General features: G+C 39.1%; 16 protein-coding genes across 33 annotated transcripts; 10 read left to right on the top strand and 6 right to left on the bottom strand.

Annotated features, from left to right (window-relative positions):
* Positions 1-6,687: 6,687 nt before the first annotated feature.
* On the bottom strand, positions 6,688-9,348 carry LOC122869948 (E3 ubiquitin-protein ligase RNF19B-like). 2 transcript variants are annotated; one of them, XM_044183397.1, is made up of 5 exons: positions 9,146-9,348; positions 8,334-8,454; positions 7,946-8,046; positions 7,364-7,534; positions 6,688-7,219 (listed from the first exon to the last, which is right to left on the bottom strand). In XM_044183397.1, the coding sequence occupies exons 2-5, from the start codon at positions 8,428-8,430 to the stop codon at positions 6,764-6,766; spliced, it is 825 nt and encodes a 274-aa protein (XP_044039332.1). In that variant the 5' UTR covers positions 8,431-8,454; positions 9,146-9,348; the 3' UTR covers positions 6,688-6,763. The 2 variants fall into 2 exon arrangements, with proteins under 2 accessions (XP_044039332.1, XP_044039331.1); XM_044183396.1 differs by having other exon boundaries at positions 8,334-8,440; positions 9,146-9,283.
* A 27-nt stretch (positions 9,349-9,375) lies between these two features.
* On the top strand, positions 9,376-16,398 carry si:ch211-212k18.13 (ubiquitin carboxyl-terminal hydrolase 47). Of its 2 annotated transcripts, XM_044183391.1 has the most exons (11): positions 9,376-9,414; positions 10,677-10,774; positions 10,878-10,974; positions 11,332-11,447; positions 11,570-11,640; positions 13,293-13,418; positions 13,519-13,614; positions 14,028-14,156; positions 14,250-14,378; positions 14,480-14,555; positions 15,033-16,398. In XM_044183391.1, the coding sequence occupies exons 2-11, from the start codon at positions 10,717-10,719 to the stop codon at positions 16,100-16,102; spliced, it is 1,968 nt and encodes a 655-aa protein (XP_044039326.1). In that variant the 5' UTR covers positions 9,376-9,414; positions 10,677-10,716; the 3' UTR covers positions 16,103-16,398. The 2 variants fall into 2 exon arrangements, with proteins under 2 accessions (XP_044039326.1, XP_044039324.1); XM_044183389.1 differs by lacking the exon at positions 9,376-9,414 and having other exon boundaries at positions 10,663-10,774.
* A 4,265-nt stretch (positions 16,399-20,663) lies between these two features.
* On the top strand, positions 20,664-23,625 carry LOC122869935 (lymphocyte antigen 75-like). Of its 2 annotated transcripts, XM_044183372.1 has the most exons (5): positions 20,722-20,813; positions 21,760-22,140; positions 22,236-22,595; positions 22,756-22,847; positions 23,316-23,625. In XM_044183372.1, exons 1-5 carry the CDS (start codon positions 20,771-20,773, stop codon positions 23,433-23,435), a joined length of 996 nt encoding a protein of 331 aa, XP_044039307.1. In that variant the 5' UTR covers positions 20,722-20,770; the 3' UTR covers positions 23,436-23,625. The 2 variants fall into 2 exon arrangements, with proteins under 2 accessions (XP_044039308.1, XP_044039307.1); XM_044183373.1 differs by lacking the exon at positions 21,760-22,140 and having other exon boundaries at positions 20,664-20,813.
* A 5,331-nt stretch (positions 23,626-28,956) lies between these two features.
* On the top strand, positions 28,957-33,177 carry LOC122869934 (lymphocyte antigen 75-like). 2 transcript variants are annotated; one of them, XR_006376452.1, is made up of 6 exons: positions 28,957-29,299; positions 29,407-29,781; positions 29,870-30,226; positions 30,387-30,478; positions 31,488-32,152; positions 33,027-33,177. XR_006376452.1 is itself a non-coding variant. In XM_044183371.1 (5 exons), the coding sequence occupies exons 1-5, from the start codon at positions 29,257-29,259 to the stop codon at positions 31,617-31,619; spliced, it is 999 nt and encodes a 332-aa protein (XP_044039306.1). In that variant the 5' UTR covers positions 28,957-29,256; the 3' UTR covers positions 31,620-33,177. The 2 variants fall into 2 exon arrangements, 1 of the variants encoding a protein (XP_044039306.1); XM_044183371.1 differs by having other exon boundaries at positions 31,488-33,177.
* Positions 33,178-36,899: 3,722 nt separating this feature from the next.
* Positions 36,900-39,722, bottom strand: si:ch211-212k18.15 (probable E3 ubiquitin-protein ligase ARI5). The gene is made up of 4 exons (XM_044183374.1): positions 39,507-39,722; positions 39,117-39,217; positions 38,205-38,378; positions 36,900-37,651 (listed from the first exon to the last, which is right to left on the bottom strand). Exons 1-4 carry the CDS (start codon positions 39,586-39,588, stop codon positions 37,196-37,198), a joined length of 813 nt encoding a protein of 270 aa, XP_044039309.1. The 5' UTR covers positions 39,589-39,722; the 3' UTR covers positions 36,900-37,195.
* Positions 39,723-39,751: 29 nt separating this feature from the next.
* zgc:194655 (uncharacterized protein LOC794380 homolog) lies at positions 39,752-41,913 on the top strand. The gene is made up of 2 exons (XM_044183379.1): positions 39,752-40,711; positions 41,597-41,913. The coding sequence occupies exons 1-2, from the start codon at positions 40,441-40,443 to the stop codon at positions 41,728-41,730; spliced, it is 405 nt and encodes a 134-aa protein (XP_044039314.1). The 5' UTR covers positions 39,752-40,440; the 3' UTR covers positions 41,731-41,913.
* A 136-nt stretch (positions 41,914-42,049) lies between these two features.
* On the top strand, positions 42,050-50,629 carry LOC122869929. 4 transcript variants are annotated; one of them, XM_044183361.1, is made up of 13 exons: positions 42,050-42,962; positions 43,049-43,140; positions 43,237-43,342; positions 43,446-43,567; positions 43,921-43,991; positions 44,077-44,202; positions 46,080-46,175; positions 46,315-46,446; positions 46,618-46,740; positions 46,857-46,894; positions 47,470-47,510; positions 47,615-48,294; positions 48,781-50,629. In XM_044183361.1, exons 2-13 carry the CDS (start codon positions 43,086-43,088, stop codon positions 49,594-49,596), a joined length of 2,406 nt encoding a protein of 801 aa, XP_044039296.1. In that variant the 5' UTR covers positions 42,050-42,962; positions 43,049-43,085; the 3' UTR covers positions 49,597-50,629. The 4 variants fall into 4 exon arrangements, with proteins under 4 accessions (XP_044039296.1, XP_044039294.1, XP_044039293.1 ...); XM_044183359.1 differs by having other exon boundaries at positions 43,240-43,342; positions 47,615-50,629; XM_044183358.1 differs by having other exon boundaries at positions 47,615-50,629.
* Positions 50,630-54,251: 3,622 nt separating this feature from the next.
* Positions 54,252-61,285, top strand: oxa1l (OXA1L mitochondrial inner membrane protein). The gene is made up of 11 exons (XM_044183365.1): positions 54,252-54,409; positions 56,061-56,195; positions 57,393-57,506; positions 57,596-57,896; positions 58,106-58,249; positions 58,384-58,469; positions 58,724-58,888; positions 59,144-59,248; positions 59,402-59,564; positions 59,700-59,780; positions 61,047-61,285. The coding sequence occupies exons 1-11, from the start codon at positions 54,299-54,301 to the stop codon at positions 61,166-61,168; spliced, it is 1,527 nt and encodes a 508-aa protein (XP_044039300.1). The 5' UTR covers positions 54,252-54,298; the 3' UTR covers positions 61,169-61,285.
* An 85-nt stretch (positions 61,286-61,370) lies between these two features.
* slc7a7 (solute carrier family 7 member 7) lies at positions 61,371-71,715 on the bottom strand. 4 transcript variants are annotated; one of them, XM_044183367.1, is made up of 11 exons: positions 71,384-71,715; positions 70,468-70,512; positions 68,529-69,172; positions 64,679-64,804; positions 64,280-64,424; positions 63,830-63,953; positions 63,637-63,740; positions 63,428-63,524; positions 63,120-63,269; positions 62,459-62,642; positions 61,371-62,125 (listed from the first exon to the last, which is right to left on the bottom strand). In XM_044183367.1, the coding sequence occupies exons 3-11, from the start codon at positions 69,019-69,021 to the stop codon at positions 62,055-62,057; spliced, it is 1,494 nt and encodes a 497-aa protein (XP_044039302.1). In that variant the 5' UTR covers positions 69,022-69,172; positions 70,468-70,512; positions 71,384-71,715; the 3' UTR covers positions 61,371-62,054. The 4 variants fall into 4 exon arrangements, with proteins under 4 accessions (XP_044039302.1, XP_044039303.1, XP_044039304.1 ...); XM_044183368.1 differs by having other exon boundaries at positions 70,374-70,512; positions 71,384-71,579; XM_044183369.1 differs by having other exon boundaries at positions 70,468-70,591; positions 71,384-71,569.
* LOC122869938 (E3 ubiquitin-protein ligase CCNB1IP1) lies at positions 71,566-86,668 on the top strand. 3 transcript variants are annotated; one of them, XM_044183378.1, is made up of 5 exons: positions 71,566-71,690; positions 84,017-84,321; positions 84,439-84,585; positions 84,942-85,116; positions 86,197-86,668. In XM_044183378.1, exons 2-5 carry the CDS (start codon positions 84,019-84,021, stop codon positions 86,361-86,363), a joined length of 792 nt encoding a protein of 263 aa, XP_044039313.1. In that variant the 5' UTR covers positions 71,566-71,690; positions 84,017-84,018; the 3' UTR covers positions 86,364-86,668. The 3 variants fall into 3 exon arrangements, with proteins under 3 accessions (XP_044039313.1, XP_044039311.1, XP_044039310.1); XM_044183376.1 differs by lacking the exon at positions 71,566-71,690 and adding an exon at positions 82,926-82,999; XM_044183375.1 differs by lacking the exon at positions 71,566-71,690 and adding an exon at positions 83,006-83,166.
* si:ch211-212k18.5 (sal-like protein 4) lies at positions 74,554-81,338 on the bottom strand. The gene is made up of 3 exons (XM_044183357.1): positions 80,961-81,338; positions 75,955-79,304; positions 74,554-75,792 (listed from the first exon to the last, which is right to left on the bottom strand). The coding sequence occupies exons 1-3, from the start codon at positions 81,034-81,036 to the stop codon at positions 75,562-75,564; spliced, it is 3,657 nt and encodes a 1,218-aa protein (XP_044039292.1). The 5' UTR covers positions 81,037-81,338; the 3' UTR covers positions 74,554-75,561.
* On the bottom strand, positions 85,954-93,440 carry ttc5 (tetratricopeptide repeat domain 5). Its single transcript, XM_044183370.1, has 9 exons — positions 93,159-93,440; positions 91,459-91,591; positions 91,153-91,364; positions 90,504-90,654; positions 89,586-89,677; positions 89,290-89,493; positions 87,988-88,202; positions 87,698-87,842; positions 85,954-87,612 (listed from the first exon to the last, which is right to left on the bottom strand). Exons 1-9 carry the CDS (start codon positions 93,219-93,221, stop codon positions 87,493-87,495), a joined length of 1,335 nt encoding a protein of 444 aa, XP_044039305.1. The 5' UTR covers positions 93,222-93,440; the 3' UTR covers positions 85,954-87,492.
* Positions 92,936-100,840, top strand: mettl3 (methyltransferase like 3). Of its 2 annotated transcripts, none has more exons than XM_044183363.1 (11): positions 92,936-93,140; positions 95,082-95,272; positions 95,424-95,879; positions 96,007-96,182; positions 97,183-97,396; positions 98,963-99,150; positions 99,695-99,733; positions 99,859-99,967; positions 100,220-100,285; positions 100,415-100,527; positions 100,616-100,840. In XM_044183363.1, the coding sequence occupies exons 2-11, from the start codon at positions 95,231-95,233 to the stop codon at positions 100,728-100,730; spliced, it is 1,518 nt and encodes a 505-aa protein (XP_044039298.1). In that variant the 5' UTR covers positions 92,936-93,140; positions 95,082-95,230; the 3' UTR covers positions 100,731-100,840. The 2 variants fall into 2 exon arrangements, with proteins under 2 accessions (XP_044039298.1, XP_044039297.1); XM_044183362.1 differs by lacking the exon at positions 92,936-93,140 and adding an exon at positions 93,528-93,890.
* Positions 100,841-114,188: 13,348 nt separating this feature from the next.
* tm4sf5 (transmembrane 4 L six family member 5) lies at positions 114,189-120,535 on the bottom strand. The gene is made up of 5 exons (XM_044184486.1): positions 120,041-120,535; positions 119,108-119,188; positions 117,910-118,052; positions 115,840-116,032; positions 114,189-114,688 (listed from the first exon to the last, which is right to left on the bottom strand). The coding sequence occupies exons 1-5, from the start codon at positions 120,212-120,214 to the stop codon at positions 114,671-114,673; spliced, it is 609 nt and encodes a 202-aa protein (XP_044040421.1). The 5' UTR covers positions 120,215-120,535; the 3' UTR covers positions 114,189-114,670.
* A 5,133-nt stretch (positions 120,536-125,668) lies between these two features.
* Positions 125,669-129,132, top strand: zgc:103586. Of its 5 annotated transcripts, none has more exons than XM_044184489.1 (6): positions 125,669-125,797; positions 125,928-126,007; positions 126,134-126,250; positions 127,479-127,590; positions 127,684-127,741; positions 128,861-128,996. In XM_044184489.1, exons 2-6 carry the CDS (start codon positions 126,001-126,003, stop codon positions 128,954-128,956), a joined length of 390 nt encoding a protein of 129 aa, XP_044040424.1. In that variant the 5' UTR covers positions 125,669-125,797; positions 125,928-126,000; the 3' UTR covers positions 128,957-128,996. The 5 variants fall into 5 exon arrangements, with proteins under 5 accessions (XP_044040424.1, XP_044040426.1, XP_044040422.1 ...); XM_044184491.1 differs by having other exon boundaries at positions 125,683-125,797; positions 125,928-126,011; positions 128,889-129,132; XM_044184487.1 differs by having other exon boundaries at positions 125,684-125,797; positions 128,889-129,132.
* Positions 129,133-129,160: 28 nt separating this feature from the next.
* Positions 129,161-131,690, top strand: fis1 (fission, mitochondrial 1). Its single transcript, XM_044184492.1, has 5 exons — positions 129,161-129,297; positions 129,750-129,882; positions 130,401-130,477; positions 130,601-130,706; positions 130,811-131,690. The coding sequence occupies exons 1-5, from the start codon at positions 129,253-129,255 to the stop codon at positions 130,912-130,914; spliced, it is 465 nt and encodes a 154-aa protein (XP_044040427.1). The 5' UTR covers positions 129,161-129,252; the 3' UTR covers positions 130,915-131,690.
* Positions 131,691-137,891: the final 6,201 nt, after the last annotated feature.

Raw genomic sequence — 137,891 nt, 5'->3', positions numbered from 1 at the left:
ATAGCCTTCATGTATTATAGCCTAACACTGAATCAATCAGTGCAAATGGAAATTATTTTCAGTGTCAAAACAAATCTTTACAAGCTCACTTAAATTCATTGATTATTAATTTCCCATGTTTTTATCTGAGTGTAACCTGTAACTAAATAAACTTTTTAAAGTCACTGAATGTGCTGTTTCTTTATTTTTCTACTACAGGCTGCTGCAGTCTAGCCAATTTCAAATCTTATGTATGTAATGTAAGAATGGGTGACAAATAGTAAGTTATGATCATTATGCAAAATGAAGCTAAGCTAATGTAATTTAAAAGTAATACAAAGATTAAAAAATCCAACAAGAGACTATCAGACTTTCTGCTCAAACAACCAAACATCACACACAGTGAAATAGGTGACTTGACACTTGATAAATGTGAAATAGAGAGAGAGAGAGAGAGAGAGAGAGAGAGAGAGAGAGCAGCATATGGACATTGATTATAAATAAAAATTTTATTATTACCTTTATGGCCCTCATTTACAATGATGTCGTAACAGTTTAAATTATTAAAATTTACAAAATAATAAAAGATAGCGTACAGATAAAAGAAAACAATGAATTTAAACAATTAAAGCGGTTAATTAAAACAAGTATATAAACATAGTTAGATACATACATACATAGATACATTTTGAGGGTGCTTTGTGAAGAGTTCCAGACAGCCGGAGCACAGAAACTAAAAGCACAATCATCCAAGTTCAGCACAAACTCGAGGGGCTTGCAGAGGCCGCCCGTCATTAGACCGTGTATGATATGGTCCAGAGGACCAAACTAGCAGAGAAGAGGTATAAGATGGCAACTTCCCAATAAGACCCTTGTAAATAAACAAATACATATGCCACCACCCACCTGTTCCATACAGGATGAAATGATGAGTGCTTACACATCACCAGTAACAAAGCCAAGAGCAGAATGATAAACTGCGTCCAAAGAGTTGATCTTATATTTTCAAAACAAGCAACATGGACTCATTTCCTTATTACTGACTCTAACCTCCTCTGACCTTTTTACCTCATGTTTGAAAGTAATCAGCTAATCGAAAATGGTGACCTGTGCTTCTTGATGCCTGAAAAACATTTTTGGAACTTCCCGCAAGAAGGAGGTTCTTGTTCAAAGTCTGCGGGTTCTCACAGGTGCTTTCCATCAACATCTGTGTTCAAAACCAGCTCACCCCAACACATGAGCAAATAAGATGTCCTCTTTCCTTTATTTCCTGTGTCATGTGTATAGTCTTCATGTATTATAGCCTAACACTGAATCATTCAGTGAAAATGGAAATTATTTCAGTGTCAAAACAAATCTTTACAAGCTCACTTAAATGAATGAATTATTAATTTCCCATGTTTTTATTTGAGTGTAACCTGTAACTAAATAAACTTTTTAAAGTCACTGAATGTGCTGTTTCTTTATTTTTCTACTACAGGCTGCTGCAGTCTAGCCAATTTCAAATCTTCTTTTAAGAAGATAGATAAGATGCCTCATCACGAATCTGTATGTGCATTGTTTCTTTTATGTAAGTTTGTTGTTTTTATATCATCCGGTTGAAAACAATGCGGTTCGTGACAATAACCTTAACAAAAAGGGACCTGTCTCACTTCACTTCATCACATTGTTCCCCACTGCTAAAAATGAAACTGAATGATAACAAAAAATGCAGGAAATGTAAGAATGGGTCACAAATAGTACATTATGATCATTATGCAAAATGAAGCTAAGCTAATGTAATTTTAAAGGTAATATAAAGATTAAAAAATCCAACAAGAGTTTATCAGACTTTCTGCTCAAACAACCAAACATCACACACAGTGAAACAGGTGACTTGACACCTGATAAACTGAAATAAAGAGAGATAGAGAGAGGCATTTGGACATTGAAACAGGCAACGTTAATTTCCTTATTATTGATTCTAACCTCACCTGACCTTTTTACCTCATGTTTGAAAGTAATCAGCTAATCGAAAATGGTGACCTGTGCTTCTTGATGCCTGAAAAACATTTTTGGAACTTCCCGCAAGAAGGAGGTTCTTGTTCAAAGTCTGCGTGTTCTCACAGGTGCTTTCCACCCATCGTGAAAACACCGTGTTCCCCCGGGATTTCCAGTAGAGGCGTAAACCCAAACGATGCCCCGCCTGTGAAACACTTCATGAAAAGGCCTCACGATGGTATGTAGTTTTTGCTTTTTCCTGACAGAGACGATCAGAGCATTGATTATGAGGCTTTTTTGCAAAAGGTTTCTGGAAAACTGATTCAAGAAAGCTTATTGTCATTATCAGCAAAAGCGAAATTGCATCTCCAATGTCATTCAGAGATATGAAATAACTATAAAACACGCTGACAATATAAAAGTAGGCTACCAAATGTACAATTTACAAAGAAGGAAATAACCTACCATTATATTTAGATATTTTAGTGCCAGTAGAAACAGAATCTGAATGTAATAGTTTTGAATTTGAAATGTTCAAACTGAATATTGTATACAAAATTAGAAATTGTATTTCACAGGCTGAAAGTGAATCTAATGGTTTGAAATTGAATTGAACTCGTATTGCTTTCAACTTGCCAGTATTATTTCAATTTCGGTGGAGTTCCAAATTTTGTTTCTCAAAAGTCAGTGTCAACATCCGGGGGTCTCTAGATCAGAATAGAAGAGCTCCGATTCAATCCAGCTCCTTTCAAAGGACTTCTTCGGACTACAAGGCTTTCTGGGTATGTATGACCATGAGGGTAGGAGACTACACAGCTCCCCTCATTGTGCTGGCACTAAAATATCTCCATACCATTAGTTGTAAATACAAAAATATAAATATCAAAATGCTATTTAATGAGTTTGCAAGCTTTAAGGCGTGTCCTCAGACAGCTGCAGACTGGTACACACGCCGATCCACTCATACCACAATGAGGGTCTGTAGGTCTGGCGTTCCGCACAGCAAAGTATAGTGACATGTTACAGATTGGGCTGTAGCAACGTGTCATTAATTATTCCTGAGGTGTCCCAAGCTCTGAGTAGTCTGCAGCCGGAGTTTGTTGCCTTCCTGTCCCAAGAACAGTGGGCGGACATAGCAAGATTTCTGGATGATTTGTAACTTTCCACTGGGTTTGGGCGCCATGCTTTTGACATATTTTCAGTTTCACATCTCAACCTTTATAGGCAGACTGCAGTTGCTGCTGCCAAGATACATAAATAATGACAATTAGCTTTTCAGTACACAATGATATTTTAACATGGGGCTCTATGGGGATTGACTTGCTTTTGGAGCCAGCCTCAAGTGCCCATTAGATGAACTGCAGTTTTTGGCACTCCCGCATTGGCTTCATTTTTCAGCCCCGGAGGTTGACGCTTGGATAATACAGAAAGTCCCTCTTTTGACATATTTTCGGTTTCACATCTTAGCCTGTATAGGGACACTGCAGTTACTGCTGCCAAGATACATAAATAATGACAATTAGCTTTTCAGTACACAGTGCACAGTACACCTTCTGACAAGAGGGCTGTACTGAGGAGTAGGCTAGGCTACGGCATAGAAAAGAAAGAAAGTGTAAAAAACAAGAGAAAATCCACTTAAGTATACTGCTGGGAAGACTTTCAAGATCAATTTAAAATGATTTTTAAGATGATCAAAGTTTTGGATCATAGGACTCCAGGTCCAATCAAACTTTTCTTTTCTGAACTTTATTTTCTGTAGTTTCATAACATCATCATGTCTCTAGGTGAGAAGGCAGATAGCTGACAGCTGCCCGTGAAACAAACGAAAGTAAGACTTTGTGTTTTATAGCCTCCACTCCACGTTAATGATTTCATTACATGATAGACAGACCCTGGCAGGGCTGGACTGGTAATCTGGCATACTGGGCATTTGCTCGTTGGACCGATGCACCTTGGGGGCCGGTTGAAACAGCTGCTTTCATCTGTAGCAAATATACAGTGGTGTGAAAAAGTGTTTGCCCCCTTCCTGATTTTTTTTTTGCGTGTTTGTCACACTTAAATGTTTCAGATCATCAAACAAATTTAAATATTAGTCAAAGATAACACAAGTAAACACAAAATGCAGTTTTTAAATGAAAGTTGTTATTATTAAGGGAAAACAAAATCCAAACCTACATGGCCCTGTGTGAAATAGTGATTGCCCCCTAAACCTAATAACTGGTTGGGCCACCCTTAGCAGCAACAACTGCAATCAAGCATTTGTGATAACTTGCAATGAGTCTTTTACAGCGCTGCTGCAGAACCCAAGTTCATGATTCATGATTCCATTTATCACAGCAAGTCTTTAAATTTGTTTGATGATCTGAAACATTTAAGTGTGACAAACATGCAAAAAAAAAAGAAATCAGGAAGGGGGCAAACACTTTTCCACACCACTGTAAGTACTACGAGAGCAATTTAAATGTGAAGAAAACATTATGTAAAATATTAACAGGAAACACTGTATTATAACATGATTCATTTGGGTGTATATACTGTATGGGTGTTTCAAACTTATAAAACTCCATCAGTGAGCATATTAAGACAGGAAGTAAACAGTCACTATTCACTGAGAAACTAGTGTCTCCCTAAAGAATTACAAACAAATCTACAGCTAAGAAATGTCTTTGAAGACTTGAAGAAAAATACATGTGGAACAGAAACTATGACAGCAACATTTGGGATTAAAAATGATAAGCTGGTCAGTAATTAACAGAAGAAAATCAAGATAAATGGACATTTGGTAGGAAAGTCACTTGGCAGATGTAAATTCACTGAAATGTATTGGAGGAATTAGTAAACTGGATGCACTTCAATGTATCATTCTGCAGTTCATAAACAGTGTGATGCTGCTGAATGCCTAGAGAGGACTTTATGTAAGGTCAACCCACAAGCCTCTGAGGGGAGTATGTCCAGACCCTGTACTGAAATTTACAAGTGAAGAAATCAGAATGCTTTTCTGATAGATATTTCTGTCTTAAGGTTTTTGAAGGAGAGCTGACCTACAATACAGAATCACATAGTATTAACAAAGACAAATCCATTTTGGAGTCTTTCACTGTCACTAACAGATACTCAGTTCCCGGACTACATATGTGCTCGTGTACAGAGGTAAGAACATAAAGAAAACATTTAATTCAGTTCTACAATATTAACAGATTACTGAATATATCCCTTTTCCTCCACTTCAAAGCCTCACTGTCTCATGACTCGTAAGACCAATTCAAGTCTGACAGACAAAGCAAAGGAACGTCAAACCAGTAATCTGAATGAACAGGGGGGAAGCATGTTCAAACATGAAGACAGAGAAAATGACTTGGGAGACTCAAAACAATGCCCAGACAAAGAGACAAAGGCAAATAAGAAACCAAGAAATACAAAAGAAGCAGGTGAAGTAGAAAATTACTCATCAGAATTAGTTTAGTATCATTAAGATGATTTTCAGCTATAACCATGTGTCTTAATTCTTTCTAGGAAAAATATGTTTCAAGTTTCTGTCGTTTTATTTAGTTTCATGTCCAGTCCTGCTGCACACACCTCCAGAAATTCAGATCCTGCCTTCTTATGCATTTCAGTTATTGCAAATGCTATATGTGTCACAGTTGTGCAAGTGGGGTAACAGGTAAACAAGAGACTGGACCCAAATGCAGAATCAGAGGCGGAGCTGGAGCAGTTAAATGATTTAATGCACAAAATCTATCTAAAGGCTATCGGGATGGTCAGGCACGTACAGGCCAAACCCAAATAAACAGTCACATGAAGGCAAATAAATCCAACAGGGAGCTGGGAAAATCCAAAGTCATTCTCTTCAGTGTAAGGTCTACCTGCCTAATTTCTTATGGACATTTTTTTCAACCAGGGAATCTGAAAAGAGGAGGTGTCAATGGATTAGAGACTGCAGATTATGGATGATTACATTTTTGTTTTGAAACAAGGGTGGTGATGACAGATGACTATGTTTCTGACAATGTTTATTTACCTTTATTTACCACAGTTGTGAAAGAGGAAATGGATGAATCGTGTAAAATTAAAGCAGTGCAGCATTTCCAGCAACTCAGAAGCTTTTCTGCACTCAGCTGAGTCAAAGTGAATTTTAAAATGGCCCAGGATGGAAGGACAGAATAGTTACATGGAATAAAAGTGGGTCAGGAAATCTGGGTTTGGCTTTAGTGGACTGTAAGAAAGAGCAATGACCAGAAGGTAGCGCCATTGTGTGCGAGTTAAAATTATGTTGAAAGGAGTGTGGATCTTGAATGAAGAGTAGTGCCTTGAATGTGATAGTTGCTTATCCACATATTTTAATGTAGTGAATTATACCAAAAAACAGGGGGCACAAAATCACACCAGGTAAATCTTGCTACATATAGCTAAAAAAAAAAGCCATGATAAAATTATTATTATTTGATTGTATTATCTTATTATATTTGATGAAGACATCTTCAGTGGCTAAGAAATGATGATATGGTTTCTTAATAGATTCTGGAATCTAAGTGAACTTTTTTCAATAAGTTTCATTTTGTAGATATATTATTTATCTAACATTATCAGTAGCTCAGTACATAGTGATTGGCATTCACAGTACAATAAAACATCAGACCTTCTTGTCATGTGCAACTTAAAGTCTGGCCAGAAGGAGGCAGAGTTGGGCCACAAGTAAAAAAGATGTTCCACTATCTTAGAGTAACGGGATGTGTACAGCAGGGTAATATCATTTTAATACCTTTAAACATCTATTGTTCATCAAATAAAGACAGAACTTTTTTTTTCATTTTCTCTGCCACACAGGGATAGGGGTCTGTCTAGGAGCCACACCACTAGGACAGATTTTGTATGGTGAACTGGTCTTGCAACATTCACGCTTTAGTTTCAGGCAGACGAAACAGAACTGCACATGGCAGCGAGGACAGTTAATATTTTTGCAGAATTGTTGGCTATGTTCCACCTTCATGCCGCATGTCGGACAGGCTCGGACAGAGGGGCAGTGGGTGACCCCCTCCACCTCGGGCAGACTGATGGTCTTACACGTCTGCAGAAGTTGCAGGTCCCTGTTGAAGCAGCCATCATTGTCACAGCGGTCAGATCGAGGGCCTGGACCTTTCCACTGCTTCTGACACTGCCAGCAGAACTGGTAGGTCTTCTTCTGGTCAGCTGTGCATATGGTGCACCGGACACACAGGTTGGAGAGATTCTTCCTCTCCACTGTCGTTCTGCACTGTGGGCACTGATGTGGAAAAATATTTGAAAGGAGAGCACACACAATATTTAAGAATCAGTGCACTTGATTTTGTTTTAAATATCTAAATAAAAAATATTACACTGAAAAATGTCAACATTCAAAACAATCAAAAACCACTGGACCACTTACTGGCTGAAATTCACAGTAGTCTGCAGCAGCCAGGCAGGACATGGTATCTTCAAAGTGCTGCATTTCCTCAACAGACAAATCAGCCAGTCTGCGCACCTCTTGGTACGACCACAGTGCATTGCACAGTTTGGTACCCTGCACCACTGCAGGGCATCGGAATTTATATATACCCTTTAAAAAAAACAAAGAGAAGAACCAGTTTAGAAAGGCAGTCAGCTAGTCTTAGATCTGTGGGGAGAAAAGGGAAAAGGAAGGATGTTCACCTCTGAAATTATTTTCAAGTGACAGAGAACAGTCATATACCAACAATCAAATTGAAGGAATATCAACAACACTTTAGGGCTCCCAATACCTTTTTTCTTAGTTATACGATGAACGTAGTTTTGTCACTTGATGTTTCACTGATATGTTGTCATCCTATAATTACAAAATGTGTACGCAATTGCATATACATTGCTTAATGTAGCGCAAACAAGATGCTACCATCTGTCTTTGTATATTCACTGTTTCCTTCCAAATTTGATCACATTGCTTTAATTTAAATTTACATACAAAAAATGTTGTTTTCAAGACATGAGATACCTCATCTAGCTGGCTGCGACACCATTGTGTTAGAGAATCAGGAGTGACAGCGTGGCCGCACGACATCTCTGCTCTGAGACAGTCGTCACCATCATCTGAGGCTGAGGTACACAACAAAGGGTATATTATCATATGGTGAATTACTATTGATACAACTGTCAGTAGTAGAGAAGGAATAGGAGTGCTTTGGGTAACAATGAATTACAATAAAATTCAGCAGCTCATGGAAAGAAAATTAAACAGAGAATGATACTTCCTTCAAAGTGGAAGTAAAAGTGTGATCATCTGTTGCAATGCATGTCAGTAATAACCCCCCCCCCACAGCAACTGTCCTTATATGTTGCACCTTTCTGTCTACATGCTCAGTGAGACAGGAAATGAATCTTACACACTGGATCCAAGTCGTTCCTCCGGTTGACAAACTTCAGGGTGGTATCTAATGGGTCGTATTTCTTCTCCACCTGTTCCTGTCCCCGAATGCTCATTTTGATTCTCCTAAGTGTAAAAAACTGACACTATGATTACTGACAAATGTGATTTAACACTTTATCCCAGTTTACAGGCTTAATATCATGACTATCGTTATGATCTAACACTGGGATTTTCATAGAAAAACCAGGTTGATTTGACATTCTGAACCTTCATGTCAAAATAATGTCTAAATGAAAGTTAATATTAATGGATTTTGTAATTTAAGATTCAGGGGTTTAAGCTGAAAACAGGGCAGTTTGGAGACATACTGTTGATAAGACAAACATCACAAGAATAAATATTTTATCAGCATGACAGAGCTGATCTAATTAAACCTGACTCATTGAACTGCCACTCAGGGAATTTCCATCTGGTTCGTGTTTACATAGATGTATTTACAGTAAAACACACCTTGTTATGAAACAATTGAAGTTAATTCTGTTTGAGTAAATGTTATTATTATATCTTAACCTAGAGAAAGGCACAATCAAATATACACTTTAATACAGTTTAAACCACCGAATATGTAAAGTAATACTGCATGTAGTTAACTGTAGAAAGTGTGACCTTGATAAATCTGTAGCCTAGATGTCATCTCTCACTTCACAAACAGATTACAATTTTAATTTACGACCAGAGAGGACACACAGTGACGAAGAAAACCTTTCTCAGTCTTTAAAATGGCACATATTAATGACAGCAGATTTAGAAGAGGAAGTTATGTCTTACCTCGGTGGCACAGTGTGTCTCTCTTTAGCTTTTTAAAGACGTTCAGTTTATTCTTGCACTACAGCAGCACCTGAAGCTACACAACTCTGGAGGAATATCTCGCTCTAATTCAATACTCGGTGATTTGGGTGACGTCTTCAGGGTCTGTGCGTAATTTCTGCTGTGAGTCCAGGGGTTTGTGTGTGTTTCCTTCCTCCTTCGACCTCTCGCTGGTATCGAAAGTGAAAGAAGTTTGCAGGAGTCCGTCGGATAATCAGATAGGCTGCGCAGTGAGTATTCTCGTGTTTTACCCTCCCATGTTAGTACATACCCAAACAAAAAGGCAGCATATGTTATCGGACCTTATGAGTTATAGTGTACGTGTGTCACTTTACAATGGGTGTATTATTGAAGCTTACTTTTATCATTTTTAAAACCTGTTTGGAGGCGCTGGGTAATGGAGGACTGAGAGGCTGCATGTGTTTCCATAACACCCAAACACAGCAGCTGCTTTCGCTGGTTACTATTTGTGTTTACTTAGCTGTGATTTCACTCACGGCTGTGTTTGTGTGGACTCCTTGCAGCTTCAACCCTTTAGTCACCGTGAAAAAGCAGAAATCGATGTGCTTTCTTGTTGTGTTTTTAGTAAATTGTACTTCCATATAGCCTAATGGGCCTAGAGCTAAACAGTGGTGGAAGAAGCATTGAGATATTTTACTTAACTGAAAATAAACCATGATAAGTAAAAGTCCTGCCTTTCTAATTGTAACTTATATAAGTACAAACTCAAACTCAACGTCATCTATTGGCTACTGTGTTTATATAGCACACAACACAGTTGATCCAACGTGAGAGAAAACAGAACAAATGAAAGAAGTATTAACAGCAAAATGTAACGTACTTTAAGTATCAAAAGCATATGTAGGTGTTATGCAGCAGAATGGCCCCTGTGAATGTTGTATTATTGGACTATTATTACTGACTGACTACATTAACGTGTAAGCAGAATTTTATTGTCATATCTCGTGGATATGGAGGCAATTTAACTGTTTTATATACTACTGTGGATTAAATCTATTACAATGCATCATATTTTATAAACTGATCATATGTTTTGTTGGCCTATTTAAAATCTGAATCTGTTACCAGTAACTATAGCTAACAGATTAATGTAGTGGAGTAAAAAGTGCAATATTTCCCACTAAAATGTAGTAGAGTAGAAGTGGCAGAAATTGGAAATATTCAAGTAAAGTACAAGTACCTCAAAACTGTACATAATTACAGAACTCAAGTAAATGTGCTTAGTTACTTTCCACCGCTGGTTCAAAGACAGGATTCTGCATGTAGAATATTTCAATATACTTTAAGTCTGTCTCTATTTTACACTCTGTAGTACACACTGTAGTAGCCTACGAATCAAAAGGAAAAAAATACCAAACTGTGGCCTTAAATGTTGTCCTTCTACATGTGTTTCATAATTAATTATGTGATTTTTTTGTTTGTAACTTGTGAACCTGCTTGCTGTTCTGCTGTATCTAATGTGCTTCAACAGGCTGAATCCATACATTCAAAAAATACTTTTCAACATCAGTATGAATCATGACCTTGTAGAAATGTTCAGAGAGAAACTAGACAGCTTCACCATCTCAGGTAAGTGACATGAAATGAAACTACTTAAGCATGTGGCTCAAACTTTTGTGAGTTTTATGATAATGTGGCAGTTATGTGTCTTATGTCACTGTTGCGTCTTTAGATTACCATGGCCTGAACAGTCCAGGTCTTACATGCTATTTGAACAGCGTGCTTCAGGTGCTTTTCATGACCGAAGACTTCCGGGAGGCTGTGAAACGGTTCGTAACCCCAGCTTTATTTGGTGTGTCTTTTATATTTTTAGACAAGTCAGATCAAGCGAAAACCAGGTAAAAATGGTTTCTTTAGCTCTTTACAGTATATTAAAGGGGTTATGACTATTTCTTGGCCAGGACCAGTTGCCAGGCAACAAGTGGATAATCCAGGAAGTTACTAGTCCCAGCCAAGAAACAGTAGTAGCACATAACCCTCTGTAAAACACTGTTGTCATTTTTACTATTTGGTTTACGTACAGATGAAACAAACAAGAGTGTTGTTTCTGAATCAGATTAAACAGTCTAACTTTGCTTCACTGGTTACACGTTTAATGAAGTCACAGTCTTCTCACTGTGCCACAGATGCTGTTGTAAAGATTCAACAACCATTGACTCTCACCTGGGAAAACTGTTTGCCGATTTACAGAAAAGTATGGCCAAAACACATCACGTTACAAAAAAACTGGGGATCACGAACGGTAAGTTTGTTAAAATTCTGCAGACTCTTGAGCCTGGCACAGACTCAGAGAGGCTGCGTATATGTTACCAATGACATTATCGTACAGTGAAAATCCCTGTTTTGTCCACTCACTCCTTTCAGTATATGAGCAACGTGATGCTGCTGAGTATTTTGAGAAGATCTTGTGTCTGACCAGTCCGGAGGCCTCCAAGGTAGAGACAAGTGAATGTATTTATGTATAGGGGACAGTTCGTATTAATCAACAATGACATTTAAGAACATCAGTGTAAATGTGCCAGGGTTAGCTCAATGGATAATTTGAAACGAGTAAAAACTAAAACTGACAAATGATAAAAAGCATTTGAAGTCAGTAAAGTTGCAATGAAAATAAGAGAGAAAAAACTGGAGGTAAGATATTCCAACACTTTGTCCTAACAAACTTAAACCAACAATACAATCAGACAAGTATAAACAAGTTAGAGTCACAAAACAAGCCATTAAAGAACCCTTATATTACCATATTTTACATGTCTAATTGGGATTTTCCCTTAGACATGCAAATGTTAAGGTGTTACAATGTTGCCAACAGACATGAACACTCTGGCTGATACAAGAATCAAACTTGGATTAAAGACATACTCCACAGAAAAACATCAAAATTTGAATTTTAGAATAAAATACATACTTACTGTGAGCTTGAAAGGTGGCTTTGTGGCTTTCTCCTTCGCAGAGAATTGCAGCTGTCGTCAGTTTGGAGCAGTAGATTCACACTTTGACCCAGAGTCACATTATACTGTATGGTCCATAAAAACTTGTCAAACCACTCCTGCTGCATGATCTTCTTCCCTGTTGTTGATCTGTATGTTCAGTATGTTCTAAATACGTAAGTATTATGTGGAAAATGTACTTAAAGTATCAAAAGTAAAAGTACTCAAAGCATAGAAATTACCCCTTCCACTTTATGTAATGATATACTATCTATACAGTATTATAGTATATCATTAGATTATTCTTAGTCATGCAATCATGTTGAGGCAGAATCTTACTATGTTAGTTTGTTGAAGAGGAGCTAATTTTTTAACTATTTCATATTGGATGGCAACTAATGATTATTTTCATTATGGAGTATTCTGCTGATTATTTTCTTGATCAGTTCATTTATTGTTTGGTTTGTAAACTGTAAGAAAATAATGAGAACTGCCCATCCTAAGTGACACCTTCACATGTCTCGTTTTGTCCGACCAACAGTCCAAAACCTCATTATATTCAGTTACTGTAATTTAAGACAAAGAAAAGCCGCAAGTCGTCACATTTGAGAAGCTGAAGTCATGAAATGTTTCAGGCATTTTTGCTTGAAAATGACTTAAAGGATTAATTAGTCATCAAAAAAGTTGCTGATTATTTTTTTGATAATAGACTAATTAACTATATATTGTATATACTTATATAGCGTAAGGTATTTTTTTTGCTGTGCATCATATTTTAAAAGTTCCTCATATGTTTTGTATGTAGAAGCTTAACTTGTAAAGTAACTATAACTGTCAGATAAATGTAGTGCAGTAAAAAGTCCAATATTTCCCTCTGAAATGTAGTATAGTAGAAGTATAAAGTGTCAAAGGAAATATCCAAGTAAAGTACAGAAACCATAATTTTGTGTATATAAATTCAGTACTTGAGTAAATGTATTAATTCCACTACTGACTAGGATCAACAAATTAGAGATTTGGATTATGCTGCAGGAGTGGTTTGATTTACTGGAGGAAGAGTATTTGATACTGAAAAGAATAGATTTTTTTTTAACAGTCTCTCTAACTACCTGGCTACACAGGATTTATTGAACCTCGGATGTACCTTTTGTGTCTAGATTTTCAAGGGAGAGCTGAATCACAAGACCACATGCCTAAAGTGCAAAGCGACAAATGATTCCAGGAGCTCTTTTTGGATTCTGCCACTTGCGGTGAAAGATTTGTGTCGTCAAACCTACAGCGTGGTACTATGCTGCTTTCTTTTGACAATAATAAGAGTTATGTATTTTTCAAAAATACATAAGGAAAGAACATGCAGGATGAATTAATATACTATGTTTACAGGAGAAAGGGTTGAAGGCATTCTTCAAGGCAGAAAAAGTCTGCGGGTACAACAAGATGTACTGCAACCGGTGCAATAAAAAGCGAGATGCAGACTTTGTGAGTATTCATTTAGATCAAGTTTTCCCTTTTTATAGTTTGCATTAAAACTTTTACATAATTTCTCATAAGCCTACTGTAGATAACAATGTATATACAAGGCTTATGTAAATCCCAATAAATATGACCCTAAAATAATGGTTAATAGTTAGTAAGTGTTTCTAAAGCAACAACAACATTAACATTACATTACTTTCATTCAACCATACATAGAGCAGACCATTGTCATTTTGGAGTCTTTTTTTGCCAAATTATAAGCTGCCATAGCGATTTTTTTGCTGAAAAAAAACGTGGTTAAACCATTCCCTTCCCTAAAATTGCTGAGCCCTGATTTAGATCTTGTAGTCTCAAGTATGATGGGTGACTTTGCGACTGTGTTTTATTCATGCAGTTGTTTTCATTATGTGGTCTAGGGATGTGAGATAACACAAAATCCAGAGATTTTGACCCTCCTGCTGAAGAGATTCAGCTTTGACTACAAGCGCAGGTGTTACGTCAAGATTTACTGCAATGTGGACGTCCCCCAAACTTTACACATGGAGGTATGTTTAATATATTTATTTATTTCAGCTGCAAATTTTTTTGATTTAACGCTTCTTAAATGTGGTGACCTTGTTCTCTTTCCCTCTCTTCAGAATTGCAAATATGACCTCTACGCTTTAGTTAACCACTTTGGTAATCTAACAGGAGGTCATTATACTGCACAAATCAAATCCTTTGAAACTCAGTTGTGGTATCACTTCAATGATGACATTGTTGAGGGGGTAAGGAGGCTCATTTTTCTATATGCAGTCTAACGCTCACAGTTTAACGCTCGACAACATGAAGTTTAACATTTACTGTGATATTATTTCCAATTCTACAGGTCAAACAACCACTATTTGGGGCTGGAGACAAGTCTTTGAGGTCTTGTACAGCTTACCTCCTCATGTACAGGAAGGGTAAGTTTGCAAATGGACAGTATTAACTTAAATTAATACATTTAAAATGTGTCAACTAGATAGGCCTTTTTCAACCCACTGGGGACAAAAACTGCTTTACTATCAATTGTTCAAAATGAGGTTGGACAACAGAACAGGGCAGAGTTTCCCAAAGGCATTTGATTGTAAAATTCGTCTAACAAACCTTAAGCTGAAGAGGTGTTTCCCAAAAGCATCATAACTGAAGACTCTTAGAAATTATCGTAGATTAACGAATGCTTCCTACCCACTCGTTGACTACTTTAAGGTGTATTCAATATCATCTTCAGCATCTATCCAGATGACGTTAAGGCGTTAATTGCTGCTTTGTGTTAAAAAAGCGTTTGTAGAGAACACGCTTAACTTCTAAGATCGATCGTTTTCGGGACGTGTGGCCTATAGGTCTGTACACTGCTGTTTGTGTTTATAAGTAATAACCTCCCTTTTTTATCTTCAAAGTGAGCAGACATCCTGAAAAAACTGATGATGTCGACCAGGAAGCTTGCAGCGCACATTCAGATGTCGAAGCTGAAGGAAGACATGGCGAGGCAGAGAGAGGAGAAGCTCTTGATCCTCTTCATCAACTGAAAGATGAAAGCTGCAACGGAGGGGAGAACTTGATGCACTTGAATGGTGATATCTTAAAGAAGGGCTATGATGATATGGTTTTGAAGAAGACAGACTTTACGGGAGAACTTGAAAATCAGCTAGAGAACCAGAGAATGGCGAGTGTGCGGCCACACAAAGAGATGTTGCTTCAAACAGACACTGGAGCAGATGGAGACAGTTACAAACCATGTTTGAAAACACAAAAGTCAAATTTTGCAAAGCTACAAAAAGATGGAGGACAAAAAAGTCATGAGCTAAACAGACATCAGCTTAATATAAACTCAAAGGAGCAATTGTGTCATCTTAACACTAGAGGGACCCCCACAGTACATTTGAGAACACACAATGCAGACCATAAGTTAGAGCAAAGCCATGAATCCCAAAAGAAAAGACTAAAGGTGAATGATCCTGCCGGGGAAACGCAGATCAATACTGTTGCAAAGACTGGAACAAAAACAATTGGTGTAACTGATATTAGCCTTACAATAAATAGTGTCAAACCTGCAGCTGTGAAAAACAAAAGGGAGGCCGCAGCAGAGGAGAGGAAGAGAATAGAAGGAAAAAGTATTAAACAGAGAGGAGAGGATGGTGTCAGTGCAAATATGTATGATTCTGATGTAAAGTCATTTAATCATTTCTCCAATGGCTACTCTTCTTCTTCAGTACCATACTTGACAGGACACTTGCAGAGTCCATTTAACATGTATTACACTGGGTGTAACTATTCATCAAACATATGCAGAAAATCAAACAGTTCAAAGAGAGAGAAGGAGAAAATGCAGCATGTTGTGGCTGCACACGGCATCTGCAAACTGGAGACCACACGAACTGTGACAAAGGGAGAACAAACTGCAAGTTCTGGAGAGAAACGAGAAGCTGCGAAGAGAAGAGACAAAATAAACAAAGAGCTGTGGAGGTGATGAAATGATAATATCTGTATCTTCAAGTGATACGTGTGTTTTGTCACTTAGAATAGCTTATGTTTTGTTATGTTTATGCTTTTTAAATGTGACTCACATTGAAAATATTGTTTGATTCCATCTTTAGAAAGACTTATGCAATCCTAATTCTTTTCACACTGTTGGCCGTCGATCATATGCTGCTATCAACTGTGACAGATAAACTGATTGTGATCAGCCATGTTTTGTTTTGATTAAATGTTTTGCTTGGTATTGCAGATGGATAAATAAAATAAAGTTTCACTGTTTTAAATACAGTAAGTACAGCACAGTGATTGGACATTCAGTCACCTACATGCAGCTGCAGTATTTGGGTAAATCATCAAATAGGCTGGATGTCATGTAATTATGTTAGTAAAACCATTATTAGTGTAGTTATTAGCTTTCATTGCGCTGAGAAAACTTTCCAAAAGTAGCCTTCAATGACCAGCAGTGGAAATTAACTAGAGACATTTTCTCAAGTACTGTACTTAGGTACAATTTTGATGTTCTACATTTTAGAGGAAAGTGTTGTACTTTTTACTCCACTACAGGTTTTTAACAGCTATAGAGACTATTTACTTTGATTTTACATACAAAACATACGATCAACTGTAAAATATGATTCATTATTATAGATTAAAGGACCTGCATACCCACACAGGTGCTTCCCGTTATTGTGGATGATTATACCTGCTCAGGCTTGAGTTGTACAAAGCTATGCTGGTGTAACCTCTGCAGCCTGCTTAGTGGTCACAGGGTAGTGGTATGAATATTGAACTAGTGTCTCGGCTCGTAGGGACGGGTTGAGGATGAGTAAAGGACAAAAATCACTAGCTGGAGCCAGACGTTAGGTTCATTATGGTAAAACTGTAGGGGGGGTCCGGCCCGCCGTTATGCACATTTTCCGTGGTACCTTCTTCCCATGCCCAGTTTCCAGCATTCCTTACCGTGAGTTTGTTTGTATGGATTCTTTGTCTCCCTTGGACTGTGTCTGGATTTTGGACTTTACACTTTCCATGCTCCCTTTCCGATTATTTTAGCCTTGTTGGACTCTTTTCTTGGTTTCTACCAGTGCCAGCCGGTAACCCATTTCCTACTACCTGGACCTGTATCTGCCTACCTGCCTATTACCTGTTTGTTGCCTACCTGTCTGTCTGCCTGTACCTGTCTGTAAGCTACTTCACCCCAATAAACACTGTAGTCATCCGGCTACCTCATCTTCATACTGCTTCTTGGTCGTCTGCATTTGGGTCCACATACTGCACCCCATACGACAAAACCAGCATTACTATCTTTCAATAAACAAAAGAATACCCCCTTTGCACACTCAATTAGTTTCACAGTAGGCTTAAACATAAACTATATTCATAGGCCTATACAATATTTCAGTATTTAGAACATGCTGTATAAACCATATAAATTGCAAAACTTTGCATACAAATTTATAGTATTTAACAATATTATTTTAAGTATTTTTTTCAGTAAAATTACTGGTTCCTTTTAGTGGTAGAATATTTATTATAAGCTCACTTCTTTATTGCATGGATTGTGCTACATTTCAATAAAGGACACAGAAATGCTGCAATATGCTTCAATAGGTTTTTCTTTTTGCCATTTTTGCAGTAAGAGTAATTCCAAGTGCACACAATGAAACTAAAGTAATTCCACTGATGCAAACAAGAACTATACATACTCACTCTACATACTTTAGGACAGCTACAGATATAGAAATACAACAGTGCTAGTCAACCCTGCCTTCTGCATTTGGCCACAGGTTCTCATTCATAGGGCCTGAGCAAGAATTGCAGATGCTTTTCCCATGACCAGAGAAGATAGTGAAGCTGATATTTCCAGGGCCTATGATCCAGAGCCGGAGCAAGGTCTACTCTGGGTTGCTCTGGAGAGTGCCCGAGCAAGAATTGCAGCTGTTTTTTCCAGAGCACAAGAAAGGATTCAAGCTTTTTTTGACTGGGTCTCACCAGGAATTGAAGCGATGTTTGCTGTTTTTAAGGCCCACCACTGTTTTGAGACCTGGTAATGATGGAACTGATCTCCAAGGAGAATAAAGAAGAAATTTCCTACTCACAGGCCTGGAGTAGCAGAGTAGCCTACCAACAACCCGGTATCAACAGTGTTTTCCTCAGATGCCAGTGGCAGACAGCAGTGACGTGACAATACAGGGTGGCTTAGTGATTCTCCCCGTGTCCACATGGGTTTACCCTGGGTGCTGCGGTTTCCTCCCACACACTAAATAAGACTATAAAGAAAATAATATAAATAAAATATATATGAAAATATATAAAATACAAATTTAAAATGAATATGTTATATATAAAATATATATAAAAATACAGTATATATAAATAAAAATTGTAATCATAAAAATATTGTTTATTTTTTCAGAGTTGATTAATTCCACACACACTTAATTTTTGCATAAGCATTCATCATTAAGAAAAGCATTGCCATGAACAACAGCACAACATTTCTGTCACTTATTTGACATCACGTTAAGAAGGGCTAAGGAAAATTTGCCTCCACAACTCTGTTAGGAGGATCTGAAAAATAGATTTCTATTTAACAGCCTCAACGTCACGGCTAGTTTATCAATAACATTTTGATATGTACTGCAGGTTTGTCCTTGATCATGGTGCCTGAGTATTATAAGGATTCAAGTCAAGTTCAAGTTTGTCCATTATTTGAGGGATATTTGAGGCTCGATACTGCCTCGTTAAACTGGGCGAGGCTCTTGAACCCAGTCTTGAGTCTCCCTCAGACTATGTGAGGTACCACCAGATTCTCCTACAAACTGCAGCACATACACTCGGTTGCTATCCAGCATTCCAGTCATTTACTAAGACATTTTGGGCCTGAAAGAAGTGGTACAACCAAGCTGGTTATCGCCAGTTAACTTAGGTCTCTTAAGCAGGCTCTAACATAATGTTTAACTGCGTGGATAGATTGCAGATTGAGACCTGTCTGATACCTAGGTCATAGGGCATCATGTGTCCATTTTGCATGTGTCCTGTGATTTTTACATTTGTGTTTTCCATTAATGCGCTAAGTGTACAGTAAAATAAAGTGTGATCCAAGTTTCCCTTATTGATATGTCAGGCATGATTAGACAGTCAGGGCTTAACATCCATTTGCACACATTGTACAGATGTATTCTGATGTTGTAAATAGTTTTGTGTCACAATAATGAAATAGTGGTAAGAGTCTGTTATTGTATCTGGAATATCTGGAATGAATTCATGTAGCCTCTTGTCTCATTTCAATAGTCATCAACTACACTTAGCCAATATTTATTGACTAACAGAGGAAATTTTGTACCAAATATGGCTAATCCAAATCTTTGCAATTCAACGGAAAATGATGACCTGTACAACATATATAGTTTTGTCACAAATCTGGGCAAGGATTGATTTTTCCCCCATTCACTTACATTGAAAGTGCATTAGGAGTGGATCTTTTAATGGCTAGCATGAAGAGGAGGGATTATTACAACAAGCAAAACCTGTTTCAGTGTTCATATGGGCACCAGAGTATTGTTTTAAGAAAGACTTGATAGTTTTTACACAACTTTACCTTTCTGTTTCCCTCATTGGCCTCCTACTTAATCTTGACTTTTAATGGCTCACAGCAGTTCTAGTCCAGTGTGATATGATTGAACCATAGTCGTCAATGAAGTTTAAGATGTAACATTTCTTCACTTACAGCCTCCGTGTTGCAGGATGAATACACTCTTGCAGTTTCTAAAAGTGTTTTCTTTCCAACCAATATTCAAGTTCAGCGGCTTCAGTACTTTCCAGACACTTCATGAAAAATGCAAATCAGATGAACTGCGGCTGGGCTCATTTGCATCTTAATGACTATTTTCCTGAGTGTTTTATTGCAATAAATAAATACATTAAAAATGTCTTGACATAAAGAGCTTTGTGTTTTAGTAACTGCAAATAATCATTGCATGATTAAGATCAAATAGAAATTTAACTCCCCATTTATTTATTTATTTTATTTAATTTTAATTAATTTTAAATGAAAGAAATAGAGAACATGACAAATAATTATACATGTCCTCCCTGGTCTCCTGTACATAGTTGCCCCATTATTTACATAATAATAGCAAAATAACAAAATGTCTCTGCCCATACGTTGATCTTTGAAAGCAACACATTCACACCTGTCTTTTGCAGGTATTGAAAGGCATTCTGGTTGATGTAGGAAATAGTTTTAGTCAAGTAAAACAGTTCTATTACAATTTTCCCCTTAGCTCTCAGGGTCCGTTGGGACACAGAGGGGGAGTCACCCTAAAATGGAGAGAGCAGCCATATTCTTTAAACTATATACCATATATATTAAATTCTATACTACATTGTAGCCTATATACTCTATAGTGTCACCTTCATGATCAAAGTGACAAGTAGCAACGTGTAGTTGTGGGGTGCTTTCTCCCCTGTTAAAAATTAACAAAACACCGACTGATCACAATAGTTTTTGCATAAAGAGTGCAACATACTTGTGACCTTTATCACTAACAGAGAAGAGGACCTGGTGTTGACTTAGATTTGCCTAATGACGTCAATGATGTCGGAAGAATTTCCTTTTAGTGCGGTACGTTGAAACACACACAGTCCACAGAGCAGCATGATGATGGAGAGGATCTTACTGGGTGTCTTGTATCTCTCAGGTAAGTGAATTCTTTAATTTCTTTTATGTCTGACTTATTGTATAATACGCTAATACTGAAATAATAAATAAAATAAACCATGTGAGAAGTTTAGAGGGGAAATGTGTCTTTGATGGAATTGCTTCAGACATCTGAAACATGACAAAAGGCCCTAACTGCTTTTTTTGTTAAGGCCACAAACCATAGATGTGGGAGCCACTGGTTAAATTCTGAACTATGTATTTTACAAGCTTTTCGTGTGGGTTTTTATGTGAAATCTGAACATGAAAAATAACAAGCAAGGCTAACTATCAGATAAATGTAGTGAAGTAAAAAGCACAACATTTTCCACTGAAATGGAAAGTAGAAGTAAAAAGTAACAGAATATGGAAATACTTAAGTAAAGTATGAGTACTTCAAAATGGTACTTTGTACACTACCTGAGTAAATGTAGTTAGTTATTTTCCACCATTGTCTTTAATAGCATCTTTGGCCTCAGACTACCTCACCACAACCCAGGAGAGGGTTACTAACAGCTCCATTTCACTTCTCAGTCCCACAGACTTCCAATGATGTGCCAGAAATTCAACCCGATTCTAAAATTAGTCAGCGGCGATCAATTCATGGACACAATCCTGCTTAATCCATAGTGACCTGCCCACAATTAGTCAGCTGCTACAGGTAAATTGGTAATAAACCTTTAAAATCATATTTAGATGGCAGTAAATAAGTAAATAAGGATCCAAGCAGCCCAACAAATTTAAACAATCCAACAACACTGGAGATAATAGTTTGTACAACAACATACAGTTTTGCAGCGCTAATGAATTGGAATCTCAGTTGTATGTCAGAATTGTTCATCAAACCAAAAAATAGTCTGAGCCACTTACAGGTTAAAAGACATTAACAGACAGACTCCGACTGTGGATACAACCTTTAACAAATCAGACACTTGTTCCCCTCACAGGCTGCAACATCTCCTCATGCCTTCTCCATCAGTACCACTATGTTGCTGATTTAAAGACTTGGAATGAAGCTCAGATCTACTGCAGAGAGACGTACACAGACCTGGCCACCATTGAAAACAATGAAGAAATTAACCAACTTATCAACACAGTTTCATCTTTTGGTCGCAGCTCTAAGGTCTGGATTGGCCTGTACACTATAATTGACTGGAGGTGGTCAGATGGCTACAGAGGGGGAGGAGCTGAATATAGGAACTGGGATAACTATAATGACAATGAACCAGACTTTTACTCAGCTAATCAGTTCTGTGTGAGCGTTGGAAATGATGGAGGGTGGTGGGATGATGGTTGCTCTAGGGAATATCCATTTATCTGTTACAGAGGTAAGGATATAGCATGGCATATGTTGATCTGGAAAAAAGATTATTTCAAAATTCAGAATGTGAACTCAACAATTCCCCATTCCCTCTAACTGCAGGGACACAGCTGGATCCTGAATTTGTTGTTTTGAATGAAAGAATGAACTGGTCCCGTGCTCAGAGGTACTGCAGGGAGAACTTCATAGACCTGGCCACTGTGAGGAACGCCGCTGAGAGCCAGAAGCTCCAGAACTTGGTGCTTTCTAACTGGGCATGGATTGGTTTGTTCAGAGATCCAAACATTTACTGGTCTGATGGGAGTGGCTCCTCATTCAGATACTGGGGTAACAATGAAAACCTAATTGACTCGATGAGTGTCGCATGTGGTGTTGCAGCTTTGGATAATTCAGGAAGATGGAAGTTTCTTCCCTGTGAAACTAGATTACCATTTGTCTGCTACAGCGTCCCTCCACCTCCTGGTGAGTAGTTTACTATGCTTCAGTGGAAGAGAGAGAATACTGCATTACATTGTAACTGATGTTAAACTGTACTCAAACATTGTGCTCATTTACATATATGAGTTTGGCATCACAAAGGTAATGCCACAGCATGTTGTTGTTCTCTGTGTCTACACACCAGTCATGAGGCAGGTAGTAAAGCTGAGGATGAAGCCGCAGGACTCCTCTGTGGATCTGAATGATCCTGCTGTGAAAGCAGACATCCTGAAAAAGGTGAGTCTCCATAATCCACCCAGGACAGATGTAAATTAGTTACAAAGACATTTACATTTCTTTGCTTATTTGGCTTGCTCTGTGGTTTGCCACTACAGAGTTTGATAGCATCTAAAAACCAAACCAGCAGGCTCAACGGAGTAGAATGTAAAGCAGCCAGTGAGTAGAAGTTATTATCATGGTTAGGATGAAACTAAGTGACTGGTTTTATTAATAATCACTCCAGGCATAATTGTATGTGTTTTCTTGAGATCAGGGAAAAAATCCTGATTTTGGCAGAACAACCTTAGTGGTCCCGTGGTCACACTGTGATTACAGAATGATTGCTATGTCAGGATCACTGAATCATAAGACAGACGTTTGTCTGATGATCACAAAACAGTTACTTTGTAACCTAAAGGTTTTTATGTCAAGAAAACAAAAAAAGTGTACGATTGTTTCAAAACGGCTGCCATTTGTGTTTCCCAGCTCCAGGACAGACTGAAGGAGAAAGGAGTGAGTGGAGTCACCCTGAAGTGGAGAGAGCAGCCTGATGGGAGAGTCTTCCACAAGGAGGGAAAAAGAAGAAGAAAAAAGACTGAGCTCTAAAAGTGAAATCCAACTGTCCTTCTGTTTATCTGTAATCCTTGGTGAATGTTGATTCTCTATCTGCTAATACATACAGTACACTATTATCACTGTCCTCTACATCCTGTAGTCATAGAAGAGTTTTGTCCTTCATCATCAATACTACTGAGTGATGTGTGTTAATGAAATTTCCTTCAAAATAAAACATACGAGATGTGGCTTTGGCTTCAAGTTTAAGTTTGTGAACCAGTCTGATAAAACCATATTTACACATTTACATACAAATGTCAAACCTTCATGCAAGACTGGAAGGATATGCAAAAGGTTGGATCATAGTGAATAACGGATAATGGTATGAGCACATATTGTACTTCAAACTGCACATAAGCGGAGCACGTGTTGACCAGTCTGATAAAAGCAACAAAGATGTAGGTTGAGTGCACTTCGCCTCCTAATTATGGAATGCCATTTTAGACAATATAAAATAAATATATAAATATGCCTATGAAATTAATAAATATGGCTATGAAATACATATATATGAGTTAATATGGTTCAATAAATAAATAGGTTTTTATTTCATAATGCCACATTTCCATTTGTTATATTCAAATGAAGGGGGGGTGGTTATCTCACAGAGCCCAAGATCGGACACAGCCTCAGAGAAGATGGAGGCCAGTTTGCACGACTTGACAGGGAATCCAGTAACGTTACCGAGGTGGTTTTCTTGCCGGGTTTGGCTCCTGGCACCCTGCTCTGCCTCAACTCTTGGTGACTTATGGAGTTTCCCGATGTACAGATAGCTTTACTTGTTGCTAAAGTAACCGCTGAATGCCGTTAACATTAGCTGCCATTAGCTAGTTAGCCGTGACACTAGCTGTCCTATTAGCTGACTCTACCTGGACTGGGAGCTCGGAGCACCGGGGGAGTGTTGCTGTTTACGCCTCTAGCAGGTATTCTATCAAGTCTTGCAGCTCTGTGAGATAACCACACCCCCTTCATTTGAATATAACAAATGAAACTGTGGCATTATGAAATAAAAGTCCCATGAAATAAAAACCTATTTATTGAACCAAATTGACTCATTTCATAGGCATATTTATTTATTTATTTATTTATTTAATGTTGACTAAATGGCATTCCATACCTGATGAGGAAATATTTGATTTAAAAAAAAAAATTAAAGGAAAAATATAGCTGCAAGCAGCAATAACAGGGTCCAAGCAGATTGCGAGCATTTGGATGCTTATTTCTTATTTGATAAGCAAAACTCTTGATTTTATTATTTTTTTTTCAAATAAGTAATCGTGGTGATCACTGTATGCTGATGCTATATGCTGATGAGGTATATAAATCTACTTTCAGAAACATTTGATGTTGCTTATGACCTTCAGTAAAGATGTGTTTCACATGACATTTGTTGCTATTTTGATAAAAATTGAATTGGCTTGTACAATTGAAACGGACTGACGTATCAAAACTTAAGATCAGTGAAATCTGTAGATGATCCTGACTAAGTTTTGGGACGATTGGCAAATAGCAATTTTTAGCTGACATTTTTAGAGCAGAAGACCAGTGGAGCAAAGACGCAGAAGACTTGAGAGATTAAAATGATGAAAGAATTTTGACTCTAGGCTGAACTGTTGTGGAGATTATTGCAAAAATGTAAACTTGATTACAGGGTCACCTTGAGGTTAATGAGTGTCATATTTGCTTGCGTAGTGGATGGAATTTGTAATCTAGGTCTTACGGCTTTTGCTACACAAACACTAACAGAAAAATAAGAAATTTTCACGTGGTCACAACAGGCATCTTTCAACTTAATGACCTCAATGAACACTTACCACATGCATGAATTGCCACAGTGTTTGCAAGTTGGACTTGGCTGCCAGGGAATGTAAAACCTGGACATTTGTATCCCCAGAGAAGGTGATTTACTGACTGCGCCACTAGAGAGACATGGTTTCCCAATCACCTTTTCAAATATTGAGGCACTGATATCACATGTTTCAGACTGGGTATTTTTGTCAATTTAAATTTAAAAACATTTTACAGTCAAACTGTTGGTGACACCATTCTGATAAAACAAAATCACACATTGATCAAATGTCACCAAAATATTGACAATACACCCAAAACTAACAAACAGGAAAAAAAAAGTGGAAAGGAACAAAACATAAAATAACCCCTTTCCACTAAACCCACTTTTTGGAAACTGGCCCCAAATTATTTGTTGCGTTTTCTGAAACGTCTTGGGTTTTGCACCTCAGGGCTCCCGCACAGTAAAATGTAGGACTATCCTTTGAAGAGAAGGACCTGGACGGAGACTAAACCCTACTGTCTGAATATGGAATCCAATACATGTCAGTCATTCATACATAAACGCTTCATGAGCTCAACCACAAGGCAACATGGGACATTTATTTGAGGTTGTATGGGGGCCAAGAGGAACAGTATGGAAAGGCTGTCTAATTTTTAAAAGCATATTCTGGGCTTTCCTTGTTTTGTTCCACATTTCATTAGTAATGAAAAGAGCTCATAACCAATGCTGTTCCAGCTTTCCAAAATTATATTGACCTTTTGAACACACAGAATGAAATATTATGACCTGAAGTGTACTACTATCACATATTGGTCCTTATGTGAATAGCTGACTACATATAATATTTCCTTTGAGGAACACCCAAAAAATAAAGAACTTAACAGTTCTGAAACAGACCAACAGTGATAAACTGCTCACTTTTAAAATATCTGTCAAATATCTCAATAAATTAACAATGAAATTCAGCATTGTTGCTTTCTTCCATTACAGTAAAATGGATTTCAAAAAAATCTGTTAGCTTTTACATTTAAAGTGTGTAAAATTAAATGTCAACCTGTTACGATTAGTCAAGCCAGGAAACAGGGAATGCCAGGAAACAGGACCTAAATGCAGACTAGCAGGCAGAGCTGGTGTAGATTACTGTTAAAAAAAAGCTTACACTGAACTGCCAGGCAAAGCAACTCTCAGCAGGTAAGCAGTCCAAAACAGAAACACAAGGCCAATGATGAGCAGGCAAAATTCTAAATCCACAGACAGGGAAATTACAAGGGAACCAATAAACCAGGACGCTTGACAGAAGTACAACAACAAACTGACACAGAACAAAGGAAGAACACAGACTAAATACACTCAGGTAGGGGAGACAACGAGACACAGGTGAAAACAATCACAGCAATCAAAGACAGGAAGCAAAACTCCCAGACACAAGAGGGAGGGAGAATATTACGAAATAAAACAGGAAATAATAATAATAATAATAGCAATGAAAAAGTATTCCAAGAATTAGTTTTGTAAGTCCAAGTTTTGCACTTTGTTGTTGCAACATAAAGATGTAGGACATTCACTCACATTCATACACCTACATGAGAAAATTATCAAATAAACATTGTGGATTTATGTTAGGAAAACTGTTTTAACTTTAAGCAAAAAATTTCCAAAAAGTATCCTACAATGACAATATTATCTGCGGTGAATATGAAGTAAGAGTCTTTGAGCACCCATGAACTTTAGACACAAATCAGAACAATCAAGTGCATTTGGAGGTAATAGAACAATGTACTGGGAATTTCTTATGAGGACTCAAACATTATGCATTATTACCTGCATGGCTTTCACAAAAACAACAACCCACCTAATGACATATAAAATGTGCTTTTAATTTAAGTGTTGCAAATGGTTTTGATGCAGAATGTGTAATAAACATGAAGATAATAACATTCTACTTCTTTTAGTGGTAGAATAATGATAATGATAAAGTTGTATTTTATAAGGTCACTTCTTTACTGCATGGATAGTGCTTCCTTTTTTGTTGCCATTTTTGCACACAAGTGCACACAATGAAACTAAAGTAATTCCACTAATGCAATACAGAACTATAGATATTCATTATACATACTTGTATAGGACAGCTACAGATATAGAAATACAACAGTGCTAGTCAACCCTGTCTTCTGCATTTGGCCACAGGTTCTCATCCACATCATACCACGTCCGCTCGTCTAATACACCTGGGAAAGAATCTTTCGCATGCCTGATCCATCCCTGGCAATCTTCTTCAGATATGTCCAGACATCCAGCATTTATTGTGTCCAAGAGGTACATCTGATAATGTGGCTGGTGGTCAGAAACTTTCCACCTCCACGAGGAAAAGATTTCCTCTTTGGGGTTGAGGAATGGAGAGTACGGTGGAAGGAAAAGTGACACTATCCTGGGATGGTCTATAAACCACTGAAGAGGTGGCAGGTGAAACTCCACATTGTCCTATACAATTGCAAAATGTTCTGGATTCTGCCTCACCTGCCCCCTTTCCTCACATGCCACAAGTCTTGAATAGAGGTCATCAAGGAAAGATATGAGGCGCTCAGTGTCCCAGTTAGGAGTTTATACATTATTTTAAAATTTCTTTTTAGTTATGTGTATGTTTTGAACATACGTTTAACAGTTTTTACAATAGTATGTAAACGTGTGTAAAATGGAGTGTAAATAGAGAGAGTTTTGGTGGTGGTTGAGTTTGAGTGAGAAAACAGTTCATGAAATTTGAAAGATGTGATCATTGAATGGATTTTGTGTAAAAGCAATGAAAAGTGAGCCACAGTTTGATCCACACTGACAGAGCCTAGTGAAAAGGGAGAGGAGCAAACTTTTCACACACATGGTCCTTTATATCAAGTGGCTAGTTTGTGTTGTTATCTTGGTCAGCCCACTAGAATAGCCTTCTGTGTTTTTGATTGTCATCATTTCAAATGCTTTGTGTCACTTGAAAGGCGGTGGAAAAACTCACCTGATCTCACCTAAAGCAGCTCTAGGCCAGCTTTGTAATGTCAGTGAGTGGCTCTGTAATATTTGTATAGGAGCAAGTTACATTTATAATGTGGAGACTACATAAACTGCACATTATGTATGAGTGTTTATGTATATAGGAGCAAATTACCCCATTTTGAACGTACAAAAGTCATGATAGTAGACAGCAACAAAGCCTGTATTCTTTTTTATGTATTACAGTTGATGTTAAAATCATCTGGCACCTGAATGAAAGTTGTCTTCATTCAGCACGAATAACAAATTAATGATTGTTTTCAAATTTCATGAACCTCAGTCTTTATTTTCTGGTTTCTCACCCTCTTTGGATCCTCAGGATGCACTTGCTTTTGTTTGTGAAACAGAGATGGACATCACATTTTCTGTACTCTGCCATGCATAAGAATTCAAATATATTTGCATGGCTGCATGTTATTCTCTCCTGTTCCTTGCTCCCATCATATGTGTGTGTGATGAACTATCATCATTACACATTGTCTAAGTATTATTTCCTTAATTTCTTTTTCTGCTCTCATTAATAGATGAACATTTCAAACATCCGATCCAGCTTCTTTGTAAACAGGTCTCTTTGGAACTACTTTCTACTGAAGACATAGAGGCAGAAACCTCTTCCTATCCTGGTCAAATTAAACCATCTGCATGGCTGGATACCACCAGAGATAAGTGAGAACATATGTTTTTTGTAATTGAGATGAACTGACCCCATCAAATAAACATGCGCATGACAAACGGGTGTGACTGAAAAAAACCTCTGGCTCCAAAAATGCCCATTGGCTACGCACGGATAATGTGTTGTGGAGACAGACATTTTCATATGTCTGCCATCACAATGCTTTTTGCATAAAGAATGACAGTGACCTGCCAGTAACAGAGAAGAGAAGCCTTTTGTTAAGATTACCTCGATTTGACTAAGAACAGCAAATATAGAGGTAGTGTTTCGTCTTAGTTGTGTACATCGACACACACACTCCACAGAGCAGCATGATGATGGACTGGATCTTGCTGGGTGTCTTGTATCTTTCAGGTCAGTGAATTATTTGATAATGTCTAACAGTGCTTATTATTGTGTCATACTGAAGAAAAAAATCACTTTCAGCCACCTTACATTTGAAAGAATTGTGTCGTCCTCAGGCTGCAACATCTCCTCATGCCTTCTCCATCAGTACCACTATGTTGCTGATCCTATGAATTGGACTGAAGCTCAGACCTACTGCAGAGTGACGTACACAGACCTTGCCACCATTGAAAACACTGAAGAAAAGAACCAACTTATCACCACAGTTTCATCGTTTGAAAACAACACTAAGGTCTGGATTGGCCTGTACACTATAATCGACTGGAGGTGGTCAGACGGCTACAGAGGGAGAGGGGCTGAATATAGGAACTGGATAATCGATCATCCAACTTTTTACTATGTGTACAATTACTTCTGTGTTTTGAGTGGAAATAAACAACCATGGCAGGCTAATAATTGCTTAGCGAATTTTCCATTCATCTGTAATAATGGTAAGTACCCAGCAAAGCATTATCTCTTCTCTGATAATGATTATGTTCAGTATGTCAACTCAAAAAATATTTTTTTCCCAAACTGCAGGAACACAGCTGGATCCTGAATTTGTTTTTGTGAATGAAAGCATGAACTGGTCCCGTGCTCAGAGGTACTGCAGGGAGAACTTCATAGACCTGGCCACTGTGAGGAACGCCACTGAGAGCCAGGAGCTCCAGAGCTTGGTGCTTTCTAACTGGGCATGGATTGGTTTGTACAGAGATCCAAACATTTACTGGTCTGATGGGAGTGGCTCCTCATTCAGATACTGGGACACAGGTTACAACAAAATTCTCTCGAGTGTCGCATGTGGTGTTGCAGCTTTGGATAATTCAGGAAGATGGAAGTTTCTTCCCTGTGAAACTAGATTACCATTTGTCTGCTATAGCATCCCTCCACTTCCTGGTGAGTAGTTTACTATGCTTCAGTGGAAGAGAGAGAATACTGCATTACATTGTAACTGATGTTAAACTGTACTCAAACATTGTGCTCATTTACATATATGAGTTTGGCATCACAAAGGTAATGCCACAGCATGTTGTTGTTCTCTGTGTCTACACACCAGTCATGCGACAGGTAGTAAAGCTGAGGATGAAGCTGGAGGACTCCTCTGTGGATCTGAATGACCCTGCTGTGAAAGCAGACATCCTCAAAAAGGTGAGTCTCCATAATCCACCCTGAGACACTAACCCATTCACACCCAGGACAGATGTAAATTAGTTACAAATAAATTTACATTTCTTTGCTTATTTGGCTTGCTCTGTGGTTTGCCACTACAGTGTTTGTGTGACTGTAAAAACCACATTTCTGCAGCAGCCTCAACAGAGTCAAATGCAAAGCAGCCACAACAATGGATATAGAAGAGTTATTATCATGATTAGGATCAAACTGAATGGCTGGTTTTATTATTTTGTCATCTCAACATGACAAATAATCACTCCAGGCATGGATATAATTAGATGTGTTTTCTTAAAGGTGGGGTATGCGATTCTGGAGAAATCCAATACCATGACAAATACTATTATACAGAGCAAACAATGACACAACAAGTAATGGAACTAATGTTAGCTAGGTTGTGGGTTAGCAAACTGTCCCTACAGTTGCTGCTGTGAAGCTAACAGCCAGAGAGGACGAGACGGTTTCCCAGAGCCAGCACACCAGCTCCAGACAGCGATACTCACAACTCTCCTGCTACTATAGCTAACATCACAACAGCAGCATATCTTGGCAAACTAGAAAGTAAGCTGAATATCCGTGGGCAAGTAATTTAATGTTAGCTGACACACAAATCACTGCTGGAATAGTGTTGTGTGGCCCGGTCCGGGTGTACAAACACCAGATTTTTTTTGAGCGCGCACACAGAACGGACAGCTAGCGGGCCGTGGGGAGATATTCGCTGAATTTAATAAAAAAATTGTATTGAATTATAATCGCACACCCCACCTTTAAGATCAGGAAAAAAATCCTGATTTTGGCAGAACAACCTTAGTGGTTCCGTGATCACACTGCAATAACAGAAGGATTGCTATGTCAGGATCACTGAATAAGACAGACGTTTGTCTGGTGATCACAAAACAGTTACGAAGATCCAAAGAAAACTTTGTCTGGCTGACAAAACTAAAAACTGTATGAATTTTTCAAAACGGCTGCCATTTGTGTTTCCCAGCTCCAGGACAGACTGAAGGAGAAAGGAGTGAGTGGAGTCACCCTGAAGTGGAGAGAGCAGCCTGATGGGAGAGTCTTCCACAAGGAGGGAAAAAGCTCTGAGAAAAAAAAAAGACAAAAGACTGAGCTCTGAAATTGAAATCCAACTGTACTTCTGTTCATCTGTAATCCTTGGTGAATGTTGATTCTCTATCTGCTAATACGTACAGTACACTATTATCACTGTGCGGAGTGCTTAACCAGACCCCTGAATACATCCTGTAGTCAAGAGTTTTGTCCTTCATCATCAATATTACTGAGTGATGTGTGTTAATGAAATTTAATTTCCTTCAAAATAGAACATATGAGATGTGGCTTTGGCTTTGAGTTTACAATTTCTGATAAAACCATATTTATGTCATGGTCCAGCTATGCCTCTCTCCATTTCCTTTGTTTTCCTGTCAGTCCCCTGTTTGTATTCTGTGTGTGTTTCTGCCCACCTCCTGCACACCTGTGACTCCTCCCTAATTGTTAAGGAGGCTAATAGTGAACCCAATCACAGAACACAGAAGCAGACAGAGCCAGGAAGAGTGTGCTGATCCAGTGCAGGTTCCAGGGAAAGCAGGAGTGGGACGGAGGCAGGAGTCAGACCAAGGATGACTGCAGGCAGATTGCACAATCATTCAGGTTATCACTGAAACATTTCTATTTTTGTCTGTCAGTGCATAACCAATGGATTGTAAAACCAATTAATTTATTAGTAGTAAAAGTAGTAAGATTAATGATTTTTTCACAAGTAGTCATCTGCTAAATGTGCCCCTTTTAGGACAAAAAATCATAAGTGAAGAAAATAGAGATAACAGCTTAGTCAATAGTTTTGGGATAGTTTGCAATAAATGCAATTCAAGTAAAACAGTCTAAAACAGGTGTAAGTATCTAACACAATGTTACAATGTAGTACACTCACACCAATATTATCATTCTCAAATTCTAAACACCATTATGAGTAATCAATATATCAGCCACCCACAGCATGAGCAAATAGTGACATATTTTGAGATTTCAATACATAAATTCGATATGTACTAACCAGGAGTGTCTAGGAGGTAAACGTAAATGTTTCTGAAGTCAAATGGTGGCCATTCATGAGGACCATTTAACCAAACATCATGGCGGTTAAACCTGAACTCCAGCAGGGTCTGTATGAGAAACTGACCTAATGATGATGCAGTGTGGGATGAGAAAGGACATTAATTAGTGGGGATTGTAAGAGTGTTTTCTGCTTACTCACCATTTTAGATGTTTTATTAAAAGGGAGCACAGAAATTAAATTGGATGATATGTTGACATGTACCGCAAAAAAGGGATAAATGTCAACTCATTACAACTCCTTTGTGTTCAATCAAGACTCTGCAATATATCTACCCAGCTCTTCACTCCAGTTTTCGCCAGATCATTCAGTTATATACCAACGTGGTATAACGTCACGGCCAACCTCTTAGTCTGTTGTTTCCTTGTGTTTTTTGTACTCCTGATTAATCTTGTGTTTCCTTGTGCTTAGGTTCACTTCTCCGCTGAGATACCTGCTACCTGCCTTGCTCTCTGCCATGCCAGACCATTCACCAAGCTCACTGATCTGCTCACGCTGCCTGCCTTGCTCTGCCATTCCATCTCTTCTGGTTTCTAAATAAACTGTGTTAAATTGCAACTAACCTCTGTCAAGACTTGCATTTGGGTCCAGATATCTGTGTTCTATAACAATTTACACATTTACATACAACAAACTGAACATTTAAGGATATATGATTCCACTGCAGGCTACGTCCAAGGCTTCATTCAGACCAAATCAGGCGTTGCAGTGATTTAGCCGCAGGGTTGTGCGGCTGTGTGTGCGTGTTTATTTTTGCTTTAGCTCCCATCCGGAAGTCATTCTCATTGACTTCCGGATGGGAGCCGAAACGTCTTGATTCTGAAAACAGTGTCCAGATGACTACGACTGAAACCTTTTCTACGATAGAACACTCCTGGACGAATGAGGGACTACACCGTCTTATTTTTGCTTTAGAACCTAACCGCTGTGAAACAGGCTCTTAGGTATCTTTATGAAAAATACAAAACTTAGACCGCTTCAACTTCTTAATAAACAATTTTCAATCTCCCTAACTCCTTTTAAAGAAAGCGTTCCTTCAGTGTGAGGGGGCCTTTTCCACAATGTGCTTCAGAAGATAAAGAAAATAAATAAAGACAAATGCCAGAAACAGGAACATTAAAAACAACAGAGGGGATTAAAAAAGAGAGAAATCAGGGATTTAAAACCTACTCAAATTGAGAGTAAATAAATGACAATTAAAGGTCCAGTGTGTAGGATTTAGTGGCATCTAGCAGTGAGGTTGCAGATTGCAACCATGTGAATACCCCTCGCCTCACCCTCCCCTTGCAAACACGTGGGAGAAACTACAGTGGTGCGAAACGCCAGTGTTTGGTTTGTCCGTTCTGGGCTTCTGAAGAAATGGAACAGGACCATGGATGTATAATAAGAACAGCGTATGGCGCTGCCACTCAGCCTTGCAGCCAATTTTTCCAGTGGCCATTCGCAGTATTGCAACGAAAAATCCCCCTGCGGCCCAAAAAGCATTTTCCCCATAGGCCACCATTATAAAAGAGACGTCTGTAAAACTGTTGACAGGACACATCGAACTACAAACAATTATGACTCTTTCTCTTATGAATTTTTGATCCATGAAGGTTTTCTATTTATGAGAAAAGCGATTTAAAAGTCTGTAACATCATCACAATGTAAAGTCTATAGGCGCCATCTTGGGGTCCGGTATCCAGTTCTAATAGTTACAAACTGGTTCTTTAATAGGCTACTGTAGGTGAGGTTAAATTATAGTAAAGGTTTTAAATTTGAAGAGATCGAAGTTTTCTTGTAAGTGAATGGCTGGTGTATGTTTGTTTAATTATATGGATGAAAGTGAAAGTATTTCCTTGTTAGGTGAACACAACCGCACACTGTGATCTGCACCAAGTGAACAGTGCTGGATTAACTCACAGACGAACACCACAGAAATGGTTGTGAGAGTGAGACACTGAGGAGCAGTTTAAAGACGACATTAAAATGCATGTTAACACGTAGAGTTTTGTAGTATTTAACACAAAATATTTCTACACATTAACAACAAAAATTGACACAACATGGCTTTTCTGATTTGGGTCAATGAAGGACCTAGGTTCCTGTAACGAGTGCTTAGACGCCCATATCAATCATTTATATGCAATGTGCTCCCTTGCGTTGTTGTTCGATCATCATTGATGCCATCTTCCTCATGAATATGTGCAAGTGCCTTCATTCAGGGTCCCTCATTGGCTACATCCAGAAAAGCCACATTAAGGCGTCAATTTTTGTTGTGTTCACGTGTAGAAATATTTTGTTTTAATGCAAAAACACTCTATGTGTTAACAGGCATTTCAATGTAGTCTAAACAAGTAAAGCAAAGCAAGTAAATTTGGGTTTTGAGAATTATAAATGATACCTTTTGGAGAAATGTTGTTAGTGCCTGGACTTCCTGTGTGTTTGTGTGTGTGTGTGTTCCTAGGTGTGTCTGTGTTGTAGTAGAGGACCTGGAACTGGTCTTCAAAGACAACCTTCTGGACCGAGATGCTGCTCTGCCGTCTGAATATGAAATCCAACATGTCAGTCATTCACATACCTGTACACTTCTGGGACTGGTGGTGGATCTGGGGAAGGGAGATGGTGAAATGGGTGACAAGGAGGGCAAAACCCGAAGTTTTTAAAATGTATTTATTTTTTAAATCCACTCTGAATATATCTGTTCCTTACTGGGACACATTTTAGTAACAGACCAGATGTTCACCTCAGCAGCCCAAGTGCCCTAACAATTATCTCAAGTGCCACTCTGGTGTGATTTTAGTGTGAAAAGAAACCCTTAACCTAATCCTATGTATGGAAGAAGTTCAATGGAAGTTTCACCCCAAAGTCTAATCAGTCAAGGGGGAAGTAAAATGATTGGAGTAAGTCGGTCCACGAGTCTTCAAGAAGGCCGATGTTATCCTGGTCTGATCAAGAGTTATTACCAACCAGGGCCACTTTCACAAAGACAGACATTGACAGTTACAGCGACATGTCACTGGGAAAATTTGATGTTCAGTTTGACAATATAAAAACACTTCCATATATAAACATATGTCAGCGCAGATGTGTAGCAGAGTGACAGCAGGTGTCACTGATTGTTACCATGGAAACGTGGCTCTTGATTTTGAGGTATCCTGGGGGTAGGGTGATTTAACCTTTAGCTGTAAGATAAGTCAGTCTGTATTTCTGTGAGTAAGTATCTAGCTTGTATTAAACTAATCTAAGAGCAAAATTAAGACTGGCCTAACACCAGCTGAAAATATCTTTGTGAAACCAGCTCCAGGTGTCACTTCTGGATTCCAGCTGGACGGATTAAAAGGACAAAATCATCCAGTGTGCTTTTTTAGCTGGACCTGTCAGGATTTTGATGTTTTAAAAAAAAAAAATGTTTGAGGATGATCTGTCTGAGTTGAACTGTGTTTTATGACTTATGTTTTTTATTTTACTGTTGTTGTCTTAGTGACAGATCAGATGAATATTAATCAGCACACACAAATTATTTGTAATAACCTCATTAAAAACAGATTGTTTTACCTACCAGTTTCTGTTAAGGATAATAAACACTTTGCAGCCCTAGAGAAAAGCAGGTTAAAAGCTCTAAAATGAATCCCTAAATCCCTAACTCTAAAAGTGTTAAAAAGATATTTGTGTTGAGTAATGTGTGTGAAAACATTGCTTCTTTGAACTTATTTCAGTATTCACAGTAAACGCATGAGTGTACCAGTTCTTATGTTGATACCCTTTGTTTTGTACACACTTACTAGACTTTCCAGGCCTTAATATTAAACTGAAGCATTTTCTATGGGCTCATGGAATATCATCAGACTCAGAAAGACCTAAAGAAATATTTAAAATGTCATTAATATTTGGAGGTAAAAGGGTATATTGTTTTAATCCTAAAATGTAAAGAAATATTTTTTAAAAACTGTATTTTTTTGTTACTTTTCTTTTTCTAACTTTGTTTGATATTAAACTATTTTTCCAGCCTTAGGACTTGTCATCAGTGTCATAGTTGTTCAGTGTTATTTTGGGATTGATCTATAGAGGGTGCTACAGCTCCTCCTGGGACTCTGCAAAATTAACAGGTTTTGTTCTGCATGAAAGGTCATACAGGTGTGCACATTTTTACACAAATTGGCCAATTTTCAGCTAAACTACATGACTAAATGAGAAATATCTATTTGATAGTTGTCTAAATGTTACTATTTTGCTGTCATTTAACTCTGTCCAACATACTGTACATGCACCTGTTTGGGTTAGACATCAAATAGATATTCTGTATTCATGTAAAGGGAAACTTTATTAAGTGATGCTCAGTTATTAATGATGAACTATTATCGAGCAGAGATCAATTGTGAGGAAGCAACTTTCAGTGGCAATATTAAAAAGAGTGCATTATACAACATTATGAGAAAATACAGCATAACATTTTAATGCTCACATTGTACATGAACAAATAAACCTATAAGCCTACACTACTGGCTTCGGTTGCAAAGAGAATCTAACAGGAAAAGTACAGTATAGTGTGACAGAAGAAGGGTGTAAGCTACACACGACTAGTGAATGTGTTTGCACTCTTAGTTTCTGTGCCACACAGGTATGGAGGTTTGTCTGGGAGCCACACCATCACTGCAGGGGATGAAGTAAGAGCTCGTTTCCAGGCACTCAGGAGTGAGCTTCAGACACACAAAGCAGAACTCAACCTGACAGCGAGGACAGATGATGTTCTTACAGCCCGTTTTGTCGTGCTCCACCCTCTGACCACAGGTGGGACAGGCCCGGATGGAGGGACACGCATCCACCCCCTGCACCTGAGGGAGGGCGGTGGTCTTGCAGTTCTTGAGTAGCTCGAGGTCGTGGTTGATGCAGCCGTTGTTGTCGCAGCGGTCAGAGCGTGGAGCTGTACCTTTCCACGGCTTCAGACACTGCCAGCAGAACTGGTAAACTTTCTTCTTGTCTGCTGTGCAGACTGTGCACTGCACACTGAGGTTTGTCAGGTCCTCTCTCTCCACATAGGTTTTGCACCCAGGACACTGTTGGAAAGGATGTGATAAACATTAAAGGAATAGTTCAACATCTTGGGAAATACACTCACCGGCTATATTGAGTTAGATGAGAAGATTGAGACCACTCTCAGTTCTGTCTGGTATAACAAAGGTTACAAAATCTGCCTACCTGCACCTCGTCATCTCTTTTGTTGAATCTGTACAAAAACTGATGAGTAAAAATGAAAACATGCTATTTTTTCCCAGCTGTTTTATGTGACAGACTACTTCTTTGCCTGGCAACTGGTTTAAAGGTGCTGGTAGGCCTTTGGTCCGAATACAGTCAATGCTTTGGACAGAGCCAGGCTAGCTGTTTCCCATCATTGAGCAAAGAAAAGCTAACTGGCTGATGGCTCGAGCTAAATATTTACAGTACGTAGTAGAATGAGAGTAGTATCACTCTTCTCATCTAACTTTCCTTTAAGTTATTTCCGTTATCTGTGTGACTGATGGATGTTGGAGAAACAAACAATCTCTGCTGAACTCATAACTAAACCAGTCTGTAATGTTTTAAAGTTAGCGACATCACCGGGACACTCACTGTTTTGAATTCACAGTATTCTGTAACAGCCAGACGAGCCATGTTCTCTTCGAAGTACTGCATCTCTTCAGCTGTCAGCACTGCCAGCCTGCGCACCTCTTGATAAGACCACGCTGCATCACACTTTTGCAAGGTACCGTGCTTTAAAGCAGGGCACTTAAATTTGTACTGGCCCTGAAATTAAAAGGACAGATTATGTTATATTGCCAGTCGAAAATGCGGTGAACCAGGCTGACAGGGAGTTGAGCATCCCACACGTGTAGACTTAAACCACCCATAACTGAGTTTTGGGGCTCTTGGGGGCGGGTTTAGAGCTTTTTCAGTGAAAACAGTGGCATGCTGCAGCCGAAAACAACACATTGAGAGAGGTGAAAGTGAACCAAAACAGTAAATTTACAGATAGAAAGCTAAAAAACAAAAAACAAAACTGAAACTCGCTATAAAGCTCCGTAAAGCCGAGGGGCGCTGCAGATTTGGGTGATAATTCTGTGTGGGGTTCATTACTACGAGCGACCCCTTTCACACTGTCACTGTCATTTTTATTGTAAAAATACAGAATATAGAGGTTTTAAAAAAGGTTTAACAGAACAATAAATCAGTGTAACACTGTAGAGATGTAAGTCCTGTTTCCACTTCCTAATTGGCAAGAATGAAACAAAAACTAAATTTTACATAAAAATGATGTAGGTAGGAGAAGGCCAGCGTGCCATTATTAATCTGAAAGGAATACATGTGTCAAAATATGAAACATGGTAGTTTAATAAGTTTCAGACTTTCAGACAAGAAAAAGGGCCATGAAATACAGTGGCAGATAATAACTTGAAAGTTATTTTTAGGAGACACTTCGGAACATAAGTCTCGTGTGGAGACACACCTTTGTACCCTGTAACTGAAATGGCGGAAAGTAGCTACCTGATCCAGCAAGCTGCGACACCACCCTGTGAGAGACTCTGGGGTGACGGCATGACCGCAGGACATTTCTGCTCGGAGACACTTGTCTCCTTCCTCTGGGGCTGAGTGGGCACAACAACAAGAGCAGACATTGAACTCAGCATCACAGTCATATATACTGCACATCCAATATGGAGGAAAACGCAATCACCTGCCTTCCTTTAGAAAAAATTAAGAAAATAATATCGCTATAATATCTCATCTGTTGTTACATAACAACAAAGTAAAATAGAATGCATGGAATTCCTTTAATTGGCATAATCAGGATAACGTAAAGAACAAACATGAATTAAGGATATCTTGCACAGTGCGACAGTATAAATTGCTATTCAACTGTTTTTTTGTGCTTACGTAGTGGATCCAGATCATCCGGCCTGTTGACAAACTTCAGAGTCGTGTCTTTGCGGTCGTATGTTTTCTCCACCGTAGTCATTTTGTTTTAGATCAGCTCCTCTGCTCTCCGTCGACAAACGTCTTCTCTGTCTGCACTCAGGAAATGAGCAGCGAGCTCCGAGGCTGCCTGTTGTGTCACCTTCACTGACTGCAACAGGATTGTTTTGTTTTTTACTTTCAGTTTCCCCCCCCCCCCCTGGCAGTAAAAAGACGTAACATGAATGCAGGAAGGCAGGTCTGTTCATGTTACATTTTATTTACTTTTACGCACAATCGTACTGCGGACAGCCTTGGTTTATGGTCATATTTGTGGGGAAAGGCCATTATTGTAACCAACTATTTTTGTTATTGCGTTGTTTCACAGCAGCTTTGTGTAAGGCAGCCAGAATGCGGAACATCTGGTAAACAAACACTGCTTTGGTCAGATGCCAAACACTGCTGGAGTATCAGGTGATTTCCAAACACCGGATTGCGAAATTGACAAAAAAAAAAATGCATTCACGCATTGGTTGTTTTAGAAATGCTGCACAGACATTGTAAGTCGTGAGTCTTTTTTATGGCAGTAAAATATAACGGGTTTTTTTCAGCTTTATTCAACAAAGCAATGTACATATTACGTCAGGCACAAACAAGTACACAACACAATACAGTAGAGCTGATAACAACAAATATTAAAAATAAGGACAGACATTAGAAAACGAGCGATTAATTTGACTTCAGGGGGTTTCATCAAATATGTTTGTGTAATATTCTAAGAACCTGTTGCTTGTTTTATTGTTTGAAAGAGCAAGAGAGTTAAGCATTGAGTTGAATCAATTAGAATACAGGGAAAGAGGGTCGTGAACCTAAAAACTTAATAAATATTTTTTATTTTAAAGTAGAAAGTGAAAGTATGTTCAGTCCCTTTCCTACGTCATATCCCGCTGATAAGTCTGAACAACACCCTGAATGTCGAAGAGGCATTACCTCTCAGACGCAGAACCGAAAGCAGCGCTGCAACAAAAACAACAGCACAAAAATGGGTAAAATCTACCAGGTCGTGGTGAATGGGCTAAGGGGGGAGAAGATGATGATCGACCTGTGCAACACGGAGGAGCAGATGCGGAGCATGACAGTGCTGCAGCTGAAGGAAAAGATAGCGCAGAAGCTTCCTGAGAACAATGGTAGGAGTCGTAATTGAACTTGCAGCCATCTGACATAGTTAAGCTAGACAGTTTTAGACTGTTATAAGCTATTATATTATTGGATTAGCTGTTATTGTTAATGCTTTTACATATGAGCAGCAGTTTAATGTAGTTGGTTGAAATTGAGCTGCTTTAAACTGCTTTATATACTGTTGGATAGTTGAACTAATAACAATGCATTATATTTTATAAACTGGTGGTGTGTTTTGTGTGTAAAATCTGAATCTGCTAAGTAACTACTGACAACAGCTGTCAGATAAATGGAGTAAAAATTACAATATTTCCCTCCAAAATCTAGTGGAGTGCAAGTATAAAGTAGCACAAAATAAAAACACTCAAGCAAAGAACCAGTAGCTACCTCAAAATGGCATGCTACTTAAGTACAGTACTTGAGTAAATGTACTTAGTTACTTTCCACTACCGGTGATTTACAGGCCAAAAGATGTTTAGATTAAAACTGAGATAGATTTAGTTGAAAAATTTAAGTTTTTAGAGGTCTACTTGCCATTGAATTGCTTTTGAAACAGCAGTTAGATATTTAAAAAAACAAAACAAATTAGTCTTTCAACCTGCAATCACCTAATCAGTGCTGATCAGTGTTGAATCAGAAGTTCAGACCTGCAATTTCCACCATTACTCTCTTTCATAGCCACATTCAAGCTTACAACCAGATGAGGAAAAACAGATTCCCAGTCCCAGGGTATCGTTGCAAGGCCAAGAACATATATTTGAACTTGACCTTAAAAGTAAACTTACATTTTTAAATGCTATATATCTTTGCTTTCTGTGAGTGTGTTTATTTGTCTCTGTGTGTGTATGTGTGTGTGTGTGTGTGCGTCTGTGCGTGCGTCTGTCTGTGTATAGGAGAGGAGACTCTGCGGTTGATCTTCGCAGACAAGAGCCTGGATGAAGACTCCAAGCTGCTGTCTGATTATGGAATCCAGCACATGTCCCTTATCATGATTGTGATGAGGGTTCCTGGAGGACTGACTGCTTGACAGAGACCATCCTCTCCTGCTGCCGCAGCTGCTCAATGATATCTCCTGACACTGTTTACACATTTTTAAAGCTTTACTGTATGGGCTGTTTTATTGCAATAATCCTTTAATGTACCCAAGTGCCTCTAAAGATGTTTGAAAAATCTGTTCTTGTTGTACAAAATAAAGACAAATTCTCGTTAATGCCTCATCCTCAAATTAAGTGTGCAGATATTAGGAGGCCTACTAAAGCCTGCACTGAAGCCACATCAACAGGGCATCACATACACACAGAAAGCCTCATTGATGTTTTCTGACAAAGAATGTACATCCTAGAGCAGTGACTACCAACCAGAGGTACTTTTACCCCAGGGGGTGCTTGTGCATTTGCCTGGAGGTATGTAGAAAGATTGCGAAGTGGCTCAACTAATTTTAAAAAATGGAAATTATGATTTGATTAAAAGAATATATCCACATATTAAGGCAGCTGTAACACTACTGTACCTGTTGCAATTATGTAAGTGTGTGTGCGAGCACAGAAGTCTAAACAGGTAGCTAAAAGTAAGGGATAAACAGTTCAAATGATATAGCTAAAAGTGTTGGATAAATGGCTAAAATAATTAGCTAAAAGTAATGGATAAATTACATTCAGCTTCACTCCAAGTGGTAGTAATATGATTGCTGACCAAATCTACCTTAACACTGACACTTCAACAATATGTAACAACATCCACTTTTATATAATCAAAAGTGTCATACATTTGGTACATGATAGGAGGCAATCGATGAAGCCGTACGTGAGTTCTATTGACAGGGCTGTGGGGGTACCTTAGACCAAAAAGGTTGGGAACCGCTGTCCTAGAACATCAGGAAGGTTCTCTGAATGTTGAACAAGGTCCACCATGGGTCCCTGCAAGGGCTCTAGTGTTCTACAACAAATTTTTTTTAATATATTATCCCATGAGTAAAATCAGTTCCTTAAACTGTCTAATAAGTTTAATTTGAAATCACATTAAGTTGAATAATTCAATACTACATCAGCAATAGGCTACAATATTTTACAACTATTTGCACAATAATATTACATTTCCTTGTTAGTCATGCTAGTCTGTCAATAAAAACGAAGTATTTCCGACGCGCCCTGAACGCAGCATTCTAGCAGGTGTGGCGAGAAGTGAAAGTAAAAGTATGTCCGAGGTCGTTTTCTAACAATCTGCGGGAATTTCTTGAAAGTGTGAATCTTACAGCTGGAGGTAGGCTCGTATATTTCAGCACTTGTGTTCGTTTCCACTGTTGCGATTCATTTATTGTCAATAATTCATTGTCAAATCCTTTGCAGCTGACAGCAGTGTAGAGGTGGACTGCTAAAGGAATCAATGAGTTACTTGGAAAAATGTCGACAGTTTCTCGACAATGCTTTTTCTCCTCCAGGTAAGATGTACTTGCTTTTAGGCCGGTTTATCATCCACAGTCATGGTATTAAGACAGCTGTGCAATTTACATGCATTATTATCAATCTCCTCCCAGCAGCCAATAAGTACCATGGCTTGTTAAACCAAGGAGCAACATGCTACCTGAACAGTGTGCTGCAGGTGCTGTTCATGACCGAAGGCTTCAGAGAAGCTGTGGAAAGGTTTGTTGCAAAGTCCAACTTCATACCAAATAATGCATTTGAATTTAGTTGAGGCTACAGTGCACATTTTTATGTCTCATGACCATGTCTTAACTCTGTTTAGGCACACCTGTGACAATCCTGACACAGAGTGTATTGATCATCAACTTAAAACCTTGTTTGATGACTTAAGAAGACATACGGCATACACCTATAACATCACAAATAAGCTGAGCATCGACAGAGGTACAGTATGTGTTAGCACACAGACCAACAAAGCCTTTGAATAAGCTACCTGTTGTCCCAACCCACTTTTTGGGAAATTAGATCAGTTTACATTAGGGTATATCCCTATCACTCAAAAAAATTATTTAATTTTAATTAAAATATTTAGATCTGCATCCTGTGCTCTAGAAGTGTTAATATTCAGTAATTTAAGCCCCACAGATACAAATACCTGATAACCCCTTTAATAATCCAGAGTTAGGGTTTTGTTTTTTTGCTTCATAAGGGATAAGTTGACCAAAAGTCAATATGGTCATTTTACCCTTGTATTTTGTTGAAGAAATGCACATTGATTTCTGCTCTTCCCCTCTCAGTGTATGAACAGCGTGATGCTGCTGAGTACTTTGAAAAGATTTTAAATCTGACCAGTCCTAAAGCATCGCAGGTAAAGACATCATCAATATCGAAGGGGATCTGTAAGTTCATTGAAAAATACTTGTTTATCATTCTCTGTATTTTTGTGCTTTCAGATCTTCCACGGACAGCTGACACACAAGACCATATGTTCTGCATGTTGTACAGAGATGGACACCAATGGGGCATTTTGGCATCTTCCTCTTGCATTGGTGGATTCCTTCAGTGAAGAATATAGTGTGGTAAGAATGTGACAACCTGCAAACTTTGAAGCATTTTTATGTTGCCAGGAGATATATAGTAAACTAAATATGCCATTTGCAGACTAACATTCTGGTCAAAGAGAGTTGAGTGAAACACCATTAACATTTGTGATATATCAAAAAATATTGCATGGACCCTGTCCATCTAAACATTTAAGCTAAACTTTACATGGAGCATAGGTAAACATCATCCACCAACATACTTCATCATGTAATAAAAGACAAAAACAGACAGCTTTAAAATGTTTGGAAACATGGAGGGTTTCAAAGTAGACTTGATTTGAACATAATCAATGTTAAATGTGAATACTGCACTGAATCATACAGAGAAATTCTTTATATACTGTAGATCCCCATGAGTTTCTACTAAGTTGTTGCTCGTGTTGCCAGTGTCCACAGAGAAATGTTGCTGCACTGCACCCAACTGTATGTGTTGAAACCTTCGAGCATGTTACACCTGAATGGTCAGTGATATCGCAGCAGGTGTTTCAGAATCAGAATCAGAAATACTTTATTGATCCCTGAGGGGAAACTCTTTTGCTACAGCAGCTCACTATCACGTGAGTGCACACAGGAATAGAAGTACTAGGCAAAAAAATATAATACACTATAACACAGGTCAGAAAATAAATTAAGTATCAAGTGGGTGTAAGTATAAAATAAAATAAGTGTGAAGTACAAAGTGGGTTTACCGGTTGATGATAATAATACGGTATATTATATAATAGTGCATGAACTGCCAAGTTAAATATAGCTTATTAAGATTATAATGAGACGGAGGATAATGCACAGCAGTAATAGAGGTATGAATAAATGTCAATATCAATAAATATGTTTATTGATAATGTTTGAGACGTGATGAAAACCTGCTATGACATTGTTTAGGGTCAATCATAAAATCCTGCTTAACAAACTACAGTCTTTAGCTCTAGATCATGTCGCACTCAGTTGGTTCTGTGCTTACCGTACAGGGAGAACTCAGACTGTTGCTGCGGGTGCTGAGTCAAGCCCTCTAGCCATCAGTAATGGGTCCATTCCTATTTAGATTGTACATACAAAACATTATCCTCCTTAATCGGTACTTTAATGTCTATTTTTATGCAGGTGATACAGTTTTATATGCCTCTGGCTCCACTCCGACCCACGCTCTAACTCATCGTCAAGTCAATTTAATTTATGTAGTCTAATATCACAAATCACAAACTTGCCTCAAGGGCTTTACACACAACGTGGATGCTTGTGGGACAACAAACAAACAGAGGGTTAGAGCGATGCAGTGGTTTTCTGAAAGTTTACAGTATTCTCGTCAGCAGGACAAACATGGACTATAGTGCTAGGCTTAATAGATTCACTGAGACTGAGAAGGGATATGGTAACAGGTACAAGGTCCGACATAATCAAAGAATAAGCAACTAACTGAAAGTTACGCTAAAAAGATGAGTTATAAGTCTGGATTTAAAGGACTCATCTAAGTCAAACTGTCAAGATGTCAGCAGGAAGGTTATTCAGTCTGCTTTTGATGCTTTCCAATCCTCACTTCTTAATCATAGACTTGTTTTAAATGATGACAAGACAAAGTACACGGTATTCTCCACGTCCACCAGTCTCTCTGACTGTCCTGCCATTAAAACATTTAAATGATACCCATACCACTCAATGTTTAACCAAAAAATTTAAAATCTAACTAGGCTTTCTGTATAGAATTAAAGGATGTCTTTTTTTAAACAGTAAAACTACTGTTCAGTCAGCTTTTATGTCACTTTTATGTGATGCTTTTTTATAACTCTTGTAAACTCTTGTTTTTATTAATTCTATTCATTGCTTGATTGGTTGTCTGGCTTTGGTTTTATTATCAGGTGAATGGCATTGAGGAGTATTTCAGAGCTTCAGATTTTAGTGGAGAAAACCAGATGTACTGTGACCAGTGTGATGCCAAATCTGACGCTACTATTGTGAGTAATGAGGAAACATGAACTGATTTGTCTACATTAACAGTGTGATTTTGCAGTGACAGTATTAAGAGTTCATGGTGTTATAAGGGCATTATAATAACGTGATAATACTTGTTTGGGACCTGTGTTTTTCATTCAGAAATGTGTCATAAAGCATCATCCAGAGGTTTTGATGCTGCTGTTGAAGAGGTTTGAGTTTGACTACCGGTACATGACATATGTCAAAATCAACTGCACTGTGGATGTTCCCTGCACTCTACAGATACCAGAGGTGTGTGTGTGTGTGTGTGTGTGTGTGTGTGTGTGTGTGTGTGTGTATATGTATGTATGTATGTATGTGTGTGTGTATGTATATATACTGTATATTTTAGTATTTTATCAGAACACATTTCTTTTTAATTCCTAGTCCTAATGTCTGTCATTTTTTTCCATTGGTGATCAGAATCAGACATATGAACTGTATGCGGTTGTGGAGCACTTTGGAGATCTTAGAAGTGGACATTACGTTGCAACAATCAAGGATGATGAGAGATGGTATAGCTTCAATGATGACACGGTCACATTGGTAAGACTGATCACTTTAACTCCAGTGTTGTTGGAAGTTGTTCCAAAACCACTTTGTTGTACAGTTACATGTTACAGTACAAAAACTGATTCATGATTGGTTCTTTTCATCAACAGCTTAATTACCAGCCTTTCCAGGTGGATAACTTTGAGAAGTAAGTTTTAGTTCCTCTTTTCATCCCACCATACATTTTTTGCCATTATTTGTTGATTGAGTTTCCACATGAGTATATCCACAGGTGAATGCATAACAGTGAATATACCACATGAACATATTGAATGACTGTGTTACACAATGATGTGACCACAACTGCACATTGTTTCTCTTACCTGTTCCCTAATCCAATCGCTCCCACTTACCCCACCACTCCCCTTATAGGTGAGAAAAGCAATGAAAATGAATGTAATGTACAGATACGTATATCTCTCAATATCTGCAGATTTATCCACACACAGACTTATACAGGACATGCATACAGACATGCATGGACCAAAGCACCCATAGTAATCTACACATGCACATGCACACATATACTGTACATCTATGTATTTATAGTGTCTGCAGGGAAAAAAACAAAAAAGTAACCCTTTTTTCATGTGCACATGCATGTATACCTACACATGCATGCATGTGTGCATGCACAACAGACAGCCCCTGTATTACACACAAGCCATACATTTTTCTGTATTTGAAAATGACCTTCCTTTCTTTTCACATTTCTCTCACTAGATCCAGCAGTGCTTATCTTCTTTTTTACAGGAAAGCTGAAGGTAAGATGGCAAACATGTTCATTATGCTTACTGATGTGTATTGTGAATGACATCATCACATTGTTTGGTACTCTGCCTGAATTTATTTTATTCCTACTTTCCAGTGCATGCTGCAGATAGATGTACTCAAGACATCAGGGAGGTTTCTCCTCCTGGAGACTTCCCGCTTGCTACCAGCGATATCTACAACCAGTGTCAAGATGCTGGAACGATGAGAGAGAGAGAGGAGGCTGAGGGGGCAGCAGAAGCGGGTAATGACACTACAGTGGCTGTTTCCATCGACAAAAATGAAGAAATAGGAACTAAAGACAGAACAGTCAGTGTTGGGTCTCGAGGACTGGGGCTGTCACCTGACTCGTGCGTTAATGTAGTTTATACCAGGCAGAGCATACCATACAGTGAGTATGAGTGTAATGAGGATAGGAATGACTTGCGAAATGCAGAAGCTCATGACAAATCAGAAAAGAGAGAAACCTTATCTAGAGAAACTCAACTTCAAGAGAGTATCAAGGATCAGGACAATGACAGTGGAAGACTAAATGATGTTAGACAGAGGAGACCACAGGAAGTCAGCAACATGCCTGCCATACATGACTATCCTGAACAAGTTTGTGTGGACATGCAGAGAGATGAGGAAGGGATGGCAATGGATGGAAATGGAGACATGGATGGAAAGATGGCAGGTGATGAACAGTCAGAAAGGAGAGGAAAAGCTTCAACAAAATACCTCCACAGGGATGCAGAGCATCAGGACAATGAAAGGTTAGATGATGTTAGACAGAACATGAATGAAAATCAGGAGGGTAAACAGAAAATTGGACAAGATTATGACCTTAAACCTGTTAGTGTGGACAAACAGGGAGACGGGGAGATGATGGAAATAGATGTTAAGGCCGACAATGAAGAAAAAACTGGAGGTGATGAAAGAGGGATGGCATCAGGGAGAGTAAATCTAAAAAATGACCTGAGCTGTGATGAGAGTCAAGACAAAGGAAATGGAAGAGTTGGTGATAGTAAACATAACATGCCAAAAGATGATCAGAGGTGTCAACAGGGGAGCAGTAGCAACTATGAAAGACATGAAGGTACAATGGAAGGAAGACATGATTCAAAGCAGTCAAGAAAATGTCATGGGAAGATAATTGAGGAAGAAATAAAGGAAACCTCTAGTGGTACTCAAAGAACAATCGAAACGAAGAACATAAGCATAGAAACTGTAGAAGGAACCTCACAAGATGGCAGGAGTTGGGTAGATAATGTTAGACAGAACATGAATGAAAATCAGGAGGGTAAACAGAAAATTGGACAAGATTATGACCTTAAACCTGTTAGTGTGGACAAACAGGGAGACGGGGAGATGATGGAAATAGATGTTAAGGCCGACAATGAAGAAAAAACTGGAGGTGATGAAAGAGGGATGGCATCAGGGAGAGTAAATCTAAAAAATGACCTGAGCTGTGATGAGAGTCAAGACAAAGGAAATGGAAAAGTTGGTGATAGTAAACATAACATGCCAAAAGATGATCAGAGGTGTCAACAGGGGAGCAGTAGCAACTATGAAAGACATGAGGGTACAATGGAAGGAAGACATGGTTCAAAGCAGTCAAGAAAATGTCATGGGAAGATAATTGAGGAAGAAATAAAGGAAACCTCTAGTGGTACTCAAAGAACAATCGAAACGAAGAACATAAGCATAGAAACTGTAGAAGGAACCTCACAAGATGGCAGGAGTTGGGTAGAAAATAACAAAAGAAATGATCCAAAAACAGATGCAAAGGTCAGTTTGCCAAAGGGTTTTCAGGATTTAACACTGAGTGGGTCACCATTGCAAGAGGCACAGAAACGTAGAACCAAAAGAGTCATTGGAAATAAAACAAACAGTACAATTTATTTAAATGCCATAAAAAAGCAAAATGTGTCTGATGCACAAGAACAAGCTGCTGCAATAAAACTTGCAAGTAAAAAAAAAACAAGGGCACATAAGAAGAAAAGAAAATTTCACTCTTCCCAGAAAAAATCTACTGGGTGTTTTTGTTGGTTTCGGAAAAGCCGAAAAAATGCAGACCAGACTTCAGAGTCGGATTAAGACGAAATACATACTTTGTCCAGGACAACACAAATTGTTATTTTACAAGACTTCATGTCTTTGTGGTGATCCACAATATTGTATTTTTAGTTTTGAATTGATGTTTATTGATACTTAGCAATATTGCACTCTACTTGCCAGAGACCAGTTAGCAATTAGGCAGTATGGACAGTACTATAACACAGAATATTTCCCCTTTGATCTTTTTGGTTAATGCAGTTTGAGTGTCTGTTGGTACTGTAGTTTTTGTTTGTTCAGTTTGGTTCAGTTTATTTAACAGATCACTGTTGCTGGTTTTGAGGGAATGTAAAATGCATCACTTCCTGTTTGCCACAGGATTGTTTTTTTTGTGTAAATAGCATCAAATGTAAACGGTTTAATGAGAGAGAGTAACGCAATGGAAACTGACTTTAATGAAATCACATTCACAGACCGAATGATCAAACATCTTGTCTTTTGATGCTCTTCTCACTTTCTTTAAATTTTAAAATTTATACAGTTGAAGAAATGTATTTCTTGTTAAATTGTTCATTTGTGTATTACATTATATATTATATATATATATATATATATATATATATATATATATATATATATATATATATATATATATATATATATATATATATATAAAAATATAAATGGCATATATATAACATCTAATGGCATATATATAACATCTAATATGATCTCAGAGAAGAGATTGTTTGAGGAAATTAAATTCAAAAATAAATCTTTTTATTCTTTACTTTTAACATGTTTAATGTGTTTTCTTATTTTACTGATAAGTATTGGAATAATTAGGTCCTTTGGTCTCAGCATTGTTTACCAGAAGAGCACACTACACTTGTAAACTATTACTGCAGTGCCAGCTGACTAATGTTATAGATGCTTTAGATTTTATGTTTATCACTTTGAACCAAACTATTGTGGTGTTGTCATTTACCTTTGTGTCAATTGTGTGATTGTGGTGGTTATTAAAAAAATTACATACATAATAAAAACAGAAAATGAAATAAATGCTTGGACAAGCTGTTTTTGTGGAATGTCGTTCGTTATGATGGCAGGAGAGTTTACCTTACATTGTCCTGTATAGGCTTGTTATACCACGAAACAGTCAGAGAAGTCAAGTTTCAAGTCAAGTCAATTTTGTTTTTATTGCCCAAAATCACAAATTGACCTCATTCGCGATCTGTACTGCATATGACCCTCTATGACCTCAAGGAAAAACTCCCAGAAACTCCTTTAATGGGGAAAAAGGAGTACGTTTCAGGAAGGACAAGAGAAGAGTAATTAAATATGTAATTAGTTACATTGGACAATATTGTGTCATTGTATGAACAGTTGAATGTTACTTGTCCTTCTCATTAATATTCACCAAAGGTGTTGCTTTTAGGGGCAGAGTATTGAAAACCTTGCCTCCTCCCCTCACTTCCACACGGTCAGTCTGATTTTCATATGTGTTTTTTTAAATCCTCGTTCTGCTGGTTTAACCACACCTGAGATCATATCAGGTATACTTTGAAAGAACACTTTGTACCAGGAAATATATCTTTGAGCTATAAATACACCTGCCTCTAACTCAGACCTAAATGAAGCTGTCATGAATACAAAAACAACAGTCTATGTTGTGTCATAGTGAAAGAGAGCTGAGATTAGATTTTCACTTTCAATCTCCCACACATTTACAGGAATTCACATGGCATCTGAACTGTCAGGTTTAGTTTTAGAAGCTATAAACTATGTTTAATGATTGATTTCAACTGAGGGGTTCAAATGTAACTTCATTTTTTTATTATTTTGCAGTTTTTTAAAATTATTTTTCCATTGCTTTGAATTTGGATTTTGAGATGATTTTCCATTACATACTTATTGTTCCACATTAATGACCATGCTGCCATACTATTAAATACTATAAATTAACTGATTTAAAAAGTGGTGCATGATGTCTGAGCAGCTATTTATCACACAAAAAAGTATGTGGACAAGCTGGTAAGAAAGTGTTGTTCTGATCAGATGCCGCAGCTGCTGGGAATACATTGAACATTTAACAGGTAAACAACAATGTACACCGTGTTGGCGCAGCTTTTTAAAATTCACCTGCACAGTCTTTATCTCCTGCATGTTTTTTAACAAAATAAAAAATCCCACACCCCCAATGACATGCACAAAAAAAACCCTCGCTTTCAGTTTTCATCTCAGTTGTTTGATGTTGATATCGGCTGTGTATATATGACACACGAATGTGAATATGAATGTACAGTTAATGTGTTGTGAATTCTATATTTGTTTATTGAGAATTCATCTGTCTCTGTTTTGTGGTGTTCATAGAAATATGCATCCCCAGTAAAACCTCAGTAGCTCCATGTCAGTTTGGTAATGTAGGATGATATTTTATCTCACTATATGTTAAATAATCATAAGGTAATCATTAGGTAATGATGCATTTGCAGTCACATTGATGCACTAGTTTACTGAAGAAAATTAAAAATTCACCAGGCCTACACTTCACTTAACTCACAATTAAAAGGCAGCCTGGTCTTTTATTTCAAGATTAAATAACTGCATGTTTTTCAGTGAACAAAATGAAGAATCCAATGTCAAAAGTGTGTAATATGTTTTACTTTTATAATCTTTCCACACATGACAGATGACACACAGCTGCACATGCAAAGGTTCTGACATTTAAAGCTTGAGAACTCCTAATATTAACAGATACAATATGTGCTAAATACCTAGATAGTCTTAATTTCATAATGAATCTACAACAGAAACCACACCAAATCCTTCTCTCATGCAGTTTTCAATGCTGTCTGCCATTTAACCTTCGAGGTAGGCCATGTGCGCGATCTGCTCCTAATTGCCATATTCACAAAAGACATTGAATGCAGCATTTCCGTGAGTCATCAAGTGAAAGAGAAAGTATTCCGACGTTTATATTAAGCTGCAGGTAAGCTCATATTTTTTGACAACAAGTGTCAAGATGCTGGAAAGATGAGAGAGAAAGAGCATGCTGAGGGGGCAGCAGAAGCGGGCAATGACACTACAGTGGCTGTTTCCATCGACAAAAATGAAGAAACAGGAACTAAAGACACAACAGTCAGTGTTGGGTCTCGAGGACTGGGGCTGTCACCTGACTCGTGCGTTAATGTAGATTATACCTGGCAGAGCATAACATACAGTGAGTATGAGTGTAATGAGGATAGGAATGAAGGAATGAAGCTCATGCCAAAGCAGAAAAGAGTGAAACCTTATCTAGAGAAACTCAACTACAAGAGAGTGCCGAGGACAATGACAGTGGAAGACTAGATGATGTTAGAAAGTTAAGAAAGAGGAACTAAAGACACAACAGTCAATGCCAGAAAAAAGGCAAAAAGTGTCTGATGCACAAGAACAAGCTGCTGGAATAAAACATGACCTAAAAAAAGTGCACATGAGAAGAAAAGAAGATGGTGGCATCACTCTGCCCCATTGAAGCAACACAGAAAAGGGGAAAGAACATAACAGTAGATCTGGGGTATTTTGTACTTTAAGAAGACAGAAAAATGTGGATGAGATATCAGACTTGGAATAAGACCCATATGGTCCATAAGCTTCTTTTTTAAACTTGATACTTTGCAATTTCGAAATCACATTCACTGTATGAATAATCACTTACTCTTCTTAGGCTTACGCTTCTCTTTGGCAGTTTCTTACATTTCTGAGTTAAATCGTTCAGTGATAGGCTTACATAAATAACTATCACAGAGTGTAATGTGTAATTGATTGCAGTTAAGTGATGTGTGTGGAAGTTAAAATGTAAATCCTTGCATAGATATTTCATGTGTTTTTATCTTTATTATGTGTTTTTGATTTTACTGATATATAAACTATATTGTGTTGACTTGATAGTATAATTTAGGATACCAGGAAATTACAATATGCAAAGCATTACTGCCCACAGACTGTGTCTTCTGTCCCTTTTAACATGGTTACAATTTTATGATCATTTTGATCCTAAAAAGCTAAATTGTTTTGATTATACAGTTGCATTTTTATTGGTACAGTGTGGAATTAATGTATAAGTGCACCTAGCAATCTGTTTTGAAATGGAGGTTGTCTGTTACCTTGGTTTTCTCTCATGCCATGTAACTGTATGCTTTAAAATCAAGATTCTGATAGACTGTCTGATATACTTAAAAAATAAAATAAAATACAGCCTTTGAAACATTGTTTTTTGGAAGATCATTAGGTTATGATGGTTAGAGAGAGAAACAGATACTTGTTAATTGCCCAAATAAATGTGAGGTGCTTTATGTGTATTTTGTTTTCTATATTTCAGGATAATCTTTGAACTTGACACAAAAGGGCAGGAGGAATAACATATCATAGTTAGAAATGACACAAAATATTTTAAATATTAGAATTTGGTAGACAATTACATTTCTAATGTAGCATAGTGGAGTAGAGGTATAAAGTAGTATTAAATGTTAATTCTTCAGTACCAACAAGTACTCAAACTTGTTCTAAAGTATGTTCTATGAGTACTTAGTGTGTCCTGAAGTCACTGAAAAAAGGCAAATAGCAATCATATTTGAGCAGAATGACACTACACTGTTGAAAACAAAACAAACAAACAAAAACAAACATGAACACCAAGCATTTTGCAAACAGCCTAGAAAATTGACTCCTCGCACTTTCCGTAGTGGGTTATTTTCCCAACATGGCTGCCATCAGGAGCGGGGTGACTCCGGGTTGCCTAGCAAGATGCTTCCTGAGACAGACTGGAAAACCGAGCCGGGGCAGCCACCCCCTTTCAGACATTTGGAACCACGTAGGTCTTCTTTACAGTTTCACATCTGATACTTTATCCGTGCTTCTGAAACAAAGACACAAACAGCGATTTCCCCCCGGCTAACTCGCTAGCCGGCTAGCATCCTCGCTGCGCAGTTATGAGTGCATGCCTTCTGTGTGACTTTGACAGTAACCGCTTCTCAGCAAAGACAGAGGTCTCCGATATTTAATATAGCATGTAAATCACCAGGTTTTTAAACGAGAACAATGTGGGCAGTTTAGCTAAAAGCACTGAAATACGTGCTTAACACCACCCGGAGTTTTTTTGACATTATTGAAGTGTACCTAACATACATCTGCGTGGCTCCACAGGCTAGCAAGGCTCTGTTAACAGGTGCTAGCTTTGTCAACAACTACCACAACATTTCTCCTGAAGTAAAGATACTTTGGCTGTTGCTCTGCCATTAGCTTAGCCAGGGTTTAAACCTAAATTAGCTAACCTGTAGAAATCAGCTAAATGCCACTAGAGGTCACTGTATCTGAGGTTAAACTTGAACCTGCTGTACACCTGGTTTTTCTGAGGTTTCATAAAGTTCAGTTAAAGGGTAGATTTCTATCATTTATCTTTCATCATGAATGTTCATGTAAGTGTCAACCCAATGTAATATTGTGTAATACCATTTTAAAAGAGTCATCTGCCTCAATTTCTTTTTTGACACAAGAAACAGGATTATCTGACAAACTTTAGGGCTAAATTTATAACAACAGCGTTTTGACTAATGCACCACTACATGTTCAGTAAGTGTGGTAGGTTTGTCAGTAATGTTGGCAGGTGAATCACCTGTAAATTGTTGTGTTATCTCAGGTTATAGGCTAAGTCACATAAAACAAACAAGACTAGATGTATTGTAGGATAGATTCCCACTGCAAAGCTGCTACTGCAGTAATTACTGATACAGGGTAAAATGTTCTATGATGTGATTTACATTTGCATTAAATGCATAGTGTTATAAAATGTTACTTTGTGCAACTAGACTATAAATAACAAAACACATACTGTGTATTGTTTTGTTTCTTAATTCTTCCCCAGCAGTTGCTATTGTTGGCTGAACTGGAAAATCTGAAATCTAAATTTCTTTCATTACTGTTTATAGAGGATAAGAAGACAAACACAGCATTATTATGCAGCTCTCCTCTGAATAAGGTTACTTTTATAATACCTCCAAATTAGATACAGTTTAGCTGAGGTTCAGCAGGACCTGTGCTCATTTTGACAGTGCAAACAGAGTTAGGACTGCAACTAATGATTATTTTCATTGGATAAATTCAGTTGTTTTTAAGTTGAAATGTGGGGGGGACATCACTGCTTCTCTGAGCCCATTGATTTTGTCTGACCCACGGCACAAAACTTAAAGATTTAAATTTACACAGATATTAAACAGAGAAAAGCAGAAAGTAGTCATATTTGAGAAACTGTAACCAAATAATGTAGCCTTTTTGCTTGATAAAAGACTTAAATTATTAATTGATTATGAAAATATTTTAGTTTTAGTTGAACCGGTTCTTAACCGCAACTAAACGATGCTATGTGACACGGAAACAGCCCCCATATGTGTCGTCAGGTTGTATTTAATTGTGTAAACTCAAAGTGTGCATCTGGCTGACACTCTGTCCCTCTGGTTCACAAACAGCGGTTGCTCCAGAAGTCTCATCTTCACACGGTGTTTGAGTGTCGCAGTCCAGCCGCCAAGACTCTGCTGGGCCGCAGACAGCATGGGAAGTTCCTCTGGGTGAACACTGTGGCAGTCAGACACAACAGCTCACAGGTGAGTTGGCATACAGGTGATCAGTCTAATGGCAAAGCTGGTGTTGAGCTGCATCAGTAAACGTCACCTCAGTAAGATCAAACTCAGGTTGTCCTCATCAGAGCTCAAGAGGAAAGAGTGAGAGTATCCTGTTACAGCTCAGTCCACAGTATTATTTTTTCAACCATGTGAGTTAAAGATATATTCAGATATATAATTTAATAGTTTGACTTGTGGATTTCTTAAATGACCAGAATTTTAAATATGGGCCTGTTTTACTGCCCTGTTGTGTACAATCATCTGTGATGTAAACACACTTTTCATAGCATTGATGCATGAAATATTAACTACATTTTGGAAGTGACAACAGGCTCCAGTTAGTGGATTGTGCATTCAAATTTGTTTCATAAGTATGTTAAAACGCCAGAAATCTCAAGTAGTCTATATTTTACATTATAATGCATCAAAATACTGCCTCCAGTTCTGGCTATTGTCCACCTGCTTTGGCATGTTTCACTTAATGTAGAGATTTCACTATTATTATATTGTGAACTGTTATAATTTCTATGTTAAGGTTAACCTAGAATTGATTAGACCGCTATAGGTTTTTTGCAGAGACATTTTCCCTTTTGATCATAAAATTTTATAAATGCATTCTGTAGATTACCATTCTGCTAATAACTGAAAGCTGCATGACAAGAATTGTCGAACATTTTGTGTTTGTTTATTCATCAGTATTGTTCTTGAACACGGCTGCATCTTCAACTGAACTGCTGCCTCTCACATTTAACAGTGTGAGTGAGAGTAATGTAGCACCAACACATTTGTAGTGAAATGTTTGACTGCTATGGCTGCATTTCTTTTATTTAAATTGTACTAAATATCTGTTTAAAACTCAAACGTTTTATGTGGAGTTATGTTTTAATATTTGTAAGAAGTCTCTGTCTGTTTTTTTTTTTTAAGGTTAAGTTTTGCCTTGAAAAGAAATGTTTTTTTATTGTACTAGTGCCTTCAGTTAGTTGTATAGTTTACATTTATAGAGATGTTACACCTTTCCTGTGTTTTTATTTTGGAAGTATTGAAATCTATCAAAGTGAATGAAATCATGTTGTGGCCAGAGATTTTATGATGCACCGAATCTTTGCTGAAATATCAAAGTCAAATTGAACAGCTGTTTGAATGAATCGTTATGTACCATGTTGATATTGATATTTGCAGATACCACCTGAGGATGGAATCCTGGCAGCTCCGGTGTTGGAAGCTTCTGACGGCCTTCCAGTCTCTCTGCCCGCTGACCCTACTCCCATCATCGCACAACCAATCACTGAAGAGGTGGCTGAGACTACATCTTAAATAAAATCATCTATCTAAGGCTTCTATTTATCTTCTAACTTGAATTCCATTTTCATTGATATTTTCAGATCCCAGTTGAAACGGTTTCCATGGCAGTACCAGTAGGGGACATCTCTCCTCATCCTCCTGTCTTGGGTTCCTCCCCTGAGTTTGTGTCCGCTGACATTACCCCTATTTTAACGCAGCCAGTCATTGAGCAGGTGGCTGATGCTGCACCGACTGCAGTGGAGGTCCTGCAGGCTGTGACTACAGAAACCAGTTTAGCAGAACTGGGATTGGCCGGCAAAACGCCAGTGGGCCTGATCCAGAACTTGTTAGAGTTCATGCACGTGGATCTTGGTTTGCCCTGGTGGGGGGCCATTGTTGTAGGTAAGCACAGATTTTAAAAACCTGAATATAAATCAGTATGTCAACATTCTGGGAAAAGTAGTCAAGGCAGGTTATATCAGTATCTGAGATTGATATTTTTCTTGAGTCTCATTTAAAGCGATTCTAACAATGTCTACTGTATTTCCTGTGTCCTTCCTTATCCTGTTCTACCTCCTTCCTGTTTCTATTAATCCCTCACCCTCATATAGGAACGGTGTTGGCTCGTTTGGCTGTGTTTCCAGTCATAGTGAAGGGCCAGAGGGAGGCAGCCAAGCTGAACAATGTTCTGCCTGAGATGACCAAACTTACTGCCAGGATGACTGAGGCCAAACAGAGCGGAAACAAATTTGATTGTAAAATTTCGCTCTGCTTTCTTCTTTGCATTTGTCTTTTCAGTCACAATTTAGATGTTAGTTTTTGTGTGTGTGTGTGTGTGTAAAAATCCAGCCTCATCAACTTGTCATAAGCTGCTGTTTGCATGTTACAGTTGCCAAAGCCTACTCTGACCTGAACTTGTTCCAGAAGAAGCATGATGTAAATCCTCTCCGTGGCTTCCTAGTTCCTATGGTGCAGGTCAGTTTATCTCTTTATACTGGTTTCCCTGTTATATTGTACTGCGCTGTGAGACAAAAACAATGCATGTATCAAATTTTATCAAAGTAGGATTCATTTTCATGTCCGTGTTTCTATGTGTTGGCCTTTTGTGGAGACAAAATTGACTGAAATAAAATCAACTTAACAATGGGTACGTTTGTTATGCCAATAAAAGGAGATTAAAAACATTAGCAGGAGCTGATGAAAGAAATGTTACACTACTGTTCCCCCAGGCACCAGTCTTCATCTCTTTCTTCATTGCACTGAGGAAGATGGCCTATCTGCCGGTGCCCAGCTTGCAGACAGGGGGCCTGCTATGGTTTCCAGACCTGACAGCAGCAGATCCTTTTTATATCCTGCCTTTGGCTGTCACTGGAACCATGTTCTTCATCCTTGAGGTCAGCCAGCTTTTACCCAACTTGTCAGAAAGAAAGAAGGAAATGTCATATTTATTGTAGAATAATATCAACCGTTAATCTGTATTTTTTTCAATGCTCTTTCAATGCCAGCCAGAATAAACAATCAGCACAATTAGGAAACTAATAGGATTGTCAGAATTTGTGATAGGTGGTGTTATGATCTTGTTATGAACTGTTGAATGTAATCATGCTTTTCCTTAATAATCACCGCATTGGTTACCTTTTCCCTTTTAGTTGGGTGCAGAGTCTGGTATCGACAACCCCAATCTGCGAGCCATGAAGACTGTGTTCAGGATCATGCCCTTTGTCATCCTCCCCCTCACTATCAACTTCCCCACGGTCAGTCATTCACTCACATCAGTTTTTGTTCTAGTGGTTTAACCTCACCTCACATACTGAAAGGGTACTTAGTTCCAGGAAATACATCAGAAACCCACTGCTGCTGCAGATTTTGTACATTCAGTGTCTAAAATCTTCTCAAACAAACTTCAGGCGGTGTTTACCTACTGGCTGACCTCCAACTGCTTCTCCTTGGGTCAAGTCGCCCTGCTCAGACACCCCTTTGTCAGAGATAGGTTGAGGATCCCGGAGAGGATCAAACACCCAGCCTCCGCCCTGCCCCAAAATGATGGCTTCATTGAAAGCATGAAGAAGGGTTGGTGTCTAACCTTGCATCAAATAGATTAGGACTTAAGGACATTTGCTGGATTGGTTCTTACTAGTAATGTTAAACTATAGAGAAATTGCAGCACTGATTATTTCTGTCTTTGTCCGTGCTGTAACTCTCCAGGCTGGAAAAATGCTCAGCTGGCCCAGCAGCTGGAAGAGAGGGAAAGGAGAATCAAAAATCATCTGGACCTAGCTGCTAAAGGTCAGTCTCCCCACTACTTCCTCAGCTTCACATAGACAGACTTTTTATTCCTCGTTTGGCTTTATTTCAGCTGTGTGCCACAGAGAAACAGCAGGCTGTTGTTTCTAAATGAGAATAAAGGATGGAGAAAAAAAAGTGGAAGTTGGACAGGTGGAAAAAAAACATTGGCATTATACAAATGCTATGGTTGGCTAAAATAATCACAATATGTCATATTATCTCAATAATTATTCAATCCTAGCATGTATTAAAAGGTACACCAATACTCCATGACTTCTTTTTTTTAAGTCTCTTATTAATATGGACTTTAAAACAACGTGTTTTGAAATCCCTCACCCTTGTATAGGAACGTGCTGACTAATGTTTTTAACAAAATAATGTTGTTAAATAATGTTTAAGAAATATGTTTTCTCAGTATAATAGGGTAATGCACAGTAGCCTTTGTGATAACTGGATATAGAAATGGAAGTGCTCCCCCTTGTGGCCAGAGCCAATTATTGTAGTAATAAGCTAAAATGCTAAATTGGCTGTATCAGGGTATTAATGGTAATTATGAGTGTACACAAGACTGAAAGCCAGCAGATGGAGTATTACTTTTTTTCACACTATTACCTGCATCTGAAAATGCATGTTTTTTACTCAACAACTATTAAATCAGACCTCCAAACTTAAAAAATAGTTTCTTGCTGGATATTCAGTTTGTTCTTGGACAGGTTAAGGTGTGATTAAACGGACACTGACTGCAGCTCGCGAGACATATACACATTTTAAAATTTGCTACAGATTCACAGACTTACAGGTGTGCTGCTGTTGAGTCCACACGGCCTTAAAACTGTGTCACTGCAAAATCAGCAAGTGATAAAGGACTCTGAGTGTGACTGATATTGCTGTCACAAAGGCAACATATTTACAACAACAAGCAAGTCTTTTTTTTCTCCATCTTTTGTGTGCCATTTATAGTGCTCTTGCCATTTTAGATTAGCACTGTGTAAAACGGAGGTTGCAGGTGTTATCAACAAAAAAACATGAAAGCTCATTGTTCAAGATGGAGACCACACATTAAGCAAGTGGAACACAGTGTTTATAAAATAAACCTACACATCCTGAAGGCCATTAGCACAATTGCCTCTGTGCTGTCAAGGCTTTGACTCTGTGTGTACTGAAACTGTGAATGTGTGAATAATGAACACTATACCACATGTATAACTTTCAGTTTAGCATTTCTTAAATTTTTGCCAAATGTCTTCTCTTCATTCCTCTTTGCAGGTCCACTGAGGCAGACTTTTACCCACAATCCCCTCCAGCAGAACCCACCTATGGCTGCAGCATCAGCTAAAGCCAAGCCAGCTAGTGGCAAGGTGAGGCCATGGAAGGACACTATTGGATAATCAGACTGGTTGATAGCTTGACAGTATAATGATTTATGTACATATTTATGGATGGAGAAGACAAGGGTTGCCATTATGTATTATTCTAATTAAAATTTAAAATCTGCCTCAAAACAACCACTTTGGTGTGTTTTTGAAAACACAACACATTAATCCACTTCCCCAGAAACATCCCTGAAATAGAATGAAAGAAATTATTCAGTTTCTGTTGTCAACAAGTCATTTTATTATAAATACGTATTTGTAGCTCAACTCAACTGTCAAACTCTTACATTTAACAGCCGTGTTTTCTGACACTGCAAAAAAAATTAGTTAATTTCTGTAAAAATAGCCCTTTACTAGACCTCAGCTGATAGTATAAAACTTTTCATGAACTTTATCCACATTAGTGAAGGTGGAAACACATTCTAGTATCTGTTACTGCTTGATTTTCTTTGTGCAAATCATAACACTAATAATAATAATACCAAGGCTGTGGGTATGGTCAGCAGTGCTTTTAGTTTCAAAGATGTTCTCCTGTCCACTTTGACAAGTTAACCATAATAATTTGCCACCTTCCAGTAAAATCAAAAAGGTATGTAATTTCACACAAAATACTTTTCTTGACATATCAATTAATAATAGTAATATCAACTGAAATAGAAACAGGTGAGTTAAAGTGTTCTCTCAGTCAGCAAGAGTGAAATCTTGCCAACAAGCACCCGGGCACCATCATTCACGCATTCATTAACGTTATCACCGGGTGATGATTGACAGGTCAGAGAGCTGGGTACAGCTCAAACCTAAATGTCCATCCATCGATTCCTTGTGGCGGCAGCGACTGTCCAGGATGAGCCTCTACGTCTGTGTGTGTGGTTGGCTCCGGCAGGGTGTTAAAACCAAACATTTACTCTGCCTTGTCATCCATTTCAGTCAGAACGGAGTAGCACACCTTCTGAATCAGCATGGCAGATTTAGCTGAAACAGGTGGAGACAGGAGAAAAGTTAGGGCAACCTGTTGATCTATTATTAGTCAGAATCCAGCTGTAAACATTGGCATCAAAACTGAATTTAAGTTGACATCAGTAAAAACCAACAGCTCAATGTTGGGTCCAAGCTAGGTACTCTGTAGCTGTGATATCATTACACTACTAAACAACACGTTAATGTTTAAATGTGTTAAAGCAGCCCACCTAGGAGTGAACATGCCCAGGGACCCATGGGTAATTTGAGTTTGAGACCACTGCCTTAAAAATCGACAAAGATGGTTTAATATATGAAAACAACAAGACAACCCTGAGGCTCTCTTACCAATGAGGCTCTGTAGCTGCAGTGGCCTCTTATTGGCTGGAGTGTAGCAGCAGAGGAAGTAAACGGGCACTCCTGACAGGGCGATGCCGATGCCGATCAGGGAGTTGATGGTGTCACTGTAGAGCGGCACCACCACCAGAAAAATGGTGAGGAGACAGAAAACGATGGGGTAGAAGAGACTGAGCTGAGGGAGGAACAGAGAAAAAGAGAGATGTCAAATATGTATGAAAGAAAATTTTGTATGTAAGTAGGCAAACTACAATTTAAGCGAATAGTCAAACAGATAAAATAAAAACTACATAAAACCATTGGAGTTTAAAAAAGGCAAGCATACAGGTGGCTTTTTTAAATGTGGCACAGACTCAGCTGCTCTGATGCTAAGGGAAACCGAACTGTCAGTGGTCTGGTTGCATTGTGGGTAATTTAGGTGCCAGGTTTTGACAAAGAAGAAGAATGGGTGGATTGAAAAAGATGATATCTCTGGTTCTGCTGCATTGATTTTTATCCTTCTTTTTTTTTTGTTGTCCATGGTGAGTCCGACATTGTTATAGGAGTGCAATGCTAAATTGGTGGAGTACTCTTTTCGTACTTTTGAGCATTGTTGTAACTCCAAGTTCACAATCTGCTGCAGCGACTGCAGTAAAAGGCTCAGCTAAGTTACCTTTAGTGGTCTCTTTCTGTCTGGCTGCTTCCAGCGCAGATACAGTTGCCCAAAAATGGACAGACCCACAAAGAACCAGTAGCTGAAGCTGTAGTAGTTGATCAGCCTGAAGACGTCTTCTACGCACAGGTATATCAGAGCCATCATGCCCTGCAGAGACATATAAGAGACATCGTGTAAGTCAGACTGCAAAATGTGGGGAGGGCTTTCCTACAGATGTAACAGTGGAATAAAAAAAACAGACTCCATGGCAACTAAATATAAACTATTAGACAACAGGAAGTAAAAGATGGGGAGGGCTGACTGACGTTGAAGAGCAGTGCAGGGATGGGAGTGTAGCGGTGGACATGGATCATGCACAAGTAGTCGGGCAGGTGGCCCTCTCTGGAGCCCACGAAGAACAGCCTTCAGAGACACAAAAATATGCAAGAGAGCACTGATGAGTGATGTTGATGTGACAATGAGTGGGGCGCTGATAACAGGGATGAAGTGACGGCAAAAAACATTCATCACTCACCTGGAGGAGGCCAGGATTGAGGCGTTGAGTCCTCCGAAGCAGGAAAGAGCCACAGCGAGGGGAATCGTCCAGTTCATTACACCAAATACCTGGTCTGCAAATGTCTGGAAAGAGAAGATTAAATGGTGTAAAGCTGCACTCGATGAATATAGAGTCAAAGTAAGATGATTTATTGAGGATTATATGCACTTACCACAGCTACAGCTTCACTGTCTAAGATTGCATTGATGGGGAGGATGGCGTAGTAAGCCACGTTGGTCAGAATGTAGATCACTGTTACTATGGGCATGGAAATAGCGATGGCCAGTGGCAGATTCCTGTAGTTCACACAAACAAACAGCAGAGGGAGGCAAAAGAGATAAGAGTCTTAAACTTGAAGCATCTGACATTCAGGCTTCCTCAGGAGTCTCTGGGTCAAGAGCAGTTCGACTGTGTGGGTGAGGGGAGGGTGGGCATTGTGATCAGGTGTGGGTGTTACATGAATCTGCCTGGGAACTCTGGGAGAGGCTTGTGATCCAATCACATGTGTACTCATCAGTGGTAACTAAGTACATTTACTCAAGTACTGTACTTACGTGCAAATTGAAGGTACTTGTATTTGAATATTGTTCATATGTGAACAATATCAACTTTATCTCCTCACCTCTCTGGGTTCTTGATCTCCTCTGTGACAAAGTTGAGGGTGTCCCATCCCGAGTAGGAGAACAGAGCTGAGTACAGAGCCAGAGCAATGTGTCCTGGATCCTGAGATGAGCCATCAAACAGGTCCTCAAAGTTCTGTGTGTGACCTGGAAAACACCAATAAAATCATTTAATTATTATGAAATTACCTGAAGAATCAATTTCCTAATCTCCATACAGTAATTTTAAGCAGCAATTATCACCTTAAGCTCATCATTTAAAAATATTTGAAATAGCCAACAGCAGATGTCAGGTATAAAAGTCTTGTTATTTTTAGAATCTAAGCATTCGCACTGGTAAAGTTTTAAGATATCTAGGAAGGTTTAAGATGAAAAAGAAGAGTTGGCGATGACTTTGGCACCTTGTCCGATCTTCACCAGGCCAGTGATGATGACAGCGATGAGAGCGATGACTTTGGCATAAGTGGAGAAGTCCTGGACCCTGGTGCCCCACTTTACATAGGCACAGTTCACAAAGGTCAGCAAACCTAAAGGGAAGCAACCAAAGCACACACATAAATATGCATATATTACACACACACACACACACAGAAACATATCCTTTAACAGTCTCAGTGGGTAACATTTGTTCTGTAAATGTGTGTGCCAGTGTGTTTCCACGTGAGGGTATGGCTGATTTAAGGAAACGCAGCTGCTGAGTCAAGCAGACTGGCCTGTTGTTTTTCAGACGAGGAAACAGCTGAGTGCAGCACATACAACCTCTCTCTCTCTCTTACTCACACACACAAGTGCACACAGGTACAGCCGTAGAAGTCAGACAAATTATAACAAGCTATAAAGGAGTGTTGTGAAACCACCACTGAGCCGACGACCTTGTGTATTTCTGCTCGACATTGGTGATTTGTGACCCACAGCTGAAATGACTGATAAGAAAAGTCTCAACTGCTCCTTCACTTTGAGCATTGATGTTCTTGGAAAATGTGCTTCTCACCGTGACCTATCTCTCTCTCTGGCCACTTTATCAGCACATACTCCCTCTGAGTTCATAAACATGGAGATAGTAAGGCACAGGATGTCAGCTCATTTTGAACAATCCAACTGTTAAGGAGCAGCAGCGAGTTTCACATAAGTTACGCTTCCTGTAATAATTATTAATTTTGCTAATTTCTGTCAAAAAACAGCATTTCTTGTAGTGTAAATCTTCTTCTTGACCCTACAAGTCTTGTAAGAACTAACAAAACAAACTTACCTGCAAACTAGCTGAGTGGACATATTCTTTCTACAATAGCATCCAGTTCAGTACATCAAACCGCTCCCACTCACAGACTACACTTATCTCTCCACACTGACCTCCACATAACTTAAGGCATTTAAAGAAGAGTCCAAAACAGGATTACATCACTGCCCTCTCCTCCACGTTGACCACCAAAGAGCCTTCAGCCACAGCGAGGGGACGAATCATAACACTATCATCTTCCAGCACACTGACAGGTAGAGGATCATAAGAAGTCCGTTCCCAACAGGAGGCCTGGTCAATCACAACAAGACGCAACGCCCCGGACGCAAGCGACCAGCAATGAGTGATGGAGAGGTAGACTTTGCCACACAGAAGTAGAGGCATGGTGTGTTGACAGTGAAAGGTTAGAAATGTGGGAGGTGTGAGATCGGGTTTAGGAGGCCAGCTGACTGGTAGTGGAGGTCAAATATGGTCCAGATGTGAAGTGAAATGGAGATCTTCAAAAACTCATTCAGTAGTCCACCAACTGTGAACTCATGTGCAGGTGGGAAGCGCTGACATCCAGGACTCTGGATGTCGACTGCTAAGAAGCGTTAATTTACGTGTTATTGAGTGAGTGAATGAGGAAGTGTTTTCTTACTAGTGATGGATACAAATTTTACAAATACTTTTTGTAAAAGTTAAAGGTTTTATTTCTGTCACACGACTCAGAAACTCGGGAAGCCAAACGTTCACTGACTTTCCCACTTCATAGCTCAACTACAAATGTCATTCATGTGAGATTTTCAAGTAGTAAATCTGCTTTTCTGATACGTTTGAGATCATTGGACATATTATGGTCCTTTGCAGTACCTACGTTACATGGAGAAAAGAAAAAAAATGCATCACAAGTTGGGATTGAAAAAAAATGAGTACTAAGTTTATAATTATTGGATACTAAGTCAAGATTTTTACTTACCATTTAAAAATGTGAGATATTAAGCCAACATTTTTACTTACTGAGTCATAATTATGAGATACTAAACTATGAAAAAGTTAAATTAAAAATTTGTTTTTTTCAGAATTTTGACTTAGTGTCTAGTAGCAGTGGTAATTTTGTCTTACCATGAGTATTTTATTTTTCATCATCATGCGTAACTTTTCAGCTATTTTTTTTTTCCTGGCACAAACGGCCTTCCGTAAAATTGGACTTCTACTAAATCTGACGTACATTTTCATGAGAAGTTTTGCCTAGAGCTAAGAAAAATAGGATGTAAGAAGTTTTGCCTAGAGCTAAGAAAAAATAGGGTGTAAAAATTCACTTTTAACAATAATAGTTTAAGTAAGTTTATTCAAATCTCAACTAAAATAGAATAAAATTGGGGTGCAGAGGGACCACAAAATCAGGTCTTATACATTTCCAAGCAGGAGAGGCACAGTTTCCCAGTCTCAGTCTCCCAGAGAGTAAAAGTTTTCACTGACAGGAAGCGTGTTTAGTTTGGTTTTAAGCTCTACTCCTGTGCTGAGCTGTCAGTAACCTGTTAGCCTCTCAGGTCAGAGTCTCACTGCAGTAAGGACTTTACCTCACAGCTATCAATCAGCACCCTCCTTTGAGCACTGCTTATCGGTGCATTGCGGCACAAGTGTGTGTTCATGCATGCATGCCTTTCAGGTGGGTGGATGGATGAATGAGTAATATTAACTTAATATTTATAAACGAGCACAATATGCATATTATTTATCTTGAATTTCAGGGCTTGTCTGTGAAATATTACCTTAGCAAGCTCTCTGGCTGTCTTTGGCTTCTTGTCTCCTTGTCTGGTTGCCTTAGTGTTGGTATTTCTGTGCCTCTAAAGTTGTGCTTGGTTACCTCGGTGAGCAATTTTTGTGAATGTCTTAAAGCGATCTTATTAGTTTGATTAATTCAGTTTGTCAGCTTTGCTCTTTCTCAGTGCCATTGTGTTCTAGTTACCTCAGCAATCTGGGCCGCATCCATATACAAAGTTTACCTCTACATTTATGAATAGTTTCTTGCTGTTCCCACAGCAAAATAAAGTTGTGACTCAAGTCCTCATGTGCAAGGATTTCTAAATCAGTACTCTGAGATTGAGTAAACTGTTTTTTCCCCATTACTCTTCCAAACTGGTGCACAGGTTTTAGGGGTCGTTCAGTTCCTCTTTCATCTGATGTCACTGAGTCTTTCTCATGCAGACCTGCTGACCACAGCTGTCGTGTCACCCTTTTTCACTTCTCTAGTCTATAAAGCTCATGTGTTCTCTTTTGGATGCAGGGCTCGACAGTAACGGTTTCCAGGTTGCCATTGGCAACCATTTTGAGAAATTGACAACCAATTTTTAGCCTTTGGTTGCCATCTGTGGCAACTACTTTTTAACATATAAAAAATTGGGACAGCAATCAGATGAGTCTTAAATATGAGATTTAAATATTGCTGTTACAGTTGGAACCGGAACCAGACAACGCTGCATGTGCGTTGGTGCATTTACTCGCATGCGCACATGCATCTGTTTTAGAGACAATGACAAAGCAAACTGAGTTGTTTGACCATGGGGTGAAAAGTCTGTCAACATCACAAACGAATGCTGGTATTTGTATACCAGGTATTGAGGGTGGACATGTTAACTGATAACACTTAAGATTCAAATTCTGTAAAGTATTAGATAAAACACAAACAATAAAGAATTTTGTTCGGTTACTGTAATAAAGCTTTTAAACATTATTTTATGTCACTTTTTTTATTATTAAGCTGACATATAACTGTATAATATCTTAATTACACAAAATATAAGGTTACTAAAAATGGCAACCATATTTTCAATTTCGGCAACCAAAAGCTGAGGCCTTTAAAAGTTACTGTTGAGCCCTGAGATGTCAAACTAACTGTGACAGACATCATCATTGTCTCTTTATATCACTTACTCGCTTATACACTGACTCATCTTTCTGTTTTTTTCTTACTCATTCTCTCAATGTCATACACACATACACATTGACACACACTCCAGATGTGTACTTACATATACAAGCAGCAGCCAGCAGCCTGTTGGCCAGGTATGGAGCTATACATGTGGGGAAGATGGGCTGCATCATGTAGTTGGAGAACGTGATGGCTATGACGGCCTGGCCGGTTGGCTCGATGATCAGCAGCGATGTCCACAGGCGAATAAAGGCCAGGAAACCCCCGAAGGCCTCCAGGATGTAGGCATAGGAGGCCCCCGACTTGGTGATGGTGGTCCCCAGCTCGGCGTAGCACAGGGCCCCGAACACAGAGAAGATCCCTCCGATGGTCCACACGACCAGTGAGAGGCCGTAGGAGGCGCTGTGGATGAGGACACCCTTGGGTGAGACGAAGATCCCCGACCCAATCATGTTCCCCACGATCAGGCAGACCCCATTCAGGAGGGAGATCTCTTTCTTCAGTTTCATGGACTCCTCCAAGCCTTCAGACTTCACAGATGGGGGGCTGCCATTGGGCGCCTCCTGTGGTGGGGTGGGGCTGTAGGAAGCCATTGTTCGTGTTTTGGTGGTTTATTTATTAATTAGGAAAGTGACAAACTATTTTCTGAACAAAATTTCAGTCACAAATGGGGAGTTTTCGCCTTGATGTGAGACTGTAGACTTCAACTTGTTCCCCCAGTTATCTGTGATCATCTCCTGCCATCTGTAGAGGCAATGCACAAGGTCATATCAGTGATGCTGTTACCATGGAGACTGATTTGTCATAGCATACATACAGCAAATACTTGTGTTGTTTCAATCCTGTCGAAATCTAGTCAAACAAAAACATATTTACGTGCCACAGGCGTTAATGTGGGAACAAACATGCAAAAAATCACATAATACCACACTAGTGTACACACTGTTGGATTTGAGAGCCATTAGGCTGCACAGCAAATGGCCTTTTAAGGTTGAGTGTATTGACAGAGAGAGGGAGAGGAGCAAACATGCCACATGCCTGAAAACACCGGCTCTTCATTAGTAACCATACGTTTAGCTAAGGAAGAATTACTGACTGAGACACACACACACGCACATTTTGACTGCTCACCAATCCACCCACATGCACACACGCAGAGTTTGAGAGTGAGAGAGCCAGCACAGTGGCCGGTCACATGTTTTCCAAAGTTCATTATTCTCAGCGTGTATGGAGTTTGATGATGAGACAGACACATGCTAGCCGGCATGTTCATTCACCTTTCTGCATGACTGCCTTCAATTCGTTAATGTCACTCTGCGTTAATGGGCTCCAGCTTGCCACAATGTAATGTACAAACACACACAAACTTACAAATTAACTGCCTTAAATTAAATTAAATGTTAATGGGGTTTTTAATGTGAAAGGACGCTCTGTGTCAAGGCAAGGATTGCAGCAATATTACATTAAGATTTTCAAGAAAAATTAGCAATCTGCTGAGTTGAAATGTGTTTTCATTTCAAAAACACATATTTTTGGGGTGATTTAAGGGTGAAAAGACATCTAAGCACCCAGAATATTTTGTGTTGAAAAGTGAAAATTTAAATGTAACATTTGTTTCACTGTGATTTCAAAGACTAGCTGTAAGTTTTCCTACCTTCTGTTTTGTAAAACTAAAAACTGCCACTTTTCAACCAAACATATCCAAGTTTTAACTCTTTTTTTGACTTTTCACCTTCAAATCACCAAAAATGTCTTGAAGCATTTCTTGATAAGCAGAGCCAAAGATTTAGACAGAAAGAACAATTATGTCAAAAATGATCCCAAGATAGCAAACAGAAGACACTAAATAAGTAATTCAGTGGGAGAGATATAGAAGAGAGTCAGGCAGCCAAAAGATCATCAAAGTAAGTGAGATAACCTGATATCAACATGCACAAGGACATACTTTACTATAGATGTAGATTACTGTAGAACGAAGATCAGAGACAAATATGACGGTGTGAAGCTTGTAAGGAGAAGTGAGTGAAAAGTTCAGATACCTTGAGGAAGCACTAGCAGCAGCACGTGAGTTCCTGAAGGAGTGACTGCAAAGGAGAAGGACAGTAGATTTAGAGCCCCTGCATGTGATCAAACGCGTGCCACAGACACTGAGAGGCGAGGCTCCTACAGAAAAGAGAGTGCAAGGTCCAGAAGCTGCTGATAAGTAGTCCTTCATGTGTTACTCAAGGTTACATCCTGGATCAAGAAAATTCTCTCAACTCAAGTATATAGTGAAATGATTCAGCTCCTTTTTTTTAGGGATTCATAGAGCATTTACCTCTGAGACTAACATTTTTATTATCATGAGGATTCAGTTTCTTTTATGGGAGTTTAAATTATATCAGAAAGATGACAGGGGAGGAATCACCTGGTTGCAGGATGTCTGGCTCCTGTGTAACTTGTAACACTACCTATAAAACACGTTTTTTTTTTATTTGTTACTTGTTCCTTTTGAAATGATAATGAGACTAAATCTAAAAGCCCTGAAAAAGCCTCTTACAGTCACATTGCTAGTTTCAGAGAGCACTGGCTTGATTTGATTTCAAGGATGCAGTTTTACATACAGAGCTAAAAGACAACAAGGCGCACTTGGAATGACATTACAAGTTAATAAATAATTAATCTGCCTGTGTTGTAAACTTGATTGTACCTATCTTGGAGGGCTTCCCTGCGATATCTTGGTGTGCATGTTCTGGTGTTTATAGGTCTGTGTGTGATTCTGCATATTAAGTGTAGTTTGACTGTACATGTGTGCTGCTACATCAACTGTGTTCTCTCTAATGCCCAGTACACATTTCTCCTAAGGCAGACAATAAAGGCTAATCTAATCTTGTAAAGTGGTTCACCTACATGAATGATCAGGAAAATCCTTGTTGAATAGATACAGTAAAGTAGAAGCAGCTGTTGTGCACTCACCTTCTCTAAACGCGTTTCAGATCCTCCCGGTGTCGAAAGTGTCCACAAATAAATGTGTAATTTCAGATTTGGTTCACATTTTTTCACCAGCTCTCATTGTTCTCTCTCTCTATTCCAGCCAATAACAAGCCTTCCTCCTCTGTCTTTCCGCTGCTGTTTCTTCTTGTTTTGACTTTGCTCGTTCCCCTCTGCGCTCCTCAGCTGATGAACTTGTGGCTTTATATACTTCTGTTTCTAACGCTTTACTACCAAGGAAACGAATGAGGAAGGAAGGGGGTGCTCAACTGCCTCGCATTGTGTCTCCTGAGTGAGTTGAGCTGTGAAATGTTGGTGTTTTAATTAAATTATCGCGCACATCAAACAGGTGTTATCATCATCGGCACTGAACTAGGCCTATTACCGGTAGTCCTTTGATAAACGTTACAGTGCCAACGGCACACTGTAAATCAATGCAGTGATTCTTAATAAGGTCTAAAAATGTATGAGTAGTGGATGTGTGAGCCTCCACTGATGTGAGATTTGTCTACATTCATAAATCTCTCTAAAATCCTTCTGTGGAAAGATAAAATGCAAGGGATTTGCTTGCAAAAGTTGAATCTGTCTTTACATAACAGGAAAACATTTCTAAAGTTACCAAATTGTAATACTACTAATAGTATAAATTAAACAAAATTGAATAAAAACAAACAGGGGGGATCAGCTGATGTTTACTATTTCTGTGAAAGATTAACCATAATAATGATGTAATAATCATGCCAGTGTAAAATAATTCGGACAAAATATTGAGTATGCGCTGTCTGGTGATCGTACTCGTTTGATGGATCATAGCTCCCTCTTGTGGATTTATAAAATACTGAAGGACGTAGAATCACAGTGTGTGGAGTTTATTCTGACTTCAGCAGGCCTTTTATAATCTCCCAGGGTCATGTAATATTCCTACAACGTGTTTAAATTGGATTCAACATGTAGTTTAGTCTAGTTGATATGTCATTGAGATCCAGCTCTCTTTTACAAGATAGACCTGAGAACAAGTTATAGGCTACATAGACATCACAACAAGTCACACAAAGCAGTCATCACACACAGATACACTAATTAAAACGAACAAAAAAAAAAACTTTATTAAAAAGTAGAACTTTAAAGTCCCTCAGAGGAATGTTACTCTTTGCTGAGATATTTGTGTGTCCTTTTCAAATTCACAACAGGAGAGTTTATGAAGTATATGAAGGAAATATTATCTACTCTCAGTTTCCATAAAGTGATGTGTAAATTACTGAAAGTTTGACCAACACTTGTACAGAGTGTAAAAGAATACCTATAGTATTTTGTCCACAAAAGCCATCTCTCTCTTGTCCTGATAATAGGCTAAAGACAATGTTGTGACTCATTAACAAAACAAAACAAAAAACGTTTTAAAAGCTCTCCTGAAACAACATGTCAAATATCAGTAACACTTTACTTTAAGTCCCCCTATTTACCATTTATAAGCAGTATACAAACATTTAATAATGTAGTTGTACCCAGCTATAAGGATGTTTAAGTATTTATTAATATACAGTATTTGTCAACAATTATAATTTCTCCTATGAAGACATGTTTTATATAGTTACAAATATGTTTTACTGTATTGTCATTTATTATCAGTTTATACACCAACCTGCATTTATGGGTGTTGTTGACAAATACATTAATAAACATCTTTATTGGCTTACAACTAGGCTACCTTATAATGTGTTATAGACCATTTATTATTTATTAGACCGTTTATATGCTGCTTATAAATGCTAAATAGGAACTTAAATTAAGTGTTACCCTTTAGGGTTTGCTAAAAGTTTATTTAACAGCCATTTCTATGTTTTGCTGATTTTGCTTTATAAACAAATACAAAAATTCTCTATTAAGCAAATCATGGGGGGAAAAACAATTAACACAAAACTTCTTTGTCTATAACTGGTCTAGTGATGTAGTCACATTCCAGTTGAATGGCAGCTGTAATTACTGAAATAATGGCCAAAGTGAGATAAACAACTTCTTTGTCTTCCAAATAGTTGTTGATTCTTCTTTAATAGTAGGATAAATATGCATATTACCTGACCTTTAACACCTCAAAAAACCTTTGTTCTCTCTACTGAAGATGATTGATGTCTACAGAGAGTTAATTAATGCTTACTGATGAGTGATAAATGTGTTACATGTGATCGAAGCCTGCAATCAGCACATCACACCTGTGGACTTTTGTATTCACCTCCACCTCCTTGTGTCTTTCTTAAACTGAAAACTATAAAAATGACTTTTCTTTTTTCTTCCTCTCTTTTTTTTGATTGAGACACGTCCCTTGTCGCCCACGAACGCATGTGGACAAACTTCTCACACATGCCTCCTTTCACTCCTTTTGTCCCGCTCCCTGCCCTAAGCATTCTTTTCCTTGGTTACCAGTTGTCATGGTTTCTGGAGCCCCAGTAGGCTACAAACTGGAGGGATTAAAGGCGGCCATTTTGGGGACAGCTGGGCCAGGTTGGTCCCTGTTGCCCCCTGTCCCGCTCCCAGTCACTCTGGGGGGAAGAGGGGTGGCATTGTGTGAGGATTAGAGCTTCCTGTGTGTCAGCTCATTACATGGGGAGTACAGGGGTGACAGGGTGAGCAGAAAGAGTGAGGGAGAGAAATGAAAGAGAAAATGAAAGAGTGCGTATGAAAGAGCGTATGACACAGAGTGGGGAGGGAAAGGTGGTGGTGGTGGTGGTGGTGGTGGGGGGCAGCTACAGCTGCACCCTCAATCACACTCATACAGGCTCTGATTATCCTTTTCACACATACACACACACACACACACACACACACACACACACACACACACACACACACACACACACACAGTACTGGGGAACTGAAACATATTAAAAGACATTGAGGGCAAAAAAGGCAGAATTAGGAGACAGCTAGCCCAGCGCCCCAGACAAAGGACCCCTGATCCAGACACATAGAGAGCTGGAACAAACAAGCGAAAACTGACCAACAGTGTACATGCAGGCGCACACATGAATAAGATTTATGCAAACAGAATACTTAAACAGATAAATGAATTCACAGAGATGCAGGCTTAAACTGAACCCAGACAAAAAAAACAAAACCCCCCTAGCCCCAAAAAACCACAGACGAGCAACAAACAGGTCTCCTCTTCACATCACCATTGTTTTATTTATCTTTTATACATCACATGGGAAGCATGGGAACATATTTTGTCATTGCTACAAAAAAGGGTTTACAAAGGGTAAAGCAAAGCATACAAATACTAAACTGGGCTAAGCAGGAATGCAGTGAGTGTAGACAATTTCTGCAGGAGCAGAAAACTCTCAAGTGCTTTGAGAGAGGAGAGCGGGGGGAAGAGGGGGGGAAAGCAAAGATAAAGGAGGGGGAGTTATAAGGGCTCATCCTTGTTGTCGATTTGAACCTGCAGATAGCGTCAACAACAAGAAAGACCATTTACAATCATCAATGTGAATAAGGTAATTTGCTGCTAGCAAAGTTTACAGCTAAAAGGACTGTTCACAAAAGTACTGACAACCTAACACAATCATTGCCATCATTATTATTATCAACATCATGGTTATCATCATTTCTAACATGTTTATTTAAGTTGATGTTTCGGCAGCACAGGACACAGTGCAACTCAGTGCAACTCAGCACATCAGAAACATGCTTTCAGCAGCATGGCATTAAAAAAAGAAAGAAGAAAGTAACAATAAAAAGGCATAAAATGTAACCGCAGCTTATATTTACAAACATTGGCCATTAATCATTTGGCCGGTTTTGGTATGGAGTTCATCTTGTAAAATTCTGGACCGTCCTCTTATTCAAATCAGCTTATACAGTATGTGCTGAAATAGGTGTCAGCAAAAAAGCGCAAACAATTAATTCTCATTATGACAATGCTATGAAGTGTGTAAGATAAGGCCTCACTGTGGTCTTTGAAATACAAAAATACATGGCTAAAATACTACATTCACAAATTTCTTGTAATGTTGCTACAATACAAACTAGATCTATCTGCCTAATACAAAAGGTAAACATGAATTAGAATCAAGAAACTCTAAACAAATCTCATTCTATTAAAAAAAAATACATTCCCTTGTCAGGACCCTTTAAAGACTGACTGCAGCCATTTAACGATGCTAACTCTTCTACACAGTAGTGTCCATAGGCTCGTCCATCACGCTAGAAACAACACTGATTGGTAGACGATCTGTGCTGTCACCTTTCTCATGGGATTTAGCCAATCCCTGCTTTTCTTCCTGCTGTCCCAGGTTCTTATTGGCTGAATGTGAACTGTGATCCTCCGCAGTGTCATTGTCATTGGTTTGAGCCTTGGAGGGGGTATTGGTCAACGCTCCAGGGTGAGTTTTCATATGGCCCTGTCAATGAGTAACACAACACAATAGTAATTTACTCACCAGAAGGATGAAATCTTGTCTTGACATAAAAATGTATTAGATAAATATGTTCATATTACAACATCAAAATCATTGTCTTTTGACACAAGAACAGTGTAAATCCACAATATCTTTAACCCTTACCTTAAGTCCGCTACGGCTGGCGTAAGCCTTTCCACACTGGGAGCAGCTATAGGGTTTGTCCGGGCGAGGAGGCTGGATGTGCAGTGCTGGGGCTGGGACAGAGGGCTCTGGGTCCTCTGATGGCTTTTCTGGCACACCATAACCCTCCTCCATTGGAGTGTCCTTCTCCGGCTCTGGATCCAACACTGACAAAGGCTCTCTGGGTGTGGTGGTCTCACTCTTGCCTTTGCTTTGGGCAGCATCTCTCTCTTGTGACTCCTGTGGTACACTGCCACAGGCCTCTTCTGCTTCAGGGATAGCTTTGGGGCTGGCAGATGGGGTGATTGCAGGTAAGGGATTTGCAGCTGGGGGTTTTGGGTTAGAATCAGGACTCGTGGTGGGTTTGTCTGTGGAGCAGGTTCCATCATTATTTACCCCTCTATGCAGCATATCATTTTCTAATACAGGCTTTGAAACACAGAGGGAAAGAGGGGTGTCATCTGCCTCTGTGTCTCCGTTCACTACAGCTGAATGAGAACTGGCTAAGGGTGCTTTGAAAGGGCTAGTGCTGCCCAGGTCAGCATTGGTCTCCTCCTCAGAGTTCATGGGGCTGCCATCAGCTAAGGCGTTGTCTCCCAGACGCAGGGGGCCCTCGGCTCCCACTGAAGGGGGATTACGGGTCAGGGGTGGGCTAACACTGGGTGTTGAACCCTCTGATTTCTCCGTCTTCACAGAAGTGGCATTAGCAGCTGTGGATTGCTTAGAAGTGGACCCTGAGTTGAGAGCATCAACTGAAGACTTGGAGCTTGTTGTTAAGGCCAGAGGAACGAGTTGTTGGGCTTTAGATGAGCCTATGGAGTCATTCTCACCATCATTGAAGATGGCAGTCTGCCTTTCTTCACCGTCTTCAGGACACATATCTTCGTCAGGTGGTATTTGCCCTCCTAGGTGCAAGCGGATATGATGCTGAAGAACCAAGGCATTGGTGAACTTGCGTGGGCACAATGGGCAGGAGTTCAAGGCACGGGAGTTTGCCGGTCTGGCACGGTGAGTGGCCAGGTGGGCCCTAAGGCTACCCTTCGTGGAAAAGGATCGACCACAAAGCTTACAAGGGAACGGGCGCTCTCCCAGATGTGTGGCCTGGTGCAAACGCAGAGCTCTGGGGCAGCTGAGGACACGCATACACACTCCACACTGATTAGCAGCCTGGGCAGTTGGCAGAGAAGGGGTAGTCATGGTAGTTGTAGTGCCAGAACCTGAGACTCCCTGGCTGGTCACTAGTCCAGCAGCATTGGCACTTGGGCTCAGACCAAGAGCAGCTAACATTTCCCTGCGATAGGCACTGGAGGTGGTGGTCAGGTCATGGCCATGTGTGTCCCCATTTGCTTCAGCAGGGGTTTGTGAGGAGGTGGAAGAAGAAGAGGCACCTCCCTGTGGCTGCTTTTCAAGCTTCTGTACCAGGCGCTGCAACTTGGAGGTGTCTGAGGTCTGGGTAGAGGTGGTGGGAGAGGATGAAGAGGGGGAGGACGTTGATGGTTTGGGGAAAGGTGGAAAGGGGAAGGGTAGCTGATGAGGCGAAGTGAGGTGGGAGGTGGATGGGTGGCCTGGGGGCCGGAGAAGTGCAAGGTGGTGAGGGGAGGTACCTCCAGGGAAGAGAATCTTGGGGAGGTGGGCCAGTTGGGAGTATGGGGAAGTTGTATGGAGGGTAGAGTGAGGAGGTGTGTTTTCGTCAAATCGCTGCTGCTTTGCTCCTTTGAACTGACTGCTCATGGAGGAGGAGGAAGACGATGGCGAAGAGGAAGAAGGCAGTACAGTACTAGATGCGCTGGCAGCAGCTGCAGCTGAGGCTCTGTTCAGCTGTAGCAGTGAATGGGCTGTGGACAGCAACGCCATGTCCACTGAGGGGGGCAGAGGTAGAGAGGAAGGCGAGGGCCGAGTAGATGCACCAGACAGGAATCCTAAAGCCATGTTCTCTGTCATCCCAGGAATGCTTCCTTTCACTCCATTAAATGGCTCTTCATCATCAGCCCGCCGTTTTCTCCTTCTCTGGATGGCAGCAGGAGCAGAGCCACTCTGCATTTGCTCCGACAGTGCTGGAGGCAGCAGGGAGAGGGACAGTTCTGGGTTCTGCTCTCTGTGTCGCAGGAAATGGGCTTTGAGGTTCCCTCTGGTTGTAAAACGGCTCAAGCAGACTGGACACTGGTAGGGCCTTTCACCTGTATGTGACCTCAGATGGATCTGGAGTGATGAATCGCTGCTTAACACCTTCCCACAAAAACGGCACGCATGTTGAGGCCGCCCTGATGAGGAGGCAGAGCCCAGAGAGGAGCTGGGCTGGAGATCCTGGGAATGGCTGGTGTTAGAAAGGGGAGGAGTTGGGAAAGTGATACCATTGCTATGACCAAAAGAGGAGGTGTTGGATGATTTCTCATGGAGGTAGCGCGGTGGTAGGCCCAATGACAAGGACAGAGGGTGTAGGGAGGCAACAGAGGAGCTGATAGTGGATGAAATAGATGAGGAAGATAATGAGGAAGAGGTAGAGGAGGATGGAGCTCTGCTGCCATTGACATGTGAAGCACCTGATTTGGAGACGGATGGCTGGGGGAAGAGGGAAGATGGAAGGCCAGTCAAAAGCGATGAGGCTGTGGTTACTGGCGTGGCAGTGGAGGGGTGTGTTGGTGATGAAGATGCTGCTCCTGTAGACTTCTGGTTGCTGTCTGAACCACTGGCCTGTGTGTTATTATCATGGCCAAAGACAGCCCCTCCAAGCCTTAGAACGTGCCTACAGATCTCCTCTGTTATCTGCATCTGGTGGATTTGCCTCTGCTGTAAAACCCTCAGCTCCTCTAGAAGTACTGCTAGGGTAGGTGGCACCTGGATCTGTCCCTGCTGCCCTGGAGAGCTGGAGGCCTGCTGATGACCTGGACTGGAGCTGTCACGGTGAGGCGGCACACACTGAGAAGACGAGGAGGAGGAGGAGGAGGTAGTGGTGGTGGCTGAGCTTCCCATCGGTGGGGAAGTCATGGTGGAGTGAGAGTTTCCTTGGTGGGACAGGCCGTGGGAACCTGAGGTTTGACCCAGGGGAGGAGGTGAGTGAGTCTGGGATGACAGTGAGGGGTGAGGAAAGTCTGGGGAGAGGGAAGAGTGGGTATTGGGGAGTGAGGTTGTGAAGGGGGCAATGTGGCTGGGCCAGTGGGGAGGAGGTGAGCTCTCGCTGGGTAAGGAGGGCGCGTGGAGCCCACCAGGGGATGGGCGAGGGGCCAGAGGCGGCTGGCAGTCTTGGAGAGAGGTGGGGGACGAGGAGGATGACCCTGATGAGGTCACTTCTGAGCCAAGAGATGTGGATGGTGACTTCATGCCCAGGTGGTCATCTGAGGATTGACAGAAAAAAGGAGAATAAGAGTTTTTTTTCATTATTATGCAATACTCACTACTCACTACTATCAGTCCAGATTTCCAGGAATGTAAATTAATTAAAACGTTTCAGTTACAGAGTGTTTATTTCAATGCTTACAGTTATTGTTTGCAAATTTGCATGCATACCAAAAGATCTTGTTTTGACTTCAAAAGAAATGGCAAACAAAAAAATAAACAAGTGAAAGAAACTCTACAGTATATGAGTCTTTGTAATGTCTTGTCTCAATCTGTGCTCTCCGGAGCAAAACTCCTCAAACATCTTGCACACACAAAAAAGCTTCCAGACCACCTTGCTGCTATGGCAACACATTTTAGAGGACAATGGGCATCACCAAGACAACCCATAACCCCTCTTAACCCACCCCCTCCCTACAGCAGTTACGTCTTTCATCTCCCTCTTTACCCTTCCCCCCTTACGTCACAGTGGAGGTCAAGGGTCAGGTCACGCTAAGGGTTCTGGGCACTGTTCAGACACTCTGATTGGTCAACTAATCTGACCTCTGCTGCTCAGGGGTCAAATTCTTTCAGAATCTTGAGCACAGAGTGAGAAAGAGTAAAAGAAAAAGAAGGGGGGGAAGGGAACAACAATGGAGAGACAAACTAACTATTCCCTCCTGGAGAGATATAGTGATGGAATGAAAGACTGTACCTCTGTGAAATTCCTTCCCTAAACAAACCTGAACCTGCAGGAAACACAAAATAACTCCTAGGCTAAACTTCCACTTTCATTTGTGGAAGTTTACCTGCAGAGAGTCTTACATATGTGCACTTGAAGATATAACCCACTGCAACACAGAACACAACAAGTGCGAGAGTAATCTCTCTATCCCTTCAGAATCTTTTTTCTCCACCATCTGAGCCCCCCCATGTATGTAGGGGTATACAGTCAATAGGGCTGGGGGGCGAGAAAGAGGGAGAAAGAAAGGGGAGGGAAGCATTGAGAAGGTGGAAAATGGGGGAAGAGGGCATAGGAGAGAAAAGCATGGATGCAGAGCAAAAGAAGAAGAGAATAGAAGGGTGGAAGATTAATCTTTACCAAAAACACTGCCTTCCCTTCCCCCCACCCATGCACCTTATTGTTAACAAATAAGAGAGTGCTTTATACTAATCAAAGACCTCCAGCAGCCAGCGCTGAGCAGCCTGTTGGTTTCCTAGAGGACGACCAGCACATGAAAATGGCCACAGATGTATGTTAGTTAATCCTACTCTATTCACTTCACAGGGACAAGTTTATTAGCCCCAACCAAAGTGCCTAAGGTCTCCATTTAATGGGGCCCATTACAATGAATGACTAAGCAGGAGGGATTTCTTTAGTTGACAAACTTAGATCTTAAACTTTTATGTCTAAGTCAGGTGCGTTTGTTGGAATGTGGCCATGCATAAATAAACTTGTGAAAACGACCATAATCAACGAGAAACCACACAATAAATATACAATTCATGTAAGTCTAACCCCAAACATTTGCTTTTGTAAAGTTCTTTGAAGATTTTCAGCCTCAGAAAGTCAATTCCACATGCAATGTGAGCACCATTAGGATGCAGGATGGTTGCCCTCTTTCAAGAAATCCAAGACAAAAAACGCATGCACACTCGTAAAGATGTTTTCTCACCGTGAGATAGCAGCTTTGGGCCCCCTGGATCCGCGTTAACGAGATGCTGGGGTCGCTTCTGCTTCCGGCGTGACATGATTCACGGCGAGTCAGACAGAGAGGGGGGCATCAGTCGGTTGAATGGCAGTAGGCACGTTTTTGCGCACTTGGAAGCGCTCCTTAAACCATCCAAGCATCTAAAGTTCAAAAGTCGCGCAAATCCCGCAAGCCCTTGGATACAAAGGAAATTTTAAAAATGTGTAAGATCACTTCTTAACGCAAAAAAGAGGACAGGACATAGGTGTTCTGAAATCCGCAGGTCTGCACCGTGTCATATGAAGCTGCTGAGTGCGTGTGGCTGTTTTCTAAAGTCTCCTCTCCCCCAAAAAACTTGTCCAATTTGCGCCCCTCCTCTCCCACTGCTGCCCCGCTGCATGCACATACAGGGCACACACACACACACACACACACACACACACAGTCTACAAACACACACACACACGCGGTACACACTCACACACACAGAACCACTCCTTGTTCTTCAATGATATTTGCATTTCAATGGCGTGTAACACACAGCCTCCCCGGTTCTCTCTTTCTCTTTCTCCCCAGCTTTATTTTTCTTTACACACTCAGGCAGCAGCTATAAACTTTCAATAAAACATGACAATTAGGTGTCAAAACCGTTGGATGCCCAAAAACAATAAATAGGCGTTGGAATTGGCCATTTTGCTAAAGATGGGAAATGTTTTAATAATTCCTGGAAGAGAATAAAATCCTCATGGGTCAAATTAAGATGCAAAAACATGTTTAAAAGAAGTCTAACAGGTGACTTATGAATCTGTTTTGGGACCCTCAGGTGTATCTACTTTCTAATATCCAGCAAGGTGGATAAATAATGAAATCACATCCATAATAATTGACTGGCAGGTGGTTTCCATCAGAAAGAGTCAAAAATCCGTCTTCCCAGTGGTGTTATTGTGCCGGATGAGGAGTGAACAGGCGATATTTCTACCCTTTGATTTCCATAGGGCCAATTATCATCAGCCATGCAGTGAGTGGCTGTTGTGTGCAACTGGGGCCACACAGCCCTCCCACATGCATGCATGTATTTCGTGTGTTATCACCAAGCGCTTAATACCCCCCTCCCACCCCCAAAAAGCATCTTACACTGGAGCTCTATTTAAAAGGCAGAGAATAGATGGGAATCTTTGACAATGGCGTGCTGGACACAGTTGAGTGAGCATCTCCCCTCTCTCACTATGAACCCCCGGATCCACTGCTGCACAGCACAATGCCCCTCTTTCACCCCCCGCCTTTACTCCTGTACCACGTGGAGAAATGGATAAAAGAGAGAAAGAAAAAAAAGTGGGAGGAGGAGGGGGGCCATATTTAAGTAGGTGTCTCACGTTATACATATATCCACTCAGAGGCTGTGTAAGAAAATAGGGCATTATTTGATTTGGGGGAAATAACTGCCATGTTTATCTAAAGGGTTTCAGTTTGGGCTGCTCAATAAAGTGTCTGACTTCATCCATGCTCATTAGCATCACCTGGAAAATAAATAGAAAATGGTGATGTAAAGTCAAAGTCCAGGTTGCTTTATTTTAAGTGTTATATTCAGTAGTGGAAGAAGTTCTAAGATTCTTTAATTAGCCAAGTAGCAATACCATATTATAAAAATACTCAATTAAGTCAAAGTCCTGAATTCAAAATTTCAGTTAAGTAAAAGTAGGCCTAATTATATAAAAGTATTATTTTATTATTAAGTATTATCAGAATATTTAGCTACACCAAAAGTAGCCTTCTCAACCTAAGCAGAATGGCTCCAAAAAAACCTTTATTTTCTCTCTTTGTCCTGAACATGTCTCAAATTGAAAGGCCTATTTTTTAGATATGTTGTAGGATCATTTTTAAATATCTGAAGTAAATGTTTTGAGATTTTACCGTTGAGATTTTTAGTTGCAATCAGCCAATCAGATTACAGTATTCAATTACGTCACCTGCTGCGGCCTGGTACGTCGCGTGTCTCCCGAAATTAACGTAAAGGCGTTGTCCGTGTAAGTTTAACAGAAAGTATAGTTTTAAAAGTCAAAGTAGTTTATTTTTTCAAAAGCAGCCACTCAACAGAAAGCGGTAAAGTTTAGCCTGAGTGGACTGAGAGCTCATCACTTTACCTGCTATCCTGTTAACGCTATTGCTAACATTCAGGTTAACGGCAGTTGATGTAAGTTAACATTAAGCTAGCTATGTAACCTAAATTTATATAAGTTACTTCTTCATACAACCTAGTTATGATATTTGGAGTATGTAGTATTTCCTTATCTGAAATAGTATTTTTCTCAGTGATAATTTGAAATAACGTTAGATTAATTAACATTAGAAGTCAAAATTAAATCAGAGTGGAAAGTTATATGAAATTGTTCTCATAAGTTAGTTAGAGGAGTTAGTAAAGCAAATTCCCAATAACATACAATTTATAATTAGTAAAACAATGGAGCATCATTATTTGATGTGGGTTTACTAACTAAACTAGTTAACAGGACACCTACAGAAAATAAAACTGAAGGTTTTTTGACAAATATAGCATTTAAATGGATGTTTGCTCTAGCTCTCAATTTTAGGATTAAAGAGGACTGAAAGGCAGAGTTAGCCCAGTATTTAATCTTTTTTTTTTCTTTGCTAAGATCAGTAGCCAGAAATATTGCCTCTATGATGTCAGTCATGACAGTGACCAGTATAATGTCTTAACCCATTAGAAAAAAATCATTCAATATTCACACACACAAACATTAGAGATTTTTACCCCAAACCTGGTGATTTCACATCCTCAAATTTCACCACATAGGACCTTGAAACCTCCTAAAAGTTGATGTTCAAGATAATAACCCCACACACAGGCTTGGCCCTGCCAAGAGATGCCTCTTGGTCCCAAATGGATTATTTATTTGCTTTACCTTGATACAGTTAAGGTTTTTCAAACTCAAAATGTATGTGATTGCTTTATTGAACCTTCAGTTAATGACTTGCCTATTGCACTGATCTCCATTACTGAAATGTTACTGTACTTTCCACAGTCATGACCATGTCTCTCTGCGACGACACACTCTTGTGTAACTTCCCAAAGTGTCGGACCAAGCTGAGCGGCTTCGCCTGGGTCACAGCTTGCTCACATGTTTTCTGCGATCAGCACGGGTCCGGTGAGTTCAGCCGTTCCCCCGCCATCTGCCCGGCGTGCTCCTCTGCGCTGTCTGGGAAGATGGACATTGTGAGGACGGAGCTGTCACCTTCTGAGGAGTACAAAGCCATGGTGCTGGCAGGTCTGCGACCAGACATAGTTCTGGACGTCAGTGCTCGTGCTCTGGCCTTCTGGAGCTATCAGGTCAAATATCTTTCTGTCTGTATGTATATGAACATAGTGTAGCTATGCAAGTCTTGAAATGTCACTGTCTTATCTTTTCCCATAAAACACCCAGCTTGTCAGTCTCTTTGTAAATAGGTCCATCAGGAGCGTATGTATCAAGAGTACAGTCTGTCACGGGCTGAGGCACAGCTGAAGCAGATGGAGAAGGTGCTGACCCAGCAGAACCAGAGCAGAGAACTGGAGCTCAACTCCATGAGGGGGGAAATCACCTCCCTGAAGAAAGTAAACCACAATTCATAACGTCACATTTGACTGTTATCAAGTGCCAAAATGATTTGGTTAGTTCACTTTGGGTAAAAATAGCTTAAGCATGCCCACTGACCTGCTAAGAAATACCGTTGGCATACTGTAATGTGTTACACCCGAGATAAGATTGTACAAAGGGCCTTTGGAGGGGTGGGGGGGGGGCACCGAGTCCATGGTCATTATCTCTCCCTCATTCTTTCCTCATGTGTGCTCTTGATCTTGAAATCTTAACTTTTAGGTATTGTGATTCTAGTTAGGGCTCGATTCAGAAAGTTACAAACTTATAAGATCAGAAGAATATGTAGACATGTATACAACCGTGTTTCCTTCAGGTGATGGAGGAGTATAAAAGGAAGTACAGCGAGGTGTCCGAGCGGCTGATGGAGAGGAACAGGCAGTACCAGAAACTGCAGGGGCTGTACGACTCTCTGAGGCTGCGCAACATGGTGGTGGGTGTAGAGGAAAGAGACACGCTGCCACAACCAGGACATCACAACTTCAACACTGGTAAGATCAACAATTTGAACTTAGATGAATGTCTTTACAAGTTTAAAGGTACACTCTTTAAATAACAGAACATTAGTACAATTGTACAATAGTACATTTTAGGTGAGCGTAGGCACACAAATTCTGTCCTCCCATATACACTAACTTTTTGAAACTTGTTCTTTATAAACAAGGAAAATCATGAGTAGTAAGCATTATATAGTATATTTTATGTATTATGTAGTATATTTATAATTTTTTCCTGTTTCCAATTATTAGTTTTTGAAAATGTGGAAAAACTTTTAAACATTTTAACAAAGATTTTTATATTAACAAGTATTTAATAATTAAATACTTGTTTATTAAATAATATCCTATTCAAATGTCAAACATTTGTGCTGATTAGTCAAAACTTTTCGCCAACAATTTTGATAATCAGTTATTTAGTAATTTATTAAGCAGAAATGTTTTGGGATTTTGGACTGTTGGTCGGACAAAACAAGCAATATGAGGACGTCACCAGCTCTGGGAAGCTGTAATTACATAATATAATTCTAATCACAATTTTCTGACATTTTGTGGACTAAATGACAAATCGACAGATGAATTAGGCCACAGATTAATCGATAATGAAAATATTCCTTAGTTGCAGCCCAAAACAATGTTTGGCAGAAAAAAAAATGGACTTTGTAGTAAATGTTACTTAATGCACTGATGGTGACAGCAGATCCACAGGGCAGCTTGTGTTGGAGAATAGCAGCTTCTCCTTAAAAAGTATCAACCTTTAATATGCAGTAAAATATAATTTTCATTCAGTACAGATGAGAAAGATAAATAATGTGTTTCTCTGTCTCTGCCTGAGAATTGAATGCTTTTATTAAATCAGTTGTCATGTTGTGCCCACACTGATTAATGACAATAGGAAGGAAGCACAGTGAGAATAATGTTAAACGGCTCAAAGGGAGACACAGCTGTAGGTGTTTTGTCAAGAAGTGGTCATCAAGACAGAACAGTAGGAGTAATGAGCTGATTGTCTATGTAAGGGAATTTTCCTCAGTTTAACAACTGAGACATCCATCAACCCCCCTGCGTGTCACCCAGGTGTAGCTCGGCAGGCAACTCCCCAGAGAAGCCCTCAGTTCCTCTCCGTGGGCTACGATGGGGACAGCAGATTCTTCTCCTGCCTGGAGGCTGACGGAGCCAAGAGCTTCTTCCAGTTCAGCTCCCCCGCCAGGGAGAGAGGCCGAACCTTCGTCAAGAAGCACTGAGACAGGAACAGGTTTCATAGTGACTGTAGCACATTTAACTTAACTACATTTATTTATATACGTTAAAGTGTTCTGTTGTTTTAGTATTAGTTTAGTTGGCAGTGTTTTCCTGAGTGCATTTTTTGTAGCATTTATTGTAATTTTTAAGTATAAATGTGTTTTTGACCAATAATAACAAATATTGTACTCAAACTAGGACTGAAATGCCAATGTTCAGCTTTGAGTCCTGGTCTCTACCTAAGCATACATTTGTGTTATGAAGTACTTGAAGTGTAAATACAACATAAACTATTTGTTTACACATAGCACCGTCTTACAGTCTCCTCTGTTAATGCAGATTGTGTCGGATTTAGCGAAAAGAAAATAGCACAGTATAGTATAAGCTTCACCTGTTTCTTGTCAAAAACAGATTTAAGGAATTAATGTAATCAGGCGGACTCCACTGTGTTCGTTTCAGTATTTTCACATGTGATTAATATCTGAAAAGTATAAAAGGTTCAGGGGGTTGGGGTAAGGGTTAACCTAAGCAGGATGGCTTGTTTTGGGCCACAAAAATAAAGAATGCTATACACATTGACTTTTCTAGTTGAAAAAAAAAAAAAAAAAAATCAAGTCATACATTTTTCTTTACTGATACAGTACACATGTTACTGAATGAATAACAGTAGGTGGTCTGTCATGCACACTGTTTGATTTGTGATTTTAAACTGGACCAGTTGGTTGGTTGTTGATTGGAAGTATAAGGAGACGCCCCCATTTTTGAGGGGACCCATGGTGACCCCATGACCACTTTGAAAATTGCTGTTTTAAGACAACACGCAAACAATATGTTTACAATAAAAATAATTTCTTTCAGGGTAAACTTAAGTCACAATTCTGACATCACATCCTCATCATCACAGGTTCATTCATTTGCTAAAGAACTACATGAACAACAGAATACAAAAAAAGAAACATTTATAAATATAAACAAACTGTCTCTCTAAAGACAAAGTAACAGGGTGAACTCTATTTACAAAACAACACAAAAAACAGGCACAAACTTTGGAAACTTCACACTTCCATAATTTTGCAAAACTTTTCTTCAAAATCCAGACAAACACATTGGTCCTCTCACTTCTTGTTCAGCTCATTCGCTCTGGGGCTTGTAGCTGACAGACGCAGCAATCTGACTTTGGATGTTTTGTTTCTTGCCATTGACAATGAGGAGCAGAGGAGAGTCCACTCGTATACTTCTGAAGTCAAACGACTGCCGGAGAGAGGAAATGTGAAAGTCAGGCCATTTAGATAGACATAACTGCATACATTTTGAACTACACACATGAAACACTGACCTCATCTTTATGTGTTATACTGTTTCGTTTGACCTGAGGTTCAGGAATGACTACGGTGTCTCCTATCAGGACGCCCCAGCTGTCTGCTGTGTTGTATACCATCACCACTATACATGTCTCCTCGCTATCCACCATGCCAAATGTACTGGAGAAAAAAAATAAATAAATAAGGGCATGATTTTACAACACCACTCCAAATATTCAGAATCTTTTCTCCACTGTCATACCAAGACTGAAGCAAACAGCATGTGGATAAGTGAACTATTAATAATAAAATAAGCTGCACTCACAAGGCCATGCGACCCTCAGAGGCCAGGCTGAACACCACCTTGCCCAGGGCGGCCACCCCGGCATTGTGACCGTGTGTGAGGGAGGAAAGAGTTCGAGGCTCCAGGCTGCCTACACGGCCAGTTGGGGAACGGAACTGAGGGGAGGAGCAGGGACCCAAGGCCGACGTGTTGAGGTTAGAGAGCATCGTCCGTAACCGACGCGCCTTCACCTTCCCCTGAAGAGATGGAGAGACTGAACGTCAGGAGCAAAACAAAACAAGAGATTTGGCTGTGCTTTGCTGCCACATTGTGGTGAAAAATTAAATGACAGCTTGATGAAACTAGAAACAGGCTCAAAGATGACATTTTATAAAACAAATATTTTACAATTTTTAAAAAACAGACAAGACTAAACAGGATAAACATACAGACTTAGAGGTAAAAAAAAAATAAAACACAAAAGGAGGTGATGCCAAAAGTACAATACACATACAGGACATATTTACAAGTTCAGGCATATATATTTGTTTTTCCTAATAACATAATTTCTTCCAGCTTCTTTCATTTAAATTGTACAGTTCCTCTTCACCTTGTTGCAATTTGCTCCATTATTTGAATCTTGTTATTTCTTTCTAATCTTAAATCAACAACAGGATTTCTATAACCATAATTTAGTTTCATTGTTCAAAGCGGGGATCTTTAACATTTTCAGTAAATATATGTCATTTTTAAACTGAGGTTTTGTTGATTGAAATGTACACAAAATAGTTGCCAAACTGGGAATTCACTGTTTCCAGCTTCTCAAATGTAAATATTTTCTAGTTTTCTTTTTCTTCTATGACAGTAATCTAAATATCTGATCTGACAAAACAAGACATTTGAAGACGTCACCTTAGGCTCTGGGAATTAATCAATAAAATTATGTAGATTACCTTCCTAATTAATGAATGAAAAGAATCCTTAGCTGCAGCCCTTGATTCTACATTCACAAATCTGACTAAATGATTCACCGCTTTCTCTCCAACATGTTAAAGACACTGCTATACTATACATATTTAGCTTGTTGAATTGGTGGGATAAAATAGTGTATTTCCATGCATTTCTCTCCAGAACCTGAACGCAGTAGTTGTAGTGTGTTGTTCTACATTTCTCTTACCATTATGAAACACTAAAATTAAATCTGATAAAACTCCATGTTATGTTAATTAGGATGTGCCAGTATTGTTGTAATACTTTGTAAATGATTAACAAACTGGCATAATATCACAACAAATGACACAGATAATTGCAGTGAGTGTGAGAATGAGCAACACCGTCTCCTACCTTGTTCTGTATGAGTTCTGTGACTTTCTTCAGATACTCCAGCAGCTGCTTCTCTCTCTCTGGAGGCTCCTCCCAGCCCGGGTCCAGCGCTGCTGCTCGGCTGTAGCCGCCAAGCGCAGATCCGAACATCTCCTCATACTGGAACAGAGTGGATCGGTTGAAATGCAGCTCTGGGTAACAGGAGGCCGCTCTGTCCACTTTCTCCTACAAATGGGGAGGAGAGAAGTAAAATATTAGTACAATAGCGCAAATTAGTGCTGATATATTTTAACAAACGTTCAGTGCTCCACACTCACAGATTGTGCATAGGCACTTAGAGCTTGTTGAGACAACTGTGGATTCTGTCCGCAGGTGAAAAACAGGGACACATAGGCATTTCCCAGGATATCTGTAAAAACAATAACATAAAATACAATTTGACCAAAGATTTGAGACAGCACAAAACAAATTCTGAGTGCTACTCAGTCTGCAAGTAAACATTTGAGAGCGCTACAGGCACGGATTTGTAAGAAGAAATAGGAAAACCCTTCATGTGGTTCAGAAAATCACACTAGAAGTAGAAGTTAACATGAAGCTGACATTGCCACTATGATATATAGCTAGTAACTACTTTTAAATTAATTTGACTCTGAAAATTACTCTCATAATGGCTTAAAAACTACATAATTTGCCAACAAATTGAATGTGATCTTAGTCATTTATTGTCCACACATTTTGATTTTTAAGATAATACAGACACCAAATGCTGCTCTTTATCTCCATTTGGTGGTTTAAAAAATGCCACTGTTCCAGCTCTTATTTTGAAAGTAGAAGGAAGGGTGTAACAGGATGGCCCTTCATTTCCTGTTCAAATTGAACAGGTGACACTCTCAGTTTGAGTTTGCACTCAGGAGATTCAGACTGCCAAAAGTGAGTGCGAGCAGCTTTGATCATTACAAACGCGAGAACCCCTTTTGCATGCTCAAGTCACGATTCTGTCCTCCCTCGCGCACAAATCTAATTCTGCTCTTTCAAATCTTTGCCTGTACACTCTCAAAGATCAAATCTTTTGTCATCAATATACTTCCATATTAAGACAGCACATAAATCACTGTTCACTCTAACTCTGGATCTGTGTAACAAACAGCTCCCTCATTACAGAGAGAAAAAGGAGCACTTCCCCACAACACTCTTTCATATTCTATGCTTACTAAGTACCCAGACGCTCTACTCACACCAGGACGTCCCGTCTGTGACATCCAGCTGGACAGCTTGTCGCGCCATGTCCACACTCTCCAGCACCTGCTTGCCATGGGTGTCGCTGTCCGCTGCTGGCAGCTGTCTCAGCACCATAGACAGGTTGCGTAGAGACACTTTGTTCTTGCTCTACAGAGGTGGAAGATAAAGCACAAGACAGATGAGTTAGTAAGTGAAACCTAGCATGGAGAGATGGAAAGAAATTCCACAGGAGTTTTTAGTGATTAATTCAGAAAATACCTGTTAATTCATTAGGTATAGTCCCAGATGTTTTGTTATTTAATTTCACAATTGGGAATTTTAAATAAAAAACTCATCACTGCAACCAGACTGTGACAGTTTGTCTTGACATAAATTTCCATAAATGTTAACATACATGTTGCATTTTTAATCCTTTTAAAACAAATACTTAACAAAAACTTCTATAAAGTACCATTCTGATTTGTTTACATTTGAAGAAAACTTGCTCCATGCCAAACCTTCTAATGGAAGCACACTATAACAATACCTTGTGTGTTACCGCATATCTAGGAATGTGGTGCTTGAATTATGGCTTTTTATGTGGAAAGCCATGGAAAAGAAGGCGTTGAAAACATCTCTCTCTCTCTCTTTCTGTCCCTTCTGTACCTGTTGCAAAGCTCCAGTGAAGCAGTTCTTGGCACCGATCAGGTCTCCTTTTTTCCAGTACTGCTCCCCTAATGTGTTCCAGCCCTCGACCAAGCCAGGCTCCAGCTTCACAGCACGGGAAAGGCACTCTTCTGCTACGACACTGAAGTCAGGAGCTACGTTCAGACACCTGCCCTTCTGCAGCAGAAACTCTGCTTTGTGTTTAAAATGATCTATGGGAAATCGTAAAACACAGAGTTACAGCGGGTGTGAATGATATTCTGCAAATTAAAAACTGAAGTGCTGCTGTGTAAAGACAACACTCACCTTCTTTCTCCTCCAGCTTCTTCAGAGTCTTTTCGATCTCCTGCGCGACATCGCTTTGTTTCCTCCCAGCTTCCTCCACACTGTGAGTCTCAAAATAGCAATCTCTGAAATTATACAGATCATCCACGAGCTCCTGTAATGGGCATAGAGAGGGAGGGGGAGGGTGGGATGTTGAAAAAAATTGTTAAAAATAGACCAAAGGCACATTTCTCAGTAGTACAATACTAAGTTCATGAAAAAACTGGGACAACCATCGTCCATTAGAGATGCACCAATTTACCAGCATACCATTATTTTATGATACCAATAATATTTAAATGTGGGAATTAGTCCAATATTGTTGTTACTGTGCATATTTTTTGTGATCTTGTTTTTCTGGGAGTAAGTCACGTGATAAAACTGTCCAATCCGAAACACAGTAAAATTGTTATGGTTATTTTTGGTTTGGTTTATTGACAATTCGCTTGAATATATTATAAAATTCAACATATCATTCTTTGTCAGGGATAGAACACTGAAGTCCTTGACTTATTCCTGTCATTGTCTCACTGTCCACCAACCTTTAGCAAGATGGAGACGCCTGTCTCCATCCATTTATGACCAAAGAAATAAGGAAGCTAAGAACTAAAAACTGGAAAACATCAATAAATTAAAAATGTAATGCATGAAATAGTGCATTAAGAAATCTACATCCCATATAGGAAAGCTATCTAGCAGCTACTGTTTGAAGGTAGGAGGGTTTGGCATCTCCTTAATTAAAAGGAGGTAGCGTTAAGATTACATTTTACACATCAAGATCAGTTTACCCATCACAATGAGTACTACTCAGCCTGTTAAACTGTTGTTTGATGTCTCTGGAGGAGCTTTGCCAAGTCTGAGAAAATAACTCAAGTGATGTCATCAGGGTTATCTGGACTTGAGCTTAAGTTGTTTTTACAGAAGACCTGCCATACAAACTGGGAGCTTGGAGTTTGAAAGAGGTGGGCATTTACCAGACATTGGGGGACTTATGAAAGAAGCTGTTGAGTTGCATTATGGGAATTGTAGCATCCAGTGTTTTTGGTGCTTGACCCATACTTGGGACTAAAAGTCAGGATATCGGCGCCTCTGTTGCTTTGATTTTGTCCAGCTTCATGGAAGTGCAAAACAACTGTCAAATCAGTAACAGAATAAATTTACCATCATCGTTTTAGAAAATAAGACACAGATGTATCTTAATGATAACCATTTCTAAAAAGTGTAACCATCTATGCACCTGCATTTGTACTATAAAATTGTGTAAGGTGACAGATAAGGGATGGTCCAGGTTAGTGCATCCCTAGTGCCCATTCTTGGTGCAAAATCTTCAGACAATCTGACTATCTGGTGACTCAGCAAGAAGTAGGATGCAACCAAAAGCAGTCATTTTGTAGGCAGTTTAATGTATCAAAATGAAAAGGAAGGAAGTCATTCTACAATTAAAACAACAAAAGTGGTACACATACATATCACACTATATCAAACATTAAGGCTGAACACAAAGAAAGGTCTGTTAGCGTAACAGTTGCAGCCAGTTGTTATAGTAACGAGTCTTTCAGAAGATGTCCATCGAGCAAACTAAGACGAAACACGACACTAACCTCGTGAGAAGTCAACAAAACACGAAGGCTCGTACACGTGGTGGATTTAAATATTAGTGTGATGTAAGTGAGAATTAGTACCTTCATAATTTGCAGTTCGTTTTTGTCTTTTACAGGCTCACCACTCTTCTCGTCTTCCGCCATCTTTGCGTTAGCTTAGAGCAGCAACAGCCTGGTAGCGGGAAGAGTGACCGGTGGAGTGGAGCAAAATGCACCAAGTTACGAAACGAGTATTACATATCAGATTCTAATGTTAATACAGTGACAGAAAACAGTAATTTCTTTCCTGAAACAGCACGAATGCAGTTCATTATAGCACACAGGAAACAGACTTTTAATTTCAGTGACGCCGGAAGTTGGAGTAGTCCGTACCCAAAATGAATCCGATAAAGAACCTCTTCACAAATTAACAGACTTTTATTGAGTAGATTTGCGTTCCTAAAATACAGCTTTCGGTAAACACCAATAAAAGTATGACGATTGATTCATTTCAGGTAGCATAACCGTCAGGATCCTTTGTATACAAAGCACCAGTCCGCCGGAACATTCAATCTCTCAATCAAGATGCTTGCCCGACACTGTTTAGCCGTGTACCATACATTCGTCGCTCCTTATGCAGTCTGTGGTCGCTCCAAACAAGGCGGACAGTGTTCAACTTTTGTCTAAATACCGTTCGGCGTGACCGGTGTCGGTGTTGAATCCAGCTCGTCATGTCGGACACGTGGAGCAACATTCAGGCGCACAAGAAGCAGCTGGACTCTCTGCGGGAGAGGCTGCAGCGGCGGCGGAAAGACCCCGCACAACTGTCCGCGGGTAGGGCTATCAGCAGGACGGCAACTAACGATTGTTTTTGTTATCGAGTAATCAATGGAGTATTCATCATCCGATTAATTAGTTAATTATTGAGTCAATAAATTGCCAAGAATGAAGACAACTGTCAGGGATGTTTTGAAATCGCTTACCTTTACCAGCAAATGTTGGGATTTTTTGCTCAACAAATGAGCAATCTGGTAGCTGTCAAACTTTCAACTTACTACACTTGTTTGTTACACATAATTTTTTGCCACTTGGTTAAATGATTAATAGGCAATGCATTGTAGCAGAAATATTGTATAATAATATAAGTGGCTACTTCCACGATTCCAGAGTTAATCATGTTTTCATAAAATGAAGAGTTTGTTTTTTCTAAGGAACTCCAAACAAGTAAATATTTTTTCTTGCTGTTTATATATTTTTGTAGGGGCAGGGCTGTAATTATTTCCATTATCAATTAATTCAAACAATTAATGAACAGCCCAAAACCAAAGAGATTCCGTTAAATATCATAGAAGTGAATTTCTGACGATTAATCAGTTATCAAAACTGTTGCCGATTAATTTTCTGACAATAATAGTTTCAGCTCTTGATGCGATACTAGGTCGTTATTTTTCATGCTTTTTGATACTGATCATTTTTAGGGCTGCAGCTAATAATTCATTATTTACATTACATTATCAGTTAATCTTTCAATTATTTTTTCAGTTGATTGGTTAATCATTTAGTCTATAAAATGTTTGTTTGTTTTGTCCATCCAACAGTCTAAAATCAAAAAATATTCAACTTACAATGACATTAAAGTGAAAAGCAGAAATTCCTTTCTAAGAAACTTAAACCAAATAATTATTAGTCTTTTGCTTGATAAATGACTTATGGAATCGATTATCAGAAATTTTGGTTAATTTTCTGTTGATCGACTAATCGTTTCAGTTCCAATAATTTGCTTTAAGGCTGCCGAACTGTGTGTGCTTCGATATCCACGACCAATGTGTGTTTGTCACAAGATCACAACTTCAAATGATGCAAAGTGTCCAATGCCAGTTTTAGGTCCTGAAATTTTATGAAACATGACTGTTAAGTTATGGAAAACTCTTTTAATTTGATATCTAAATGATCTGGAAAACCTGGTCTAGTTTAAAAACCTTTTCAAAATTAGGGTGTTAACCTCTGTTGTCTCCTCTTGGTCAGATGGTGGAAGCAGTACAGAGGGTTCCACAGCCAGGAGTGATAGCCCGGCTCCGTCAGCACCGTTCCCCCCTCAGGAAGAGACGGAAAAACCACCAGACCCTGAACTAGAGAAGAGGCTGCTGGGATATTTGTCTGATCTGAGTCTTCCGATGCCAACGGACTCCCTTGCCATCACAAATGACCTCAACAGTGTGAGTCTTTTTCTTAAGCACAGAGATGCTTGTGGCAAATAGTACACATGCTTTGTAGAGGAAAATAATGTAGAGCATGGCTGTATCATATTATCAACTTCATATTTTTATTTTTTAAATTCTTTCTCTTCTGTTTAATTCTCGCTCACAGTCTGAAACAGCTGTCAGTCATGGATGCATCCAGAGTCTGCTGCTAAAATTCTCTGCTCAGGAGCTCATCGAGGTCCGACAGCCCACCTCAGCCTCTTCTTCTACTACTTCCTCCTCCTCAGTTGTGGTGGCAGTGGACCACACGAAACTATGGGCCATGATTGGGTCTGGGGCTGGAGCCCAGCGGACTGGAGTCAAGAGAAAAGCGGAAGATCAAACTCACCACAAAAGAGCTCAGGGCTTCTCGCCCTCTCTTCAGAGCTCTGCATCTCCTCCGCACACTTCCTTCACCTCTCTGACGCCGGCGGCTTCCTCCTCACAGCTGGCAGGGCCTTCGGCATCAGGCAGCGGGGCTGACAAGAAGGGCAGGAGCAGTAAAAGCCAGTCGTCACATGTGGACATGGAGATAGAGAGCCTCCTGAACCAACAGTCCACAAAAGAGCAGCAGAGCAAGAAGGTATGAAATCTCTAACAGCACCCAGAATGATTGTAACCGTTACATTTTCAACTACACGAACATGAAGCAGGATAGTTTGGAAGTGTGGTTACTAATATGGCATGATGTGAATATTATTTATGCCTAGGTGAGCAGAGAGATTCTGGAGCTGCTTAATGCCAGCACAGCCAAGGAGCAGTCCATCGTGGAAAAGTTCCGGTCTCGCGGCCGAGCTCAGGTCCAAGAGTTCTGCGACCACGGGACCAAAGAGGAGTGTGTACGCTCTGGGGACACACCTCAGCCGTGCACCAAGTTACACTTCCGGTCAGTGTTTCTCAGCATGCTTTAAAAACATTTTGTCACCCCCACATGATAAAATCTTTCTACCAGACACTTCGATTGAAATCTTCGACTGCCCAGGTCTGGATTTGAATGAATTCAGATAAATGATGAATTTGCATTGCAGTTTTTCTGTCTGTCTTTCCCCTCATTTCTTGTCATCTCATAAGCCCTAAACATAATTTTAAAAAAAGAAAAATACTCGCTTTGGCCTGCAGAGGTCACTATAAATCAAGATTAAAAAATACTACTCATATCAGAAATACCACATCTGGCAAAACACTGACTTGCAAATAATGTAAGTAACGGTCTAAATTTCAAACTTAGAAAGACTTTATTGCTACAACATCAGTTTAATTTTAAGAAAATGGAAAAGGATGAAAGAAGTCACTTGTTTTTGTGTCAAAATATATAATTTGTTTCTCCTCATCCTAAATGATGGTCTATGGTAGTGGTTCAGTACCTGGTGGTCGGGACCCCCAAAGAGGTCTCACAATAAATCTCAGTGGTCATAAGATGAAAAGTGAAATATGAAAGAATCAAAAAAAAATATTCCGCTACATAAAATTTGGTTTATTTTTTAAGATTTTCTACAATAATTGCTATTTTCTTGTGAAATATTGGATATTTTTTTCCTTTCAGGCTTAGAAAAATTATTAATATTCAGCAATGTGAGATGGGATAATACCGTATTCAACCTGTGTCAAGGGGGTCACAAGTAGACTTCGTTTTAAGGGGGCACAATTCAAAAAGGTTGGGAAACACTGGTCTAAGGATAGAAGGTGCCTCTGGGGCAAATTTCTGATTTAATTAACTTGACTGAAATTTGTGCAGGGTAAATATATTTGGTTTTGCCTTCCTATATTTTACCTTCTGTGATAAAGTAGAGGATGTTTTGTGGATTTTTATTCAAACCTGAAGCTGTTAAAATATAATGATGTTACACAAACATGTTTATGCAGCTGTATTATATTTTCTCTTTCAGTCGCATCATTAACAAGCACACAGACGAGAGCCTCGGCGACTGCTCCTTCCTCAACACGTGTTTCCACATGGACACCTGCAAATACGTCCACTATGAGATTGACAGCCCTCCGGAGGCTGAGGGGTGCCTGCTGGTGTCCCAGGCCGGGACCACAGAGCTTGGACTCTGTCCAGGAGATGCCGACAGCAACGTGGGGAAACTGTTCCCTTCACAGGTGAGGAAGAGCCAATACCCTAGTAACTACCGTGGCATCTGTTGTCTAGGTAAACTACTCTGTCGTATTCTAAATAAAAGAATACTATACACTAAAAGAAAAAGCTCGAAGAGCTCTAAATGCAATTAAGAGAAAATTTTAAAATTTCCAAATTCCAATTTAAAATTTGGCTTACAATATTTGATAGTGTCATCCAGCCCATTGTACCATATGGTAGTGAAATATGGGGTCCTCTCAGTCATCATAGCTATACCCGTTGGGACAAACATCCATCAGAATCTTTACATGCAGAATATTGCAGATACATTTTACAGTACACAGAAAAACACCAACAAGCAGAATTAGGCAGATACCCACTGATAATTAACATTCAAAAGAGAGCGCTCAAATTTTTTAATCCCCTTAAATCCAGCCCCCTAGACACCCTCCATTCCGAAGCCCTCCAAACCCAAGAGCTGAGCCCAGAAAAGAGTCCCCTATGTCAGTTGGTGCTGAGACTAACTGCCCCCCCTCAGACCAAGTACAGGCTCAGTGACCACAAACTGGTAATCAAAAAAGGAAAACGCAAAAGATCATGGCAACCAAAAGAAAACAGAGTATGTGGTCACTGTTCGACAGGTGAGGTTGAGACAGAGATGCACTTCCTCCTACAATGTACAACATTCAATAAAATATGGAACATTTACTTTAACAAGTTCAACTCTGTAATCTCAGATTCCAAAGAGCTAAATGAGCTCTCAAAGTTAAAAACACTCCTAGGAGAAGGAGACAGGGCAGATCTTGCTGCCCAATATATATATATATCAACATGCCACAAGCTGAGGAACAGTGAATGACCTACACACAGCACACACACACAAGTTTGTTTCACTATCCACGTGGGGGACAGTCATGGACATAATGCTTTCCCTAGCCCCTTACCCTAACCTTAACTGTAACCTGCACCCTAAAACCAAGTCTTGACCCTCCAAAAAGCACTCTCTACCCATGGAGACCTCAATTTTTCCCCCATGGGTCAGTGTGTATTCAGGTTAAAGTCCCCACCGGAATATAGGAACATGAAAAACACACACATACATACACAGTGTGATATTATCTGTTGAAATGTAATTGGTGAGATGGTTACTGGGTGAATTACTCTGTTCCTACAAACAAACAATTCATTACATTACTGTTCACTGGGGATTCCTTTCAATATGGCTACTGTACCTCTTTATCCTTCCCTAAACGTAAACCATGCATCAGCACACACACACACACACACACACACACACACACACACACACACACACACAAATACATGCATAGGATATACTGTATATATAATTAATATATATCATTCTTAATGTTGTGTTAGTGTTCATATTACTGTTACTGTGTGCTGTCCAAATAACAAATAATATTTTGATGCTTTGGCAACATTGTTATTGAAACTGCCAAAAAAGCCCTTTTTGAATTGAATTAAGGATGGGATGAGGAAAGAGGTGGTAGGAGAACGAGAGGCAGATGGATGTTGATATTTTTGGCGGGTTATAAAAATGACTGAGGCTGTGTTTTTCTTTGCAGTGGATCTGCTGTGATATCCGCTACTTGGACGTGTCCATCCTCGGTAAGTTTGCTGTAGTGATGGCCGACCCTCCGTGGGACATCCACATGGAGCTACCCTACGGTACACTGACTGACGACGAGATGAGAAAACTCAACATCCCCATCCTGCAAGATGACGGCTTCCTCTTCCTGTGGGTCACCGGCAGGTAACTACAACAATCCAATCAAGTCTCAAGAAGAGGCCTAGTTCTTCAACAACAGGACAGTTTTAGGTTTTAACATTTCAACTGCCATGTATCCATCCACGTCTCGGTGTCCTACGATGTTCTTGAACTAAACACAAACTTACCTGGTCGCTTGAGTTCATTTTTTTTCTTTCTCTTTCTTCAGCTGTGACTTTTAGTTTTTACTGCTACTAGTTAAACTGCAAAATGTCCCTGGAAGCAAAGATCTAAATTTGAATAATGCTCTGTGTGTACTAATATTTATTTTCTATTTTCTGTACAGTATTCTTTCATATGTTTTGAAGTGACAGCCTGACAGAAAGGCTGTATGTTGCCATTTTTCAAGTTAAATCAAGTAGCAGTGGTTGGATTTATCATATCTAACAATACTTAGTCCACGAACATTTTTGTACATGTTGAACCTGCATGGTAATACATTTCTAAAAGTAGTCAGGGTCCTATTTCTGCACTTCCAGATATAATTGTCTGTTCAAACTCATCTTCTACCCAACTTCTCGTCTTACAGGGCTATGGAGCTGGGCAGAGAGTGTCTCAGTCTTTGGGGGTAAGTCTTTCCTTCTGTGCATCAACTACCATCAAAGCATAATTTTGTTAAGGACACCATCTGACTTTAATTTCGTATATATCTGTTGTATATTCGTTTTTTTCTTCTTTATTTTCCTCTCTCAGCTACGAGCGTGTCGATGAAATCATTTGGGTGAAAACCAACCAGCTTCAGAGAATCATCCGTACAGGGAGGACAGGCCATTGGCTGAACCACGGGAAGGAGCACTGTCTGGTATGTTTGTCTTCCACTGTTCTTATGTTTCGTCTTACTGTATATATTTGAATCTATCTCTGTCGTATACTGTATGTATTACCCTGCTGAGCTTCAAGCTGGAGGAGTCTTGCCTCCAGGAGTTTCTACTTTTTGCATGCTTGATATTTAGAGAGGCTGCCCCATAGCTAGAAGGTGTTTTGGAGCTGCTGAGCTGCAAAAGTGCGTCAGATGAAAAATGTTAAACACACCATGTAATTTGTTTCTCTTCAGGTGGGTGTAAAGGGAAACCCTCAAGGGTTCAACAGAGGTTTGGACTGCGACGTCATTGTGGCCGAGGTAAATGATTATATCTAATGTCATATTTATTGTATTTACTCCTGTATGATTTCTACAGCCTGAAAAGGTTGCCTCTGTAATATGAAACAGATTCCATCTCTTCACTGCGTTTCAAACACTCTCTTCCAGGTCCGCTCCACCAGCCACAAACCAGATGAGATCTACGGCATGATAGAGAGACTCTCGCCCGGCACCAGGAAGATCGAGCTTTTTGGTCGACCCCACAATGTCCAGCCCAACTGGTAACATACCATCATGCTTTAATTTAAAGGCAAAGTAACTGTTCTACATATTTTACACTTACTGATTGGACCCCCCCCCCAATTCTAGGGTAACTCTTGGAAACCAGCTTGATGGGATTCATCTCTTGGACCCTGAAGTCGTGGCTCGGTTTAAGAAGCGTTATCCAGATGGCGTCATCTCTAAACCCAAAAACATGCAGTGATGACTTTATCAGTGGTTTCACAGGTTTGGAGAAGTTTGTCTATAGACTGTTTTTTGTTTTGTTTTTTTATACCAGTGAACGAATTTCTTAAATAAATGTTGTTAACAAGATACATTGTCTGTGTCTTGGTTAAGAAACGATTAAAACCATGTGAAGAAATAATGGGAATTACTTTTGGAGCAGTGTTTTTATCATTTCTGCACATCACTGTACCCTATTTAATGCTGCAAAACTTCACATTCACCATCAACAAAACACAGGAGACATTTTCAATGTAAATGTTTTGTTATTTTGTTAGTAAAGAATAAAGTTGCTGGTCTTGTGACGTACTGTAGATTTGAATAGCTGATAATTATTTTTGTGTCAAAGCACAAACATTGAAGTTTCAAATTTCAGCAGGGTTTTCACAGTCATGTGGGAGGTTTTACATTCATAGCTGTTTTTCATTTTAGGCAATTACAGAACCCTGTTCATCCTAAAGATCTGCAATTAGGGTCTGTTAAAAAAAACAAAACATTTTAATATCGAATGCAACCAGGGTTTTTTTTTTTTATTCTAAAAATATTAAAGAGAAGAAATTAGCCAGAGTGAGCTGGAGCCAAACATGACAAAAAACCTGATCATTATTAATACCTCACCTCAAACTTGTTCTGCAAATATTTATAGATAGTTTCAACATGACCTTTATGCATTTATTGTAGGATTAGGGTTAATGCCTTTTTATGAAACTTTTTTTCTGTTTTGTAGTGTTCAGTGTCAGTGTACAGGGGTTTTGTCACAGAGCTGGATTAGAAAGTAAACCTAGTCCTGGTTATGAAGAATGTCAACAGTAAGTTTAGAAATATGATTCAGTCACTCATGACGGTGACTGCTAATGAGGTTTAGATAGAGATATTCATCATCATACTTGGAAGGTTATTCCTCATTCTGCTTTGTGAAACAACCCCTATTTCACATGGGCCATTATTTAAATAGCAAATTGAAAAATCAGCAGTTTTTTCCACGGATGTAGTTGAAAAGGAAATTAAAAAAAGAAACACTGTAAAAAGAAAAAAGTAATGCACGTTTTGGTTGTGAATGCTGTAAACAAGTGTCTATGTTGTCTTCTCTCTCATCAGTATCGTGTCCGTTTGGGCACTGGATCCACTCCGTTTAGAGTTCAGTCTTATGAAATCTTAATGCACTGAGATTGAAAACCAAGTCTGTTTCTGTCTGTTTTCCTCTGTCCCTTGTTTAATCTGATTAATCATCGAAAGTTCTTTGTGGTCAGCGAGCAACGAGGGGTTAAAATGCAAACTGTGGATACTACTACTGTTGATCGCATCTGAAGGTGATGACAGATGCGTTTGCTCAGCTATCAGGCTCCCAGGTCTGCACCACGGGCTCCAAGCATGAATAGGTGATGGAAAACTTTTGATACTGGAGTTCATTTATCTCCTCTGCAGCCCTCCGTCCTCCTCAGTAGGTGGCGTCCACTGCGTTGATGTTGCTGTCCAGCTGGTGTCTAAAAGACAGCCTGGCCTTGGTAGAGAAATATATCTGGGAGCCGCGACTCAGGCTTGCTGCTCCTTCGCTGTCACTACCCCATGATGCAGTGGAGGACAGACGGGGCTTAATCTCCTCAATGGGAACTGAGGGGTGGAAGACAGGGATATACAGTCATGCTTTGTCAGGCCCTACTATCATGAAATGGCTGTAGACCAGCTACGGTATATTTTCTAAAATAGAGTGTAGTTACTCCTCACCTGCAGCTGGGGGGCACTGCCTGCTCTTGCAGCGCTCTTTACAGCGTCTGTAGAAAGGAAAACACTGCAGCATCTTCACACCCATGTCAGAGATGTCTGTAGAGAGAGGAGAGTGAAAAGAGACAAATATAAGAGAAAAATCTAAATTAAAATATGGTCAAAAAACTAAAATGACACTTTTTAATGCGCATTGTTTCCTTTGAGATAGACAAAACTGAGGTAAAGCCATCCTAAACTGCAACATTGACAAACTTTCTCTCAAATATGAAATAAACAGTGCGTTACACACATAATACATTTTCCAGGATGCTCACTTCTCCTATATCTTTCATTTGAGCTGCCTTATCACAGCAGGTCTGAGTGCCCAAGCCCGCTGACAGCTCCTTGTCTCATCACCAGGTCACAGTTTAATGGAATTATGATCCTGCACTTCAGCGACGTGATAGCCTAATGTAAGCTGACAATATCACAGAATGGCACAGTGTCCCAGCAACAAGCCAATCAGTCAGTATGTACCGTGCCATCATCATCATCCTCCATGCCGCCTAATCCTGGAAAAGGACGTCAGTGGGCTACGGCAGCCAGAGAAATTGTTAAGCCCTCTTCTGAACAACCAAACGGATTACATAGAGGTCATCTGATGTATACAAGTTATGACTAACAGGCAGACAGGTGCATATCTCAAGAGAAGCTAAAACTATTGTTTTCAGTTTAAGAACATTAAAAGCTTTTGTTTCTGAACTTTTCCCTCTCAGCCAGCAATTGTGTTTCCCATTGAGATCTGCCTTGAATATACACCCAATCTTTGATTTAACTCTGCAGGTACTGTAGATCTGATTCATTGAGCAACAAGTCAAATTCATAATTTCCCAGAGGGATTGTCCCTCTATCTGTACCACCTTTGAATGATAAGATAAAGCCAGGGCCACACGCCGGCTCAGAGCTGTATTTACTTTGAGTGAAAAAAGGTATTTATTTTAGTCTAATCAGATTGAGAAACAGGTCAGGTGAAATGGAGCAGAGAGACGTGATGGATCTCAACAGTTTCTATTGTACTGTGTTGTAGTTGTAGTTGTGTAGCTTTACTGTTTCTGCTGCAAATTGATCAAATGATCAAACATCAATAGCCACAGAAACAGCCTGCTAAACAGTGAAATTACTCTTCTCCCCAGTGAACCAAAGCATAACACATTACAAAAACAATTTCCAGAGTCCTATGATAAAAAAAAAACTAAAATAGCTCTTGGGTCACTTTATGACAGGAGGTAATAATTTGTCGGATGACAAGATGGGTGGATGATTTTATAGAGAGCACATACCAGTGTTTCTTCAATGAGATCTTATCTAAGGCTTGCATTAAAAGCTTTCTTTTATTTTTTAGAAATGAGACAAAAACAGAAAAAGTGTCACATCAGAGCCAGGGCCAGAGGGGTGGCCAGGGGTGGCACAACCACAAAGAGACACAAAACAACTACAAAGAGACACAAAACAACTACAAAGAGACACAAAACGACCACAGAGAGACAGTGTCTGAATCAAAGCGCCTATTACAGTCTGATGAGAAAACCCACAGCTGTGATAAAGCACTAAGCCCCATTGTTCATTAATCACAGACGGAAAGATTTGGATATCTGATGACAAACAGTAAACTCTGATTGCAACACACAGGAGAACGGTGTTCAGCTAACATCTTTTTCCTTTTTTCACTGTTTACTGCTGATCCCTCATGCTGCTTGACTCAGTGAGGCAATTTCATGGAGACGTGACAGCTCACACATAGGCACAGAGTCACAGAGCTGCTGTAGCACATTACAGACAAGCCAGAGGGGAGACTTGAGTCCACTTAGTGAAAAACTCTCTGCATCTCTTTCACAGTCTCTCTTTTAAAATAAATTCACACTGAAAAAGCTCTTTCTTTCTCCTCCATTTCTTAACCATCTAATGCACCTCCCATCTCATTTTCACTCAGGTGTGGCTGAGAAACCTTATCCATTTACAGACACAGTGAATCCATTATGGTTAGGTCCATTTAGAGATTCTGCCTGTGGAATGAGAACTCACAGTATTGCACAGTGTGAAGGAAAAAGAACAGGGACAGGACTGGCTGACCATGTTTTTCTAGTTTCATTTTACCATTATAATATAAATTCTTTGTGTATTAATAACTCAGCAAGCGTACACTTTTTTCTTATAAAAACAAGTGTGCAAAACAGTTCCACAAACAATATCAAGACCCTGGTCAGTGGTGAGGAATTTTGGGCTCAGATCATGATTGGCTGTGGGGGTCTGGCAGCACACAGCAGTCTGGGAGGAGGAGAAAAACAACCTCAGATGGCAAACACACACATACACAAGCATACTCAGAAAGCACAGAGACAGTAGCTACCCACATTGACCACAGAGAGGAGGGGGAGAAGAACAAATAGATAGGAGGAAGATAGGAAAGAGCAGACAAAGGAGACGATAAAAGACAAAAATCATAAAAAACAAGGCTGGGGGTGGAAAAGAACGAAGATCTAAGAGTGGAAAAAAGAGGGTATTGGTCTAAAGTTGTGCCTTGACCTCTTTTTCTCTTGATGTTTTTCTCAAACTGGAGACTCCAGCCTGCAGGTGGCTGATGTGAGCCACATGCAACACCTGAATAATACAGTTTTACTTGTTCAGTCAGTGGTGGCTCGTTGATGGACCTGACGAAATTGGCTTTTGACTTGAGGTTTTGCCTAGAGGTTTGCATAATTTTTAGTGCATGTTTGTGCATGTGTGGGAGAGTTAAGCAGCTTAAACGTGTTTGCCAAGTATGATCCCTACACATTCTCCATTTCTCAACATCAGTTCAACTTTTCTCTCTGCAAACCATGTCACCAATCCACACTCAGCCCCTTATCTGCTTTGTAAACAGTGTTAAAGCAAGCGGCAGAGCACATACGCTTACAGTAACATGATAACAATCTTCCCACAGCTCCACATTTCCTCTGAGCTCCCCTTTTCCAAGTCTGTCCCTAAGGCTTAATGAAAATAATGTGCTGTCTAGTGTTCTCTTTGAACACTTAGAAAAATGCTGCAACAGCGTCCTTTACAACATGTCAAAATAACAGTGTTTAATTGGTACTTCTTTAATGTGTGCCTTAATTTCTTAATGGAGCTTCTAATGTGCGCCACCAATGTACTCGTTAATAAAACCCTGAGTAAGGACAGAACTGTTGTTCTCTACATATGTATAAGTGCACCTTTACGAACCACGGTGTTAATGAAAGTTGTCTTTTTGATGTCAGACTATCCTACTTTCAGCCAAAAGAAAAATTACAATATCCTCCCCCTTTTCTGCCCCCTCTCCCCCTCTAATAATTTTCGTACAGTCCCTAACCTCTAATGAGTATTTGTACACTGTGGTATTTTACTTCAATAAAGAAACTAATTACTTCTTCCACCACTAGTTTTGGCTGATTAATACACCTTCAGTTTACTATTTCACACGCTACTTTCAGATGCGCGTGCAGGAAGCCTCTGTGCGCGTGCAGGTGAAAGCCTGAATGAGAACCTGGGCCAGACAGGATAATCTGAGCTTTCTACGCTTCACTTATCTCTTCTCTGTGTCCGCGGATAAACTGCTTGTTTACATATCTGAAGTGACAGAAGCGGAAACATTCATTATCCGCTCATTTAAATGTGAAGTAAAGGCTGAAGATGATACATTTGAGGGTTTAACTTGCTCATAAATCACGTTATACGGCCCAATCAGTGATGCCAATTAAACTGGCCGACCGGACAGTTAAAGAGAATAATAGGTGACTTATTCAACCGTGCAGAATCAAGTTTGGCAAGTGGTTTTCTCTAGGCCACAAAAAGATCTCAGCATGCAAGAAGGGCTTATTTATGATCAGGAACCCTCCCACTGACACCTCCTGCTCCAAAAGCAAAAAAGCAACCCTTACACTTAAGAGATACTCAACAGAGCTTTAGAAATCCTGAGCTACAGTGAGGTTTTATTCAGAAAGCCTCAGTCTTATAAATATATTTTCATTTGAAGTTTAAATATGTTAAATGGCATTACGTACCTGGTGAAAGAAGGTTAGACTTGAAGACAGGCAGTGGGAAAGGGATATTCTTGATAACTTCCCAGCTGAAACACGAGTATTCTCACTTCATCTGCGTTTCCTTGTCGCTTCCCTCATTAAAATGTGGTTCGGTGCGTGTCCTCGGAGCGCTGCCCGGTTCTGCGCGTCCTGAACTGTGAGTCCCGATGCGTCCTTGTTGGCAGTATGGAGAGGTTTCTGGGGCGCGGAGCGACTGAACTTTAAATAGCTAATCCCCGGAGCGTGGTGAGTGGACACGCCTGCTTTCTCTCACCCTCCCTCCCTCTGAGCGCCCGACTCTCCTTCCCTCATCAGCTGCCTCTCACCCATCCCACATACACACATGCTGCACACACTTCCACCTGCATGCTTTGCTTTGTTTTACCTCTACCTCATTCGCTTATTTGTTGCTACAGATAACACAAACTTTGATCAGAAATAGCTTCTTGCGTAGAGCTTCTCCTCCTTGTAGTAGTTCATGAGGCTGAGGACATATGTGCATACAGATAGCAGGTCGAAATTACTCACTATGAGATCATGAATCAAGATGATTTGACCTCTTAAACTGTGAACCACAAAGGCAATCACATTTTAACAACAGGCTTGTTAATCCCTCCCTGTTGGCTGTAAAAGTGCATTAATCACTGATGAAGTGATCTTTTCACCTCATTCTGATCCATGTAAGGTCATAATACTGACCTCATGTTCTCCTAGAGGTCAGAGGTCACCATCAGCTGTAGGACTTTATCCCTGGTGCTGGTAGGACTATTATTTCTTTTTAAATCGTTTATTTTTGTTTATTATTTTACTTCCCTCCTCTTTAAATGTATTTTCATATTTTTACTTGTAAAGCACTGTGAGCTGCATTTTATGTATGAAAGATGCTAAATAAAGGTTATTACTGTTATTATCATTATTATTAGTATTATTATTATTATTATTATTATGGGACTATGCAATTCATGTATACTCTAAATCACAAAATCTAATTGCAAAGCAACTTGATGGTATTGCAATGAGCATGTGCAAGTTCTCCTAAAATGCACATCCAGACCTCACCTAAGCACAAAAAATGACAGAAACACACTTTGCTTAATGAAAATGTTATGTGATGATGAAGGAAGAACGTTGGGATGGTGGATGGGTGTATACATTACCTTCACCTTAAGTGATGCTCGGTTCCCGGCTTGTGTGAACAAGATTCCTGTTCTTAAGTTATTTAATCACAAGCAAAACATCAGCATGACCTTCACCACAATGCCTCAAACACATATACAGTATGGTTTTCATGCTTATTTCTAAAAATGTGAATATGAGACTGCAGTTTTTGAGCATCAAAGGAAAGGGAGACCTAACTGTGGAGGAAATCCCTACCTGTCCTGTTAGAGTGAACAAGTTTTAGCCTGAAGGGGATCAAACCTGCTGAGAAGAATCAACAAGCAAAAGTCACATAAGCCCCTCAAGACCTTATAGAAGGCAGTCAGAGAGCACTTGCATTTTCGTTTAAATAGATTTTTTGTCCAAGCAAATACACCTGCAGTATACAGAATCAATTCTCATTCTTTGATAGTCTAATGGCAGAAAGTTCGGAAGCAACACTAACATGTAATCAATTGTTTCTTGGCTCATGTCCACCACATTTCATGGAAATCTGTTCAGTGTTTTAAAATATCATCGCGAAAGTAACAAAAGGGCATAAACATAACATTCTTGGTAGAGGTAACTTGTGCTTTCAAGGAAAAAAGGTGTTGCCTTCTTGTGACTAGCACAAATGAGTCATGCAGAGCTGGCTGCAGCTTGCTGGCTGAGATTGTTTTACTCTCATGTCTGTATGCAATGTACATTATGTGCAAACACAAGGTCTACCTCAAAATGCCCTAAATTGCATCAACTCAAAACATCAACTTTTGTTACACTGAAGTTGCACCCGAAGCCAGGATGCAAGACAGCCCTTGTTTGTTAACTTGCGCCAACATGAAGCTGGAAACCAAAGCATTTGTCATTTTGTCAGGATGCAAAACCTGGAAAATATATTAAAATCTGACAGTACTGAACAAGAATTTTCACACATACCCTTTCTATAAAGACAGATAAAGACAGATGGACGTGGCTGTTCTTGGCCCATTAGATGGTTTATTGCTGTTTATTAGCTCTCTGGTCTGTGTTTAAGGCTTATTGAGGGCAGCTCACTGGCTGGAAGGATTTGTCCTGGTGGAAATTTACCCAGATGAGTTCTCAGAGTGGGTCTGCGCCTGCTGGTTAGAAATCACCCAGGAAACAGTCTGTGCAACAGAAGGCACATTTCTGAAGCTGATTCTGAACTGTGTAGTGCAACAGGGACTTACACAGTAGTAGTTCCATATTGAATTCATATGGGAATGTCAGCTTTGTTCAATATAATGAAAATCAAATCAGGTTGCACAGATTGTGTTTCATTGCACAGTCCAACAATAGTGATTCAAGGCAATTGTAACATTACACAAAATACAATTAATGGTTTATTCATTACTGTGGCTTTTTTTATGTTTATAGGCCAAAACCATTTGGCTAACCAAAGCTAAGTACACCATTAGTGATCATTATTATTCCACTTTCTTTGATATACTTCCCCTCCAAAAACACATTGAAAAACACATTTTAGTATAGACATATTGTTGTAGTCCTTCATTCTAAGTGACTAACTTAACCCTAACCTAACCTTATTGTTTTTGAACCTTTTATGATAAATAGTCTCATATTACATATATTATGATACACACAATTAGGACCTTTTAACCTATTTCAAACTCTTTTCCTCATGACAAATTTAACCTTCAGATGCTCATTTCATAAACTGAAAATTGGGAATTATGAAAGTGTATTAAACAACAGGCCTTTTCTTTTTTGTGCAACAGATTCCAAACTTGCACTGAGGTTAGTGTCATGCCTTCATAGAGAGTCAAGTGGTGCCTCTGCGGTGTCACCTCTGTGCAGTCACACACTTGTTCCTCTCCTTGTAAGGTGAAAAGTGTCCCATCCAGCCTGCCGGTGGCCCAAATATGATTATAGGCTAACACAGTAGCTTCCTGTGAGCCTAAGAGGAGGCTCAGATACCAGGGACTGAACCACTCCTACTGTACAATTCAAGTGCCATCGTGATATCAGACACGGGGTACAAACTGGATGGCGAGTGGAAAGCGACATTGTCATAATACTGACATAACCCTCGTGTGAATTTTTGCCCCTCTGGTAATTTAAACCCTCAGTGCCACTGCTCCACTGGCCAAGAGACAGGAATAGCAGCGCTGTGAACGTGCAGCAAGGACGGAGACAGACACAGGAGAGGGTCAAAAGTAGACCATCCATAATCCAACAATCAAACAAAGAAAAATGTTCCTAATGTGTGTATATTTAGGGGGACATGTAAGTTGTTTTGGATAAAAGAGTTTGCCAAATAAAAAAGAAACTTAATAAAGTCTCACAAAATGGAGGTATTCAGATAAAGTGCCACAACCTACAACCTTCTTTATTCAGTGAATAAGGGGTGTGTCTTGATTGGGTTGACTGGGACAACAGGAGGATGATGATGTCATTCAAAAAGTACCTTCCCCCAAGGCAAACTGTAATTGTATTGTAAGCAAATCTCCAGTTCGGGTCTTGCCAGGAAACTGTCACTTCTATAAGGTAGTAATACTTAAACAAAATCTACATAAAAATATAGTTCCCTGCAAACTCATCAAAACAAACTATAAGGTAAACAAAGGTTATCAGCCCAGAAGTCGCCTGTATAAATTATGCATGAAAAACATTGTGCACAAATTGTTCTGTGCGTGGCTCAGGAAGTGGAGCGGGTCGTCCACTGATCATGGTTCAATCCCCAGCTCCCCCTGTCCACATGTCGAAGAGCCCCAAATTCCTCATGGTGGTCAGGCCAGCACTGCATGGTAGCTCGCTGTCATTAGTGTGTGTGTGTGTGTGTGTGAATGGGTGGTAAGTTGTAAAGCGCTTTAGATAGAAGTGCTATATAGATGCAGCCATTTACAATAAATGTTTCATAAAAAGGATCTGGAGTCAGTTTTTCTAGTCAGGCCTGGCTGAAATGTTTTATCTTCTTCTTTCCTATCTTATTAACCATTTCCCGAACCTTCAGACACCAGGTTGAAACCCCCTTGTTTAAATCCTACGAGTGTTAAGAATGATTTCTTTTCTACAGAGAGCTTATTTTATGTGGAAGTTCATGAGTTTACATTAGATCAGTATGCACCTATACAGCTCATAGCTTGCTGAAAAGAAGAAAGCTGGACAGAAGTTAAGATGCCTAAAGTCTCTCCAGACACTATGTTACTCTTCAGCCCTGATATCAAAAATATTTCAAGATAAAGGCATTAAAATCAGAGACCAAAATACTGTGTAAAAAAAATCAAGTCATTGCAGGATCAAACCAGTCTAGTCCTCTGTGTGAATGTTTACTGCTCCCCACCCAACTCCCTGTTTCTTATTCCCGCCCCCCTCCCTCAGACCTCCAGACATTCCCACACCCAGAGTTTGTTGATTTTCTGTTGATGTTGGCATGCTCCTGCAGAGCTAGGCCCAGGGCTGACTGGCTGAGGTCGCTCATGGCTGGTTCCAGCCATCTGTCAACCTCCTTTATTCTCCTCAACCTGCTCCCCCCTCTGTAGAGTATGTCACGTATCTCATGTTTCTTTACCACTGCCCCAGTTTTACGTCATCAGCAGAAATCCCGACACATTTGTCATTCTCAGTGATTGCATTAATCCTGATGTGCGGGGGGGTCCAATCATGGTCATATCTTACATCCCATGCAAATTAGCTGATAATGCTGGCACAATTTGAGGGCAAAGAGCAGACTTGCCTTTACTACAGAAGCAGTGAAATGGAGTAAAAAAAGGTGTAAAATTTCCTGGCTGGCTGACAAACTGTATTACAGATAGAAAGGTTGTAATGCCTTCATTTTAAGCGTTTTTAGACTAGATTATTTTACCCCAAAAAACATTGCCACCGAGCATAAATACTACCTAAACATGCAGATATTGAATTCTGTATCAATATGATTAAATTAAGAAAGGCATTCGTTTACAACCTAATACATTTGAATATGTGTTTTTAAAGTAGCTTAACCACACTAAATCACATGAATTCTAGTAGAGTCAAAAGCTGAGCTGGCAGCTGCTGAGATCTGCTAATGCTAAGTTAGTTACAAAGTTTAGCTTTTTTTTTCTCTATCATGATTGGATTTAGCTGCTGCCTCATTTAGTACTGTGGAATAACTAACTGAATCACCACGGTGTGGATATTTTTCATCTATAGATAATAGCTAGGGAAAAATCAATTATCAATGAATTTTATTTTAGTTTTAGCTAAGGCTAGCTGGGACTATTATGATTAGTTCTCTTTATATATCCATGGGACTAGCTCACCAGCTCGCTAATGTTACAGTATAGCGTTCCTCCTTCAGCTGGCTAGTTGGCTGTCTCTGTGGCAAAAAAATTTAAAAATCTAAATCAGGAGGACTCAACTCAATTTTGACCAAATATGTAGTTAATGCCTCTTGCCTTTATAGGGCAGATTTGAGGGTGCTTTCTTTGTGCATGGCTTGATTTAACCTACTGGACTTAAACCTCTTAGCTCCACACAGAGCAAAGCTCAGTTCTGCATCACTTAGTCAAGTTCATTTTGTATGCATGCTGCCATTAAGCAATGATGCAAAAAAAAGTGACGTTATGTGGTAATAATGTGTGGTCCAAGTGTAAAATATTAGTTTCAGGGTTATATGATAATATAGTGCCAGTAACACAGGTGTTGTCAGCGTCTTTAAGCAATTGTTACCATAGCAGAACCAGCTAGACTCAATTTAAGACCTGACAAAGAAGCTCCATCTTCATAGTTTTCAGGCTTTTTTGTGTGATCCTACTACAAAATGTCATTTTCATTTGGCCGAAAATCAGTGCTGTGGGGTGAGCTATTATGTCAAGTCCATTTATTTATAGAGCACATTTAAAAACAGCACCAAGATGCTTTTACAGAGAGGTGTAAAAGTACAATTAAATAATCGGAAAGTTAAATAAAAGGTAGAAATTGAGTTTAGAAATGAATCGATTTTGGACATGCTGACAGAGTTGTGAATAAACTGCTTGTAGACCTGCTGAATGTGCCTGACTGTCTACTTTGTGGCTCGGCTTGGGTCATTCGTAGTGTGGTTGACATAATTATTGGGTGGTGGACGCTGCTGAGTTATCACTTACGTGTGTCTGGGTCGAAATTTGTGCCACCTGTTACAGCATGACTGTTGCTTTTAAATGAGGCTGCGGTTGTGGGTGTGATGAGGAGATTTCAACCAAGGTACAGACGAGGAAAGAGAAAGAGGAGCACAGGCACACCATCGTGGGAATATGAGTTCAATTAAAAGCTTTTATCATCTTGCACAGATTGATTTGTACCATTGTCCTGTTCTGTCCAAATTCTGTTTTCACTAGTCCATACTGGCCAGTTCTGCTTCATGTCACCCTGTTTTTCCCTTCTGCCTCCTCTTTGTTATGTCAGTCAAGCAGAGAGGAGGCGCTCAATTTTGGGAAAGGGGTACATTTCTAAATAATGGCCTCACCACAGGGTCTAAATGAGTGCACAAGGCGGATGTAACAGAATAATTTTGTGCTCAAATTACTTTTTGACTTGTCATTCCTTCTTGTTCCTCTCTTCTCAATTTTTTGAGAAACTTCTCTCTGTCTTTCAAGTCTCCCCTCAGTGCATGCATGCACTTACATCAGTGTTTGTCCTCTCTGGATTCTTTCAGAGTGGCTACAATTTGCATGAGAAGTGGGAGACTGGGCCCCTTTCCTGTTTTCCTCCCTTTGTCCCACCATTCTTTTATTCCAAATTCTTCTCACTTATGCTCCTTCCTCGCTTTGTGCTGTGCATTATATAAGAGAGCTGCATAACAACGTCCAATCAGTTAGCTAAGATGGTCACGGTGTTGGGCAACGGTGTTGGGCACTGGCCTTATTTCCACATAATTTCCACTCCCTGTCCTGGCAGTTTGTGAACACAGGAACAGTTGAAATTACGCTGTTACTGAAAAGGGGTTTATACAAAAAAAAAAAACATTATTAATGAGGCCACTGAAGCACACTTAAATGTATTCATCTGTACTGCCAGAGACTTTGGCTTTAGCTTTGAGCTGTGAGTTATTTGGTCTCTCCAAACAGACTGTGTCTATATTTACCTGGGTGCAGCTCTGCAACAGGCTTTTAACTTAAAAGTTAGGTAACAATTACCACGAATCAGCTCCTTGGCAACAAAAGATTATGAGCTTAACCTGCACCTATGCTAACAGGAGTTGCAGCTCCAGATTGTGTACTGTTGATGCAGCTGCAGTGTTCACAGTGTCCACAGGGGGCATTCTGACCTTTGACCTTGTCTCGAAGCACAGTAAACCTGTTAGATCTGGCTGTCTGGCTGCACATGCACAGCGTGAGGTGAGTAATTGACAGAGATCCTAACAGTAATTCTGCAGAAGTTCTTCAACTGGATAATTAGAGTTATAGAGTGACACAGTTGGTGAACATTTTTCCCGTAAATATCAGTGTGTTTTTGGGGGGAAGCATTGCAAGAAAACCCCCCGGCAAAGTTCACATAAAAACTGATCAGGAAAACAAGCTTTTAATGTTGAATTTCACTAATTATATAATTTTCTTAATTCATGAGGTCTTATTGTGTTGTCACATTCATCTCATAAACAGTATACAAGTAGAGGCACATAAACAAACACAAATAATTAAATACAATTACCCTTCAATCCATATATGTCCCATAAGGAGTCTTCAGTTGAAATTAATCATTAATTCAGTAATTATTTCAATGAAGAATTCAACCAAAAGTAAGTCAGGCAATACACACAAACCATCAACAATTCATAAAATAATGGAGTAAGGCTGATATATTTCAAAAGGCCATCTAAGACACAGACTTGGTGTGAAACAAAAGCATCAAAGAGGGTCAAAAGAAACCCCCAACATGTTTCATAGAGAGGTATGCCTGAATATAAACTTTGGGAAACAAATTAAACACAGTAATGTCTCCTTGATCCTTGTGAAGGTGCATCACAACCGGGCGATCTTCTTCACTTTTACAATCCACCATCATCCTGCAACAGGACAGAAGTCACAAGTGTATTTCATGTTTGGGACAGGAAGCAAGCCCTCAGATGACTGACAGAGCTGTTAATAAATATGGTCATCATGTTAATGTGTAGACATTTGTTGATACAATACACATGTGGATGTGTCTTCATTTCCTGAGAAATGTTAGAAATGTAGTACAGTGATAAATAATGTTTTGAATACTACAATGTTTGTGAATCCTGTACAGTAACTTCTATGTCCTTCAAATCAAATGTCCCTTTTTATTGTGCATATGAAATGTGTTTGAGCAGCAAAAATCCTCACTATATGTTCAACCATGTGCTAAATCTGAGCTTAATCTTCAACCTATCTAGATATTTCCGTTCAAAAGTACATGTACACAATTATAAATGATCTTTGACCATTTTCAGTTTTTTGTTGTACCTTTATGGAGTCATCAGTTATCAGTCATCATATTGTGTCATGTTTATTTTCAGTAAACCTTTCAACAGATCTAAATAAATATAGGACATTGTTTAAGAAAGAACTGGAAAATATAATCATCTTAAACATGAGAAGCATCCTGAGCATTTTTCTGAATATTAAAAGTTGTATCATTTTTCTTTACCACTCTCATGTCTGTACGCTAAATTTAAGATAGGCCAGCAACCAGTTAGCTTAGCTAAGCTAAGCACAAATACTGGAACTAGGAGATCTTGTTTGTTTAAGCCATACAAAACTGTAAAAACGATGTGGTCCCAACTATTCCTTTAAATGAGTTCCTCCCACCATTGGGACCCATTTTCCTGTTTAGTGGCGCAACTCGTGCTACAATACCCACTTCCTTGCATACATATCAACACAGAATCAAAACTACAAAATTTTTTCCCTTTCCTGTTTTCCATCAGTAGCAGACCTGATAGAAATCCAGAATTGCAAACAAAACAGCACTTAAGCAACAATGTAGGAAGCCGCCATAAAGTTAGGTCTTTCTATGAGAAACTAAGTATAGCTGGCTCACTTCCAGCAACCAAACCAGTTAGAACAGGACATGTTGCCTCTCATTGGCTTGGTGTGTGTCTGTGTCAGAAATACTGTTCAAACCTCATTGTGTCATTTCTAAAGGTTTGCATGCCTCCTTCTCCTCCTAGAATTTCAGGATTTGTTCACCTACATCTTTGCTGTCTCGACAGTCCCCGCAGATGCATCCCAGGCAGCCGTTAACAACCTGGATGCCGCAGAGCACCAGCTGCACCACCCCCATGGAGAGCAGGATGGAGAACAGGACGACGTGCCACATTACCGCATTATTAGGGTACTCACAGGTTGTCCACAAAGTTTGGTTTACAAGGTAGCTGCCATTACCCCTGTGAGGGAGAAGAGCAATAGAGCATAAGCATTGTCCAAGACACACACAGCATTTATAAAAATATGTGTGAAGCAGCCAGGCCAAGTTTGGGGTGCAGGAAGAAAAAGTATGATGACTGAGTTGAGGAAAAATGTGTCAGTAAGAAGGTGAATAGAATAAGTGAGGAGTGGAGAAAGAAAGCACATGGAAAATAGAAAGGAGGGGAATTGAGAGAGGTCTTTGATGGAAATATCAAGAGTTTTGTGGGAGAAAAGTGAAGGAATGGTTTGACATTTTGGGAAATACACTTTCTAACTTTCTTGCCAAGAGTTAGATGAGAAGATTGATACCACTCACATCTCTGTACAGTAAATGTGTAGCTGCCACCAGTTTGCTTAGCTTAGCACAAAGACTGGAAACAAGGAAACAGCTAGCGTGGCGCTATCTAAAGATAAGAAAATCTGTCTACCAGCACCTGTAATGCTCACTCATTAAGATGTTATATCTCATTTGTTTTATCTGTACAAAAACCAAAGTGTACAAACGACACATCATGTGGATTTGTTACTTTGGACAGAGTCTAGCTAGCTGTTTGCCCCTGTTTCCGGTCTTTGTGCTAAGCTATGCTAAGCTAACCGGCTGCAAGCTGTAGCTTTATATTTACTTACGATATGAGAGTGGTATCGATCTTCTCATCTAACTCTTGGCATGAAAGCCAATAAGCGTATTTCCCAAAATGTTAAACTGTTCATTTAAAACAAATTATTGTTATTGAGAAGTCCTGAAAGTGCTAAAGAAAATTATAATTTTTAACTTCTTCTTTTTAACTTTTAACCTTTATTCAATCCGGTAAGACCCACTGAAGTTGAAACCTCTTTTGCAATGGAGACCTGGCCAAGTTGCAAAAATGTTTTCTGGAGATCAACAAAAATGTTAATCAACACTATTGGACTGATGACTAACTAAAGTCTGCTCACTGTGCACAGTAGAATATACAGGACACAGTATACAGTAAACAGGAGCTCAACATTGCAGCACCCCACATAGAAAAACAGAATCTGGAAAAGGGAAAATTGAGGTTTGCTGGAGGAAGGACAATCTGAGGTTGAATATTAATATCCCATCATGCATTGTGTAATCAAACTTGGTTCCCTCCCTGTAAACACTTCTGCCCTTTAAACTGCTGTCATCATGGACAGCCACAGCCTACATATAAACAACATGCTCATTTTTATTAACGTTTGTCCCAATCACCTGATGGGCCTCTATCAGGTTCAGTTTTACTTGCCTAAGCTCATAAAATGTTTCGGTTGTGTCAATCATGTTATCTTTGGAGCATTATCAGTTTGGCTGAGTCTTATTCTAAGTCATACTGTTTTTGGGCCAGCAAGGAGACAAAGTTATGTAGTAGAGCAACTGTCAACTAAAAAAGCCAAGAATCATAATCTCGAGCTTAACGTGACCTCTGATCAAGATAAAAAGAATTTCCCTCCATGTATTAATACAGTTTTACAAAGACAAGAAATTCCTCTTGTCTTGAAAAATGAAAGAAGAGTGGTAGCTTTATTCTGAATTCCCAGGCTCATCACTACAGAAACAGAAAGTGCTGGCCCAGTCTGCCACCTACTGGATATTAAAAAAGATTGCGTTTTTTATTTTTGTAATCAGTAACTGAAACTTTTCTGCTGCAAAGACAATGAAAGTAAATATAGCTGATGGAGATAACATAGAAGTGCAGATACACAGCAGCATGCCTGAAACAAATGAGGAAGGGCTGCAATGCAGGGCTGCAAAATACTTGTCAGAGCACTATTAGCGACAGGAGTTATTCTACAGCATCACCTACATGCCTAGAAAAAGTACATTTAAATGAGTGATGATAGGAGATTCACTCACGTGCCGAGGTTTTCAAAGGGGTATTCCCATTTGTCACCAGCCACCAGACACTTGGGTCCAATAGCCAGACCAGCTGAGGCCACACTGGTGCAATAGATCGCTCCAACCAGACCAAAAGCAGAGGAGAACACAGAGTTCAGCATCTAGAGGAGAGATGGGAATACACTGCATTATTATTTTGCTATCTCGTCATTTGTCCAAGAGTATGTGACTTACTGGCATCTGCAAGTCCTAAAAGTGGGATTCCTCCTCTTTTTAAGGTTCTGTCATTGTTTTCTTGTCCTGACCTATGTCGCCCTTAAAGGCTGTTAATGTAACCAAGGGTCAGAAAAATACATTTTACCTGACTGGACATGATTTAAGACACAAACACACTCCTATGCAGCCTGGCTTCATTAGTGGAAAGATTTGATATTCTAATTCAATAAGAAACAAGTGGTGTCTTTATTAAAGACAATACAGTGGTGGAAGAAGTAGAAATTTACTTTGCTGAGAGTAACAGAGTTTGTTTTGTTTTTTGGCTCACTTTATCTGGAAATGTCTGTAAAATGAATATATATATACGATTATAAATCTATGTAAAATAATCCACAATCCTCCAAAAAACTGAGCAAACTCCATCCACTGAGGAAGACAGCGAAATATGGATGAATGTTACCGGAAAAGCAAGTAAGTGGACCACTTTTCATTAAACTACTGTTTTCAAGTTTGACAAGGAACTTTCACACTCAACAAAAATAAAAATGATTTTAACAACAATGAGGAAATTAAATTGAGAGAGTTCTAGATCTAGATCAATCAGAAAAACTACAAAATAAAATACACAAATTAAAGGCAGATTACACTGCTTTTCTTTGCTGACGGGCCATTCACTGTCTCCACAACTAGCTTATTAGCCGTCTTGTTCCTGTTAATTAAAGAGAAGTGAGTACTGTTCACTCTGCAATGGAGGAGATTCATAGCCCTTCTGTAAAACATATTTAACAACATATTTATTTTAAATAGTAATTCACAGTACAGTTAATATAAATAACATGATGGTACTTTCCATATAGTGAATTGCAGATAAAATACATATGATTCTAGTTTGTCCTTCAGCCATATAACATCGGCCTTGCCTTTGCCTTTTACCACCCATCATTATCACTCCAGTCCCTATATTGACATAAATGTAAATTTTTCAAATGACTTTCCTCACCCGGCAACGGTTGCCACAGCAACCTGTTCCGCAGCAACCCTTGCCCCCGGCCCTGATAGCTGAACAGCTCGGGCACAGCATCTGAAAAGTTGAAAATAGAAAATGTTTTCTCATTTATCAAGCAAGACATTTTGTTTTCATAGAGTATCACAAGTGATCGCATACTTTAAGTGTTTTAAATGCAAGCCAGAGTTTCTCAAAAGCATTTAATATATAGGTATGGTTTGTGTATTTCTCTCTACATAAATGCACACACATGCCTGCCTAAGCATTTGCATTTTTATGTGTGTGTCTGTATGTCTGTTCTCTTATCTCTTAAACCAAATATGTGTGAATCCTGAATCGAGTTTTACTCTCTCGTCCAAGCAGGCAATGACAGCCACAGTTAGAGGTGGGAAGGCAAAGACATTCAACTTCCTGGTCACTGCTCCAAAATGTAATATCACAGCAACTGTCCTTCCACAAGACTCAAAGGTCTCTCTGATCCATTTATGAGATTAAGTTTTTATGAATTATTTATTGCCCTTATCAGCCTTTAAAATGTCAAGATAATGTTGGTGGAAAATTGCATAAGAAGATCAGACGATGCTTGAATCTCTTAAAGGTCAATGGTGTCAGTGTTTCCCTAAAAGTTCTCCTTATAGTAAAACATGTTTTTCACACTATAAGACACTACAAGACACACATATACAGTGGTGGAGGTAGTATTCAGATCCTTTAGGCTACTTAAGTCAAAGTAGCAATCCACTGTGTAAACATACTCCAGTACAAGTAATTTTTGTAATTGTTACTCAAGTAAGTAAAAAAAAGCAAGCAAAGAAATTTTACATGTTTACACAGAGTAGAGTTAATGACTGAAAAAGTCAATAAAACACTCATTAAAACATCAAACCAGACTTTGTAGATGTACACAGATCATGGTCCTTTACTCACAAAGAGGCCTCCTCCGATGAGCCCCCCCATGAGCCAGACCTGTAGGGAGATCTGATCTTTTTCCAGACTCTGCCCGTCGGGAAAGAACAGCAGCAAGTTGGCGATTATGCAGATGAACGCTGAAGGCAGCAGGATCAGGCCCACCAGGCGGGCACACTTCCCCGTACAACACATGGTTTTACGTTGATGATCCCTCTCTTCTTCTACTCTCACTCCGAGTATCTTTCCCTCTCTTTAAGTCAGTGAAATGTGGGCGAAACAAAAAAAACAGAGGCGTACGAGAAGCTCACAACTGAAAGCTCACCCTCTCACACTGCGAAAGTCAAACACAACCAGTGACTGTTAGAGCAGGAAGGAGAGAGGGGACAAAGGCCAATGTTGGTGTGGTTGCCTGCAGTCTGAGTTCAGACCTGTGTATCTTCCCATGTGTTTCTGGTAACAATTTAAATCCTCAGCGGGGAAGAAAAAATGTACTCCTCTACAAATGTCAAAGTGAAAATGCAGGACAAACATTAAACTTAAACAAATTAAAGAAAGAAGGGGGGTATCTGTGTGTATTTAGGGAGCTCTATCATGCAGTTGGATGCCCTTTGATACTTGTTGATATCAGTCTGTTTGTTCTATTTAAGGCCTATTGCAAACACAAGAGGGCTTGGCCTACAGTGCATCTTAATAAAAGCTCTGTCAACCAAAGATATAAAATCTAACTAACTGGTACATCATGAGGTGTAAATTAAAGAGCTTGTGTGTGCTAATTTAAATCATCACAGATATGAGGAATATTTAAAAACTCTGACACCAGATTAATGTTATAAATATCCCCTCCTTTGGAGAATTTAGCAAAAATTCAATATTATCGTGTATCAACTTTCATATATTCTACAAATTTCTGTTGTATAAATTAATGATACCAACTGAGCTAAACTAACAAACGTATTTATTGATTTTTTAAATTTGCTTTACACATATGTTAGGGGCGGAGCAGCAAGACACAGAATGCAGGTTTCTGGATTTCAAAAAGTGGGTTCAACAAAACTTAAAATACAGCTAAATGAACTGCAACAGAACTCAGTGACTTATACTGACCTGTTTTAATACTTTAATACTAAATTACCACAAAACAACTGGGCAGGTAGTCTTCCAGTAAAGGAATACTGGTTGGTTTCTGGGAGCTTGGGGAAAATACAATGAGGGTGCCATGTGTAGTCTGCTGTGTGCACTTTACTTAGAGGCAACAAGATACAAACAGTGCACAGGGAGTAGTAGAAACAGAGGCTAAATAGGGGCCCACAGTTTATTTGTTTTCTCCTTAGTACCTTAGCAGGTTAATCTGGCCCTGTACTTCAGACAGACATAAATTGGGTGAAACACTGATAATATGTGTATTAACAATAGTTAGTCACGTCATTTGAAAACTCCTTCTTGTGCCCTAAAAGCTTGTAGTTTTATTCTGAAATCAGGACTGTAGCCATCATATGCTATTGAGGACATCTTAGTAAAGGTGATAGAAATACTCCACTTCACAGCCCATTTCTCCCACCCTTTGAGTTTTTCTTGACATCAGTGTTTTTGCCACATGGCTTCATCAGTCGTAAGGTCAAATGCTCTGAGTTTTTCATACTCTCCAGCTTCTTCACTTTTCGGGATTTCAACTGTAAAACTCAGCGTGGTGCACTGTTTTCTAAGCGAGAGTATGGAGGAGTTTACATGGTTGGATACAGTTTCTTAATAATCTGATTCTGAATACATTTAATTCTAGTTATTCTAAATGTTCTCAATTTTAAAGAATCAGTAGATTCAGTAAATAAAAAAATCATAATAGAGGTATAATTTCACTTTCACTTTGTTTGCATGGTTTAAATTTTAAGAATGACATGCCATGCCATGTGATAACAGGCTGATCCTGTTCAGTGTTGGCTAGTATCAAAACATGCTTGTAGAAATCCCCAGTTGTTTCTGTAAATGTCTAGTGTACTAGTTAAGTCATTTTCCAAAGCATCCCGGGAGAGGAGGCTGCTTCAGATGCAATGGCAGGCAAGTGTGTTCTTGTATGATTGCATAAAAAGGTATTTAATATGCTGTAACTGTAAGTGCAGCCTGTGTCACGTGTTTCAGGTGATCTGCAGTAAATTTGAGCAAAGTGTACTATTACTTAAAGAATCCACAGGTTTCTCAAATAAGGAGTAAAACAATGTCAACGTCAGTTATTTCTTTTAAGAATTAGCTACCTTTTGAGCAATATTGATCTGCACTGCATTTCATTTATCTTATTTATTTGTGTGCGCTTGAGTCAGAAAGACCCATGCACAATTCCTACATTTAATTATAGAGAATAGTGTACAGCTGTTTGTCTGTAGAATAAACATCCAATGTTATTCCAACAAATGCTCAGATGGTGTGTTATTTACTGACCAACCCTCAGTTTCACTTTTGAATTGAGTATGAAAACAACATAATTCATAATAATAATAATAATAATAATAATAATAATAGTAATGAAGACGATTGCATTGATAATAGTGATATTACTATACTGTAATAGTGATATTTAATAAAATTACTATACTGTAATAGTGGTATTTAATGGATTAATAGGACAGCCTTGACATGCATTAGATGTGGTGTATTCTCCAAGAAAAAATGTTGTGTGCTTGCTAAAAAAACCCAAATGAAAACAAAAGCATTGTTTCTTTGTCCCTCCCCTCCTCTCCCAGATCTTCTTTACTTTCCTTTTTCGTTTATTCCTCCCTCTTCTGTCTTCCGCCTTTTTGTATTTAGCCTTAAAGATTAAGTAAATTCGCAAAATTTTTGATTCCGAACTATTTCCTCAATCTAAATTCCAATTCCAATCCATGGATGTTTTTAGCCAATGTCCAATACTTTGGTTTATGACCAAATACCTGCACAACTAATGGCAGTTTGGCCTTACCGTCAATCACAAAGGGAGCTCATCAGTCTGCATTAATGGTATTTTATGCTGAAACGTGTTCAATCAAACATGAAAGATGTGTTGTGGTCTGAAGATTATGCCATTAGTGTGACTCTGAATAACAATAAAGCGCACATATCTAAAAAAAGATACATGACATTTTACTTCATCAAGTGTAGAAACTGTGGGAGAATAATAGCAGTTTATATGTTTACTCTTTAGCCCCATCAACAGGCCGCCCGGTGACAATAACTGTGGGTGCCATATGGCGGTTTCAAGTGGAAACCCCACCACCCAGACCCCCAAGACTATCAGGTGAGTATAATAAGGACTCAGTTGCCAGTTTATTAGGTACACCCAGCAAAAAGTAATCTAGTCTAATACAACAGCCCTGCAATAAATACCTTCAACAAAGAGTTTCCCTTCAGGGATCAATAAAGTATTTCTGATTCAACTTTAAGGTCAGTTTGGAGGCTGTAGTTTGTGGTGACGTTTAATCTACCCTTGAGTGATGCAGTTTGGGTGGAAAAATATTAGAAACCCCACTCAACACAATACAATTCACCAGTGAAAAAACCTACAGCCTCCAAAAATTACCATAATGTTAAATCACCACCTCTTTAAAACAGTTTAAACAACATAATGAGCATTTCAACCTTCTTTAAGGGTGGCTTTATTGCTTTTAGCCCGCATTAGTTTTAGCTTGTTGTACCTAATAAACTGGCAGCTGAGTGCAAATCTGTAACACTTTAGTTACAGAAACAAACAAACAAATAAATAAATGAAAATACAGATAAGATGGGCAGTAAAACAAGACGTTCTCACAGCAGTTTATATTATATTCTCATACAGTGATGGCGTAACTACAAATGTTGATGGTCAAAGACCTGGGAAACAATAGTTTGATATATATATTATTAACTCAAAGTCCCATTTTAACCTTAAGTTAAATTTTTCTTTTGTCAAACTACAACTATATACATTTCTAAAATAACAATTGCACATTGCTGTGACCTTCAGAGCATTTTGAGTCAGTTTGGGGTTTTAAGGTTTGGTGAAATTGTTTTTATTAACATTTAAGTACATTATTATTACCAATTTGAATCTGACATATTTTTCAATCTTACCCCTCTAGTTGCAGTCACAGGAGGATGGGTTGTCCTAACTCTGGCACGAGTCATCTTTGGTCAGTATGCTCTTTCTTCAACATGATGATTTTCTATTTTGTCTTTAAACAATGTAACTGCACATTGCTCTTGCCACAATCTGTCCACAGGTGTTGTGTATTTTAAGGACTGCCCTCAGCAGCCCAACATTCCCAACTACCTGTTAGGGCTGGCTTTGGTGCCCCTGCTAATGATACCATTTGTGACCCTCCCCTGTGAGAGCCATGCAGCTCAGCCACTGGAGCACCCCAGGGGTTTCAAAGCCTGTCTGCTGTGTTTAATAATCCTGTTTTTCTACACATGGATCCTGGCAGGTAAGGAGGAAACATATCACATGTCATTTCTACATCTCTAATTTAAAAATCACAACTAAATGTTTTTGTCCCATACACCTCCAGGTGACATATGGGTCTTCTCAGTCTATCAGCCCAACTATGATCCTACAGCTGCTGATGGTCTTTACTGTGATAAGACGCTGTACACATTTGCTTTCTGGAACGCAGTCTGGGAGACCTTTGTGATTTGGGTCCTCCTGGCCAAACTCTGCAAAGGACTGCTGTGTTGTGTGATGATGAGTCCTGCACCAGCAAACAGAGACTTTTATGGGAATGTATGAGGCATGGACGGATGGATCAAAGGTTGATATAGTTATCTGCGTGCGTAAAAACACCAAAAGATATTAGATTGTGCACACTGAATGGGACTATACAGTGATTTGATCATATCTCTTCTATAGTAATATGTAGCATCTTAGGGGTCAGGTTTAGGTTTTCATGTGTGTGAGAGAGTGTGTGTGGCCTGCAACTAACATCTGCCAATTCTTTTCTCAATTAATCAATTATGTGTTTGGTCTAGAAAATAAAAATGCCCATCATAATTTCCATCAGGCAAAGTTTATGTCATCAGATAGCTTGTTTTGTCCAACCAAAACTCTGAAACCCAAAGATATTCCGTTTAATATCACATAAGACAAAGAAAAGCATAAAGAGAGGCTGGAACAAGGGAATGACTCAATCAATCATCAAAATAGTTGACAATTATTCTTCTATCAATAAACGATGAATGTACTAATCATTCCAGCTCTAATTTTGTTTCCTTCTAAACTTAGTTGTGGTTCTTTGTCATGTGTTGTTTTTCTTTTTCAAATTGTAATTATTTTTTAAAGTTATTTCATTCGGCATTAACTGTGTTGTCCTCAGACAGATGTGTAAACTTGCAGAACTGTATGTAGTATTTTTGTGTATTCATGTGCTTTTTGTTTTATTTGTTTATTTTATGTCGCTGATATTTGTTTTTGCTGCAGTCAGTTTTAAATGAAGGTGTATGTTGTTGGTTAAAGCTTTGTGAAGCCTTGTGTAAAATGTAACAACATCATGAACACTGAGCAAATTAAAATATTATACAGTTTGGTCCCAACTTTGTAGCCATGGCGGATATCTTATCAAAATATGACGTTATTCTCATGATGCATTTCATCCGTGGTTATGGGTTATGACGTGTTATTTTGTTTGTTCATTTATTTTGAGTGCTTTTGTCATCGTTACCGTTAGGTCAACATCCCCCTTTTCTCGCGAGAACCTTTGACAAAAAGCTAGGTCCCATCTGGTCACAGTCCAGTCCCAAACTGGTCGATGAAGCTCCGTTCAACCAGCCAATAACGTGGTAAACAATGCGCGTGCAGTTGTCATTATCCCTGCTGTTCTCGCTACTGTCGTCAAACCTGGTAGGCTGAATCAAAATTTATTTCAAAACATTAACATAACTCTCGTCCTTTTTTTGGGGTCACATGAAGGTCCAGCTGAAAAGGTGACATAGTCCAAAACTCTCCAGTCTCCACCAAAAACTGCGAACAATCTTCTTCTGCAATGGCAGGCAAGTCAGTCTCTAAAGGTTTCCTTATCACAAACCTTTTCCTTTACACTTGACATATGACTAGGCTTATCATGAATGCTAACTAACCTTGTCTCGTTAAATCCTGGTGGTTTCTGTTATGCGCAGATAAAGTTAAAGAGCTCGTTTCAAAGTGCCTGCAGGCCCGGGACATGGCATACTGTCGATACAGCCGGTTCCCTGTCGGTGCTGCCATATTAACAGCAGATGGCGCTATAATTACAGGTAATACCCCAAAAGGTGACTTCTGTCATATTCCAAGCGCACCCATCAAAACTAACTGAGAAGTGAAAGTGCAGTGGTGGAAAGAGACTATATACATTCACTTAAGTACAGTTTTGAGGTACTTGTAGTTAACTTCCATTGGATGCTACTTTATACTTAGTTAATTAGACATTGTACTTACTTAAAATATTCAATATATTAAACTACCACCTCAACTAGCCACAACAGTGAAATGCTGCTTACACATTAATGCATCAATGTCCAACAATAAAATATCTAATATTAAACCCACAGGGGCCAATCATCTGCATAGTGAGTACTTTTACATATAAAAGTATATTTTGTGTGTGTTTTATATGTAGACTTAGACCAGTAAGATTTTGAATGCAGGACTTGTAATGGAGTATTTTTAAATTCTGGTTTTGGTATTTTTAAAAGATCTGAAAAAGTCTTCACCACTGAAGTACACCCAGCCAAAATAATTGAAAACTGAAAGTGCAGTGGTGGAAACTTCGTACATTTACTTTAGTTCTATAACCATAACTGTATTTCATGCTGGTGACACTGCAGTTTTTTAATTGCAACTTCCTTTTGACTCTCGTCACAATACACCTTATAGTTACTACTTATGTTGGTGTATATGTTATTTAGTACCTTATGTTTTTTCTGCTTCATTTTGTATATAGCAGTTGCACACAATGTATACTATTGTACTTTTAAAAAAAGTTACATATTGATACTTGTACTTCTTATCTTATCTTACAGTACAGTTCTGAGGTGAATTACGATGCAAAGGCCACCGTAAAAAGTATATAAAATTGTTGAAAATAGCTCCACCTCAACCAGCTACAGTATTGCTGTATTGTGAGTATTGTGTATATGCTGCATGCACACAAATGCATCATTAATAATTCAATAATATCATAACATTATAACATTGATTGGTGCCATTCTGATGCATAATGAGTATTTTTACTTTTGATACTTGAAGCAAACTTTATTTATATAAAACTTTTCAAAACAGGAATTATAGAGTGGTTCACAAAGTGAAGGCGAAAGAGGGAGATAGAATATGTGTACAAAGTATAAAAACAAGGCGAATGAAGTGTACAACTAGTAATAAAATAAAATGTATGTAATTAAGATTTTAAGATTAATTTTAAAGGACCTAAATGCTTCTTTTACTGCTGTGAAAGAGTCCAGAGTCTAATTGTTTGTGTATTTTCAGGCTGTAATGTGGAGAATGCCTCCTACGGTCTGACAGTGTGTGCTGAGCGGACGGCCATCCAGAGGGCCGTTGTGGAAGGACACAGACAGTTCACTGCTATTGCTGTGACATGGTGAGACTCTCAGTGTAATGACATTGATGACACATTAAGAGTTTCATATAGCACACAATCACATGCATTCATCCTCTCCTCTATTCTCTGTAGTGATATCAAAGACCGTTTTGTTGGGCCATGTGGAGCATGTCGACAGGTTCTTATGGAGGTGAGACATCTCTTTTATGTGCTGCACTGCACAGACTTTTCAACGTCTCAGGTTGTAGAAAAGGTTTCAGTCGTAGTCATCTGGACAATGTTTTCAAATTCAAGACGTTTCGGCTCCCATCCGGAAGTCATTCTCAATTGTGAAAATGGTTCGAGAATGGAACACTTCTGGACGAATGAGGGACTACACCGTCTAACTTCTCAAGTTGTTTCTGTCTATCATTGTACTATTTTCAATTGGTCTCCTAAAGAAAGAAAGAAAGCTTGTTTCTAGAATCGTCTAGAAATTAATGTATATATTTTAAAACAAGAAAGAACAATGTAAGTCACTGCACTACAATCAAGAAAACTTAATTTTAGAAAATACTTGAAATAAGTTGATTTGCATTTGAAACAGGTCGAAATATTCTCTCTGGACTGGCATGTTTCACCATAAGGACTGAATTACAGACAAAAATGACTTGATAAGAAAGAAAGAATTTTTTTGCAGGAACACTAACGCTTTCCTGTCGGACTGATCTTTGGATATTGCAGTAGGCAGTGGGTGTGTGTACAGCAGGAGCCACTGTATTTTACAGGCATGTTAAACATTGATACTAATAACCTAGCATTGTAAAATGTCATAACTTCCTCACAGAGTAGGGCTGCCTTGTTTAGTAAATTAAATTGCTCAAAATGTCAATTTACAAGGTACTCCAGATGAAAATGACTTTATTGTATTTTTCCTGCAATCATAATAAAACTGTAAGTGGTTTAGAAGGTTTCAGAGCACACTTACTCCTTGTTGGGTAAATATAAGACATTTATTCTGCATACTGCAGCCAGAGTCATAACTATAGGACACTGAGGTCATGTCCAATGAATTTGGGGTTTTGAGCAACGTGGGTGGAGTGACATTGCTGGACATGCTGGATGTTATATTTGTTGATTCCAGTATTTTTAGACTCACTGTTTAACTCCAAATTTGACAACTTTTAGGTCAACAAAAATAAATAGATAAAGGATTTAGTATTTCTCCACCAGAATTTTATTCCTGGAGAGCGTGGCGGGAAATAATAAATACAAAATGAAAAATTTAAATTTTAGACCTTGTATGTTGGTGTTTTTTCCTTCACTACAGTGCATCTCTCTCCTTCTCATCTCACCAGTTTGGGTCAGACTGGACCATATACTTGACCAAGCCGGATGGATCTTACAAAGAAACCAGCCTCAGTGAACTGTTGCCTTTAGCCTTTTCCCCAGCCCACCTGACAAAGAACTGACGAAGCCTCAACAGCATCCTTAGACATCACTTTTTAGTACTTTAGTACTTTTTGAGCTGCAATGTCTCTTGGATTGTGTTCTGGCAACACTGCAAATTAGGTAAACAATAAAACACATTTTTCCCGTAAACATGTGTGTTATTATTATTATTATGCAACAGAGACTTTACCAGAAACATCTCACGATGACGTCTCAAACATCTATGTCACGTGATAAAAGTAGGCGGGACCAAAAAATATTTCCGGAAACATGGAGGCTGTACTGAGCGATGTGGTAGCTCCTGAAGACCTTTTAGTAAGTTTTCAAATTATTAAACTTCTTTCTTTCATAAAACATACATATTAAACCCACGAGCGACACACACCGAGGTCTTCTCAACATATGTTCACTCGGTAAATGCTGAACTATGGGTAAAAAGCGACGTATCGGAGGATACTTTGTCGCGTCACCTAGCTAGCTAACTTAATGCTAATGATCATGTTTATGATCAAGAGCTAGTCACGGTGTCATCGTAATTTCCGTTAATAGAAGTATATGACTTATGCTAAAACAGTTTGGGAATGACATGTATTTCTGTTAACTTACTGCCATAACAGCTGGAGATTAACTACTACTTTCCATCTCTTCTTTACTCAGGAAACGTTACACAGTAATTTACGGATAGTAGTAGCAAAGGGAGGTGTTTCGGTTTTCACTGCCTTCGAGATTTCGCGTCGTGTAGGACGAAATCTGCTTTGTTTTGACAGAAATTTGAGAAGAAATACAACAGTGAGCTGGTGAAGGGAGCCGTCTCCAAAGAAACAAAGTTTGAATATGCTTGGTGTCTGATCAGGAGTAAATACACAGAGGATATCAAGAAGGGAATTGTACTCTTGGAGGGTAAGTAAATGTAATTTCAGAATCAGTTATTGTGTTTTTGTTGTTATATTCAAAGCTACGCGTTGCAGTACAGAACTGCTATGGGCTAATTAGAGCCCGGCTAATTAGCAGACTATTGTTCCTAACATAAACGCATATATGATCAAACAGTTTTGATAAGGACCATTTAAATTTGGTTCTTAAAGTATTCTGATATGTAGTGGGACATTTTACAGTTGAAAAATGAACGTGTAAAGGTGACACTGTTTCTGCCGTACAGTAAACATTTTTTTTTTGTGATTTCTTGTAACATCAGCTGTCATGTATAGCGATCATGTGATAATATTGATTGTGAAAATGAAAAAATCAGTCAGGCTCTAGTTACTATTACTATACAAATAATGTCTTTGAGTGTTACTGAGAAAATATCAGGACAAGGAACATGGCAGCGTTACTGTTTGCAAAGGGAGGATTGCTCTAACATATTAGCCTGTATGTTTGAATCAGTGTTTTTTGTTTGTTTGTTTGTTTTGTCTTAGAACTTGTTCAGAAAGCATCAAAGGACGACTCCCGGGACTTCCTGTTCTACCTTGCAGTGGCCAACTACAGACTCAAAGTTGGTGTCATTCTTAAAGTCATGAAAATATTGACATTGTGGCCTCACATTTGATTACATCATTTAAAATGTTCACACATCTGAGAGTACTTTCTCTTTTCCTCTCTCCTGTTCTTCTTCCAGGAATATGAGAAAGCCCTGAAGTACATCCGAACTCTTCTAAAGAACGAGCCGGGCAACAAGCAGGCTCTGGAGCTGGAGAAACTCATCGACAAGGCTTTAAAGAAAGGTAACCAATCTGAGTTGTAACATAATAACAGAATTTGATCAGTTATTTGACCCTGTTGTGTGAGTATAAATCCACAAGGCTGACACTTGCATGTTGTCATCTAGACGGCTTGGTTGGCATGGCGATCGTCGGGGGAATCGGTCTTGGCGTGGCCGGTTTGGCAGGCCTCATCGGCTTGGCTGTGTCAAAGGGAGCTGCTAAATCCTAACCAGGACATGGGATGACCTGTCTTCATTTTGCTGGACTGACACACTGACCCTTCCCCTGCATAAACAATTAAAACTTTGTGCAGGAAGCTTGAGGGGTGTAACATTTTGGTTTGAAGTCGAATATGTACTGCAACACATTAAAGGGTTTGAATAATGCCGGTGAATAACCCGTTTTCATATTTTAACAGGGTTGAGAGTCACCATACATATGACATTACTTAGCTGTCTATTCACACACCATAGCATGGCACTTTCTCATTATATGTGTAAATAAATTAGAATAGTCGAGGTGCAGCTCAATTTTATGTTATTTCTCAGTTAGTATGCATCTCAGCCTAAACTTCCTAAGTTGACATTTACCTTTATTAAAGTGCAGTTGTGGTTCTGTAACTGTCTGTTTTAATTATATTTGACATAAAGAAATGTATTGTTAAGACAAGTGTTATTGGTGCACTAGGAAGTGAATCTTGTAATGCCAAAAGCAACAGTGTGATTTGTTTGCTTGTGAGGTTGCAGTGACTGCCATACTGCTGGTAGAAGACTGTAAGTCCAGCTGCTGCTGCTGTGGAGGCAATGAAGAGATGTTTGCATTTATTTTGGACGTGAGGTTTCTGTTCATTTCTTCTGAATGCAACTTTAAGTTAAGGGATGCAACAGACTTATTGGACATAAATACCTTTTTGTCATGTAAAATGCATTTCCTAACATTTACCTGTGCTACATTTAACGGGTTGTGTTTTCCATATTGTTAAATAAAATGATTTTTGAACTGAGAGTAGTGTTGTGTTCTCAGGAAATTATTGTTGAGCCGTTCAATGACAACTGCCTCAGTGTAGGAGTACCATACGCAGGTATGTATCTCTTTTGCAAGAGAGAGCTGAGTACAGCAGAATAAATACATGCGTACATACATGAAGAGAAGATATACAATAAACATAGTCAAACAAATGCTGATAAAACAACAGCATCAGAAACAATCAGACCTACATCTAAATAGGTATAAAGTGACACATTTACATTTTGTCCAGATAATAGTCGGACAAAATAAACTAAAAAAATTAAATAATTACAAGGAAAAAGCAGCAAATCCTTACATATGAGAAGCTGAAACTATGAAATGTTTGGCATATTTGCATGAAAAATGATTGTCAAAACAGTTGCCAATTAATTTCCTGTTAATCAGTTGGTTAATTAACAAATTGTTTCAGCTGTAATTGCATATATTATTGGGTAGTTTATAACAAAGCATCATATTTTTTTAAGGGGCTTTTCATATATTTTGTTTGTAAAATCTTAATTTGTAAAGTAAGTAGCGGTTATAGCTGGCAAAAAAATAATAATGATAGTGCAGTAAAAAGTACAATATTTCCCTCTGAAATGTATTGAAGTAAAAGTAAATGTGGCATGAAAAGAAAATACTCCATTACAAGTACGTCAGTACAGTACTTGAGTAAATGTAGTTTGTTACATTCCACCACTGATCACGAGTTAGCTTTATAATCTTTATCAACATACGTAAATGATACTTTTTGTCACTCATTTTGTGAGGTCCAGCCCACTTTTTCATAAAACACACAGCAATGAGAACGACATGTATCTTTCTGTGTAATGAAATGCAAGGTGCAGAGGTAAAAACTGCATCATGTGGTTTCAAAGTGGAATGAGCCGCTTGTAAGTACAGGACATCCCCATAGTCAGGCATAGACATGATTGTTGATTGCACAGTGGTTTTCATGTCCTCAACACAGAAATTAGCTTTATTCTTATGGAGACCCAAAGTGTTCAATCTAAAATAAATAAATAAACCATTATGAAATCAGTCATATGAATAAATACAGACAAAAATGTAATACAAACATGGAATTGTGAAATAATCCAAAGAAATTTTAAAACACACATATTTCATAATGTCTTATTTATTTTTTCATCTGACATTGAACACTTTGAACACCATATTCTGATGTAAGAAACCCATCTTTAATTTCTGTGACAGTTGCTCCACATGAGGTTTAAACGTAAGACAATCTAAACAAGTTCATTGGTATTTATAAGATTTAACTACTTCACTTTCAGAATCATTAAGTGTGTGAAGGTTCTTGAGAATAAAACACATTTATGGAGGCTATCAGTTGTGTGTGGTGTTATCAGCCTCATTGGGTGTTACTCATTAACCCATCTAATGGGACCGAAACTCCCCAGGGACAGATCAGTGAAAACAATAATCTTCTTTGGTGTGAAAGAGGTGATCGAGTGAGTAAACAAAAACCAGACATCAGGGTAGTTGGAAGTCCCCAAACAATTAATCTAATATCCACACAGAGGAGCAGAATGTAAACTTAATAACTAACCAAATCTGGCATCATCTTCAGACTCATCCATGTGCAGTTTAAACACACTTTAACATCAATGATTCATCAAAGCCAGTGTAATTCAGATCGGCTTCAGTAAGTTTCAGTTACGAGGGCCAGTGTTCATTGAGTATCCACTGGTTTAAACACATGGCTGAGAGATATTAATGTGTAATCACCATGAAGAAAGGGAATACATCTGGGAGCATGGTGTATTGGTTAAATTACAGCCTGTATACATGTCATCACACAGTCATTTGAAGTTACTGTATAATCCAGTAGAACAGCAGTTTATTGTCTGTCACTTTATATTGCTGCAGGAAGTAACACAGAGAGAGACAGTAAACTTTTTTGTCTCAATTTTATGTGCAGTTAATGTGTAATATTTCCTCCTGGCTTCAATTATTTTGTTCCATTTTTTATTGAACTGATTGTATTCTTAGATATTATTTGCAGAGCATAGATCTGAAGAGATCAATAGAAAAAAAGAAACTTCTAGAGATCTTATTTCCTGATACAATCATATTCATTCATTTGTTAGTTTTCTGGATTTAGCACCAGCTGTAGACAAAAACAATCTTGGAGGGAACACAAACAGTGGAAAAGCAACATTTTGTGGCCTTTGAGAGCACAAAAAATACTTTTTAAAGGGTTGATCTGCTTTTGCAGGGTCCAAATTCTTTCAGAGACATTTTTTGCCATGCTAACGCCATGGCTCTATACATTGGTTGGTAGGTGGGCCACCACGTTGGTCCAGATGGAAATATCTCTGCAACTATTGGATGGACTGGCACAACATTTTGCACAGGCATTCATAGTTCCCAGAGGATGAATGGCTTTGGATACCCCCTGACTTTTCCTCTAGCGCCATCATGATTGTCTTTTGTGGTTTTGAGTATAATATCTCTACTGTTGGATGGATTGCCATAAAATGTGGTACACACATTCATGTTCATTCAGTCAAATATTAACATGCTAACACGCTAAACTAATATGGTGAACATGCAGGTGTTAGCATTTAGCTCAAAACACAGCTGTGCCTTAGTACAGCCTCACAGAGCTGCTGGCTGTGGACTCTTAGCTTTGTTTGAATATATGTGTGACACTTAAGTTTTTACCACAACAGCATAAACAATAGTTTTAACTCTACAGAGCCCTTAGATTCAAACTGAAACTGTTAACAACATGTCATTGATTCGTATCTTCCACCAAACAAACATTCTCCAACAACAGGGAACATTCTAATGTTGGCAGTTGTCTTAAAACGAACTGCCCATGGCATGCTGATCAAACAAATCCAAACTAAATAGTTCACCGAACTTAACAGGTCAAGCAGTTGACTTCAAAAATGACCTCAACCTTTGAAACCAGAGACCTCTTCTTCACATAACTTTTCAGGAAACTCAGGCCTTCAGTGAACCACACATGCCTTGCTGCCAGTGTGTGTCTAATGTCTAACTAGTTTTGTGCCGTTCACCGGCTGGTTCATAGTTATCAGGAACGACTCGTGAAGAAAGTGGTCAGTATGGTTGATTCACAGATATTCATGAACCATATAGTTCCATATTTATGACATTTTATATGAAACATTAAAGGCGTTGAAATCACGTCTTCGTGTAGACCAAAAAACTACAATGAAACTATTTTGGCTAGAAGTGGGCTACAAATAGCCGGTCCAATTGGGAGCTAAATTGTGGCTGCGCATAGACCATGTCAAAGAAATGAAACTAACCTATTAGACGTATATTAAACGAGCATTCAACGTAACATTGCATTGTAGCATGAGTAAACAGAACCTGTTCATATGACAGAAAATAAACAGTTGTACTGTAAACGCGGGGATGTGCAGTGTATATGTTACATATTTACAGGTTTGTATGCATTTTTTAAATATGTAATGATGTTTTTAAAATATGGTCTAATACCGGGCTATACGTAGCCCAAAAAATGATGGTCTATGTCATAGCTAAAGCAGAGATGTGATGGTGAAATGACGTCTGTTGCTCAGTGGGAGAGTTCAAGTTACAAACGTTCAGCTAGCCCCCTTCCAGTAGTCCCAAGTTTTTCAGCAATCTCTTCGATTGCTTTCATCCAGCTGTTTCAGTTGGAAAATCGCTGAGATGACACATCATGCAGCTCTTTTTTTGATTGCCACAGCTCTACCAAGAGTTCTTATCTTTCCAAGATCCATAAATGAAGCCATATCAGATAAATTACCTCACTCAACACAACAACGACAACAAATACACAGCTGGTCCAGTAGGCCTACTATATGTGTTGCATGGCAAACTGACCAAACTTCACCAAACACAGACAAACAGAGATTGAACAATACTGATATTTTGTTAATAATAGCAAATACCCTGCATTTTTTATGTTAAAGCCCCTGAAAACTTGGTTTCAAATCTTAAGTTTTTCTTTATAACATTACATATTAATGACTAAAGAAGCAACAATCAAAGTTCAAGTTTGGAGAAAAAAATGTATAAAACATTTATTAACCCAGATAATCTGCTTCATTGGGATTGTGTGGGTGTGGTTTGATCAGATGTGATTGACAGTTGCCTGGCAACATAAGCAACAAACCACCAACTGTCATCATATTTTTATTAAAATATTGTTACATTCTGATTGGTGCAAAGTGTCTTTTTATTTTGGTTAGCCTGGACCACAAGAGGGTTTTAAATTAAGGAATAACTGTTCCAATCTCTTAAAACAGCAACTGCAATTTCTTTCTTTTTTTCCTTTTTTTTTTTACTGTAGTTGCTCATATTCCTTTTGCAAATAAACCAGCACACACAGACATCTTATTTTAATTGTGTTTATCTATTCAGAGCAGTCCTCCGTTTTGTCTGTCCTCACCACATGCTCATCTCACCTCTCTTTCATGAGTTATTCCTGGAAAGCACATGAAAAAGTTATAGGCTTCTTTCTATGTGTATCTCTTAAAAAAATCACATACACATTGTTTTCACAGAGAAGCCATTGAGACATAGGCGATCAAATAACACAAACTCATTAGCAACCAACACTGTGAGCTATAAAAAAAAAAAAAAAAAAAAAAAACGGGCTTTGCACACAGTGCCGCCATAAAATGAGACATTTATGATGGGGTAGGATCCATTTTTCATTTTCATTGAGAAGCTCAAGTGGAGGTGGAGTAGATGAGGTAGGCCAATGAGTTTAGATTTATCTGTGGTTTGAATTTCTGCATTTGTCTTATTAATCAGATGATAAAACGAAGGTTGCCCCTCAAAATAATACCTTATTTTTTAACGTATATTGCATAAGTATTTGTGACCATGGCCGAAGTGAGATAACCAAATGGTCCAAGTGAGGACCAAAATATGACCCCTGTTACTCTCACAGTGTCCATGATGTTAATACATGCATTATTCCTGGAATTGATTCATTTACAAGATGGACTTATAGCATACTTGATTCAAACACTTTCAATTGTAGAACCTGTGAAACATCTCACTTGGTAATATCGAAATAAGGAGCTGGATTGTTTTGCGCTAGATGCTAATGTCATCATGCTAACATGCTCACAATGACAATATAAACATGTTAAGCAGGTATAATGTTTACCATGTTCCCCATCTTAGTTTAGCATGTTAGCATGCTAACATTTGCTAATTAGCACTAAACACAAAGTACAGCTGAAGCTGATGGGTATGTCATTAATTATGCAGGTATTTGGTCATAAACCAAAGTATTGGGCAAATCTAGATTTTGGCCCAATGACACTAGATGTAAAGTTAAGGGATCACAAAAGTTATTACAATTCATCCTGAGGGGAACATTTATGTGTGAACCAACAATCCATCTTGTTGAGATATTCCACTAAAAAACACAAATATTAACCTCATGGTGGCGCTAGAGGAAAACTTGAGGGATCACCAATGTGATTAGGGTTCTTCCTCTATCCTTTATTGTTATCATGGAAAAACGTGGTCCAAGACCAAAACATATAAAAGAATTTAAAGCTGGTAAACAGAATTGTTTGTCATTTGTACATCTTGTATTCACTTTTTAATCTATAAAATGTAACACTATTCTATTGAGTAATTGCCCTCACCTCTTTCAAAATGTTAAAAATAGATTTTGATTACATATTACAAACACGTCACCTCTCACTTCCTTCCAGAAAACAGATGAACAGCTTAGACCTGGTTTATTGATGGTTTAACTGTGTGTCTATTTCTGTAACCTCATTCTTGACCGTTATACCAAATGAGTTTGCTGGTTTACTAATCTCCTGACCTCTATATGGTGAGCTGAGGGCTGAAATGCAGGTTAAGATTGAATATTATCAGTGTGGTGGACTCAGCGTGCCCTGGATTTGGCAACGCTGACTCAGTAACTATCAAGAGGATTATTAATGAAGACACAGAAACACAAAAACTACAAGATGACCTGTGTAACCTTTGTCTTTTGCCTTTGCGCCTTGAATTACACCAATTACATGTTGATACCTTTCCAAAATGTTATAAAATGGTGGGTGTGACGCTCAGTAATAGTGACCTGTGTGTCTTGTGGTCTTGAGAAACCAAAACAATAAAACTAACAAGGTGCCAGGTCTTTTAAACATACACAGTGCAGTGTCATTAGGAGAGACAGATGAC

The sequence above is a fragment of the Siniperca chuatsi genome, linkage group LG22 (assembly GCF_020085105.1).
Source record: "Siniperca chuatsi isolate FFG_IHB_CAS linkage group LG22, ASM2008510v1, whole genome shotgun sequence".
NCBI lineage: Eukaryota > Metazoa > Chordata > Actinopteri > Centrarchiformes > Sinipercidae > Siniperca > Siniperca chuatsi.
This window is presented reverse-complemented; position numbering and strand designations above follow the sequence as displayed.

Bases quoted from the DNA above. Each gene is read 5' to 3' on its own strand.
- mettl3 (XM_044183362.1), top strand. From the start codon at position 93,788: ATGTCGGACACGTGGAGCAACATTCAGGCGCACAAGAAGCAGCTGGAC. The intron at 99,151-99,694 runs GTAACTACAACA...CTCGTCTTACAG, and splicing joins TTCCTGTGGGTCACCGGCAG to GGCTATGGAGCTGGGCAGAG. The intron at 99,968-100,219 runs GTATGTTTGTCT...GTTTCTCTTCAG, and splicing joins ACGGGAAGGAGCACTGTCTG to GTGGGTGTAAAGGGAAACCC.
- LOC122869929 (XM_044183358.1), top strand. From the start codon at position 43,086: ATGAGTTACTTGGAAAAATGTCGACAGTTTCTCGACAATGCTTTTTCT. The intron at 43,992-44,076 runs GTAAAGACATCA...TTGTGCTTTCAG, and splicing joins CCAGTCCTAAAGCATCGCAG to ATCTTCCACGGACAGCTGAC. The intron at 46,895-47,469 runs GTAAGTTTTAGT...TTCTCTCACTAG, and splicing joins CAGGTGGATAACTTTGAGAA to ATCCAGCAGTGCTTATCTTC.
- tm4sf5 (XM_044184486.1), bottom strand. From the start codon at position 120,214: ATGTGTTGTACGGGGAAGTGTGCCCGCCTGGTGGGCCTGATCCTGCTG. The intron at 118,053-119,107 runs GTGAGGAAAGTC...TCTCTCCTCTAG, and splicing joins GCTGTGGCAACCGTTGCCGG to ATGCTGAACTCTGTGTTCTC. The intron at 116,033-117,909 runs GTGAGTGAATCT...TCTCCCTCACAG, and splicing joins CCCTTTGAAAACCTCGGCAC to GGGTAATGGCAGCTACCTTG.
- ttc5 (XM_044183370.1), bottom strand. From the start codon at position 93,221: ATGGCGGAAGACGAGAAGAGTGGTGAGCCTGTAAAAGACAAAAACGAA. The intron at 89,678-90,503 runs GTGAGTAGAGCG...TTGTTTTTACAG, and splicing joins CACAGACGGGACGTCCTGGT to ATATCCTGGGAAATGCCTAT. The intron at 88,203-89,289 runs GTAGGAGACGGT...CCATCTCTTCAG, and splicing joins CAGAACTCATACAGAACAAG to GGGAAGGTGAAGGCGCGTCG.
- LOC122869948 (XM_044183397.1), bottom strand. From the start codon at position 8,430: ATGAGCATTCGGGGACAGGAACAGGTGGAGAAGAAATACGACCCATTA. The intron at 8,047-8,333 runs GTAAGATTCATT...TGTGTACCTCAG, and splicing joins GAACGACTTGGATCCAGTGT to CCTCAGATGATGGTGACGAC. The intron at 7,535-7,945 runs GTATCTCATGTC...TTTTTTTTAAAG, and splicing joins GTCGCAGCCAGCTAGATGAG to GGTATATATAAATTCCGATG.
- zgc:103586 (XM_044184487.1), top strand. The intron at 126,251-127,478 runs GTAATACCCCAA...GTGTATTTTCAG, and splicing joins AGATGGCGCTATAATTACAG to GCTGTAATGTGGAGAATGCC. The intron at 127,591-127,683 runs GTGAGACTCTCA...TATTCTCTGTAG, and splicing joins ACTGCTATTGCTGTGACATG to TGATATCAAAGACCGTTTTG.
- zgc:194655 (XM_044183379.1), top strand. From the start codon at position 40,441: ATGTTCAGTCCCTTTCCTACGTCATATCCCGCTGATAAGTCTGAACAA. The intron at 40,712-41,596 runs GTAGGAGTCGTA...GTCTGTGTATAG, and splicing joins GAAGCTTCCTGAGAACAATG to GAGAGGAGACTCTGCGGTTG.
- si:ch211-212k18.5 (XM_044183357.1), bottom strand. From the start codon at position 81,036: ATGTCACGCCGGAAGCAGAAGCGACCCCAGCATCTCGTTAACGCGGAT. The intron at 79,305-80,960 runs GTGAGAAAACAT...GTCAATCCTCAG, and splicing joins CCCAAAGCTGCTATCTCACG to ATGACCACCTGGGCATGAAG. The intron at 75,793-75,954 runs GTAAGGGTTAAA...ACTCATTGACAG, and splicing joins CCAGCCGTAGCGGACTTAAG to GGCCATATGAAAACTCACCC.
- si:ch211-212k18.13 (XM_044183389.1), top strand. From the start codon at position 10,663: ATGTGCTTCAACAGGCTGAATCCATACATTCAAAAAATACTTTTCAAC. The intron at 10,975-11,331 runs GTTCGTAACCCC...ACTGTGCCACAG, and splicing joins TTCCGGGAGGCTGTGAAACG to ATGCTGTTGTAAAGATTCAA. The intron at 14,556-15,032 runs GTAAGTTTGCAA...TTATCTTCAAAG, and splicing joins CCTCCTCATGTACAGGAAGG to TGAGCAGACATCCTGAAAAA.
- slc7a7 (XM_044183367.1), bottom strand. From the start codon at position 69,021: ATGGCTTCCTACAGCCCCACCCCACCACAGGAGGCGCCCAATGGCAGC. The intron at 64,425-64,678 runs GTGCCAAAGTCA...GGTGTTTTCCAG, and splicing joins CCTGGTGAAGATCGGACAAG to GTCACACACAGAACTTTGAG. The intron at 62,126-62,458 runs GTAAGAGAGCCT...CACCTGTTTCAG, and splicing joins GCAGCTACAGAGCCTCATTG to CTAAATCTGCCATGCTGATT.
- fis1 (XM_044184492.1), top strand. From the start codon at position 129,253: ATGGAGGCTGTACTGAGCGATGTGGTAGCTCCTGAAGACCTTTTA. The intron at 129,298-129,749 runs GTAAGTTTTCAA...TTGTTTTGACAG, and splicing joins TAGCTCCTGAAGACCTTTTA to AAATTTGAGAAGAAATACAA. The intron at 130,707-130,810 runs GTAACCAATCTG...GTTGTCATCTAG, and splicing joins CGACAAGGCTTTAAAGAAAG to ACGGCTTGGTTGGCATGGCG.
- LOC122869935 (XM_044183372.1), top strand. From the start codon at position 20,771: ATGATGATGGAGAGGATCTTACTGGGTGTCTTGTATCTCTCAG. The intron at 22,596-22,755 runs GTGAGTAGTTTA...TCTACACACCAG, and splicing joins CAGCGTCCCTCCACCTCCTG to TCATGAGGCAGGTAGTAAAG. The intron at 22,848-23,315 runs GTGAGTCTCCAT...TGTGTTTCCCAG, and splicing joins AAGCAGACATCCTGAAAAAG to CTCCAGGACAGACTGAAGGA.
- si:ch211-212k18.15 (XM_044183374.1), bottom strand. From the start codon at position 39,588: ATGACTACGGTGGAGAAAACATACGACCGCAAAGACACGACTCTGAAG. The intron at 38,379-39,116 runs GTAGCTACTTTC...TTTTAATTTCAG, and splicing joins GTCGCAGCTTGCTGGATCAG to GGCCAGTACAAATTTAAGTG. The intron at 37,652-38,204 runs GTGAGTGTCCCG...CCTTTCCAACAG, and splicing joins AATACTGTGAATTCAAAACA to TGTCCTGGGTGCAAAACCTA.
- LOC122869934 (XM_044183371.1), top strand. From the start codon at position 29,257: ATGATGATGGACTGGATCTTGCTGGGTGTCTTGTATCTTTCAG. The intron at 29,300-29,406 runs GTCAGTGAATTA...TGTCGTCCTCAG, and splicing joins GGGTGTCTTGTATCTTTCAG to GCTGCAACATCTCCTCATGC. The intron at 29,782-29,869 runs GTAAGTACCCAG...CCCAAACTGCAG, and splicing joins TCCATTCATCTGTAATAATG to GAACACAGCTGGATCCTGAA.
- oxa1l (XM_044183365.1), top strand. From the start codon at position 54,299: ATGGCTGCCATCAGGAGCGGGGTGACTCCGGGTTGCCTAGCAAGATGC. The intron at 57,897-58,105 runs GTAAGCACAGAT...ACCCTCATATAG, and splicing joins GTGGGGGGCCATTGTTGTAG to GAACGGTGTTGGCTCGTTTG. The intron at 58,889-59,143 runs GTCAGCCAGCTT...TTTCCCTTTTAG, and splicing joins CCATGTTCTTCATCCTTGAG to TTGGGTGCAGAGTCTGGTAT.
- LOC122869938 (XM_044183378.1), top strand. From the start codon at position 84,019: ATGACCATGTCTCTCTGCGACGACACACTCTTGTGTAACTTCCCAAAG. The intron at 84,586-84,941 runs GTAAACCACAAT...TGTTTCCTTCAG, and splicing joins AAATCACCTCCCTGAAGAAA to GTGATGGAGGAGTATAAAAG. The intron at 85,117-86,196 runs GTAAGATCAACA...CGTGTCACCCAG, and splicing joins ACATCACAACTTCAACACTG to GTGTAGCTCGGCAGGCAACT.